The 132,956-nt window shown below is 44.0% G+C and overlaps 2 protein-coding genes across 2 annotated transcripts; both read left to right on the top strand.

Moving 5' to 3' along the window:
• Positions 1–59,061: 59,061 nt before the first annotated feature.
• On the top strand, positions 59,062–103,028 carry scinlb (scinderin like b). Its single transcript, XM_063064637.1, has 17 exons — positions 59,062–59,265; positions 67,767–67,950; positions 68,035–68,189; positions 74,518–74,679; positions 75,052–75,201; positions 75,291–75,380; positions 75,515–75,647; positions 84,901–84,989; positions 88,715–88,930; positions 89,028–89,161; positions 89,257–89,347; positions 93,092–93,262; positions 94,763–94,937; positions 97,436–97,557; positions 97,652–97,729; positions 99,887–99,947; positions 101,427–103,028. Exons 2-17 carry the CDS (start codon positions 67,770–67,772, stop codon positions 101,594–101,596), a joined length of 2,178 nt encoding a protein of 725 aa, XP_062920707.1. The 5' UTR covers positions 59,062–59,265; positions 67,767–67,769; the 3' UTR covers positions 101,597–103,028.
• A 5,480-nt stretch (positions 103,029–108,508) lies between these two features.
• Positions 108,509–132,558, top strand: zgc:109982 (uncharacterized protein LOC553564 homolog). The gene is made up of 6 exons (XM_063065046.1): positions 108,509–108,608; positions 111,363–111,524; positions 117,350–117,529; positions 118,240–118,333; positions 127,076–127,259; positions 129,270–132,558. Exons 1-6 carry the CDS (start codon positions 108,512–108,514, stop codon positions 129,507–129,509), a joined length of 957 nt encoding a protein of 318 aa, XP_062921116.1. The 5' UTR covers positions 108,509–108,511; the 3' UTR covers positions 129,510–132,558.
• The last annotated feature ends 398 nt before the right edge of the window (positions 132,559–132,956 follow it).

Genomic DNA, 132,956 nt, shown 5'->3' with positions numbered 1-132,956 from the left:
TGGGAATAAATGGGACCTTTTCAGAATGGCAGGCAGTGACTAGTAGGGTACCGCAAGGCTCAGTGCTGGGACCCCAGATGTTTACAATATATATTAATGACTTAGACGGAATTAAATGCAGCATCTCCAAGTTTGCGGATGACACGAAGCTGGGCAGCAGTGTTAGTTGTGAGGAAGATGCTAAGAGGATACAGGGTGACTTGGATAGGTTAGGTGAGTGGGCAAATTCATGGCAGATGCAATTTAATGCGGATAAATGTGAGGTTATCCACTTTGGTGGCAAGAACAGGAAAACAGATTATTATCTGAATGGTGGCCGGTTAGGAAAAGGGGAGGTGCAATGAGACCTGGGTGTCATTGTATACCAGTCATTGAAAGTGGGCATGCAGGTACAGCAGGTGGTGAAAAAGGCGAATGGTATGCTGGCATTTATAGCGAGAGGATTCGAGTACAGGAGCAGGGAGGTGCTACTGCAGTTGTACAAGGCCTTGGTGAGACCACACCTGGAGTATTGTGTGCAGTTTTGGTCCCCTAATCTGAGGAAAGACATTCTTGCCATAGAGGGAGTACAAAGAAGGTTCACCAGATTGATTCCTGGGATGGCAGGACTTTCATATGAAGAAAGACTGGATCGACTGGGCTTATACTTGCTGGACTTTAGAAGATTGAGGGGGGATCTTATTGAAACGTATAAAATTCTAAAGACATTAGACAGGCTAGATGCAGGAAGATTGTTCCCGATATTGGGGAAGTCCAGAACGAGGGGTCACAGTTTAAGGATAAAAGGGAAGCCTTTTAGGACCGAGATGAGGAAAAACTTCTTCACACAGAGAGTGGTGAATCTGTGGAATTCTCTGCCACAGGAAACTGTTGAGGCCAGTTCATTGGCTATATTTAAGAGGGAGTTAGATATGGCCCTTGTGGCTACGGGGGTCAGGGGGTATGGAGGGAAGGCTGGGGCGGGGTTCTGAGTTGGATGATCAGCCATGATCATACTGAATGGCCGTGCAGGCTCAAAGGGCCAAATGGCCTACTCCTGCACCTATTTTCTATGTTTCTTTGTTTCAACCCACATACCCTTAGGCTATGGATATACTGGTCCCCTTTAAGAAAATGGAAGTGGGGAAGGTGTGCTAGTCTGCAGGTACGATTGAAACACAGAGACCTTAAACCCTTTCCCCACCCCCAACTATCTTTCTGGTGAATGTACAGTCTCTGGAAAATAAAACTGAAGATCTTATAGCATGATTAAAGTACCAGAGGGATATCAGGGACTGCTATGTACTTTGCTTTATGGAAACGTGGCTCACATTTGGAATTCTGGATGCAGAGCTGCAGCCCGATGCCCAATTCCCCAATCTCCGCAAAGACATGTCAGTTGAGTCTTAAATATAGAGGAGGAGGAGTATGCTTCATAATTAACTTATCGTGATGCACAGACGTGGTGGTTCCGTCTCACTCCTGCTCACCTGACCTGGAACATCTAGTGGTAAAGTGTGATCCATTTTATCTGTAGAGGGAGTTTTCTGCTATCATCCTGGTGGTGGTGTACATTCCACCTCAGGCCAACATCAGGCTGACACTGGGGGAGCCGAGCACTGTGATCAGCAGTCACAAATAGTGCACACTAATGCCTTCCCGGTCATTACAGATTTCAACCAGGCCATCTTAAAGATGTCTCTGAACAACAACCCTAACTAATCACCTGTGGACTAGGGGTGTATAGGGACTAGACATCCATAATGAAAATAAGATCCCTGGGGCCAGAATACTTACCATGTCATCCATGCCTGCACTTTGGAAAGTCCGATCACCTGGCTGTACTTCTACTCCCAGCAGAGACAAAAGACGGCAGCACCAATGATGAGGACCAAGAAGGCCTGGTCAAGGGAAGTGAAGGAGTGCTTAGAGGACTGCACTGAGTCAGCGAACTGGACAGTACTGTGGGATTCCTCTTCAGATCTGAATGAACACGCCACAGTTGTCATCAACTTCATCAAGACCTGTGTGCCTTCTAAAATATACCAGGCATACCCAAACCAAAAACTGAATGAACTAGGAGATTTGTAGTCTGCTGAGGACTATACCTGTGGCATTCAAGACCAGTGATTCAGCACTTTACAAGAAGTCCAGGCATGACCTATTGAAGGCTATTGTAAGAGCGAAAAAATAATTCCATTTGGGGTTAGAGATAGAATCGGATGCTTGTCAGCTCTGGCAGGTTTTGCAGGCCATTACTTCTAACAAGGTAAAACCTAACATCATGAATGGCTGTGATGCTTCACTCCCAGAGGAGCTAAACACCTTTTAGGCACACCGAAAGTGGAAATAAAACTGCACCTGTGTGAATCTCTGCAGAACCTGGTGACCCTGTGATCTCGGTCTCAGAGGCGGAAGTCAAAAGGGTGAACCCTTGCAAGGTGTCAGGTCCTGATGGTGTACCCGGTGGAGCATTGAAAACCTGAGCCTTCCAACCGGCAGAAGTGTCAAGGACATCTTCAGTCTCTCACTGCTGCAGTCAGACGTTCCCTCTGCTTCAAAAGGGCGGCAGTCATGCCAGTGCCCAAGAAGAGCAGGGTGAGCTGCCTCAGTGACCATCACCCAGTGGCACTCACATCCACTGTGCTGAAGTGCTTTGAGAGGTTGGTCATGGCTAGAATCAACTCCTGCCTAAGCAGGGATTTGAACTCACTGCAATTTGCCTACAGGTCTACAGCGGGATGCAATCTCTCTAGAACACATCCTGAATGCTAAAATGAGGGCGTTTAGAGATGGAAATAGGAAGGAGCTGAGGGCAATACACAGGGACCTGAAAGCCAGGATCAAGGAGGCTAAAGACAGCTACAGGAGGAAGCTTGAGTGGAAACTCCAGCAGAACAACATGAGAGAGGTCTGGAGGGGGATGAGGACCATCACTGGCTTCCGGCAAACTAGCAACAGAGGAGCTGAAGGCAGTGTGGACAGGGCCAATGAAATTAACCTGTTCTTTAACAGATTTGACACTGTGGCCCCTGCCCATCCCCCACATGAGCCATCTGTTGTCGGCTCCCAACCAACACATATTCCACTCTCCCCTCCTACCCCTCCTCACAGTCCCCCACCCTGCTCTCATGACTATACCCCTTCCCCACACGAAACCACCACGGTGGGCTTCACAGCTGAACAGGTGAGAAGACAGCTGAAGCGTCTCAACCCAAGCAAGGCTACAGGACCGGATGGTGTCAGTACCAGGGTGCTCAAAGCCTGTGCCCCTCAACTATGTGCAGTACTTCGCCATGTATTCAACCTGAGCCTGAGGCTCTGGAGGGTTCCTGTACTGTGGAAGACGTCCTGCCTCGTCCCTGTGCCGAAGACGCCGTGCCCCAGTGGCCTCAGTGACTACAGACCAGTGGCATTGACCTCCCACATCATGAAGACCCTGGAGAGACTTGTTCTGGAGCTGCTCCAGCCTATGGTCAGGCCACACTTAGATCCCCTCCAGTTCGCCTACCAGCCCCGACTAGGAGTTGAGGATGCCATCGTCTACCTGCTAAACCGTGTCTACGCCCACCTGGACAAGCCAGCAAGCACCGTGAGGGTCATGTTTTTTGACTTCTCCAGTGCGTTCAATACCATCCACCCTGCTGTGCTGGGGGAGAAGCTGACAGCGATGCAGGTGGATGCTTCCCTGGTATCATGGATTCTTGATTACCTGACTGGCAGACCAGAGTATGTGTGCTTGCAACACTGTGTGTCCGACAGAGTGATCAGCAGCGGTGGGGCTCCACAGGGGACTGTCTTGTCTCCCTTTCTCTTCACCATTTACACCTCGGACTTCAACTACTGCACAGAGTCTTGTCATCTTCAGAAGTTTTCGGATGACTCTGCCATAGTTGGATGCATCAGCAAGGGAGATGAGGCTGAGTACAGGGCTACGGTAGGAAACTTTGTCACATGGTGTGAGCAGAATTATCTGCAGCTTAATGTGAAAAAGGCTAAGGAGCTGGTGGTAGACCTGAGGAGAGCTAAGGTACCGGTGACCCCTGTTTCCATCCAGGGGGTCAGTGTGGACATGGTGGAGGATTACAAATACCTGGGGATATGAATTGACAATAAATTGGACTGGTCAAAGTACACTGAGGCTGTCTATAAGAAGGGCCAGAGCCGTCTCTATTTCCTGAGGAGACTGAGGTCCTTTAACATCTGCCAGACGATGCTGAGGATGTTCTACGAGTCTGTGGTGGCCAGTGCTATCATGTTTGCTGTTGTGTGCTGGGGCAGCAGGCTGAGGGTAGCAGACACCAACAGAATCAACAAACTCATTCGTAAGGCCAGTGATGTTGTGGGGATGGAACTGGACTCTCTCACGGTGGTGTCTGAAAAGAGGATGCTGTCTAAGTTGCATGCCATCTTGGTCAGTGTCTCCCATCCACTACATAATGTACTGGGTGGGCACAGGAGTACATTCAGCCAGAGACTCATTCCTGCCTATGGCCATCAAACTTTACAACTCCTCCCTTGGAGGGTCAGACACCCTGAGCCAATAGGCTGGTCCTGGACTTATTTCCTGGCATAATTTACATATTACTATTTAATTATTTATAGTTTTATTACTATTTATTATTTATGGTGCAACTGTAACAAAAACCATTTTCCCCCGGGATCAATAAAGTATGACTATGACTAGCTCTCCACTTGTCCTTGGATCACCCGGACAATAGTAAATCCTACATCAGGCTGCTGTTCATTGACTACCGCTCAGCTTTCAACCCTGGGACAGATCATCTCCAGCCTCCAGCAGGATTGTGCATTCACAGACATTGGCTTTGACTTCCCCAGCAGACTCACAGAGACCATATTCCCTGAGCATCCAAGGCTAATCAGCCAAGCCGGCCCACGGAATGCTGCTGAGACTTCCCAAGTGGCTCCGGAACCAAATGTCAGGAAAGCAAGCCCTCTCAAGCTGTTGAAGTTCATGCTGTGGACGTTGGAATCTGGTGGATCAGCCTTCTCTCTTCTCGCTGCTACCATTGGCGGGTAGTGCAGGAACAGGGGTCGAGAGTAATTGTTGCCTTGAAGCCATTGGGCTCCTGGTCCGGCTTCACTCATCTCAGCACTAAACTGGCTCCACAGCTGTGGATTCACCCTAGGAACTTTGTGATTCATGCTCTGCGTATTATCTGTTTATGTTTTTATTGTTTGTACAGATTAGTTTTTTCTTGAACATTGGATGTTTGTTGGTCTTTGCTGGGTTTTTTTTGTGGATTCTATTGTGTTTCTTTGTTTTGTGGCTGCCTGCAAGAAGATGAAACTCTAGGTTGTGTGTGGTAAATCGTACATACCTACTTGCTTACTGCCTGTTACTCCTGCTGGCGTTTAGGACAGCAATGAAGGTCCTCCATCTCAGTCTGTCCTTGGCCAGATGTAGAAGGATTCTTCACTGCTGTTTCCATAAGAGTTTTGTTTGACCAGTCAGGGTTGTTAGCCCTGAGCTGAACCCACAAACCTGGAGGACCGGTGGACCACTCTTAGTCTGACCTCTACCCTTTGACCTGTTTGGCATGGATGGCCCTACCAAGAGACAAAACATAAGGCCCTGACTCCAGCCAGCATATCTCTCTGGGTTATTGAGGCATGCAAACTTTCAAACAATGAAAGGTTGTGGTCCGCTTGGAGGATGGTATACATACTTTGAACTTTCCAGTCAGTGACTGCCCATCAGGTTGTCCCTATGTCAGCAGCGAGTCCTTTTAAATAATGAAGAAAGTAAGAACAAAATGTGATGTGTTCTACTGTAACAACCATGATGATTGAAGTGTGGGATCCTGCAGTCCAATTTATGTCAGAAAGGTGCAGAGCTCAGTTAATGATACACTACCAGTGAAATATCAGGTAAACTAACATGGGTCATGCACAGAAGTGGTGCAAATTTACTCCGAACTGATCACTAGTTCAATCTGCTCTGGGCAAAATTTATATTGGGTTACAGGCACTTATAAACCTGTGCTACACCATACAATATCTAGCTTAGTGGTCGCCAACCTTTTTAAGCCCAAGATCCCCTACCTCGGCCTTAGTGAAAGGCAAAATCGACCTACTAAATCGTTTAGTCACACGCATGTGCACAGGGCAGAAAAGACTGGAAGTAAAACCCCGCAACCCGGAAACGACCTCTCTTTACAAACAGCTTTCTGTAGTGGGAGTATTGCTATGTTACCATTATCTTAATTAGTATTACTTATTTTTATAATGCTCACATTACGACAGTATTTGTGTGTTTATTTATTTATTTTTTGGGGGATCTACTGAAAAAGTCTCAAAGATCGACCGGTTGGCGACCATTAATCTAGCTTAAAGTATCAGAGTGCAATGGCATTGCTTTCCAAGATAGCACCGGTGAACCACGGCAATATGTTGTGGGTTGCTTATAAAACTTCTAAGTATATTGTAACTCTTCTGATTTACTCTCATTGCAAACTACAGCCTGTAATGTACTCTTAAACCGACTTAATGAACCAGCGATTTCATGACCTTCTGAATGATGTGGCAGACTTGCTGTGTTGGAGAAAAATGAGGAAATGCTGTGTTCTGTGTTTCACAGAGTCATGGCTCACTTTGGACACACCGGATTCAGAGGTCAGACATGAGGCACCATTCTGCTGATTTGGAGAAGGCAAAAAGAAGGGCGGCTGTGTTTCATGATAAACTCTCCAGTGGTCTAGGTCTTGTTGCACTCTTGCTCCCATGACCTGGAATATCTAACAATTAAATGCTAACTGTTTTACTTATCAAGAGAGTTCTCTGTGATCCTGAACACAGTTTGCATACAGCCAAGAGCCAACATTAATTCAGTGACTTGAGATATTGAATGCTGCCATCACCAAACAAGAATTTAAAATCATAGCCAGGGACTTTAATCAGACGTGTTTAAAGAAATCTCTGCTCGATTATCATCAGCATATAACCTGCAGCATCAGGGGTCGCAACACACTGAACTACTGCTATACTACAATCAGGAATATTGTTTCTTGCCTCGACAGAATATCAAGAAATCTTATCACTTGGCTGTCCTGCTCTTATTGCATACAAGCATAGGCTAAAGCTCAAGGCTCTAGAGGTAAGGAAAACAAAGGGATAGCCATGGGAGACAGAGGAACAGCTACAGTGTTGCTTAGAGTTGGTGGATTGGGTCATGTTCAAGGACTCATCAGAGGATCTGAACAGTTGTCACAGGCTTTATAAAAGCAGTCGTAAACAGGTGTGTCCCCAAAACATCATTCAGAGTGAACAATTATTTAATGTGTATGACAAATAAACTCTTCCCGGCTTCCAGCCAGATGCAGGTATCAATTTTAACTGATGTTTTAATGACAAACTCTGCCATATTCATCAGAGATTATGCCTGGGCATATCTAGTGCCGTGGTATTCGTACCCCTGTAGGCCCTCCCTCCTGATTGGTTAGTCTTCATCCAATCAGGTTTCCACTCTCCCACCTTGCTTACAATTGAATTCCAGGTCTTACTTAGAGCGAGATCTTTGTCTTTGTTAAAATTCTTTTCCTCTAGTTTTATTTCAATGGCTTCCTTTACCAGATGGTCCCAAAAGCCATTGGCATGGCACCATCGATTTCTCCGGGTAACCCAAATGGATACACCTCCTGTGCTCCTTGAAGCAGGTTTCCGCCATTCGCCCCATCTGGCTGATACACGCTGCTCTGCATTCACAGGGAATCCTGTAAATGGCAACTGACCCGAATCCCAGGTCACCTTTGACCCACATAAGCTGTGATTTGAGCTTCTTTACTGGTTTAAGGATGGTATTAATCCAGTATTTCCTCAAGATCCCCGTAATCCTTCCAAAACCATGGAAATATAGTGAAGACAGGCAGTAGCAACAGGTTTAATAGTAATAGTAATAGTCATACTTTATTGATCCCGGGGGAAATTGGTTTTCGTTACAGTTGCACCATAAATAATAAATAGTAATAGAACCATAAATAGTTAAATAGTAATATGTAAATTATTCCGGTAAATTATGAAATAAGTCCAGGACCAGCCTATCGGCTCAGGGTGTCTGACCCTCCAAGGGAGGAGTTGTAAAGTTTGATGGCCACAGGCAGGAATGACTTCCTATGACGCTCTGTGCTGCATCTCGGTGGAATGAGTCTCTGGCTGAATGTACTCCTGTGCCCAACCAGTACATTATGTAGTGGATGGGAGACATTGACCAAGATGGCATGCAAGCTGGACAGCATCCTCTTTTCAGACACCACCGTGAGAGAGTCCAGTTCCATCCCCACAACATCGCTGGCCTTATGAATGAGTTTGTTGATTCTGTTGATGTCTGCTACCCTCAGCCTGCTGCCCCAGCACACAACAGCAGTGGCAGAGCTTGAATGTTACTACCTCTTACAAAGTGAACCTAAGTGACATAGGCGCCAACATTGAACTCAGATGAGATCAGTGCTCACTGTGACTGTCAAAACATGAGGGAACTCCCACAGCCGCCAATGACCCTGTGATTTGGTCGCCGAGGCTGACGTGAGAGCATCCTTTAGGAGGGTGAACCCATTGAAAGCATTCGGCCCAGGTGAGTCACCCGGCCAAATACTAAAGAACTGTGCTGATCAACTGACTGGAATGTTCACTGATATTTTTAACCTCTGCTTTTGGAAGACTGGGGTGTCCAACTGCTTCAATGATACCAGTGCCTAAGAAGAATGTGGTAACCTACCTTAATGATTATTGTCCAATAGAACTTACATCCACTGTAATGAAGTGCTTAGAGAGGTTGGCGATGAACCATATCAACTCCTGCTTGAGAAGTGACTTGGATCCACTCCAGTTTGCCTATCGTCATATTAGGTCCACAGCAGAACCCATTTCATTGACTCTTTACTCAACTCTGAAACATCTGGATAGCAAGGGTACATAATTCAGGATACTCATTGTCGACTACAGCTCAGCATTCAATGTTATCATCCCCTCAAAACTAATCAATAAGCTTCAAGACCTTGGCCTCAATCCCTCCTCCTGCATTTGAATCTCAATTTCCTCATTTGCAGACCCCTGTCAGTTCACATTGGCGCCAACATCTCCTTCACAATCTTGACCAGCACTGGTGCACCACAAGGCTGTGTGCTTAGCCCCCTGCTCTACTCGCTTTATACATGACTTTGTGTCTAGGCACAGGTCCAATGCCATATTCAAGTTTGATGACGACTCACTGACGTTGGCTGAATCGAAGTTGGTGACAAAGCAGCATATAGGAAGGAGATTGAACATCTGGCTAAGTCATGCCATAACAACAACCTCTTAGTGTGGGTCAGCAAAACTAAGGAGCCAATTATTGACTTCAGGAGAAGGAAACCAGAGGTCCATGAGCCAGTCTTGATTGGGGAAATCAGCGACTTTAAATTCCTCAGTGTTACATTTCAGAAGAGCTGTCCTGGGTCCTGCATGTGAGTGCCATTATGAAAAACGGACGGCAGCACCTCTACTTTCTTAGAAGTTTGCAGAGATTCAACATGACATCTAAAACTTTGACAAACTTCTGTGGCTGTGTAGTGGAGAGTATATTGTCTGCTTCCATCATGGCCTGATACAAAAACGCCAATGCTCTTGAATGGAAAATCCTACAAAAAATGCCCACCACTGAGCTAATCTACATGGAGCGCTGTCGCAGGAAGGCAGCATTCATTATCAAAGACCCCTACACCACCCAGGCCATGCTCTCTTCTCGCTGCTTCCATCAGGTAGAAGGTACAGGAGCCTCAGGACTCACACCACCAGGTTCAGGAACAGCTATTACCCCTCAACCATCAGGCTGTTGATCCAGAGAGGATAACAACTTCACTCAACTACTTCACCAGCCCTATCACTGTGGTTCGACCACATACTGAGTCCACCACCAACTATTGACTCACTTTCAAGGACTCTTCATCTCATGTTCTCTATTTATTTATTTTTCTTTTGTATTTGTACACTTGGTACTCTTTACCACATTGGTTGTTTGTCTGTCCTGTTGGGAGCGGGCTTTCTTTGACTCTATTGTGTTTCTTGTATGCCTGCCGGAAAATGAATTTCCGGGTTGTATATAGTGACGTATTTGTACTTTGATAATAGATTTACTTTGAACCTTTTGAACTGAATATACCATAGGCACTCATTAACTTCTGCAGATACAATAGCCCAGCAGCTGAATATATGAAGCTCCTTCAGAAATTAGCGTGGGCCAGAATTACTGTGGTGCAGTCTATGTCAAATGGGGTTATTTCTGGGATTAGCTCAAAAATTTGGCTCATTCCAAATGATCTGGAGATGGGTGATCCTAAATTTGTGATGGCATTCATGAAACTGAGTTTTAATTAACAAGAAACATCGATGTGATGCAGAGTCCCAAATTCAATGATGTGATTGAAATCTCCCCAAGTGATAATTGCAATGAGCTATTCTGGAAACGGTTTTATATTATAGAAGAGAACTGAGATTATTTCATCAGAAGACTACATTATGCGGCTACAAGTCCTTTCAATCAACACCTTCCACTGACGTGTTTTCATTCTGTTATGGAATCTCCCTTTGTGGTTAATTTCCTGAGGAATGGTTTGCCTTGGCTCCTCCCAAGATAAATCAAAAGGCAATGCTTTTACTGCAGTCACTAATCAACAAGCCCAAAATGCTCAATTCAGGATCACAGATAATTATAGAACTGATCCCAATACAGTGCAAGATCCAAAGGAAACCATGGAGCCCTTTAGTTTTTTGAGCAAAATGTACAAACGCGTGTGGAATGAGAGTCCCGGTTAGGGCTTGGTCTTTGTGGAAACAATCACCAGAGCATGATTCACCTGATTCAACCACTACACCGAAGACCAGACAGGCAGAAGCCAGTAAATGCCATGTGATCATTGCATCGAATTGTAAATCACTGCAAATCACAGTGTGAGCAAAGCCAACATTTTTTTTGCATTACTCATCATGGTGAACTGTAACTGTCATCAAAAAACTGAAGCTTATCTGAACTGACCGGTTGTTTTAAACAATCAGCATCATAAGTAAAATGATTAAACAAATATAATCTGGAAAATCTTCACAGATCTCATTAGTTGCAGGGCTGTGCAAAAATATAGGCAGTCATTTGTGCAAATGCTTGCATGTGATTTCTGCATTCGTAATAAAGTAGTCATTACCGTGGCGATTTCCCACGAGTAAAACCATAAGAACAGAATTGATTCCTGGAGTCACCATTAATTGGTAGAATCTTTTATTGATACCCTGCATTGATAAGGCCGACTGTGTAATGATGGCCCAGCTTCATATCTCATGTCGCACCAATCAACCAGCAGTCAAAGAGGTCAGCTCAGAGCTAAGCAACACTGTACTTTGCCTCTGTATTAATTCACTGACTATTTTTAGAACATAGACTATAGAACAGTAGAACACTATACAGGCCTTTTGGCCCACAATGTCATGCCAAACTATATAAACCTACTCCTCGATCAGTCTAACCTTTCCCTCCTACACAGCCCGTAACCCTCCATTTTTCCTACATCCATGTGCCTATCTAAATGCCCCTATTGTATCAGTCTCTGAAACCACCCTGGCAGGCCATTCCATGTACCCACCACACTCTGTTTTATAACCTCTGACATCTCCCCTAAACTTTCCTCCACTCTTAAAATGGTTGGCCATTTCCGCTCTGGGAAAAAGGCGCTACCTCTATCAAGTCACCTTTCATTCTCCTTTGCTCCAAAGAGAAAATCCCCAGCTCACACAACCTTTCCGCATAAGCCGTGCTCTCTAATCCAGGCAGCATCCTACTAAATTTCATCCATACCTTCCATATCCTTCCGATAATGAGGAGACCAGGACTGAACACAATATTCTAAATGTGGTCTGACCAGAGTGTTATAGAGCTGTAACATTACTGCATGGAAGCAAAACTCAATACCCCGACTATTGGAGGTCAACACTTTGGGGATGAGTTAGTAGCTGATATGAGCTGAGCACATCCCCGTCAGGGATCACACGGGTCCCCTTCTAGCGCTCTTTCCTGGCACAAAATTGATTCCATCTAGTTGCATGAAGGCGGTTTAAGGTGATGTTGGTGAAGCACAACAACTACCTGTCTGTAGCAAACAAAACAAAGAAAACTGCTAACTACTTTATTAACCACACTCTTTATGGTAAACAATTACTTCAATCAGTAGCCTATGGCTTCCCTTCTGGAACTGAGCTTTTGAACCGACTGTAGGAATTGGTATTTTTGCGTTGTGAAGTGAAGTCTTGAAGGTGCAGGATGGTTGCAGTGAAACATTTATAGGCTGAATTGAGGTTTAAGAGTGGAGAATGAGCCAGTGCTTGGCCACTGCTGGAGCGGACTTGGAGGCGATTTGATGCAACAGAACCAAGGCGAGTCAGAGTCAAGGCGGGGGGACCCAAGCCCAGGTCCAAGAGTGGGGAAAGAAATTAATCAATTTAAATTGGGCTGAATTGGATTTAAAAGACCCTATCGTATCCGCCTCCACCACCGTTGCCGGCAGCCCATTCCATGCACTCATCACTGTCTGAGTAAAAAACTTGCCCCTGACATTTCCTCTGTACCTACTCCCCAGCACCTTAAACCTGTGTCCTCTTGTGGAAACCCATTTCAGCCCTGGGAAAATGCCTCTGACTATCCACACGATCAATGCCTCTCATCATCTTATATACCTCTATCAGGTCACCCCTCATCCTCCGTTGCTCCAAGGAGAAAGGCTGAGTTCACTCAACGTATTCTCATAAGGCATGCTCCCCAATCCAGGCAACATTCTTGTATTCTCCTCTGCACCCTTTCTATGGTTTCCACATCCTTCCTGTAGTGAGGCAACCAGAATTGAGCACAGTACTCCAAGTGGGGCCTGACCAGGGCCCTATATAGCTGCAACATTACCTCTCAGCTCTTAAACTCAATCCCACGATTGATGAAGGCCATTGTATCGTGTGCCTTCTTAACCACAGCATCAACCTACGCAGCAGCTTTGAGTGTCCTATGGACTCGGACCCCAAGATCCCTCTGATCCTCCACACTGCCAAGAGTCTTACCATTAATACTGTGCACTGCCATCATATTCGACCTACCAAAATGAACCACTTCACACTTAATCTGGGTTGAACTCCATCTGCCACTTCTCAGCCCAGTTTTGCATCCTATTAATGTCCCACTATAACCTCTGACAGCCCTCCACACTATCCGCAACACCTCCAACCTTTGTGTCATCAGCAAACTTACTAACCCATCCCTCCACTTCCTCATCCAGGTCATTTATAAAAATCATTAAGAGTAAGGGTCCCAGAACAGATCCCTGAGGCACACCACTGGTCACCGACCTCCATACAGAATATGACCCTTCTGCAACCACTCTTTGCCTTCTGTGGGCAAGCCAGTTCTGGATCCACAAAGCAATGTTCCCTTGGATCCCATACCTCCTTACTTTCTCAATAAGCCTTGCATGGGGTACCTTATCAAATGCCTTGCTGAAATCCATATACACTACATCTACTGCTCTACCTTCATCAATGTGTTTAGTCACATCTTCAAAAAAATTCAGTCAGGCTCGTAAGGCATGACCTGCCCTTGACAAAGCCATGCTGACTATTCCTAATCATACTATGCCTCTCCAAATGTTCATAAATCCTGCCTCTCAGGATCTCCTCCATCAACTTGCGAACCACTGAAGAAAGACTCACTGGTCTATAATTTCCTGGGTTGATCAGGCGCTGGCTTGTCTCCCGGCATCATTGGTCAATGGGTCACACACCTTGGTCCATAGCCACCTGAAAGCTCACTCAGCAGCCTCTGTGATAGTCCTGGTGGTTTTTTTCTTTGCAGCCCCCATAATACCAAGGAGAGAGTAGGTTCTGCAGAACGAGCAGCCTGCAGAACCTCTACACACCATCTCTATAGGGTCTCATTGTGCCCTCCACCCCTGTCTCTGGCACTGCCCTACCAGCTCCTGGCATTTGGATTTCTTACACTCAAACACCTCCTCAGTCCAGTCTTCCTAAGGAAATGTCAGTCTACCATGACCAACCACTTCGAGGTTAGAATGAAATTAGAGCTACACACACAAAATGCTGGAGGAACTCAGCTGGTCAGGCAGCATCTACGGAGGGGAATACATAGTCAAATCTCTTACTATCTCTTCTTTCAATTAGTCCTGACGAAGGGTCCTGGCCCGAAACGTCGACTGTACCTCTTCCTATAGATGCGGCCTGGCCTGCTGCATTCATCAGCATTTTGTGTGTGTGTTGCTAACATTTCAGGGCAAACCCCTTCATTGGAACTGGAAAGGAAGGGGGTAGAAGTCATAACGAAATTACTTGTTTGTGTGTTGAGATCAGCCAAGTCATAAGAAGTCACATTTTAGTAGAGTTTGATGATAGTACAAGGGGAGGGGGGCAAGTGAGAATTCTATACTACAGGGAAAGCTTGTACTGCTTGCAACAGGGAAGTAATGCTGAGGCATTGGTCAGACCACACTTGGAGTATTGTGAGCAGTTTTGGGCTCCATTTTTAAGAAAGGATGTGCTAGCATTGGAGAGGGTCCAAAGGAGGTTCATGAGAATTATTCTGGGAATGAAAGGGTTAATGTATGAGGTGCATTGGATGGCTCTGGGCCTGTACTCACTAGAGTTTAGAAAAATGAGGTGGATCTCAGTGAAACCTATCGAATATTGAAAGGTCTAAGTACAGTGGATGTGGAGAGAATGTTTCCAGTGGTGGGGTGGGGGAATCTAGGTCATGAGGTGCAACCTCTGAATAGGATATCCTTTTAAAACGAGAGGGTGGAATTCATTGCTACAGACAGCTGTGAATGCCAAGTATTTGGGTATATTTAAAGTGGAGGATGATTAGTAACGGTGTCATAGGTTATGGGGAGAATGCCGGAGAATTAATAGACAATAGACAATAGGTGCAGAAGTAGACCATTCGGCCCTTCGAGCCTGCACCGCCATTCTGAGATCATGGCTAATCATCTACTATCAATACCCGGTTCCTGCCTTGTCCCCATAACCCTTGATTCCCCTATCCATAAGATACCTATCTAGCTCCTTCTTGAAAGCATCCAGAGAATTGGCCTCTACTGCCTTCTGAGGCAGCACGTTCCACACCTCCACAACTCTGTCCTAAATGACCTACCCCTTGTTCTTAAACCATGCCCTCTGGTACTGGACTCTCCCAGCATCTGGAACATATTTCCTGCCTCTATCTTGTCCAATCCCTTAATAATCTTATATGTCTCAATCAGATCCCCCCTCAATCTCCTTAATTCCAGCGTGTACAAGCCCAGTCTCTCTAACCTCTCTGCGTAAAACAGTCCGGACATCCCAGGAATTAACCTAGTGAACCTACGCTGCACCTCCTCCACAGCCAAGATGTCCTTTCTTAACCCTGGAACCAAAACTGCACACAATACTCCAGGTGTGGCCTCACCAGGGCCCTGTACAAATGCAAAAGGATTTCCTTGCTATTGTACTCAATTCCCTTTGTAATAAAGGCCAACATTCCATTAGCCTTCTTCACTGCCTGCTGCACTTGCTCATTCACCTTCAGAGACTGATGAACAAGTACTCCTAGATCTCTTTGTATTTCTCCCTCACCTAACTCCACATCGTTCAGATAATAATCTGCCTTCCTGTTCTTGCACCCAAAGTGAATAACCTCACACTTATTCACATTAAACGCCATCTGCCAAGTTTCTGCCCACTCACCCAGCCTATCCAAGTCACCTTGAATTCTCCTAACATCCTCATCACATGTCACACTGCCACCCAGCTTAGTATCATCAGCAAACTTGCTGATGTTATTCACAATGCCTTCCTCTAAATCATTGATGTAAATGGTAAACAGCTGTGGTCCCAATACCCAGCCCTGTGGCACCCCACTAGTCACCACCTGCCATTCCGAGAAACACCCATTCACTGCTACCCTTTGCTTTCTATCTGCAAACCAGTTTTCTATCCATGTCAATATCCTCCCCCCAATGCCATAAGCTCTGATTTTACCCACCTATCTCCTATGTGGTACCTTATCAAATGCCTTCTGAAAGTCAAGGTACACCACATCCACTGGATCTCCCACGTCTATCTTCCTGGTTACATCCTCGAAAAACTCCAATAGATTAGTCAAGCATGATTTGCCCTTGGTAAATCCATGCTGGCTCGGCCCAATCCTATCACTGCTATTGTGTTGGGAGGGAAAGTAAATAAGCTCTAATTAAATGGTAGAGCAGACTCAGTGGGCTGAATGGCCTAATTCTGCTCCAATGTCTTGTGTCTCCATTGGTTCAAAAGAGGGGCGATTTGTTTTCTGGTTGTTGGGTTCAAGTTCATTTGTGGGACTGGATATTCACTGGTTCGCGTGTCACCTCTGCAGCTGCCGGGGAGATGAAATCCCAGCTTCGTTGCAGGTGTGTCCTTTGTGTATGAGTTGTTGATTCTGTTGTTCTGATGATGTGGATTCGACAGTTTCAGGCCAAATTACAAACTCACCACAAGAACGGAATCTGAGTTTTAGCTGCAGTTTTGAAGTGCACATATGTGCTTATTTCTCCCCGCTGTTCAAATGTTTTCCAAAGAGGCGATTTGATTGTGAAATCTGAGCAACATTAAAGTAACCAGGGTGGAGCCAGGAATCATTTCAAAATAATAAAGGCTGATGCAAGTAATTGATTTACTGTAATTAATTCAATAGCAGGCCTATTGAAGAGACAGGAACCTAATCTCCAAGAGCACATACTTGTCAAGGTTGTCAACAGAACAAAGACTCAGGAGACTGATGCTGAAATCTGGAGCAAGATACTAACTGCTGGTGGAACTCAGTGGGCCGGGTAGCGTCCGTAGAGAGAAATGGACCGGCGATGTTCTTGGGTCACGGTCATTCATCGGGGGCTCGCCAGTAGAGAAGTCCTATATTGCCGGTTGAGGGGATTTCAAATAGTGTAAGTGGAAACACAGCAGAAGTGGTGGTGTGACTAATGTTGAATCACGTTGCGTCTGCTTAAAGATGCTTTTCATCATATCAGCACACCAGTGCTGTGGTGGGTCGTGCTCAGGAACATCAAGCATTACCATAGATCTTCCTAAGACCAGCAGAAAAGCTGTTCCATCGATTACTCATGCAGCACAGGACAAAGGATTGAATAATAATGATAGAAACCTGGTGAACTGGTCCTTTGACAACCCCTGGCAATGAGTCAAATCAAATGTCAAAATTAAAAGCAGAAATGAGAGAGGTCTATGCTTTAGTGACTTGGTAGGTTTTCTAATAAAGATTTATATTCATACAGTGTATTCCACAAACTAGATAAAAGGGCATGCTACTACTGATGAAATCCTTTGGAAGTGCAGACACTGCTGAAATGTGGGAAATGCAGTAGTAAATTGGTGTTGGCTTAATATTGTCACATGTACCAAGATACAATGAAAAGCTTCCCTTGCGTACTGTTCATGCATTTCAAATTGTTACACAATGCATTGAGCTAGATTAAGGTAAAACAATAATGCAGAATAAAGTGTAAAAGCTATACAAACAAAAGTGTAGTACAGGTAAATAATGAGATTGATTGTGAGGTCAAGGGTCTGATAACAGTGGGATAGAAGCTGTCCTTGAGCCTGGTGGTACGTGTTTTCAGTCTTTTGTATCTTCTGCCCAAGGAGTCTTGTTCCTGTGATGTGCTGAGCTGTGTCCACAACTCTCTGCAGTTTTTTGCAGTCACATGCAGAGCAGTTACCACACCAAGCTCTCATGGATCTAAACAGAATGCTTTCTCACGTGTGTCGATAAACATTATTAAAACTTGACGGGGATGCGCCAGACCCCCTAAGGCATTGGTGAGCTTTCTTGGCTGTGATATCAATGTGATTGGACCAGGGCACGCTACTGGGGATCTTAAAGCTCTCAATCTGCTCAACCTGAACACTGTTGATTTAGACGTGAGCATGTGCACTGCCCCCTTTTCCTGAAGTCACTTCCATTATCTTTGGCTTTGCTGACTGACCTCAAATAGTCCGGATACACAACCGCTCCTCCTCATCCTCCACACGGATGCCCCCAGGGCTGTGTGCTGCTCACACATGACTGCATGACCAAACACCTGAGCAATCACATCAACAAGTTCACCCATGATATGACAGTGCTGGGGCTCATTTTTAACAATGCTGAGATGACCTGCAGGGAGGAGGTGAAAGAGCTTAAGGCCTGATTTCAAAACCTGCATTGAAACCTACCAAATGTTGAAGGACTAGAAAAGATGAATGTGGAGAGCATGTTTCCTCTGGTGAGGGGATCCAGAACTAGAGGGCACAGCCTCAAAACTGAGGGGTGACTTTTTAGAACAGAAGTAAGGAGGAATTCTTTTAGCCAAAGAGTGGTGAATCTGTGGAATGCTCTGCCACAAACTGCAGTAGATACCAAATCCGTGGGTATATTCAAAGTGGAAGTTGCTTTATTCCTGATTGGCTGGGGCATCAAGGGATATGGTGAGAAGGCAGGTGTATGGGATTGAATGGGATCTGGGGTCAGTCATGAAATGGTGGAGTGAACTCAGTGGGCTGAATGGCCTAATTGGGCTCCTATGTCTTGTGATCTTATGGTCTGATGTCAAGACAAATACCCTCTTCCTTAGTGTCAACAAGACAAAGGAGATGGTTGTCAACTTCAGGAGAACTCACACCACTCACACCTCTCCCACCCCCCCCCCCCGCCCACCCTTTACATCAGTGGCACAGCAGTGGAAACTGAAAGCCGTTTTAAACTCCTGGGAGTGCACCTCACACACAACCTCTCATGGTCCCAGAACACATCCCACACAATCAAAAACGCCTTCAAGTTCTGAGGAGGGTGAAGAGAGCTGGATTTTGCACATCCATACTCACACCAGTCTACAGATACTGTACGTAACAGAGAGCATCCCAACAAGCTGCATCACTGCGTGGTACGGAAATGGCACTGCAGTGAACAGGAAGGCTCCACCATGGGTAGTCAGAACTTCCAACGCATCACCAGCACCAGTCTACCTGCCGTCAAGGACATGTGTACAGAAAGGTGCCACAAAAAGGCCAGTAACGTCATGAAGGATCCCAATGACCCTGCTCATGGACTGTTTGTCTCACTCTCATCAGGGACAAGTTACGTGGTACCCACACCAGGGCCACCAGCCCCAAAAACAGATACTATCCGCAAGCAATAAGGCTGACCAACACCTCCACCCACTAACTCCACCACTACTTTATTATTTCCTGTCAGTCTCCTAGCCCAGTGTCACTTTATAGACGTACAATCGAGGTATGTATATACGTAAGCTAACTTACAGCATGTACTTATATGTGTTGAGTTTTTATTATTATTGTGTTCTCTATCTTTTGTGCTTGTTTGTGCTGTGTCAGGTTCTGAGTAACAATGATTTTGTTCTCCTTTACACCTGTGTACTGGAAATGACATTAAACTATCTTGAATCTTGAAAGATTGTTGTCATGGCACCATATCACTAAGCTGTCTTTCTCCTTCCTGTACTCTGGCTCATCATCATTTCAGATATAGCTTGCTACAGTGGTTTCATGTACAAACTTGTAAAAGGCGTTAAAGCAGCAATTTGCATCCAGCAAGATCCCACATATCAGAAAATCCACTTTTTTACTGAAGTGGATCAGTCCTGAGTTGGACAAGGCTCTGGATCTTCCTTCTTCAGAATCTTTGAAGCCCACCAGGTAGGACCTCAGTTCACCTGATAATCAGAACTTGTGAAATATCGACCTTGGCCTGTACCGAACTGAAATGCCAGCCTGGATATTTTTATGTGGTGTAAAGGTGTTTGTAAGGTAACCAGGGCACTAACCTTTTGGCTCCAAGGTGAAATAGACACCCATGACTGATCAAACTGGGGGGTTTGTACTGCCACCCCCAGGGGCTTACCACAGTCTTCTCCATGTTGGTCTAGGCAGTAATGGCAAATCAGAATCAAAACCATGTTTACTATCACTAACATAGTTCATGAAGTTTGTTGTCTTACAGCAGTATGCATAAAACATACTATTAATTATAATAAAAAGACACCATATATATAGGCATCCCTTAGTCTCGTGAGACCATGGATTTGCACCTTGGAAGGTTTCCAGGGCGCAGGCCTGGGCAAGGTTGTATGGAAGACCGGCAGTTGCCCATGCTGCAAGTCTCCCCTCTACACGCCACCGATGTTGTCCAAGGGAAGGGCATTAGGACCCATACAGCTTGGCACCACGTTTGTCGCAGAACAATGTGTGGTAAAGTGCCTTGCTCAAGGACACAACATGCTTCCTCAGCGGAGGCTTGAACTAGCGACCTTCAGATCACTAGACTGACACCTTAACCACTTGGCCACCATATATAATAAATAGTTAAATAAGTAGCACAAAGAGAGCAAAAATAATGAGGTTATGTTCATAGGTTTTTTCCTTGTCTGTTCAGAAATCTGATGGTGGAGGGGAAGAAGTTGTTCCTAAAACATCGAGTGTGTGTTTTCGGGCTCCTGTATCTCCACTCTGTGGTAGTATTGAGAAGAGAGCATGCTTTGGATGGTGAGGGTCCTTAATCATGGGTGCTGCCTTTTTGAGGCATGGTCTTTTGAAGATGTCCTCAATCCTGGGGAGGCTAGTGCCTGCGATGGAACTGGCTGAGTTTGCAACCCTGTACAGCTTGTTCTGCTCCTGTGAAGTGGCCCCACCAGACCAGACACTGATGCAACCAGTCAGCATGCTCTGCACGGCACACCTGTAGCAATTTGCTAGAGTCCTTGGTGACATACCAAATCTCCTCAAACTGTTCATGAAATATAAGTAAAGTAAATTGGTAAGAAACACATAGGTAAGTTGGTTTTTAAGGTGTCTTGCATTCAATTCATACAGATCAATTCATTACAAAGGTGCATTGAAGTAGTACGAGGTAAAACAATAACAGAGTGCAGAATGAAGTGTTACAGTTACAGGGAATGTGCAGACAGTAAGGTACAAGGTCACAGCAAGGTAGATTGTGAGGTTGAGCCCATCATATTGTACTAGAGAAACATTCAATCGTCATAGCTGTGGAGTAGAAGCTGTCCTTGATCCTGGTGGTATGTGCTTTCAGAATTTTATATCTTCAACCCAATGTGAGTGTGGAAAAGAGAGGGCCGGGTGGGTCTTTGATTCTACTCACTGCTTTTCCGAGGCAGTGAGAGGTATGGATAGAGCCCACAGAGGGGAGGCTGGTGAGTGTAATGTACTGAGTTGTTCCATAACTTTCCGCAGTTTGTTGCAGTCACGGCTGTACCAAGCATCTGGTTAGGACGCACCAACAAAAACCTGTGAGTGTCAAAGGGGATATGCCAGATTTCGTCAGCCTCCTGAGGAAGTACAAACGTGTATAAATGTTCATGGTTGTGAACGGATTGGAACAAATGTCTATCTCTCTCATCATCCTCTAGATCTCCACCATTCATTTTTGCACACGTAGTAGAGAGCGAGAGACTATTTGACATTCCTTAGTGACTGGAGGAGGTAAGTCCAATGGGAGAGATGAGGCAGTATTGAGCACCACTACCCGAATCCTCGATGTTCCGTACAACACCCACAACCAAACTCCAGGTGTAGCTCCCTCCCTCTGCTCTCCAAATCCAGGAGCTAAGCCTGGTTCCTTGTGATTTCTTTCATTAAGTCAACGTTGTTATCACAGGGCCTTTAGGGAACCTGAAATGTTTTCCAAAAACGTTTAACAAGTAAACAATTATTCCCCTGAAGTGGTGAGCAAAAAGCGTGTGTTGCTGTTGACAGAATTTTTTTGGTACTATGAATAGAAATACCTATTGTGTGATGGAAATTAGTTAATTTTACAAAAAGCAAACTTCATGTAGGTCCACGACCTCCTCTGCTACCATCAGAAGACCAAATTGGAGCAGCAGCACCTCATATTCCATCTGGGTGGCCTCCAACCTGATGGCATGAGCATTGATTTCTCCAACTTTTGGTAATTTATCTGTTCTCCTGGCTCCTCTTGTTTCCATTCCTCATTCTTGTTACCCCCTCAGGCCTTCTCTTCTCCTCACCTGCCCATCATCTTCCCCGGTTCCCCTCCTCCTTCCCTTTCTCCCATGGTCTTCTGTCCTGTCCTATCAGATTTCTCCTTCTTCAGCAACTTTACCTCTTATACCTATCACCTCTCAGCTTCTGATATTATCCATCCTTCCCCAAATACCCACCTTCCCCCTCACTGGGTCTCACCTATCAGATGCCAATGTTCTCCTTCCCCTCCCCTGCCTTCTTATTCTGGTCTCTGCCCCCCTTCCTTTCCAGTTCTGATGAAGGGCCTGGTTCCAAAATGCCAATGGTTTATTCCCCTCCACAGATGCTACCTGGCTTGCTGAGTTCCTCCAGCATTTTGTGCGTGTTTCAAATTGCATGAATTGTTACCAATCATAGAGCCAGTCAACACTGTTCAATCTTCTTGGGCACCCTGGTCGAGTCAAAGTTTTTAGGGCAGTGTGGAGCACTTAACCTAAAAGACAGGCAAGATTTGTGCCAAAATGTCCCTGAAGAAGGACAAATGCTCGGTTGGCATATGAATCAATAGTTCCTTAAGTAAAAGGACTTGTGGAGAGATTGTGTGAAGGTGGAGCAGAAGTGGATAAGCAGAGATGGAATGGCAAAGGGCCAGAGAAGGATGGGAAGATTGAAGAGGACATGGCTGAAGGGTCAGACTTGTAGGAACGTTTGAAGGAACAGTGTGTTAATAAGGTGAAGTTATTTCTGGGAGTTCTAATGGAGTGTGGTTGCAGAGCAGCAAGAGTTTTGGCAACAATATGGATTTGGAAAACTGGGAATGATGACTAGAAAATACTTGGAGAAGAAATTTGAAAATGAATATAAGGGACCAAGATCTTAGAATTAATATACTGAAGGGTAGGGAATAAGAGGACTCTGCAGAGAGGACGAGTATGGAGGGAAAATAAAGCATAGGGGTCATTGAATGACCCGAGCACTGCATCGTTTGACACTAGTTCAGTAGCTGCCCACGAAAACAGACCATGTGAATTAGCCTAGAACCAGATTTTAAAAAAGGTTTATAGAAAGAGGAAAACAGAACATAATGCAAGTGATTCAGTGATGTTCCGTTTCCAAGTCCCCAAAGGATATTCTGTTTGTGATTATAATGCTTGCCTGTGATCATATGGCATGTTGAATGTTTCTCTAGAACTAGTTTACTCTGGTATCTGAGCCTTACTTACTACTTAAGTGGTAGAGCTGTTTTTGGCAGTGGGAACAGCCCTTCATCTCTCTCCAGGGTAACCTGGGCTCCATTGTCTTTAAAAACATTGATCTCAGGAATATCAGGATTTGGTCATAACTTTCAACCTTTTGATGAGAAGAGTAAAGAAAATGGTGACTTGGGAATCTTTTATTGTCTTAACAGATTTAGAGGAACCTGGATTATTGCTGCAAGCTTTATCTTTCTGCACATTCTGTGGTCCTGTCGTAGATTCATCCTTTCTGACATCCTTCTGAGACAACACAAGTAGATACGACGGTAAACAAAGCATTGGTCCTACTTGCTTTTATCAGTCAGGGCACTGGGTTCGAAGGTCGTGAAGTCACATTGCAGATGAATAAAACTTCTGTTTGGCCATATTCAGGATCAGAATCGGAATCAGGTTTATTATCACCGGCATGTGACGTGAAATTTGTTAACTTAGCAGCAGCAGTTCAATGCAATACATAATCTAGCAGAGAGAGGGAGATAAAAAAAATAATAAATAAAATAAAACATAATAAATAAACAAGTAAATCAAAATAGATCATTAAAAAAATGTGCAAAAACAGAAATACTGTGTATTAAAAAAAGTGAGGTAGTGTCCAAAATTTCAAAGTCCATTTAGGAATCGGATGGCAGAGGGGAAGAAACTGTTCCTGAATCGCTGAGTGTGTGCATCTCCTACCTGATGGTAACAGTGAGAAAAGGGCATGCCCTGTGTGCTGGAGGTCTTTAACAATGGACGCTGCCTTTCTGAGACACCACTTCCTAAAGATGTTGTGTGCAGTATCCAAGGTATTGTGTGTAGTTCTGGTCATCAGACTATAGGGAGGATGTGGAGAGGGTGTGGAGGCGTTCCACCAGGATGTTACCTAGATTGCGGTGTATTAGCTATAAGGGAAAGGTGGACAAATTGGATTCTGTTCTTCAGAGCGTCTGAAGCTGTGATCTTGAAAAAGTTATGAGGGGCACAGAGAAGGTACATATTCAGTCTTTTTCCCAGAGTGGAAATATCAGATACATGAGGTCATAGCTTTACAGTGAGAGGGGGTAAACTTCACGTAGATTTTCAAGCTATGTTTTATATACAGAGAGGGGTAGAATCAGATACCACTAACATTTAAGAGGCATTCAGGCAATCACACGAGCAGATGAGGAACGGAAGGATTTTGACCATGTGCAGGCAGAATGGTATCATGAGCAGTGCAGACAAAGTGAGTCAAAGGATTTTTCCTGTTCTGTGTTCCACCTTCCATCTGTTAAACACCACATGCATACAGTATCAAGTTATTGGTATTGGCAGATCCTTCTGCAAACACTTCGTAAAAATCAATAAATCGATTTCCAATTTTGTTAGAACATAGAACAATAAAGCACAGTACAGGCTTTTCAGCCCAAGCTGTTGTGCCAACCTTTTAACTTACTTCAGGATCAATCTAACCCTTCCTTCTGACATAGCCCCCTGTTTTCTTTCATCCATGAGCCCCTAATGTATCTGCTGCTACCACTACCCTTGACAGAGTGTCCCACACACCTGCCCACCCTCTGTGTGAAAACCCACTGCTGACATCCTCACTATACTTTCCTCCAACACCTTAATGTTATGCCCCCACTGTAGCATATTTAATATTTCGGTAATATTATAAATACATTGTTTGATTAAGCATTCTTTGTTGTTTCCATAATTCGTCATGGGGACTGTGTAAGGATCTGAATGGCATACATCATTACACCAGCATGTCATATGTGAATGCCTTGCCGAAAGAAAAACTAAGTAGACAAGTTCATCTTCGCTCCCATGTTTTTCTTTTAATTAGCTTCTGGAGTTACGAGGAAGTTTTAAAACAAACCTGAGATGACTACCTACTTGTTGAAGTGCAGCCTGTTTATTCTTCAGAAGCAGATTGAGAGAGACATTAGAGCATTTTAAAAAAGCACAGCACATGTTTCTTCGGATGGGGAGAGAGATGGTTGAGTTTTTTAAAAAGGCAGAAAATGGACAAAATGAACAAGCAATGGGTATGGCCACAAGTTTGTAAACAGCGAGTACGGGGTGATAATAATAATAATTATCATAAACAGTGTAAATGGCTGGCTATATCAGAAAGATAGGTGCCTTCAATTGCACAATAGATACTGAATGATGTATACTGAACAAACTGAACCAGTATTTTAATTCAACTGGAACAGCTGATAAGAAATAAGTGCCAGTGTGGCTGAATGTAATAGATGGAAAAGCATACAGCTTACTTACAAGTTTGACTACTCCATCCAAACCAGCCGAAATAAATTTTACTGATATCGTTAACGTAATGCAGGAAAATTTCGAACTGAAACCATTGTTGATTGCAGAACACTTTAGGTTTCATAAGTGTAATCAAAAGGAAGGAGAGTCCATTTCAGCTTCCGTGGTTGAACTGAAGAGATTGTCCGAGCATTGTCAGTTCAGTGATGGGCTTAATGATGCACTGAGAGATTGTTTAGTTTGTGGAATCTTACAAGAAAGCATTCAAAAATGGCTCCTAACTGAAGCACAACTCACATTTAAAGGAGCAGTTGAAATCACTGTATCAATGGGAACAGCAGATAGACACGCAATTGTTGCAGTCAGGAATAAAAGTGAGTGTGAACAAAATTGTATCATCTAAACAGAAACTAGACTGGCTGAACAAATTCTGTTACCATTGTGGCAGGGGCTCACACACACCAGATTATCAGATTTAAAGGTGAAACTTGTAGAAAATGCAACAAAGAGCATGTCGGGCAGACAAAAATAAATGAACTGCACGGGGAAGAGAAAAAGATAAAAGGTTAAGTTGAACTTTCAAAAAGAACACTAATCTGCATGCTGTTGATGAAAAATCTGATAATGATGAAAGTGATACAGGACTGAGTAGCCTTGAGATTTACAATGTGAAAACTAACAATAGGCAAGCAAATGGCTTACACCAGAGGTGAACAGCAAATTACTTATAATGGAATTGGACACTGGCTTGGCTGTTTGTCATTCCACAAAATGAGGTTGAACAGCATTTCAAAGAAATGGAACTGAAGCCTGCAGATATCCAATGAAGAACTTATACTGGAGAAAAGGTAACTCCTGTGGGAATGACATTCGTAACAGTGAAATACAACAACCAACAACCATATTGGGCATAAATTTATCTTTGCAAACCTTTCTGGAGGGAAACACTTCAGCAAAGACAACTTAGCTGAGGCCTACCTACAGATGGAGATGGAAGAAGAGTCCAAAGTGTTTCTCAACATAAACATTCAAAGGACTTTTTCACTATTATAGGCTTTTTTCTGGAGCAGCATCTGCACCTGCACTCTGGCAGAAAACTATGGACCAGGTGCTGCAAGGCTGCCCAGGCACTCAGTGTTACCTTGAGGCCATCATTGTTACCAGTGAGGATGGCGAGGCACACCTCCAAAATCACAAGACAGTGTTAAAAATGTTAGAAGATTATGGGCTCAGAGCACAATGCAACAAGTGTAAATTCTTTAAACCAAGCATTACTTACTGTGGTCACACCATCAACGCACAAGTATTAAATAATTGTGTTGAGAAAATTTAAGCAGCAATGGAAGCCCCAAGGCCAAAGGATATGTTACAGTTGAAGCCCTTTTTAGGAATTGTCAATTACTGTAACAAGTTCCTGCCAAATTTAGCTACTGTACTCCATCCCCTGGACTCATTACTGCAGACCAGGAGGACATGGCAACAGACAAAGCAGAGTGAAGTGGCTTTCAAGAATGTAAAGGAACTGGTAACGTCCAACGGTCTGGTAAAGCTTGCCTGTGACATACTGCTTATGGTATAGGTGCAGTCATGTCATATTGTTACGAGTGATAGAAGTGAACGTCCCATAGCCTTTGCATCACGTTCCATTACTGCTGCCGAGGAAAAAAAAATTATACAGAGATTGATTGAGTCTGGTTTAGGGTGTTAAACATTTCAAAGAGTATTTGTATGGGTGAGAGTTTATCCTTATTACTGATCATCAACCACTAGTGTCCATTTTCAATCCACAGCAGCTGTTCCACTAACAGCGGCAGCACAAATGTAGAGATGGGCTCTGTTTCCTGGAATTCGATCAATTACAAGATCGAATTCAGGAGGACGATTATTTAAGGAAATGCTGTTGGATTGTCCTGCTTACCCTTTGAAAAGGAAATACCTGAAAATTTTACAAAAGAGGATAGTCCTCTTGCCATATTCTCCCTGATGCAAACTGAAAGTCTCCTTATTATGGCAGAGATGATTGAAAGGGAAACCAGAAATGACCCCACACTGTCTCAGATCTACATGGCCACCCCAAATGGCTGGAATGTGCAGAAGGAATTCCAATTATCCAAATTTTACCTTGTTGGGGGTTACCTTTTGTGGGGTTTGAGAGTTGTTGTACCATCCAAGCTGAGAGCTAAAGGGTTGGAGGAACTACATGCCGGTCATTTAGGTGTGGTCAAGAGGAATCAGATCGATCAACTTGCCATGCACTGTTTGGGGTGCCAATGCATCCAGAAGATGCCAAGAGCAACTCTCCATCCCTGGTACATGTCTGTCATCAAGAACAAACCTGAGATTCATTTTCTTGCAGGCATACTTAGTAAATCCAAGAACCGTAATAGACTCAATGAAAGACAGCACCCAACAGGGTGGACACACAATCAATGTGTAAAAAGAAAACGCACTGTGCAAATAAAAAAGAGAACAATAGATAAATAAGTAAATAAACAAACAAACAAATAAATAAGTAAGCAATAAATATCGAGAACACGAAATGAAGAATCCTTGAAAATGAGTCCATTAGTTGTGAAAGAGTTCAGTGATAGGGCAAGTGAAGTTATCCTCACTGGTTCAAGAGTCTGATAGTTAAGGGGTAATAATGGTTCCTGAACCTGGTAGTGTGAGTCCTGACCCTCCTGTAACTTCTTCCTGATGGCAGCAGTGAGAAGAGAGCATTATGACCTGGGTGGTGGAGATTCCTGATGATGGATACTGCTTTCCTGCGACAGTGCTCCAGGTAGATGTGCTCAATGTTAGGCCCATAATGGCCGGTCTGTAACCACCACTTTTTGTAGGATTTTCCATTCAAGAGCATTGGTGTTTCCATACCAGGCTGTGATGCAACCAGTCTATGTACTCTCTACATCTATAGAAGTTTGTTAAAGTTTTAGATGTCATGCCAAACCTTCATAAACTTCTAAGGAAGTAGAGCACGGTAGTGCTTCCTTTGTAATTTCACGTATGTGCTGGGCCCAGGCCAGATCCTCTGAAATGATAACACTGAGGAACTTCAAGTTGCTGACCTTTTCCATCTTTGATCCCTGAATGCGGACTGCCTCATGGATTTCCAGTTTCCTCCTCCTGAAATCAATGATCAGCTCCTTGGTCTTGCTGACACTGAGTGAGAGGTTGTTGTTGTGGCACCACTCAGACAGATTTTCAGTCTCCCTCCTGTATGCTGATTTCTCACCACTCTTGATTTGGCCAACGACAGTGGTGTTGTCAGCAAATATAAGTATGGCATTGGAGCTGTGCTTAGCCACACAGTCACAAGTGTAACCTCTTGCATCCTATTCCTCTGCCTTCAGCATTACTGAACCAAGTGTTCTTAAGATGAGTAGTTGGTGCAGTATTGCTGAAGACAGTCCTAATGGACTGATTAGATGAAGTTTGAGGAAGGAATTTTGGCCAAGGTATTGGAAGAACTCCTTCTGACTTCACATTCAATAAAAAATAGGCTATTCATTTAACCTTTGGTTTCTTTTTGAAATCCCTCTTGTGATTGTACAGCCTGATGAATGAAAACAAGCTTTGACCATGCCAGTGAGGAAGAGGAGGGGAGGTAGTTGTCAATGGGAAAAAAAATTATTGAATTTAACACTTATTAACACTTTTGGGGCAGTCAAACAAGGTAAGAGAATGCAGAATAAATGATAAAGCAATGAGAAGTGTGGAGGGACAGAGACATTTCAGAACCAAAATTAGGTTTATTATCACTGACATATTCAATTCACTTTATTTTCTGTGAGGAACTTCGTTTGTTCAGTGATAAGGACAATATCACAGAGCTTAAGATACATAACTCCACACTATATATATTTAAACACAATATAAAGATTCAAGATTCAAAAAACTTTATTGTCATTCTAACCATACATCAGCTCTGCAGGGCAGAATGAGACAGCGTTTCTCAGGGGCAGTGCAATCATAACATAACAAACGCAACACTAAATAATAAACATAACAATAAATAGTAAAACACAACAGCCACATGTCAGTTAAAATCAGTTATAAGTGTCCAGTGCAAGTTAAAAGTGTCCAAAGCAGAGTCAGGTAGAGCAGCTATTTAGCAGTCTGACTGCCTGTGGGAGGAAGCTGTTTAGTAGCCTTGTGGTTTTAGTTTTGATGCTCCTGTAACGTTTGCCTGATGGCAGAAGAACAAACAGTTCATGGAGAGGGTGTGAGGGGTCTTTAATGATGTACCGTGTCTTCTGGAGGCATCGACTCTGAAAGAGGTCTTGGACAGAAGGTAGGGAGACCCCAATAACCTTCTCTGCTCCCCTAACCACCCTCTGCAAAGCTTTTTTGTCGACAAAAAAATACTCACAATAGATAATAAATCCTAAGAATTAATGCACGTGATTTTAAACTACAAATGCGCGTAATAAAACTGGCTGTTTTTACTGTCAAAGGTGTTAAGTACATTATATATTCAGAATTAGGTGTCGAGGAGGCGAATGGGGCAAAACTGGATAAGGCTCTTCTGGTGCTGATGGGCAGGGACCTGTAGCGGTGTCCAGATGGCATGAGAGTGTAGTATCTGTGAAGTGTATGTGTAATGTCCTCTGCTATTTGTTGATTCTTGCTCCCGGCCGATGATTTTACTACTTATTCTGACAATTTTGTCGAGCGGGCTGAGGTTGATAGTGCTCATTGCTCCGAACCGTGCCGTGATGTTACTACTGATTCGGTGAAGCATTTGTCAAATGTTTGGAGAATCGATGCCTGCACCTGAAGTTTCCATACCTTCCAAAGGGAAAATGGCCATTGTTGGCCCTTGGAGAGTACCAACGCAGCATTGGTCTTAAAGCTGATTTTGCTATCTATAATTGTGCCGAGGTACTTGTATTCTCCAAAACGCTCTATCGACTGCCCACTTATTTCCAGGGCTGGGATAGTGTACTAAATTCCACTACCATTTCCTTAGTTTTGTACTGGGGTTTGGGTCCAGATAGTTGTTTTTGCAGCACCCAGCAAATGTATTGATTTCCACACTGATGAATCACCAGAGCTGGTAGTGTCAAAGATGACTGTGTCGTCTGAATACTCGATGTGCTGCATGCCTGGGTATGAGCTTCTGCAGGCATTTGTGTACAGTGTGAACGAGGCTGGTGAGGTAACCACGCCCCTGTGCTGCTCCTGTTGGCATTTGCCTGCTGGTGCTCATATAACCACTACACCTCACTTTTTGGTGTCTGTGAGAAAGGAGAGGATGAGGAGTATGAGGTGGGGCTTTACATTCATTTGCCAGAGTTTGTGTCCCATGAGATGAGGTTCAATGCACTGGACAAGTCCACAAACAACACCCTAACAAATGATCCGGGACTCTCCAGGTGTGTGGAGGTATGGTGCAGTACTGCATCAACCATGCCACAAGAGTGAGTCAGTGACCACAACGTCATTTATCTAGTGCCCGCCTACCGAACAATACTTCAAAGGAAGGACACAGCTAAAATCCAAGTCAAACTGTGAAAAAAAAGTATCTGTGGAAACCCTGCTAGACTGCTATGAATGCACCGACTGGGAGGTGCTCACTTAATAATCATGAAGCTTGTTGTTTTGTGGCATAAAAAAATTAAATTAGAATAAGAAATATTTATATGCAAACATTAACTATGTCTGTGGATCCCTGAAGATAATGAGATGTTGGTAAATGAGGTACCTGAGGAATTTTGCGGGATCCTTGTGTTTATTAGCCAATGTTAAAGAGATGAGAACAGGGAAGACATGCTAGGTTTGCACAATTGACAAATTTGGTCACAAGAGGAGAATTGCGTGCTCTTCTGCTTACCACAGGGCAGGAAGGATGTGGCTACAGCAGAAATCTACATGAAGTATTTATATTTCCAGGTTTGAATGTAAAGTGGTAGAATATGAAGGAAGGCTGCACAAACAGATCATGGCTTACCACAAGTTTAGAATATTGAACGGCAACCTCATCAATAGATTAGAATTTAAATTAGAATTAGAATTTTATTTTCTTACATCCATCTCACAACAGGAGTAAGTGAAAATCTTCATGTTGTGCTTCCATCACTATGTACAAGAATTAAGGAAGGAAAATGTGAAATGTGAGAGGGTATTGCCCAAACACTAAGATTGTATGCATGTACATAGTCAGATACAATGTAGAGTCAGATATGCAATCAGATCAATGTGTATTGATCAATCTGGTGGCCTGGTGATGGAAGCTGTCCCTGAGTCTGTTGGTCCTGGCCTCAATGCTGTGGTATCATTTGCCAGACAGAAGCAGCTGAAACAGTTTGTGGTTGAAACAGATTTATAATGGTAAAAGATTTGCCAACCATCGAGGAAGGAAGATCAATGGGGTGAGAAGAGGAGAATTATGATCAGGGATAGCCATTTGAGCCTTTGACTCATCTGATCTTGACTTTGTTTCCATTTCCCTAACTATTCTTAAAATACTCAATTTCCCAAAATACTATCCATTCCAGTCCTTGAGAGTGGAGCTGAGGCTAAGGTTGGCATGGCCATGATTGTTGTGAATGGTAGAACTGAGTGTGGGGCAAAGTCCTGCTGTCTTGTTGTTACACTCAGTGGCCACTTTATGGGTACCTCATAAATTTGCCATTTTTCATGGTCTTCTGTAGCTGTCACCCATCCACTCCATAAACTCTAGAGACCGTTGTGTATGAAAATCCCAGGAGATCAGCAGTTTCTGAGATACTCAAACCACTCCAGCTGGCAGCAACAAACGTTCTACGGTCAGAGTCACTTAGATCACATTTCTTCCCCCATTCTGATATTTGGTCTGAGCAACAACTGAACCTCTTGACCACGTCTGCATGCTTTAACACATCGAGTTGCTGCCATATGACTGGCGGATTAGATACTTGCATTAACAAGCTGGTGTACAGATGTACCTAATAAAGTGGCCACAGAGTATATATCTCCAAAATGCTGTATATGGTGATATTGATCTAGAGGGGTGGGTGATTAGAAACATAGAAACATAGAAACATAGAAAATAAGTGCAGGAGTAGGCCATTTGGCCCTTCGAGCCTGCATCGCCATTTATTATGATCATGGCTGATCATCCAACTCAGAACCCCGCCCCAGCCTTCCCTCCATACCCCCTGATCCCCGTAGCCACAAGGGCCATATCTAACTCCCTCTTAAATATAGCCAATGAACTGGCCTCAACTGTTTCCTGTGGCAGAGAATTCCACAGATTCACCACTCTCTGTATGAAGAAGTTTTTCCTAATCTCGATCCTAAAAGGCTTCCCCTTTATCCTCAAACTGTGACCCCTTGTTCTGGACTTCCCCAACATCGGGAACAATCTTCCTGCATCTAGCCTGTCCAATCCCTTTAGGATTTTATACGTTTCAATCAGATCCCCCCTCAATCTTCTAAATTCCAACGAGTACAAGCCCAGTTCATCCAGTCTTTCTTCATATGAAAGTCCTGCCATCCCAGGAATCAATCTGGTGAACCTTCTTTGTACTCCCTCTATGGCAAGGATGTCTTTCCTCAGATCAGGGGACCAAAACTGCACACAATACTCCAGGTGTGGTCTCACCAAGGCCTTGTACAACTGCAGTAGTACCTCCCTGCTCCTGTACTCGAATCCTCTCACTATAAATACCAGCATACCATTCGCCTTTTTCACCGCCTGCTGTACCTGCATGCCCACTTTCAATGACTGGCGTATAATGACACCTAGGTTTCATTGCACCTCCCCTTTTCCTAATCGGCCACCTTTCAGATAATAATCTGTTTTCCTATTTTTGCCACCAAAGTGGATAACTTCACATTTATCCACATTAAATTGCATCTGCCATGAATTTGCCCACTCACCCAACCTATCCAAGTTACTCTGCATCCTCTTAGCATCCTCCTCACAGCTAACACTGCCACCCAGCTTCGTGTCATCCGCAAACTTGGAGATGCTGCATTTAATTCCCTCATCCAAGTCATTAATATATATTGTAAACAACTGGGGTCCCAGCACTGAGCCTTGCGGTACCCCACTAGTCACCGCCTGCCATTCTGAAAAGGTCCCGTTTATTCCCACTCTTTGCTTCCTGTCTGCTAACCAATTCTCTATCCACATCAATACCTTACCCCCAATACCGTGTGCTTTAAGTTTGCACACTAATCTCCTGTGTGAGACCTTGTCAAAAGCCTTTTGAAAATCCAAATATACCACATCCACTGGTTCTCCCCTATCCACTCTACTGGTTACATCCTCAAAAAATTCTATGAGATTCGTCAGACATGATTTTCCTTTCACAAATCCATGCTGACTTTGTCCGATCATTTCACCGCTTTCCAAATGTGCTGTTATCACATCTTTGATAACTGACTCCAGCAGTTTCCCCACCACCGACGTTAGGCTAACTGGTCTATAATTCCCCGGTTTCTCTCTCCCTCCTTTTTTAAAAAGTGGGGTTACATTAGCCACCCTCCAATCCTCAGGAACTAGTCCAGAATCTAACGAGTTTTGAAAAATTATCACTAATGCATCCACTATTTCTTGGGCTACTTCCTTAAGCACTCTAGGATGCAGACCATCTGGCCCTGGGGATTTATCTGCCTTCAATCCCTTCAATTTACCTTACACCACTTCCCTACTAACAAGTATTTTGCTCAGTTCCTCCATCTCACTGGACCCTCTGTCCCCTACTATTTCTGGAAGATTATTTATGTCCTCCTTAGTGAAGACAGAACCAAAGTAACTATTCAATTGGTCTGCCATGTCCTTGCTCCCCATAATCAATTCACCTGTTTCTGTCTGTAGGGGACCTACATTTGTCTTTACCAGTCTTTTCCTTTTTACATATCCATAAAAGCTTTTACAGTCAGTTTTTATGTTCCCTGCCAGTTTTCTCTCATAATCTTTTTTCCCCTTCTTAATTAAGCCCTTTGTCCTCCTCTGCTGAACTCTGAATTTCTCCCAGTCCTCAGGTGAGCCACTTTCTCTGGCTAATTTGTATGCTTCTTCTTTGGAATTGATACTATCCCTAATTTCTCGTCAGTCACGGGTGCACTACCTTCCTTGATTTATTCTTTTGCCAAACTGGGATGAACAATTGTTGTAGTTCATCCATGCAACCTTTAAATGCTTGCCATTGCATATCCACAGTCAATCCTTTAAGTGTCATTTGCCAGTCTATCTTAGCTAATTCACGTCTCATACCTTCAAAGTTACCCCTCTTTAAGTTCAGAACCTTTGTTTCTGAATTAACTATGTCACTCTCCATCTTAATGAAGAATTCCACCATATTATGGTCACTCTTACCCAAGGGGCCTCTCACGACAAGATTGCTAATTAACCCTTCTTCATTGCTCAAAACCCAGTCCAGAATAGCCTGCTCTCTGGTTGGTTCCTCGACATATTGGTTCAAAAAACCATCCCGCATACATTCCAAGAAATCCTCTTCCTCAGCACCTTTACCAATTTGGTTCACCCAATCTACATGTAGATTGAAGTCACCCATTATAACTGCTGTTCCTTTATTGCACACATTTCTAATTTCCTGTTTAATACCATCTCCGACCTCATTACTACTGCCTGTACACAACTCCCACCAGCGTCTTCTGCCCCTTAGTGTTACGCAGCTCTACCCATATCGATTCCACATCTTCCCGGTTTATGTCCTTCCTTTCTATTGCGTTAATCTCTTCTTTAACCAGCAACGCCACCCCACCTCCCCTTCCTTCATGTCTATCCCTCCTGAATATTGAATATCCCTGAACATTGAGCTCCCATCCTTGGTCACCCTGGAGCCATGTCTCTGTGATCCCAACTATATCATTATCATTAATAACAATCTGCCCTTTCAATTCATCCACCTTATTACGAATGCTCCTTGCATTGACACACAAAGCCTTCAGGCGCTCTTTTACAACTCTCTTAGCCCTTATACAATTATGTTGAAAAGTGGCCCTTTTTAATGCTTGCCCTGGATTTGTCGGCCTGCCACTTTTACTCTTCTCCTTAGTACTTTTTGCTTCTACGCTCACTTTACACCCCTCTGTCTCTCTGCACTGGTTCCCATCCCCCTGTTGTGAACTAACCTCCTCACGCCTAGCCTCTTTAATTTGATTCTCACCCCCCAACCATTCTAGTTTAAAGTCACCTCAGTAGCCCTCGCTAATCTCCCTGCCAGGATATTGGTCCCCCTAGGATTCAAGTGTAACCCGTCCTTTTTGTACAGGTCACGCCTGCGCCAAAAGAGGTCCCAATGATCCAAAAACTTGAATCCCTGCCCCCTGCTCTAATCCCTCAGCCACACATTTATCCTCCACCTCATCGTATTCCTACTCCCACTGTCGCGTGGCACAGGCAGTAATGCCGAGATTAGGGTGCAATGTCAGGGAGGACTAACATGCTGATGTTAGTACAGATCTAGAATTCTGTCCCCCAAAAGACAACAGGTACAGAGGCAAATGGGAATGAGTCTGACAATTTTGGAGGCAGTCGAGTTGTGAGAAGATATGGAATTGGTGGGTGGTCCAGTCTGGCCAAAGTCCTGTTGACTGGTGGATCGGGCTTGAAGGACTCAGAGACCTTCTCCTCCTGCTGTGCCAATAAAGTTTAAAATGTAAATGCTTTAAAAGCACACGAGGCAGAACAACGTTTGACCATCTGTGGATGCACAGTTTTCACAGACAAATATGCAGCACTGGGGAGTCACTTAGTGTCAACACTAAAGAGTAAGTCTTCGTTGCTCAAAGGAAATCACCCTTTTTGATCTCCTTAAGGGAAGAACTTGCTAGATTTCTCAACTAAGTGCAATTTTCTGGGGGCATCATGTGGTTCAGTCCGCAAATGAATAGAGTGCCTGTGGCAAGGGTGTAAAACATTAACCGATAAGGCATACATTTTGGGGAGCTGTAGCTGTAGGGTTCTGGGGATCACAGGTGCTTTGAAAAGGCTTCCATGCCATAAAGCCAACAATGCGTTAGGTTTCACCCCACGCATCTGGCAAACAAAACAGACCATAAGGTGTACATGGACCATGCAATACGTCTTCGTTGGAAAGTACTTCATGATTCATACCACATATTGCATAAAATTTGCATGTCCTTCACAGCGTTTTGTTTATAACATTAATGAACAGAGGTACCCTAGCACAATGGCATCCAACAGCCGTACAACCATCATCCACTCAGGCAAAACCAGTTGTTGCTGGAGCAAGTCACAGCCTCAGACAACAAGGTGTCCCTTTAGAATAGAGACGAGGAGGAACACCTTTAGCCAGGGGGTGTTGAATCTGTGGGTAGCTGTGGAGGCCAAGTCATTGGGTATATTTAAAACAGAGGTTGACAGATTCTGGGTGATTAAGGATGTCAAAGGTTACAGGAAGGAGGCAGGAGAATGGGAGTTGAGAGAAAAAATAAATCAGCCGTGACTTGATGGGCCGAATGGTTGGAAGAGACTACAGAGAGTGGTGGACTACAGAAAGCAGCACCAATCATCAAAGACCCCCAACATCCAGGCCATACTACCACCATCAGGAAGGATGCACAGGAGCCTTAGACCCCACACCACCAGGTTCTGGAACAGATATTATGTACAACCATCAGGCTCCTAAACTGACATGGATAACTTTAATCACAACTACTGAGAACAGATTCTATCACCTACAGACTCACTTTCAAGGACTCTTTACAACTTATGCTCTCAGTATTTTTTTATTTGCAGTCTGTCTTCTTTTGCACATTAGCTTTTGTTTGGGTATAGTTTTTCATAAATGCTATTGTATTTATTTGTTTTCCTGTAAATGCCTGCAAGAAAGTGAATCTCAGGGTAGTATATGGGAACATATACCCACTTTGATTAATTTACTTTGAGCTTGAACTTTGAAAATCTTACCTTGTTGACTGAGGACAGCCCAAAATCTCCGGGACAAGGCTGCTGCAGCTGCCTCACACTGTCCCAGAATTGTAATGACAGCATCTGACGGGTGATCACCCTCCCATACAAATGCAAGTCTCCTAGCATGGTTTATTTTTGTTACCAGCATTGGTGCAGATTTAAATTCGAAACCAATTATGGGTAAGTGTGGGTCCTTGGCTTACCAGATGGGTATCTGGGTAGCCCTTCCAACTGGCTTGAAAAAATAGCTGGTGGAAATCCTAAATACAAGAACGTCTGCAAATGCTGGAAATCCAAGGCAACACATGCAAATTGCTGCAGGAACTCAGCAGGCCAGGCAGCATCTATGGAAGTGAGTAAGCAGTCGATGTTTTCAGCTGAGACCCTTCATCAGGACCCGTGTGTGTTCCATGTGCTGGAAATCCTATCCTGTAGGTCAATTTCTTTTTCTTGATCTAGAGAAGTAAATTAAGTGCTGCTCCCACCAAATGAAATTTGTTAACTTAGCAGCAGCAGTACAATGCAATACTTGATAGTTTGGCAATGAAAAATAAATAAATAAATAAATTATGAATAAATTAAAAATAGTACAAAATCAAAAATAATATTAAAACAAATGAGGTAGTGTTCATGGGTCAAATGTTCATGTAGGAATCGTATGGCAGAGGGGAAGAAGCTGTACCTGAATTTCTGAGTGTCTGCCGTCAGGAGACCAGCCTGTACTGGGGCTTGTGTACAGGGTGCATGCCAAGCTGATTGACAGTAATGGATGGCCTGAGAAGTTTCCTATACCCTAATCCCACCTCAGGGAAATCTGACCAAAGATCATTTGTAAATATCTGGTTCCTGCCAAATGCTTTCAGTGCGCCTTGTATTGAATACGCAATGGGAATCAGGTTCTGCAGCTTATAGAAACAATGGGGTGGGGAGGTGGTAGAACTGGATTGCAGAAACAAGAGAAAATCTGCAGATGCTGGAGGAACTCAGCAGGCCAGGCAGCATTGATGGAAAAAAGTACAGTCAACTGGACTTTTCAGGCTGAAACCCTTCGGCAGGACTGGAGAAAAAAAACCTGAAGAGTAGGTTTAAAAGGTGGGGGAAGGGGAGAGAGACGGGTGATAGATGAAACCTGGAGGGAGAAGGATGAAGAAAAAAGCTGGAAGTGGAGAAGTGAGAGAGGGAAAAGGGGATGGGAAATGGAGAAAGATGGGTGGGCATTACTGGAAGTTTGAGATCTCAAAGTTCATGCCATCAGGTTGGGGGCTACCCAAACGGAATATAAGGTGTTGATCCTCCAATCTAAGTGTTGCCTCATCATGACAGTGGAGGAGGCCATAGATGGAGATATCGGAATGGGAATGGGAAGTGGAATTGAAATGTGTGGCCACTGGGAGATCCTACTTCTTCTGGTGGACAGAGCGTAGGGGTTCGACAAAGCGGTCTCCCAATCTTCGTTGGGTCTCACCGATGTACAGGAGGTCTCACTGGGTGCACCGAACACAGTAAATAACCTCAGTAAAGACTCACAGGTGAAGTGTCGGCTCACCTGGAAGTTCTGTTTAGGGCCCTGGATGGTAGTGAGGGGGGAGATGTAGGGGCAGGTGTAGCATTTGTTCTGCTTGCAAGGGTAAGTGCCAGGAAGGAGATCAGTAGGGAGGAATGAATGGACAAGGGAGTCATGTAGGAAGCAATTCCTGCAGAAAGCAGAAAGTGGGGGGGAAGGAACAATGTGTTTGGTGGTGGGATCCCATCGGAGGTGGCAGAAGTTTCAGAGAATTATGTGCTGGACGCGGAGGCTGGTGGGGTAGTAGGTGAGGACAAGAGGAACCCCATCCCTGGTAGGGTGACGGGAAGATGGGGTAAGAGCAGACGTGCCTGAAATGGAGGAGATGCGGTTGAAGGCAGTGTTGATGGTGGAGGAAGGGAAGCAGCTTTCTTTGAAAAGGGAGGCCATCTCCTTCAGTCTAGAATGAAAAGCCTCATCCTGAGAGCAGATGCGGCAGAGACAGTGGAACTGAAAAAAGGGGATGGCGTTTTTTCAAGGAGTAGGGTGGGACGTGTTGTAGTCTAGGAAGCTGTGAGAGTCCGTGGGTTTGTAATAGACTTCAGTGGATAAGCTGTCTCCGGAGACAGAGACAGTAAGATCGAGAAAGGGAAAAGAGGTGTCGGAAATGGACCAGGTGGAAGTTGGAGATACAGTGGAGGAAGTCAATGAGCTCAGCATGGGTGCAGGAAGCAGCACAATGCAATCAATGAACTAGCATAAGAAAAGCACGGGGCGGTTACCATTGTAGGCTTGGATCATAAACTGTTCCACGTAGCCGACAAACAGACAGGCATAGCTGGGACCCAGGTGAGTGCCCATGGCTAACCCTTTTGTTTGAAGGAAGTGGGAGGAGCCAAAGGAGAAATTATTGGGAGTGAGAATGAGTTCTGCATGGCGGAGGCGAGCGGTGGTGGAGGAGAACTGGTTTGTCTGGTATCCAGAAAAAAAGAGAGCTTTGAGGCCTCCCTGGTGGGGGATGGAGGTGTTTTGGGACTGGACATCCATAGTTAGAATGATCGGGGCCAGGGAACTTGAGATCCTTAAAAAGATCAAGAGCATGTGAAGTGTCATGGATGCAGGTAGGAAGGGACTGAACTAGGGGGGATAAAACAGGACCAGGGTAAGCTGATCTGAGTTCAGTGGGGCAGGAAGCTGAAACAATGGGTCTACCTGGACAAGCGGGTTTGGAGATCTCTACTGGATTGCAGAGTGAGTTTAAAAGGAAGTTAAAGGAGACATCAGTGAAGAAAAAGGGGGTTGCAGACTGCACAGTGCTTTGGGTATTTTAATTTTATTTAAAGATGCAGCACGATAACAGGCCCTACTGGCTCAACGAGGCCGCTCTGCCCAATTCCACACATGTGACCAATTAACCTACTGACCTTTACAATGTGGGAGGAAACAAGAGCACCCAGAGGAAACCCACGCATCATGGCGAGGACGTACAAACTCCTTAAATTCCTACCGCTGTCTGGTCTGTAAGGAGTTTGTACGTTCTGCCCGTGACCGCACGGGTTTCCCCTGGGCGCTCCAGTTTCCTCCCACAGACCAAGGACGTACCGGTAGGTAGGTTCATAGGTCATTGTAAATTGTCCCGGGATTAGGCTAGGATTAAATCGGGGGATCGCTGGCCGGCACGGCTTAAGGGGCTCGAAGGGCCTATTCCGCGCTGTGTGTCAATAAGTAAATTTTAAAAAGCTGCAGCAATTGAACCCAGCTCGCTAGTACTATAAAGCAATGTGGTAACCCCTATGTTATTGTGCTGCCCCAATCAGCAAGGAAAGGGTTAAATTGCTAAACGATAACAAAAATTCCAGTCCCTCTGTTTAACTAAATCTAAAATGGAGAATACAATTGCACAAATGGGGAAGAAACCATATTTGGACTCTGAAAATCTTCTGCAAACTATTCAATAAATTTGTGATAAATCATATCTACATGTGCCATTCTCATAGATGTAACAAGTCAAGAGGACTTGGCCTGATGTTAGATTTTAATTAGCTGGCACATGTAGCCAAGTCTCTGCAATGCAAAGCAACGCAGAACTCACAACTAAGTCTGCTGATGGTCAAGTTCTCCAGCTTGTCCATACTCATCATTTTTCCTAAAATTACACAGCAAGCTCGTTAATTAAGGTGATGCGCCCCATGTGAAATGTAAAGTAAAGCAGTTCGTATCTGCCAGTTGGGGGAACCGCACAGGAATTACTATGGTTTTGATCTTCAGATTACATATTTGGAATTTCCAGCCTTCCCTCTATAGATTTTTAAATATAAATCTGAATAAGAGTGGGGTTGAGGAGGAGAGGAAAAAAGGGATCAGTCCTGATCCTGTTTAAGAGCCAAGAGGTAATGTTACAGCTATATAGGACCCTGGTCAGACCCCACCTGGAGGACTGTGCTCAGTTCTGGTCGCCTCACCACAGGAAGGATGTGGAAACCATAGAAAGGGTGCAGAGGTGATTTACAAGAATGTTGCTTGGATTGGGGAGCATGCCTTATGAGAATAGGTTGAGTGAACTCGGCCTTTTCTCCTTGGAGCAACGGGTAAGATGATGAGAGGCATTGATCATGTGGATAGTCAGAGGCTTTTTCCCAGGGCTGAAATGGCCAACATGAGAGGTCACAGAGGAGATGTCAGGAGTAAGTTTTTTACGCAGAGAGTGGTGAGTGCATGGAATGGGCTGCTGGCAACAGTGGTGGAGGTGGATACGATAGGGTCTTTTAAGAGACTCCTGAACAGGTATATGGAGCTCAGAAAAATAGAGGGCTATGGGTAACCCCAGGTAACTTCTAAGGTAAGTACATGTTCGGTACAGCTTTGTGGGCCGAAGGGCCTGTATTATGCTGTAGGTTTTCTATGTTTCTATGATTGAATGGTGGAGCAGACTCGATGGGCCAGATGGCCTAATTCTGCTCCTATGTCCTATGGTCTTACGGTCTTATATGTTGGACCCAGAATAGATCTTCAGAAATGCTGACGCCCATCTGGTGTCAACATCTCTGAAGACGATGAGAGATAAAGAGAGCAAAAGAGGAATAACGGTGTAGTGTTCATGGGTTCATAAGACATTTTATTTTATTTTATTTTAGTGAGACAGCAACTTCCAGCCCTTCAAGCAACTCCCCAACAAACCCGATTGACCCTAATGTAATCACGGGACAATTTACAATGACTAATTAACCTACCCGGTGCTACCGTGGCACCTTAGGAGCAGAATTATACCATTAAGTTCATCCAGTTTGCTCCGCCATTCCATCACGGCTGATTTATTATCCTTCTCACCCCCATTCTCCGGCCTTCTCCCTGCAATTTTTAATGCCGTTACAAATCAAGAACCTATCAAACTCGGCTTTAAATATACCCAGTGACTTGGCCTCCACAGTCATCTGTGGCAAGGAATTCACCATCCTCTAGCTAAAGAAATTCCTCCTCATCTCTGTTCTAAATCAATGTCCTATTCTGAGGCTGTACCCTGTGTACTCTGTCTAGGGTTTTCAATGAGATCCCTCCCCCCACCCATCATTCTTCTAAATTCGAGAGAATACAGGCCCAGAGCCATCAAATGTGCCAATTAGGTTAATCCTTTCAGTCCTGAGATCACTTTTGTGAACCTCCTCTGGACTCTCGCCAATACCAGTGCATCCTTTCCTAGATAAGGGGGCCAAAACTGCTCACAATTCTCCCAAATGTAGTCTGACCAATGCCTTATAAAGTCTCAGCATTACATCCTTGCTTTTGTATGCATGGAATGGCAGAGCAGGCTGAATGAGCTGAATGGTCTAATTCTGCTCCTATCTCGTGGTATTATGGTCTAAATCCAATTTATTGTAAGCACCAGGTAGTACAAAGAAATTCTCATTTCACAACTCCTTCCACAAGGAGTTCTGCCGAAGGGTCTCGGCCTGAAACGTTGACTGTACTTTTTTCCATAGATGCTGCCTGGCCTGCTGAATTCCTCCAGCACTTTGTGTATGTTGCTTGGATTTCCCGCACCTACAGACTTTCTCGTGTTTCCTTCCACAAGACTTATACCCAGGCTTCATTTCCTGAAGGCGTGGGGAGCTTTGTAATATTGTGGTTATAGCGTGATAACGTGGTTATATTCTACACTGTCGTTTGTACTGATGTGTGCAGTAAAGTTGAAGACAAAAAGTAAGGTTTGTACTTGCTTGATGCTCTGCATCCAACTGAGTGACAAATTCAAAAGCAGGATCAGGTATATTGTCACTGAAATATGTTGTGAAATGTTTTGTTTTGTGGCAGCTGTAGACTGCAAAATCTAATATGAGTTAAAATAATAAATAAATTCTGCTAAAGAGGAATAACCCAATGTTCATGGGTTTGTGGACTGTTCAGAAATATGATGGTAGAGGGGAAGAATCTGTTTCTAAAACATTGAGTGTGGGTCTTCAGACTCCTGCACATCCTTGCCGGTCCTAGTAATGAAAAGAGGCAACACACACAACATGCTGGAGGAGCTCAGCAGGCCAGGCAGCATCTATGGAAAACAGTACAGTCGATGTTTTGGGCCGAAACCCTTTGGCAGGACTGGAGAAAAAAAGCTGAATTGAAGATTTGAAAGGTAGGGGGAGGAGAGAGAGAAATGCCAGGCGATAGGTGAAACCTGGAGGGGGAGGGATGAAGCAAAGAGCTAGGAAGTTGATTGGTGAAAGAGACAGAAGGCCATGGAAGAAAGAAAGAAGGGGGAGAGGGGGGAGGAGCACCAGAGGAGATGGGCAGGCAAGGAGGTAGCATGAGACAGGGACAAGGGGATGGGAAGTGGTGAAGAGGGGGCATTACTGGAAGTTTGAGATATCAAAGTTCATGCCATCAGGTTGGAGGCTACCCAAAAGGAATACAAGGTGTTGTTTCTCCATCCTAAGTGTGGCTTCATTGCGACAGTAGAGGAGGCCATGGATGGACATATGGAAAGTGGAATTAAAATTGGTGGCAACTGGGAGATCCCGCTTGTTCTGGCCAATGGAGCATAGATGCTCAGCAAAGCAGTCTCCCAATCTACGTCGGGTCTCACCAATATACAAGAGGCCACACCAGGAGCACTGAACACGCTATATAACCCCCAACAGACTCACAGATGAAGTGCTGCCTCACTTGGAAGGACTGTTTAGGGCCCAGAATGGTAGTGAGGGAGGAGGTGCAGGGGCAGGGGTAGCACTTGTTCTGCTTGTAAGGATAAGTGCCAGGAGGGAGATCAGTGGGACGAATGGACAAGGGAGTCATGTAGGGAGCAATCCCTGCGGAAAGCAGAAAGTGGGGGTGGTTGGGGGAGGGAAAGATGTGTTTGCCAGTTGGAGGTGGCAAAGTTTCGGTGAATTATATGCTGGACGCGGAGGCTAGTGGAGTGGGGATGAGGACAAGATGAACCCTATCCCTGGTAGGGTGGTGGGAGGATGGGGTAAGAGCAGATGTGTGTAAAATGGAAGAAATGCGGTTGAGGGCAGCGTTGATGGTGGAGGAAGGGAAGCCCCTTTCTTTGAAAAACGAGAACATCTCTTTAGTTCTGAAATGGAAAGCCTCACCCTGAGAGTAGATGCAGTGGAAGCAGAGGAACTGAGAAAAGGGGATGGCGTATTTACTAGTAGCAGGGTGGGATGAGATGTAGTCCAGGTAGCTGTGGGAGTCAGTTGGTTTATAACAGACATCGGTGGATAAGCTGTCTCCAGAGATAGAAACAGTGGGATCAAGAAAGAGAAGGGAAGTGTCAGAAACGGACCGGGTGAATTTGAGGGCTGGGTGGAAGTTGGAGGCAAAGTGGATGATATTGACGAGTTCAGCACAGGTGCAGGAAGCAGCACCAATGCAGAGGTCGATGTAGCATAGGAAAAGGAGGCACGTCCTAGACGCTGAAGGTCCTTAATGATTGATGCCGCCTTCTTGAGGCACCGCCCTGTGAAAATGTCCTCAATGGTGGAGACGGTTGTGCCAGTGGTGAAGCTGGCTGAGTCCACAATCCTCAGCTGCCTCTTTCGATCCAGCACATTGGAGACCTCATACCAGGCAGGGATACAACCAGTCAGAATGCCCTCCACAGTACAGCGGCAGAAATCTGCTAGTGCCTTTGTTGATGTCCCAAATCTCCTTGAACTGCTAATGAAATATAATCACTGGTGTGCCTTCTTTGGGATTGCACCAATGCATTGGGCCCAGGATAAATCCTCTGAGATGCTGACGTGTGACACCCAGGAATTTGAAGCTGCTCCCCCTTTCCACTCCTGACCCCTCAATGAAGACTGGTGTGTTTTCTTTCAGCTTCCCCTTTCTGAAGCCCAGAATCAATTCTTTGGTCTTGCTAAAGTTGTGAGCAAGATTGTTTCGACCCCACTCAACCAGCCAATCTATCACAATGTACTTATACACGAGGAATTCTGCAGACGCTGGAAATTCAAGCAACACACAACAAAGTTGCTGGTGAACGCAGCAGGCCAGGCAGCATCTCTAGGAAGAGGTACAGTCGACGTTTCGGACCGAGACCCTTCGTTAGTCCTGAGGTGTATCAAAACAGGTGTATCATACAGTGAAATGCGCCACTTGCATCAGGGGATGTACTGGGGGCAGTCTGCAAGTGTTGCTGCATTTCTGGAGCATGTCCACAACTTCCTAATCCAAACTTGTAGGTCTTTGGAATGTGAGAGGAAACCAGAGCACCAGGAGGAACATAGGGTGGCATGCAAAAGTTTGGGTACCCCGGTCAAAATTTCTGTTACTGTGAATAGCTAAGCGAGTAAAAGGTGAACTGATTTCCAAAAGGCATAAAGTTAAAGATGACACATTTCTTTAATATTTTAAGCAAGAAATTTTTTTTATTTCCTTCTTTTACAGTTTCAAAATAACGAAAAAGGAAAAGGGCCAGAAGCAAAAGTTTGGGCACCCTGCATGGCAGTACTTAGTAACACCCACTTTGGCAAGTATCACAGCTTGTAAATACTTTCTGTAGCCAGCTAAGAGTCTTTCAATTCTTGCTTAGGGGATTTTCGCCCATTCTTCCTTGCAAAAGGCTTCTAGTTCTGTGAGATTCTTGGGCCGTCTTGCATGCACTGCTCTTTTGAGGTCTATCCACAGATTCTCGATGATGTTTAGGTCAGGGGACTGTGAGGGCCATGGCAAAACCTTCAGCTTGTGCCTCTTGAGGTAGCCCATTGTGGATTTTGAGGTCTGTTTAGGATCATTATCCTGTTGTAGAAGCCATCCTCTTTTCATCTTCGACTTTTCTACAGACAGTGTGATGTTTGCTTCCAGAATTTGCTGATATTTAATTGAATTCATTCTTCCCTCTACCAGTAAATGTTCCCCGTGCCACTGGCTGCAACACAAGCCCAAAGCATGATCGATCCACCCCCGTGCTTAACAGTTGGAGAGGAGTTCTTTTCATGAAATTCTGCACCCTTTTTTCTCCAAACATACAAATGGCTCATTGCAGCCAAAAAGTTCTATTCAAAAGGTTCAAAGGAACATTTAAACAAGCCTGATGCATTTTGGAAACAAGTCCTGTGGGCTGATGAAGTTAAAATAGAACTCTTTGGACGCATTGGGGGTGTTGTGGACAGCGAGGAAGGCTTTCAAAGCTTACAGAGGGATCTGGATCAACTGGAAAAATTGGCCAGAAAATAGCAGATGGAATTTAATGCAGACAAGTGTGAGGTGTTGCATTTTGGAAGGACAAATCAAGGTAGGACATACACAGTAAATGGTAGGGCACTGAGGAGTGTGGAGGAACAAAAGGATCTGGGAGTTCAGATACATGATTCCCTGAAAGTGGCGTCATAGGTAGACAGGGTTGTAAAGAAGGCTTTTGGCATCCTGGCATTCATAAATCAAAGTATTTGAGTATAGGAGTTGGGATGTTATGGTGAAGCTGTATAAGACATTGGTGAGGCCAAATTTGGAGAATTGTGTGCTGTTCTGGTCACCTAACTATAGGAAGGATATCAGTAAGATTGAAAGAGTGCAGAGAAGATTTACTAGAATGTTCAGGAGTTGAGTTACAGGGAAAGATCGAACAGGTTAGGACTTCATTCCTCGGAGCATAGAAGAATGAGAGGAGGTTTGATAGAGGTTTACAAAATTATGAGGGGTATAGACAAAGTAAATGCGAGTAGGTTCTTTCCACTTAGATTAGGAGAGATAAGTATGAGAGGACATGGCTTTAGGGTGAAAGGGGAAAGGTTGAGGGGGAACTTCTTTACTCAGAGAGTGGTGGGTGTGTGGAATGAGCTGCCATCTGACATGGTAAATGCGGGCTCACTCTTAAGTTTTAAGAATAAATTGGATAGGTACATGGATGGGAGAGTTCTGGAGGGTTATGGACTGGGTGCAGGGTCAATGGGACTAGCGGAATAAAGTTTTGGCACAGACTAGAAGGGCTGAATGGCTTGTTTTCTGTGCTGTAGTGTTCTATAGTTCTGTGGAAGACTGATGGTGAATGAAATTTAAAATGCACAGGTGGAGGAAACAGTGGTTACAGGGAGAAGGCAGGAGAATAGGGACATTTTAATGGCCTTGCCTGTTCTACCTTTTAAGATAAAATATGTTCCTTTCAAGGCTCTTCAAAGGACATGAACTGTTTCTTCACAACTTTCCATTTTGTAACTTTTCAAAACACATTGTAAAACTGCATTTGCCAACCTTCTGCTCTTCATGGACCCAGTATGTCATCGGCAGCCCTTCGGAACGTCATCACTGCATGTTTGTGAAAAGTTGTTTTTTCACAATTGTCTTCATGAATTTATTAAGTACATTAATAAGCCTTCAGTCTCCCCTCCCCCATAGTTACATCAAGACCGACCATGACTATGGTTTGAAAATGATTAAGTAGGCCTGGAGCATTATATTAGTAGCACTGTGATAATTTATGTATGTGGTAGATAATCGAGATCAGAAATAATTAGTGGTTAGTGGTTTCCAAGAAATGACTCTTCTGACAGGGGAGATTTGGAAGTAATGTATCCCCAATTTAACAAGTTGGCATTGAACTGGATGCACTATTAGATTAGATTATGAGAACACTCAGTCCCCTTTTATTGTCATTTAGAAATGCATACATGCATTAAGAAATGATACACTGTTTCTCCAGAGTGATATCACAGAAAACAGGACAGACCAAAGACTAACACTGACAGAACCAAATAATTATAGTATATAGTTACAGCAGTGCAAAGCAATACCATAATTTGATGAAGAACAGACCATGGGCGCGGTAAAAAAAAGTCTCAAGGTCCCAAGTCGATCGACTCCCGAGTCCCCGATAGCAGGCGGCAAAAGGGAGAAACTCCCTGCCATAAACCTCCAGGCACCGTTGACTTGCCGATACCTTGGAAGCAGCCGACCACAGCCGACACTGAGTCCATCCGTCCGAAAACTTTGAGCTTCCAACCAACTTCTCCAATACAGCCTCCCGAGCACCATCCTCTGCCGAGCGTCTTCGACCTCACCCTGGCCGCTAAAACACGCAAAGCTGAGGATTTCAGGGCCTTCAGCTCTGGAGATTCTGGTTACCACACAGTAGCAGCGGAAGCGAAGCGGGCATTTCAGAAGTTTTCCAGATGTTCTTCCGTGCTCTCACATCTGTCTCCATCAAATCAGAATTGTGCACGGTCCCCTACTTGACAGATAACAGATATCATTCACCGGAGAGGCCGCACGCGGTACCGTCGCGCCGCCATCTTATCCCTCTGTCCCGGGAGGATCTAGTATTTAGTTATGGCTCTGTCACTGTGATTGTTCTGGCTGTTGTAGTTTTCCCTTCCTCTGTACCTTCTGGCTCTTCTCATGTGCCAGTTTAAAATATTGATTATGATCCTAAGCTATGCACAGGATTCAACCTGCCGTTTGAGAAGTTCGATATTTGGTCACACCCAGTGTCAGTTAGACAGGCAAAGACAAAGATCTGTTCAAAAATAGAACCATTTCCTCAGGCTGCACAGAACATATCCAGTCCACTGTGCCGAGGTAGAACTCCCTCCAATACATCCCAAACCTGGAGTATGGATCCTCCCAAGTTATATTGAGGGAGACTGAAGGCGGCCCAGGGCATGAAGCACTGTCCAAAGGACTGGCTGGTGCCTCACTGCCCACCATAGAAGGACACCAGTCTGCCTGCTTTCAACTCTTACTGAGAGCTAAAATCTAAATATAATGAGCTGTAAGCTAATATTTAAACACACCGGAAAGACATTACAGTGAAACCCCGTTATAACGCGATCGTTTGAGTCCATAAAATGTCATCGCGCTAAATCAGGGTTGTTGTTGTTACTGCAGAAAATTGGAAGGCCTTGTGAGCGAGCTTGAAGGAACCACTCGTACAGGGAGTCATTGAGGCTGACATCTTTGGCCGTCTTCAGGCATCTGGCTTCTAGTCCTGCTTCTTCTTCAACTTCGCAAAGTGACGCGCGTAACTTTTCTTCGTGAGATCTCCAGCCACGAAGTGTTGATTCCGGTATCCCGAGGTCTCGTGCAACTTGAGTTTGACTTTTAGTCTTGATCGCGTCAGGTGCGTGAAGCTTATCTTTCACAGAAAGAGATTTTTTTTTCTAGCAGTTTGTTCCATTTTGAGCAAAAAAAGGTCCAATGACTCACACAAAATGCCGGTGGAACGCAGCAGGCCAGGCAGCATCCGGTCGAGACCCTTCGTCAGGACTAACGGAAACAAGAGATAGTTAGAGATTTGAAGGTGGGGGGGGGGGAGGGAGACCCGAAATGATAGGAGAAGGCAGGAGGGGGAGGGATGAAGCCAAGAACTGGGAAGTTGATTGACAAACGGGATACAAGGCTGGAGAAGGGGGAGTATGGATTGACATGGACATGAAGTCCAATGACTCATTGCGTTATATCCAAAATTCACGTTAAATTGGGGTGCGTCAAATCGGGGTTTCACTGTATTAACATTATAAAATGTGGTCCTGTATATAAGAATGCTTCTGGATATGTTCGCTGAGAAAACCATAAGTGTTCTGCTCCCAATATCCCCCGTGATAAAACTCTGAGCTGCTTCTGGTTTATAAGATCATAAGATATTGGAGCAGAATTAGGTCATCCGGACAGTCGAGTCTACTCCGCCATTCCATCATGGATGATTTACTAACCCTCTCAATTCCATTCTCCTGTCTTCTGGTCAGGACACTGGAGCAGGGATCCAATCACAGACCCAGTACTGTGCACACAGTGATATTAATTGAGTAACAAATCCCAAGGTGCAAACAAAGTCAGCGTCAAAGTTCAGGCAGAGATCAAAACTTCCAAAGCAATCCAAAAACCAGAATCGGCAAACAGGCAGAGTCAATATTCAGATGGACAGAGTACAGATATGAATGCTGGAAAGGCTTAGGAAAACTCATTGGTACAATCTGGCAACAAACAGGTGAAAACAGAGGACTGAAATACACTGAGCAATAAACAGAGAGGCAGGTGATAGGTGGAGCACAATGAGACACAGGTGGCAGCAATACAGGTAACGATGAGAAGCATTATGAGGAGGGAGGAGAAGATGGTGGCGCAACACAGCGCGTGCAGCCGTTCCGAATGAATATCGATATGTGTAACTAGGGGGCCGTGCATCAATCCGGATTTGATGGGGACAGCCGTGAAGCGCAGAGGAACATCTGGAGCAACTTCTGAAATGCCTGCTTCGCTACCACTGCTACTGTGTGATCGAGAATCTCCAGAGACGAAGGCCCCAAATCCTCGGCTCTACGTATCGCCTGTTACCGGGGCTGGGGTCGAAACGCTCGGCAGAGATGGTGCTCGGTGCATCGATGTCGGGAGGTGGTCAGAGGCTTGGAGTTTCTTGGACGGACTCGGAGTTGGACTGTGGTCGCATGCTTCCAGGATGCTGCATCGGCAAGTTTGCAGCGCTGGGGGTTTACCGTCTGCATGAGATGATGGGACTTTGAGAGACGCTGAGATTTTTACCATGCCATGGTCTGTTCTTATCAAATTACGGTATTGCTTTCCACTGTTGTAACTTAAAGGCATCCGTTAGTCTTGCGAGACCATGGATTTGTGCCTGGAAAGTCTTCACTCTCCAGGGCGCAGGCCTGGGCAAGGTTGTATGGAAGACCAGCAGTTGCCCATGCTGCAAGTCTCCCCTCTCCACGACACCAATGTTGTCCAAGGGAAGAGCATTAGGACCCATACAGCTTGGCACCAGTGTCGTCGTAGAGCAATGTGTGGTTAAGTGCTTTGCTCAAGGACACAACACGTTGCGTCGGCTGGGGCTTGAACTCACGACCTTCAGGTCGCTAGTCCAATGCCTTAACCACTTGGCCAGGTGCCCACACTGTTGTAACTATATGTTATAATTGTGGTTTTTGTTAGTTTTTAAGTCGGTTTGTCATGTGTTTTCGTGATATTATTCTGGAAAAACATTTTTATCATTTCTTAATGCATACATTACTAAATGACAATAAAAGGGGACTGCGTGTCCTCATAATCTTAATCATAATCATATAAGTAGATGAGAGATGGAGTACTCAGTAATACAGGGGCCAGAGTAGAGCAGGAGTGGGGACATGGCAATACAAAACCACAGCCAGGGGGAAAACACACAAAAAGGCAGAGTTTGAACTGGAGGTACTGACACTTCTCCCTGTAACCTGTAACCTTTGACACCTTTACTAGTTGAGAACCTACCAGCCTTTAAGTATATCCAATAACCAGTGCTCTAGTCTCTGAGGCAATGAATTCCACGGATTCATCACCCTCTGCAGAGTCATACATCATGAAAACAGGCTCTTTAGAGCATCAAATCTTTGCCACACATAATACACCCATTTACACTAATCCTGAAATGATAAACACGAGAAAGTCTCCAGGCACTGGAAATCCAAAGCAACACACACACACAAAATGGTTGGGGAGCTCAGCAGGTCAGGCAGTATCTATGGAGAGGAATGAACAGTTGACGCTCTGGGCCGAGACCCTTCTTCAGGACCTCATTTTATTCTTCCCAACACCTCCTCCCCTGATCCCACACTCACCTATATACAAAGGGGAATTGATAGTGGCCAGATCAACACATCTCACCGATGCAGCCTGACCTTCTGAGTGTTTCCAGCTTCGGCTTTTGAGAGCGAGGAAGCCCCTCAATTATTGTCCTAGTGTACTACTGCAGGGGGCCACACGGGTGTCAACAGTCCTATTGGCTTTAAGAAATATAATAATTAACACTTTGTCCATAAATGTAAGAATGAAAAATCGTTGCAAGGTATATTCTTGTAAATACGCTTTATTATAAATGAAGCGTATTTTGATGTAAAAGTTCTGCTTTTATATTACACACCTTTTCGATGTGGGAATAAACAGGAATTCCGCGAGGACATCCACATGGTCACAGGCAAAGTGTGCAAACTCCGTACAAACTGTACTTGAGGTCAGGAATGAACCTAAACCCCTGGAGCATTGAGGCAGCAGCACGGCTGATGATGCTACTGTCCCACTCTACGACATCTTACTCTCATCAAAGTTGCTGGTGAACACAGCAGGCCAGGCAGCATCTCCAGGAAGAGGTCCAGTCAACGTTACAGGCCGAGACCCTTCGTCAGGACTAACTGAAGGAAGAGTGAGTAAGGGATTTGAAAGTTGGAGGGGGAGGGAGAGATCCAAAATGATAGGAGAAGACAGGAGAGGATGGGATGGAGCCAAGAGCTGGACAGGTGATTGGCAAAAGGGATATGCGAGGATCATGGGACAGGAGGCCTAGGGAGAAGGAAAAGGAGAAGGGGGGAAAAAACCCAGAGGATGGGCAAGGATGGCCCTTTTCCTTCTCCATGGGCCTCCTGTCTCATGATCCTCTCATATCCCTTTTGCCAATCACCCGTCCAGCTCTTGGCTCCATCCCTCCCCCTCCTGTCTTCTCCTATCATTTTGGATCTCCCCCTCCCCCTCCCACTTTCAAATCTCTTACTAACTCTTCCTTCAGTTAGTCCTGACGAAGGGTCTCGGCCTGAAATGTCGACTGTACCTCTTCCTGTTATGCTGCCTGGCCTGCTGCGTTCACCAGCAACTTTGATGTGTGTTGCTTGAATTTCCAGCATCTGCAGATTTCCTCGTGTTGACATCTTACTCTGCGTCTTTTTTTTCCCCGATCAATAAGGTTAATAAGCTGCTTTTAGTTTATTGGAACTTACGATAGTGAAAAAAAGTCTCTTTGAAAGATAACCTACCCCATTCAAAATTTTGATTCAAAGTCTAAGCAATCAAGATGCCTCTAGTAAAATGTGTAAATTATATAAATATACCAAGCATAGAAACCTATTGTATCCAGGACTCCACAGGTTAGACCTGTTAGAGAAGAGCGACAGTACACAGATTTTTTAAACCCTTTCTTCTATTTCGTTTCTGAAGAATTGTTTTTCCACAAGAAAAACTCCAAATGTTAAGTTGAGTCCCTGTTTTGCCAGTCTTTCAATGTTACCAGCGAACATCCATCTTTGCTTGAGTTATCGAACCAAGACAAATAGTGCTTCCTAGTTTTGAAACCTTTTTAAAAACAACACTGTTCTTGACTGTAGCGCATACCAAGCAAGCTTACAGCCTGGGCAGGATTAGTTTTGAAATGTATTCACAATTGTAGGATTAGAAATGCAGCCTAGGAGAACAGCCTAACACGCTGCATCATTGTGTGGTATGGAAACTGTACTGCATCAGACGGCAGGACTCTACAACGGGTAGTTAGAACTGCCCAATCCATCACCAGCACCAGCCTACCTGCCATCAAGGACTTGCATACGGAAAGGTGCTGGAAAATGGCCAGGAACATCATGAAGGATTCGATTCACCCTGCTCATGGACTGCTTGTGCCACTCCCATTAGGGAGGAGGCCAGGACCACCAACTCAAAACCAGTTACATCCCTCAAGCCATCAGGCTGATCAACACCTTCACCCATTAACCCACCCCACCATTATTAACACTACCTAGTGTTATGTCATGTGCATACAGTCAGGTATGTATATAACCGTTACTTGTGTAACTCTCGCTTTGGCTCGCAGCTTAATATAGGGGGTGATAGCCCCTGGCCTGGCCAAGCTTAAGAAAACTCGTTTGGGTGGATGCTATGCGATGTGTCCCCTGTTACAAATCAGTACCCCGAAATAACAAGCAGTACACAATATGAGATTAAACAATTAAGCTTTATAATTCTTACTTTGACTATATGGTTAGTAAAGAAACGAAAAAAAGAAAAAAGGGCCCATTCTTATAAAACAGTCTATTGCGCAATGTTGGAGCTCACTGTTAAGCTGTTCGTCCACCATCGACCTCCTCCGATCATCGCTGCCCTTCGGACCCTCACTCCAAATCCACCCCGTCTGGCAGTCTACCAACTCTCTCCATTCGCGTCTTCTCTCCTCATCTCTCCCTGGCAAAAGACCATGAAAATCTCTCTTCCAGACTCACAAGAAAGAACAACAGCGTTCTGAACCCCGTTATCTCTAGTCATAACCCAAACATTGCTGCTGCAGAGAAACCATTACATTATCAGTGAAACCTTACAGCATGTTACACAGCAGTGAAACCATACAGCATGTTACACTTGTACACTGTGTTTTATAAAAATGCTTTTATATTTATTGTATTTTAAAATATTTATTGTTCTTTATGCCTATTGAGTTTTGTTATGCTGCTTCGGATTTGAAGTAATAATCATTTTGTTCTTCTTTATACTTGTGTGTTGAAGTACTACAATAAACAATCTTGAATCGTGAAGTGTTGCAGAATAATCAGGTGTTGACATCAGTCATTGTAGAACAATAACTGCTTAACTTTACATACATTCATCAGCAGAAAGCATTTCATTCCATTGCTATTTAAAGCAATAGCCTATCTGACTGGATATCTGCTGGCTGTTACTATGGCTCTCTAATTTATCGTTGAGTGCAGAGGTGCTGAGGGATTTCGTGACCTTGCTCAGACTGGTTGCTGCTACTCATTACTGCTCCAGCTGGGATGCTCCCTGGAGTACAGCGTGACTGGGAGTAGAACCAGAAAGCACAGGGAGCGCAACAAGAGGAGGGAGTCAGGCGCACAGCAGGAGAACACATCCTGCCTGAACGAGATGTGAAATATCTGCACTCCAGTCTGGTCGTGCCTTGACAGCCTCAAGTCTTCTGTCTGAAACCTTCATTTGGTTTCTCATTCCACCAGTGCTGCCTGACTTGCGGAGTGCTTCCAGCACTTTTTGCATTTATTTCAGATTTCCAGCACCCCAATTTTCACCTGCAGCCTCGGAGAACCTGGTGAACATGCTCCCACAGTGCAATCATGGTCAAGCAGTTCAGTTGTTGTTCAGCAAGACATCAGAATGGGGAAGAAATGTGATCGAAGTGCCTTTGACAATGGAATGATTGTTGGTGCCAAACAGGGTGGTTTCAGTACCTTAGAAACTGTTGATCTCGGATTTTCATGCGCAACAGTCTCTTCAGTTGACAGAGAATGATGCATTAAACAAAATACATCCCGTGAGCGGCTGTTCTGTGGGCGAAAACGCCTTGTTTGTGAGAGGGGTCAGAGGAGAATGGTCAGACCGGTTCAAGCTGACAGGAAGGCGACAGTAACTCAAATAACCACACGTTACGGCAGTGGTGTGCAGAGGAGCCTCTCTGAACGCACAACACATCAAACCTTGACATGAACGGGCTACAGCAGCAGAAGGCCATGAACATACGTTCAGTGGCCACTTTATTAGGTACAGGGGGTACCTAATAAAGTGGCCACTGAGCATAAACCATTCCACATTTGTATTCATCCTGCACTAATCCCATTTTCATCATCATCGTCGTCATTACATGCCATGTTGTGGCACCAATCATGGTCTTTCTTTGACCATGATTGTTCCTGGCAGATTTTTCTACAGAGTGATTTGCTATTGCCTCCTTCTGGGCAGTGTCTTTACGAGACGGGTGACCCCAGTCATTATCAATACCCTTCAGAGATCGTCAGTGGTCGCATCACCAGGATTTGTCATATGCACCAGATGCACATACGACCATCCACCACCTGCTCCCATGGTTTCACGTGGCCCTGACCCTGGGGGGTGGGCAGTGACTAAGCAGGTGCTACACCTTGCCCAAGGTGACCTGCAGGCTAGCAGAGGGAAGGATTATCTTGCACTTCCTTTGGTGGAGGCATATCTCCACCCAGCTGCCCTAATCCCATTTTATTTTCTCAATATTCTCATCAAGTACCTGGCTGTCACAATGATTGTATAACATACATTGTGTATGTGCAGAGGGATCTCATGATCGTGCTCAAACTGGTTACTGCTCCTGATAGCAGCAGCAGCTGGGAGTCATCCCTGGAGTACAACGTGACCTGAAGCGGAACCAGAGGCATGGAGATTGCAACAAGAATAGCTGCAATACCCTGTTTTCAATTTTTCCCTCATTGCCATCAGCCTGAAAGTCAGTAATGAGAGAGCACCCTCTCCTCTGCACAGAACGGGGCTAAACCACACTTGTGCCCTGCAGGCAGCCACAGCTCTCTCCAGTTGTGCGTTGTTGTGGCCTGTTTGAGAGAGGGCAAGGAGCCAGTAATCATTGGCAGTTTGGGTTACAGGGCTTCTGTGGTTAAATAGATGCTTGCAAGCTATGAGGTAGGGGTGTGAAGCTTCTGGCAGTAATTGTGAAGATGTGGTGGAACCAACGATCAGTTCTGATTGGTGGAGATTGTTGGTCAGTGATGAGGCTAGGGATGGCGACAGGCTCACACACTGAACTTGACTCCTGCTGAGAGATCCGGGTTGCATCAGACACCCAGGCTCGTATCCTAATGGTGACCTCAATTCCTGCACTCCCACCCCCCGCCACTCCATTCCTAGGTAGAGGAGGGTTGGGGCTTTCTGATTTTCTGCAGAAAGAGCACATCTCTTCTCCTGCTCTGAAGCCCAGAATCCTGTGCCCTCCCACGCAGTGTCATTCCTGGACATGTCCCAAACAATTTTACCGACTGCGGCCACAGTGCACATCCCCTATCTCAAGTCCAAGACCACTCTTAGTACAGGCTAATTTTAAATAGACTTAGGCATTCATGAGATTCAAACCCTGTTGAGAAGACCATCTAGGTTAGTGTCCCTGTTATTCATTATTCATGGAAATGGCTTGGATTGAATGTATGTACATGGTACGATTAGCGCGTTTGTTGATGGTACTAAATTTGGAGTCTCTTTGATCATGAAATAGGTTACAATGAATTGCAAAGAGATCTTGAATAGTTTTGGAAATGGACTGAGGAACAGCAAACATAGATTTCAGCTTAGTGTGAGGTGTTGTATGTTGGACATTCAAACCAGAGTAGGAATTATACAGTGAATGGGAGGGCACTGATGAGTGTTGTAGAACAGAGGAACTGGGAGAACAAATACGTAAAGTCGAGGGAATTCTGCAGATGTTGGAAATCCAAGCAACACAAACAAAAATGCTGGAGGAACTCAACAGGCCAGGCAGCGTCTATGGAAAAGAGTAAACAGTCAAGATTTCGGTCTGAGACCCTTCATCAGGACTGGGAACACAGATGAGAAGTTTGAGCAAAAAGGTGAGGGGGAGGAGAGGAAGAAGTACAGGGTGGCAGGTGAGAGGTGAAACTGGGAGGGGGGAAGGGATGAAGTAAAGGGCTGGGAAGCTGATAAGTGAAAGAGATAAAGGGCTGGAGAAGGTGGAATCTGATAGAAGAGAGTAGAAGACCATGGAAGAAAGGGAAGGGGGAGGAGCACCAGAGAGAGGTGATGGACAGGTGAGGGGATGAGGTGAGAAAAGGAAATGAGAATGGAAATGGTGAAGGTGGGGGCCAATTACCAGAAGTTGAAGAGATTGATGTTCATGCCTTCAGGTTGGAAGCTACCCAGACGGAATATAAGGTGGTGTTGCTCCCCACAGGGCAACAGTGGAACAGCCTGACTTACCCCACAGAGGCAAGGACAAATCCCCCCACAGGGCAATGGCAGAACAGCCTGACTGACTCCACGGAGGCAAGGTCAAGACAGATCCCTCCCACAGGGCAACAGCAGAACGGCCTGACAAACCCCACAGAGGCAAGGACAAGAAGAGACAAACACCAAAGAATGACAGACAGTTCCATCTCTGCATCAGAGTTGCTCCGAGTCACAGTTCCATCAGCAACCTCAGCTGGTTACAGAAACAGCCAGATCCGTACCTAGCTCAGAGTGGCTGGCAGCCACTCAGCTGGCCCAGGAAACAGCAGAATCCATACCACAAAGACAGCTCCAACTATCAACAGCAAGGCTCCATGAAGTGATGGTTCTCCAACACAGCCTAAAGATGGGAAGTGGCCGCTCTAGCCTTCCACTGGCAGGTTGCTCCCAGAAAATCTTGACAAGACAAACCAGCCACTCACACAGACCCCAAGGCCACTTATATTCCAAGCCCCAAGATGGGAATCAGCTGCCTATGATTAACTCAACTAAACAAGGGACAGCTGGAAGACCTGAGTCTACAGACCAGACCGTGAACCAGAATGTGGACTTCACGGACCAGACCATGACTTGAAAGGCCAAATGGCCTGTTTTCTGTGCTGTAGTGTTCTATGGTTCTATGGAAGACTGATAGTGAATGAAATTTAAAATGCAGAGGTGGAGGAAACAGAGGTTACAGGGAGAAGGCAGGAGAATAGGGACATTTTAATGTCCCTGCCTGTTCTACCTTTTAAGATAAAATATGTTCCTTTCAAGGCTTCTCAAAGGACATGAACTGTTTCTTCACAATTTACCATTTTGTAGCTTTCCAGAACACATTGTTAAACTGCATTTGCCAACCCTCTGCCCTTCCTGGAGCCAGTATGTCACCTGCAGCCCTTCAGAATGTCATCACTGCATGTTTGTGAAAAATTGTTTTTTTTTCACAATTGTCTTCCTGAATTTATTAAGTACATTAATAAGCCTTCATTCTCCCCTCTCCCATAATTACATCAAGACTGACCATGACTACGGTTTGAAAACGATCGAATCTGGATCGTGCCCTCTTCCTTCTATTCTTTACATATGGTGATTTGCAGTTTAATTAAACATTAAATAGGCCCGGATCATTGAAACTTTCATGAATATTTTTTTCTTTTACTGTAGATTTACTTCTGCTCACTAGTTGGGCGAAAACGGCGATGACAGAACAGCTGGCAATTAGCATAAAAAAACCAGAAGTTCACCAATAGGATTGGAGCGTGGTTTTCACTCCCTTCTCGGTTAAAAGGAAACAGAGCACGGAGAGAATCACTGGGATTTAGCATCCATACCCGATATTACTCCCGGAATCGGAACCGGACCTCGCCTTGTTCTTAGTAAGTCTTACACTTTTGCTGATAACGATTGAAACATTATGCATCGCTTTTGGGGTCTGTTTTTATTCTTACTAAGAGCAGATTCGTTCTCAGTCCCCGCTGTTTCCGAACAACACGCACTTAATGTCTGTGTTGGCGGGGCATCTGCATTTGGTAGATTAATTCACGCAGCGGGGGTAACTGTGTAAAAGTTTTTTTTGTCTCGGAGAATGCTACAATTCATGCAAACTATAAGCAGTTAAAAAAGAACAGCCGCTTTGTTCAGAATTCCAATCGCAGCCCTTGAGGCGAAAATGGCTACCCTCTTCTTTTGGTTGCTTTTTTTTGGATAAATGCATCTGAAATGTCGAGTGTTCCTCTCTGGTTGCGCTTCTGACGTTGGTGATGACTGCAATCAACTCTAATGGAAGTTTACTTCATTTTTGAGGGGATGTTTCCATCTTTGAAAAGATCTGGGAAAGTTTAAGGAGCTCGTGGAAAGAAACAGAAGCATTAAAATAGTGCTAGGAATTCTGAATCGGAGAGGTGACAGACCATCTACAGAAAATAAAAGTTCTTTAAAAATACGGGTCGGTTTGCGCAACCATCCCGTCAGGGGGTCTGAACCGGCGACGTTAATAGGCGCGTCTGCAGGTTTGCTACATGTTGCAGTCTTTTAACAGAGGGCTGTTCCCTCGCCAGGATATGGGTGTCGCTGGTACCGCTGACATAGAGTTGCAGTGGTATAGGGAGAGGCCATTCGCCCCATTGGGGCAAAGCGACCAAGCCCCCCCCCCCTTGAGCCCGCTGTCCCGTCGTGGTTTCGTTTTGGGGCTTTTCCCAGACCCCCAGTTGAAAACCGCCCTGAATCTGCCTCAGCCGCCAAGTGTAGCCAAATGTTTTTCTTAAACAAGAAGTGTTTGTTCAGTATCGTCTCTATTTATGCTATTCGCATTAAAGGTATCGCCAGCACCTCGGCTCCTTTGCCATTGGAGACAGTCTGCCTCTGTCGAGTGCTCTTATTATTTTCAATACCCCATCACACTTTCTGCGCTCTAGGGAGAACAAGTCTTTATTTAAAGTTAAGCGTTATTTTAAAAATTCTGCACAGATTGGCTATATGTTGCACATTTAGCTGTAGACTAAGCTCTGCAGGCTGCCTTCTTGCAATTCAAACGCGTGTTTAATCGGCTTCCTTTCCATTTCTGAAGAAATGAGATGCGGCCGAGTGATAGTTCATTTATTCAGCAGACCTGAGCAGAAGTTACTCTTAAAGTATCCGCCACTTTTCAGTGGGTGCTGCCAAACGATCGGGAATTTGGTCGGAAAGTTAGAAACAAAGAGGCGCATAAAATGCCAGACATACTCAGGGGGTCAAACAACGTCTGCGGAGTTTGAGATTTATAGACGGAACGCGTCCATTTGGACGGCGGGTTCCCAGCCTGGGGTCCGCGGTTAATGGTGGGGGTCTGTGGCATTTAAAAAAAAGACTGGGGACCCCTGATCTAGAAAATTAACACATTTATAATAGGCTGCAAGCTTCAGAAATCGATCACAAACTCAATTCTTGCGTATATATTTACAAAGAGCCGGGAGTGGACAAGCGAGCTGCCTCAGGCTCTCCGCATTGTCATTGTGGTACAGCGGCCCACTCCTCCTCCCCGATCCTTTTTTAATATCGTAAGACATTTTATTTATTATAAAATACAATAAAAACCCTTCCATCCTTACATTCATAATCAATGTTTTACGTAGCATTCTATTAAACCCCTTAAAACCAATAGACCTGGTGACTCCCTGCGGTGATGCACTACTACAATACTGTCACTGATGGACTTCCTCGCCCATCTCGGCCCCTCGCTGTCCAATAGCGGAAGAGCCCTAGACGTGGCCCTTCCCCACCGAGGCCTTGCGGTGGATGCATCATCTCTTTATTTCTTCCAGTCTTCAGCTGGTCCAGCCAAATATGAACTTCAGGGACAACCCTGGCGCTGCCTCTAAAGCACACTGAAGCCCTCGTTTAAATCGGGGCGCATTTACCGATGGGAAGTGAATTCACAGCGGAATGGAGTCGCCCACCTTTCCTAGGTCCGGTAGCCTTGTATTGATCCAACGTATCTCCAGAGGGTTCGGGAAGGTTAGGAAATTGTTACACGATATTGAGACTGAGCAGAGTAGGCGGGTCCACTCTGTTCTTTGACAGTGCAACAGCAACGCAAGGCCTTGCACAATTGCACGTTTTAAGCCACATGTCTAACCTCCAGTTTTCCATCTCTCAGATCATGAGTCTTCGTAAAACTCCAAGGAACTCCACCAGGCCATTTGGCATAACTTCTCATAATGAGCTCTAATTTTCCAAGCCACCGTGATTCTAATTATAAACCTAATTTCCAGCAACTCCCTGGTGAATCTGCTCCATGATTCTCACATCTACCTGGACTATACCTCCTCCCACCCTGTCACTTGTAAAAATGCCCTCCCCTTCTCTCTGTTCCTCCGTCTTCACCATATTTGCTGTCAGGATGAGCCTTTTCATTCTAGAACTAATGAGATGTCTTCCTTCCTCCACCTGCTCTCACCTACATATCTTCCATTTCACATGTCTGGCCTCACCCTATCCTCCTGCTACCCCACCAGTGATAGGGTACCTCTTGTCCTCACCTACCACCACCACATAACTGTCCATAACTTCCACCATCTCCAACATTATCCCACCACCTTCTTCCCTTCTTCCACCTCTGCTCCGTATGTGACTCCATTGTCCATTTGTCCCTCCCCACTGATCTCCCTACTGGCACTTATTCTTGCAAGTGAAACAAGTGCTACACCTGCTCCTACACCTCTTCTCTCACTACCATTCAGGGCCCCGAACAGTACTTCCAAGTGAGGTGACACTTCACCTGTGAGGCTGTTGGGGTAGTCTACTGTATCCAGTGCTCCTGGTGTGGCTTCCTGCATGTCAGTGAGACCCAGTGTAGATTGGAAGATTGCTTCACCGACCGCCAGGATAAGTGGGATCAACTGGCGGCTATCCATTTCAATTCTACTTTCCATTCCCATTCCGACATGTCAATCCATGCTCTCCTCTACTGCCACGATGAGGCCACACTCAGATTGAAGGAACACCACCTTATATTCTGTCTGGGCAGCCTCCAACCTGGTGGCATGAACATCGATTTCTCAAACTTCCAAAATTTCTCCCCCCCCCTCACCATTCCCATTCTCGTTTCCCTCTCTTACCTCATCCTCTCACCTGTCCATCACCTCTCTCTGGTGCTCCTCCCCTTCCCTTTCTTCCATGGTCATCTACCCTCTCCTATCAGATTCCCCCTTCTCCAGTCCTCTTTCAGCTTCCCAGCTCTTAACTTCACCTCCCTCCCGCATTCATCTACCACCTTTCACCTTGTATTTCTTCCTCCAGTCCCCTCACCTTATTGTTCTAACTTCTCACCTTCTTGTCCAGTCCTGATGAAGGATCTTGGCATGAAATGACTATTTACTCTTTTCCATAGATGCTGCCTGGCCTGCTGAGTTCCACCAGCATTTTGTGTGTGTCGTTTGGATTTCCAGCATCTGCAGATTTTCCCTTGTCTCCACTGTTAAACGATATTCCTGTGCTAGGGTGTCCATAGCAATGTTCCAGTTGTAGTCTTCCATGTATTCCTCCCTTGGAGGGTCAGACACCCTGAGCCAATAGGCTGGTCCTGGACTTATTTCCTGGCATAATTTACATATTACTATTTAATTATTTATGGTTTTATATTGCTATATTTATACTCTATTCTTGGTTGGGGCAACTGTAATGAAAATCAATTTCCCTCGGGATCAATAAAGTATGACTATGACTATTGACTATTCAACATTAATCTGTTTTTGCTATTTTGTTCAAACTTCTATCTATATGGCATGGAGTTCATATGTATATATACTGTATCAGTAGTAGTGTCATCACTCGAGTTCGGTATGATGTTCTTCTAAGGGGTTGTCTATTAGTGCATCCTCAGGTGGCTGTAGAGACTGATCTGTGATCCACATATTCTGGTGCAGTGTAGAGAAAAGTAAATTGTGGCTGTGGTTAGGGGTCGAGTCTTTTGGCAAGGAAGGCTTAATATACTGTATTATGGCCTTACTTGCTACTTTTTAAAAGAAAATAGGTTTGTTTCATGGTTCCGAAAAGAACAAATTAGCATTTCATAATCTTACGGAATGTACTGCTGCATGTTAAACTGCATTTACCACCCCACTGCCCATGCTGAACCCAATCGCATCTGCAGCCTTTTGGAGGTGTCATTACTGCTTGTTTTTGAAAAGTAATTTTTCCACAATTGACTTTCTGAATGGTATGCTGAAAAAAGTGGTAGTGAAGGCACCTTATTTTAATGAATACATTAATAATCAAAATATGGTTTGGGGAAACATTGCAGGCATGGGAGGTGGTTACATCAATCCACTTAATCCCAGTAGTGGCCTCGAAAGTATGTTGAGAATGTGGAGAGGCTACAGACTTCTTGTTTCTCTCTGCATGGATGCTGCCTGACTTGCAGAGTTTACCTGCACTTTCTGTTCTTGCTTCAGATTTCCAGCGTCTATAATTTTTTTCATGTAATGAATTGCCCTTGGTTAAAAATCTCACAGCCCCATCCCTAAAATGATGTAGACTATGATTTGATAATAGTAACATTGGTGGTGTCCTGGCCCTGTGTAATTAGCTGAATTTATTTATTTATTTCTAGTGCAAACATACATTTTGGAGAAGCAAAATACAGAAGTTGATAAGTCAAATAAAACTCAACAATTTCCTTTCCATTCTCAAACTAAAAGCAAACAGAATAAATAAAATTAGGTTTAACATCACTGGTAGTGCTAGCAAGTTTGTGAATCCTGTAGAATTTTCCCTATTTCTGCATGAATATGACTAAAATGTGATCAGATCTTCACGTAACTTCTAAAACTAGATAAAGAGAATACAATTAAATTAATAAAATAAGAACATTATACTTGTTCATTTATGTATTGAGAATATTACATTCAATTCAAATTTACATGCATCTGTTAAAAAGTGTACGTGAACCTTTGCGTTCAATAACTGGTAGGACGCCCTTGTACAGCAATTTAACTTCAACCAAACGTTTCTGGTAACTGTTGATCAGTCCTGCACATCGGCTTGGAGGAAGTTTAAGTCATTCCTCCTTACAAAACTGCTTCAACTCTGGGATGTTAGTGGGCTTCCTTGCATGAACTGCTTGCTTCAGGTCCTTCCACAACATTTCTACAGGATTAAGATCAGGACTTTGACTCCAAAACACAAATTTTCTTCTTTTTAAATCATGCTGTTGATTTACTCTTGTCCTTTAGGTCATTGTCTTGTTGTATTATCCAACTTCTATTAAGTTTCAGGTAACAGACTGTTACCCTGACATTCTCCTGTAAAATGTCTTGATGCAATTTTGAATTCATTGTTCTCTCAACGATTGCAGGCTGTCCAGGCTCTGAGACAGCAAAGCCGCCCCAAGCCATGATGCTCCTTCCACCATGCTTCACAGTTGGGTTGAGGTTTTGGTGTTGGTGTGCAGTGCCCTTTTTCCTCCAAACATAGAAATGTGCTTTTCTGCCAAAAGTTCAACTTTTATCTCATCTGTCCACAGAACATTGTCCCAGAAATGTTGTAGAACATCCAGCTGGTCTTTTGCAAACTTGAGACGTGCAGAAAAGTTTTTTATTGGAGAGCAGTGGTTTCCTCGGTGGTGTCCTTCCATGAGCACCATTCTTGTTAAGTATTTTTTTTCTTATAATGGACACATGGACAGAGACTTTAGCAAATTCTAGAGATTCCTGCAGGTCATTTTGCTGTTATCCTTGGGCTCCTTTTCACCTCCTTCAGCATTGCATATTGTGCTCTTGGTGTGATCTTTTCAGGATCCCTCTCCTACAGTATTGAGTTTCATCCATTTGGAGACAATTTCTCTTACTGTGGACTGATGAACATTCAGGTTTTTAGAAATGCTTTTGTAGCCTTTTCCAGCTATAATTCTTCTAAGGTCCTCTGAAAGTTGTTTTGATCGAGGCTTGGTGCACATAAACAGATCTTTCTTGAGAAGAGCAGGCTCTGTCAGTTACCTGACTTTGTGGGTTTTTTTTATCGGGCAGGACACCTCTACAACCCACACCTCCAATCTCATCTCACCTGACTCCAAACAGCTTTTGTAGAAGGCATTACCCCAGAGGTTCACATACTTTTTCTAACAAATACATGTAATATTTGATCATTTTTCTCAATACATAAATGAACAAGTATAATGTTTTTGTGTTATTTATTTACTTGGGTTCTTTTTATCTAGTTTTAAGACTTAAGTGAAGATCTGTCACGTTTTAGCTTATATTTATGCAGAAATAGAAAAAATTCTACAGGGTTCATAAACTTCCTAGCACCGCTGTATGTCATGAAATATGTTGTTTTGTGGCAGCAATACATTTCTATGCATAATAAAAAAGATATAAATTGCAATTTTATATACTTATATAAGTTTTACAAGAAGAGAGAAAAAAGTAGTGAGGTAGTGTACATGGGTTCATTTTCCATTCAGAGATCTGCTGGTGGAGGAGAAGAAGCTGCCCTGAAACACTGAGTATGTGTCTTCAGGCTCCTGTACCCCATCTTTGATGGTATCAGTGATAAGAGGGCATATCCTGGGTGATGGAGGTTTTTAATAACAGATGCCACCTTTTTGAGGCATCACTTTTGGAAGATTAGAATAGTCTTATCTTCAATGATATAAAACAAGAGCAAATTTGCAGATGCTGGAAATCCAAGCAACACACATAGAGTGCTGGAGGAACTCAGCAGGCCAGGCAGCATCTATGGAAAAGAGTAAAGAGTCGTCAAGACTGTAGAAAAAATATAAGAAATCAGAGTAAGTAGGTTGGGGGAAGGTGTCGGCCTGGATCGTCGACTGGTTACTGTTTTCCATAGATGCTGGCTAGCCTGTGGAGTTCCACCAGCATTTTGTGCGTGTTCAATGGTCTAATCTGGTTAGAATGGCTCTCCACGGTTTATCACAAACTGGTGGTATTCAGAGCCTGCCTTTTTGCTTTCCCTTGCAGTGAAGAGAGTGAGCTTTAAAGTGGTGTGTTCTCTCAGTTTTCACAGGAAATGATCCTCTCTGAATTCAGTCCAGCCACAGTACAATATTTATTGCTTAGGGTCTACTATTAGCGAAGCTTTCAGACAGGAAAGAGTTTTCTGCAGGCGTTGAATTTGGCATGGGGGTATTGGTTGTGGCATTTATTTGGGGACTATATATATAGTCTGTATTCCAACTATCTAAAAGGATGTTCTGCAGAAAACCAATATCTGTAGTTTAATATTGTTCTCAAATTGCTAGATCTGTACACTTTAAAGTCAAGAAACCTGATTTTTGGCAAAAGTTCAAATTTCAGATTTATTGCAACAAGCCCTTTATTGTTTTCCTCTTTTGGGGGTATTGCCGGAATTAAGCGAAATACACCAGGATGCTTCCTACCTCTAATGTGGAGGAGCTGGGTAGTAACTACACTTTAGAGATTGGATCAATTATAAATCTCTCCTGTTAAATTGCTTGATTTATTTCCCCGTCTTTGAAACAATCGCGTTCGGCAGTGTACAAAGGGAAAAGGATCTTCAGCTTAGCAGTGCATTTATTATACAGTACAGTGGCATAGCAGTTAGCGTAACGCTGTTACAGTTCCAGGGATCCAGGTTCAATTCCTGCAGCTGCCTGTATGGAGTTTGTACTTTTTCCTCGTTACTGCATGGGTTTCCATTTTCCTCCAACAGCCCAAAGGCATTTGGGTTAGCAGGTTAATTAGTCATGTGCATGGAATTGAGAGATATGTGCTTATTGAGTTGGAAGGGCCTTTTTACTGCTCGTGATTTACCATGGATTCCGGCTCATTTGGGCCATCTGTTTATCAGGGCAGCCGCTTATTTGGGATGACTATTAAAAAAACAAAAACTCAATGAGAAAATTGCCAAGATTCCCTTTGTTTATTTAGGAGACTCGCTGAACGGTTTCTAACTAGCATCAGTTGCACACACTTGTGTGGCCGCTAGACACTACACTGTCCTTAGGGGGAACGGTATTTAAATAGTGTCAGTGTGGCATGTTTGAGGCATTGTATGAAGAGAGTCCATTATCTGCACTAGGTGTCTGTGTTGATTTTGTCATGACGTACACTGGATGAATTCCTCTGTCATTAACTATTAGGGACTAATATACTGTGTTATAGTACTGTAGTAGTGCTCCAATTTGTTTTGTATTTCATCTAACTGCATAATTTGTTACTCAGTTTGTATTTTTTTTATATACCTTTTTAACTATTTCCATGAAACTTCAGCTGCTTGGGGCAGCAGCTGAATTAAGCCAAAACGTACTGGTCCCAATGTGTCTCAATTAACTGGATTCTACTGTATCTCTAAAAAAAAGTCCTGTTAATTGTTTATTTCCTATCTACAGTTTCTTCATTGTCCCCCTTCTAACCCGCAGGCAATGGCTTTCCACAAAGCATTTGACAATGTCGGCAAAAAGCCAGGTCTTACCATCTGGAGGATCGAGAGCATGAACCCTGTGTTAATCCCAGAGACACAGCATGGGAACTTTTACATCGGTGATGCCTACATTGTCCTTAACGTGGCTGCGGATCTTAAGAGTAGCATCCATATGTGGCTGGGTATGTGTACATTCATATCTTCAGGCGTTGCAACTCTTGTTTTTTTTGTGGGTGGTTTGGTTTTTGATAGATATTTTTTTCCAGGAAATCAGTGCCAGAAGGATGAATCTGGATCTGCTGCCATTTACTGTGTGCAACTGGATGAAAGTCTTCAAGGTGCTCCCGTGCAGTACAGGGAAGCACAAGGCAACGAGACAAGCAAGTTCCTGGGCTACTTTAAGAATGGAATTGTGTACCAGGTAATGTGGATGTATTGTTGAGCAAGCCTGGAATTTTACATAATGTCAGGTATTGAATATAGATCCATTCTTGTTGAACTTCAAGCGTAGAATTTGGTTTTTCACTGAAAACCTAGGGGAGTGTAACCCTGTTTATTGAGTAGGTGGCACACAAAATGCTAAAGGAATGCAGCAAGTCAGACAGCATTTATGGAGGGGTTTAAATCGCTGAAGGTTCAGGCCTGATCTTGTTTATTCCCCTCCATAGATGTAGGAGAGTTAATGATTCTTCTGTATAACATGTTTAAAAATTTGAATGACAAGTATATGGTCCTCATTTTGGAGAACCGTATCTCCTTCGTTAACAGAAAGGTTCTGCAGAGGGTAAACTTCTTGCTGTAGGTGGTAAAATTCCATCTTTCCCAGAACATCCTGTGCAATTCTACATCACTGAGAGCATCCTCACATCAGCGCACTCTCACGATTTACGGGAACTACAATGAAATGTCGGACAGCTGAAAAGGTTATTGGCTGCATCACTGCTGGGCTTGTATGAGTCCAGGACGAGAATGTGGGCATGAAAAAAATCATTGTAGACACTATCCACACAGAAAGCTGCCTTTTTGAAGAACCTCCTTCCAGAAAGCGCAAAAGGGCTATTAAAGTAAAAACTTTATGCCATCCTAAAAGTTTTGTCCGCCAGGTAATAATTCTGATCAACCAATCTAATTAGCTCTCCCCACCTCTCTATTACCTCAGTCACTGCACTACACGGTAAATAGTTTTTATAATATTTTTTTCATTCTAAATACATGCTGGCATTCATGTATTTATGCACATTGTACTCTGTAACTGTACTTTTAACTTTATATAATTCTTTATAATTGTTTTTTGTTGCATATCACACCACAGCAAATTCATAATACAGTACATGTAAATATGAGTATATGGCAAATTAAGATATAACAAATTGAATTTTTGTGAGAGTAATTTGCAGGGAAATCTGCTTAATAGGGTTTTTCTACCAAGAGATGTGTACTGAATGGTGTCGTCAGTGCTATTTATGGAAACTAGATGTTGCAATATGTAACTGAAACACACTAAAAAGTTGTGCTTAAGCTGTGTGCTGTTGTGATTGGGTCACATCCTGAAATTAACTAATTACACCCACCGTTGCCAGGGCTACACATGAACCCTGGCAGTGACTTGGAACAAAGCAAGGCAGCTTTATGTGATTAGGAAAACTAGGTTGGGTGAAGAAAAATAATTCAGAGAGCCTTTTCAGAGGTACAAAGGGGAATCAACTGTTTGGAGCAGGTAGACCTGAAAAATTAAAACAAACTTTGAATAGTGAGAATTGATAAGTAGACAATATTCAAAGTTAATAATGAACAAATTAAGATTGATCTTGGGGATATCTTAAATATTAAAAGTTGCTGATTTCATCTGTAGTTAAAGGAGTGCCAGAATTTTGTTTGTAGGAGATAAGATATGCTGTGTGTATTTAAGTAAATGCATCCTCACTTCATTCTACAGTATATGTTAACTCTTAATTGTCCTCCATAGCCCAGCAGTTCTCTTGCTATGCAGGCAATTGGGAATAGGCAAGAGAATTAAGTTTTTAAGTTGTCCAGTACCTGTGATAAGATCTGTCAACGTTCAGAGTAACACATGCTAAATCCTGGAGAAATTCAGCAGGTTAGGCAGCATCTATAAAATCCCAATGAAAAGTCTTCACGTGGAGTCAACTGTTTATTCCTCTCCATAGATACTGCCTGACTTGCTGAGCTCCTCCAGCATTTTGTGTGTGTTACCTCTGAATAACCACCATCAAACCCACCCTCCCACTCGATCCCAGCTCTCATCCTTGCCAGGTCTCCATTATTCCCTCCGACTTTCCCCTCTCCGAGGCAGAACTTTCTGTCCTCAGTAAGTGCCTCACCTTTGTCCACCTTCGCCCGCACCTCACTGAGTTCCGCACCTGTCATGACGTCGAGCTAAAAAAAAACTAAATATGAGTTCCCCCCGCATTTTGTGTGTGTTGCTTTGGAGTTCCAGTCTCTGCAGACTTCCTCGTGCTTGTGATCTGCAGAATCTCTTGTTCTTATAATTTTCTCAGAGCATCAGCTTTGGTTCTATTTCTGAATTTAAAGAACCAAAAGTGCATTAAATTATTTACAAAGTCAGAGAGCTTCCAGATGGGAAGATCAATATTTCATCCACTACATCAGATGAAGTGTAAAGGCAATGAACAACTGAATCTCAATAACAATTCAAGGACTTGAAAGATACTTCAGGATGGTTTCTGGGTTGTCTCACTGACCCAAACTCACCACTGCATACATACGGACAGGCATAGAACAGTCTAAAGAGATCCTGTGCACACATCATCTTGTCTCAAGGCAAAAGGATATGAGGAAGAGAACTGGTGTGACTGATTACATAGTGCCTGGGTCATGGGAGGTTCTCCACAGGGTTATAGTGGAACTCCAGACAAGCAGGACTCCTAATTCCAAAGCAACACAGTAAGAACGTGGAATTCATTCAACTTGCCTTGTTCAATCAGAAGCATCTTTGAGCACATTGGATCAGAACAATGTTTGTTAAACATTTCATGTTTTCACTTCCACTTCTCTGCCTAAACATTACAAAATTAGTCCCAGCTGATGTCTCAGGACCACTTGTTCGGTAATAATGACTGTTCTATGTCTGTCTGTATGTATGCAGTGGTGAGTTTGGGTCAGTGAGACAACCCAGAAACCTCCTTGAAGTATCTTTCAAGTCCTTGAATTGTTATTGAGATGCAGTTGTTCATTGTTTTTACACTTCATCTGATGTAGTGGATGGAATATTGATTTTCCTAGCCGGAAGCTCTCTGACTTTGTAAAAAATTTAATGTACTTTTGGTTCTTTAAATTCAGAAATAGAACCACCAAGAGGGAGGATAGGTGGAATCAGCTTTTTATTCAGCTACTCACAAAGTGAGGAAAAATTCATAACCAAGCTATGTACGTTTTCTTTTCAAATTACTGTGAAGGTTTTTCATTTTAAACCTACTCTTGATTAGTTTAATTTCTGGTCAGCGCGCAGTATGGCACTCTGAACAAAAGCTAATGGGGGGGGACTCACTGGAGTGTAACCTGACCTATCTGAGAATTAGTTACTGCTCCCTACGCACAGCTTTTCAGAATCAGAAACGGGTTTAGCATCACCAACATACAGTATGTTGTAAAAGTTCTGGTTTTGCAGCAGCAGTATAGGTACAAGACATTAAAAAAATTTTCAGTTTTATATATATATACACTCACATTTGCTCTCGGTGTTTGCACTTCTTATTTCAAAAGGGATATATAATATTAAGCACATAGTGCAAAAAGAGAGTATAAAAAATGTTCCTGGGTTGGTTGATCGTCCATTCAGAAATCTGATGGTGGAAGGGAAGAAATTTCCTAAAATGTTGGGTGTGTAAACATTTCCCCAATCTGGAGCACTGTATGAGGAAGAACTCACTATACCCCTTTCCCAACTTACATTGCTGCTTTATGTGCCGCCTTAGCAGCTGCGATTCACATTGTTTGTGTAGTTTAGATTTTCAAATGCCTCTGGTATTGATTTGAGGATCCCCAGGCATGGAAGAACATTGATTGTAGAACACAGAAGGAACCAGCTAAAGAGTAAATCAAAAACCGTCAGAAAATCTAATCCCTCCTTCCTACACAATGTCCATATTCCTCCTCCTTCCTCGCATTCATGTGCCTATCTAAACGTCTGTTAAAAGCCTCTAATGTATTTTTCTCTACCACCATACCCAGCAGCGCATTCCAGGCATCCACCACTCTGAGTAAAAAAACTTACTTCTCACATTCCTCTTGAACCTACCCTCTCGCACCTTCAATGGATGGCCTCTGGGTATTAGTTATTTCTACCCTGGGGAGAGAGGTGCTCTCTGTCCAGTCCATCTATGCCTTTCATAATCCTACAAACCTCTATCAGATCTCCCCTCAGCCTCCGAGGCTCCAGAGGAAACAACCTGTTTATTCAGACTCTCATGATAGCACATACCCTCTAAGCCAGGCAGCTTTCTGGTAAAACTTTCCTGCACCCTCTCCAAAGCCTCAACATCCTTCCTACAGTGGGGCGACCAGATCTGTGCGCAGTACTCCAAACGTGGCCTAAACAGAGTCTTCTAACGTTGCAATATAACCTCAATTTTTGAACAATGCCTCGACTACTAAAAGCAAGCATTCCATAAGCCTTCTGTCACGAACCCCGTGACGGGAATTAAGAACCAGCAGAGATGGAAAACACTTTGGAGTCCAGTATTGCTATAAACTAATTATATTTATTATTAACTATGCGATACAGTAATATATAAATATATATATGTAAGTATATCAGTAAGTGTGGAAATATATGTATGAAAAACCAAGTTTCTTTAAGTCTAGGGGTAAAAAGATACAGTCTTACGATGATGAGTAAAGTTCAGTTCAGTTCGTGGTATTGAGTTGAGTAGTGATGGAAAGAGAGAGAGATTTGAGTCTTCAGGTGAGCTGATGCCATCGATCTTCTTGTCATCCTCCGAAATCCTTTAAAAGTCACCGACTGTGACTTTAACAAAGGGGACCGGTTTTCTGTGGTGGAGCTATCCCCCAGGCAAGGGTGGACACATGGACAACTCCCCACCAGTCAACCCTTTTCCCTCCTTCCACTGCAAGAGCGATTAGATCGATCCTCCAAAACCCACCTTTCTCTGCGGGCACAACAACGCTCATTCAGTGTCCAGATCATGTGTCTGAGGTCTGTATCATCTGACCTCCTACTTATCTCACCGTGCTGAGCATCAACTGTCATTCAAATAATCCCTCCTTCCTTTGTCTGTGAAGAAATGCACAAGCAGGCGAACTGTCCTTGAACAAGTAATATCAACAACCTGCCTTCGGTCACCATAGCAACTTCCGAGCTGCTCAGTGCTATCTCCAAACCCAACTCAGTAGAAATCCAAAGTTACTTCCAGTGCCTTAAAGTGACAGTCCAACCGTTAATCTTCGTCTGTCTCTCTCTTACAAACAAGCCATCGGTGGTAAATAACTCTCTCTCTCTTCTCAAAAGCACAGTTAATAGGGGTACTTCAGCAACCCCTCACACTTCTTTGCCACCCTATAGACCTGTGCAGCCACTTTCATGGAGCAATGAACTTGGACTCCAAGATCTCTCTGTTCAGCCTGTCTCCTTGTATTTGCCCTACCAAGGCCTAACACTTCATATTTATCTGGGTTAAAGACTTTGAATAAATAAAGAATGAAGCAGCCTTTACTGCACCAATGAGATACGTATCCCTATGGGGCACGTCTATGTGAATTGGTCTGAGTGCCATGCACTCATTACAGATTTGGGTTGTTGAATTACATTGAGTGTGCAGAACACTTTTACCTCAAGTCTTTTGAAGTCATGAGCCTATACTAGGATGTATCCCGTTCACAAGGTTTTTTTTTATATATCAAAATAAACTTTATTCACAGTCAAAAATTAATCACAACAATGAACTGTGCAATCTCTTTTATTCTTGCATTCATAGTCAATGCTTTCAGTACTTTTCTATTCCATTCATCTAGTTATCTCAAGGTCGCTAGTTCGAGCCTCAGCTGTAGCGGCGTGTTTGTGCCCTTGAGCAAGGCACTTAACCACACATTGCTCTAGTGTCTGTGCAAGGAGTGGCGCCCCACACAGACTTCCAATCTGCGCCTTGTAAGGCATGAAAATGCCCGACGCAGGCCTCTCATGGTCTAAGTGGATGTTCCCTCCCCTCTATTCCACCCCTTAAAGCCAATAGAACTGTTGCCAGTCATGTGGCATAGCAGAAGAACCCTATACTGTGCTCCTTCCTCAGTATGGTGGTGGGAGGGGGGGAGCGGAAGGACCCCATTCACAAGATTATACCTTGAAACAGACACAAGAACATTTTTGCTCTGCCATTCGATGCCCTTTCTGAAAAGATTTATATATGTGGTGGTTAGCATAAAGCCATTATGGCACCCGTGATACAAGTTCAAATCAGCTGCTGCCTATAAGGAGTTTGTACATTCTCCCTGTGGGTGTCCTCCGGTTTCCTCCTACGTTCCAAAGCTGTGCAGATTAGTAGGTTAGTTGGTCACACAAGGGTAATTGAGTAGTGCAGACCAGTTTGGCCAGAAGGGCCTGTTACTACCCTGTATTTCTCAGTAAAATTCATTCTAAGTTAAATCTTTGAAGCTTGCATCAGTACGACTTTGGGTTTTGGTAAGATAATTTTGCCCTTTTATAAAATTTAAACCATTTTTTTGCCTCATGTAGTGTATGTTTCCTATTGCAGGAAGGAGGTGTTGCATCCGGCTTCACACACGTCGTCACCAATCAGGCGAATATAAAGAGGCTACTGCACGTGAAGGGCAGGCGAAATGTGCGGGCCTGTGAAGCGCCTTTTGCGTGGAGCAGCTTTAATAAGGGAGACTGCTTCATCATCGATGTTGGAGCTGTAAGTACAACAAATTGTTGCTCGGTTCTCTCAGCAGTGGTGCTTCCCCGCATGATCTGCCTGGCTATGATGATGAAGATATTTCAGGATCACTTACGTTGCTGGTGGGATCTGGGGGAAGGATATTGGGAATGTGAGGGGAATAAAACGGGGTTTATTTAGGCTTAGTGTTAAGGGGCGCTAATGGTCAACATGGATTCAATGGGATGAAGGGAATGCTGTTTGACCTAGGACTGTGTGAAAGAAACAGAATGTAGTAAGTGTGGTGGGGAGGAGGTTATCCATAATCTGGCAAGTAATATACTCAATTTTGAATAAAGTTTACATCTGGCCACAGGGGACTCATGATCTTGTTTAAATTTGTAATTGCAGGAGATTTACCAGTGGAATGGATCAAAGAGCAATGTTCATGAGAAGCTCAAGTGCTGTCAACTTGTCACAAGTATCCGTGATAAAGACAGAGCAGGGCGCGCCAAGGTACATGTGTTGGAAGAAGGACAGGAGCCCAAGGAGGTCATTGAGGTGGGCATGTGAAGATTTAGTGTAAAGTTGATACCATGCAAGAAGGATTCTGTTCTGACGTAACATTTCCTCTTTTTTTTAAATGGCAGTTACTGGGTCCCAAACCAGACCTTCCAGACGCTGTTCTTGAAGATAGCGCCGCTGATACCCGTAGCAAGCAAAAGGCCAAACTCTACATGGTAACAGTTTTCTTCTCAGATGATGTGCGAATTCTTTGCCAAGTCTTAATGATACAGTTTTGCCAATCAAGTGCAAAACTTTCGTAGACTACATCATACATTGTAATGAACCTGGTTGATTTGATTACTCTTAGATCTCTGATGCCAGTGGGCAGTTGAGTTTAACAGAAGTAGCTGCGGAGAACCCATTTAAAATGGCTCAACTTTCTACCAACGAATGTTACATCCTTGACAATGGGTCATGTGGTCACATATTTCTGTGGAAAGGTGAGAGAGCTGGCTTTTAACAATTTGTTTGTGCTTTAATCTGCCTTCTCAATCTGTCTGCTTTTTCTCATAATTCTGTTATTACTTGACGACACCTGTGATCTACTGATACTTTCCACGTGCAGCTGGGATGAGGCTATCACTGATCAGAGTTGTGATGCCTTTCCTAAAACCACTAAAAAGAAGCTGGCGAAACTCAGTCTGGCAACTCTAGTAGACGTTGCTGTTTTGGGTCAAGACCCTTCATTTGTTGAGACGAAGGGTCTTGACCCAAAGAATAGACTGTCCAGTTCCCTCTGTAGATACTGCCAAGTCCACTGAGTTCATCCAGTGTCTTGCGTATCATACACTAAATGCTAGAGGAACTCAGCAGGTCAGGTAGCGTCGATGGAGAGGAATAAAGAGTTGATATTTTGGGCTGAGCCTCTTTCTATTGACTGGGTCTTGGCCAAAAAACATAATTTTTAAAATTTCTCTTCATTGATGTTGCCTGCCCTGCTGAATTCCTCCAGCATTTTTAAGTGTATTTCTCTGAAATTCCAGCTTCTGAAGAATCTCTTGTGTTAATCCGCCTGCTTGTCTGCTGCTCCAAATTCCCGTGTTTGCAATCTCTTCTGTCTTTATTTTCTTAAAACTTCTATCCTTTCAGCCCTTGTGAAAATGTAGCATCTGTGAAAGTAGAATTGGTAAGAATATGCCCTTGTCCAGCAGCCACCCTGTCCTGTCACTTGCTTGTGTGTCATAGAAGACACTACAATCCATAAACATCAGAATCGAGTTTCTGGCCTATTTGAAGTGAAATTTGCTTGTTTTTCAGCAGCGGTACAGTGCACAGACATAAAATGACTAGCTATTCTAAAATAAATACATTAAATAGTGCAAAAAAAGAAAGGAATTGTGAGGCGGAACTCAACAGGTCAGGCATCATCTAAAGAGATCTCGTGTTTAGGAATAGTAAGGTCATGTTCATTGGTTCACGGACTGTTCAGAAATCTGATGACAGAGGGGAAGAGGCTGTTCTTGAATTGTTAAGTGTCAATCTTTAGGCTGCTGCACTTCCTCCCTGAAGGTAATGATGGGAAGAGGACATGTCCTGGGTGCTGAGGTTCCTTAATGATGGATGCTGCCTTCTTGAGGCATGGCCTCTCAGAGGTGTCCCCAAAGGTGGGGAGGCTTGTGCCCATGATAAAGCTGGCTGAATCTACAATCCTCTGCAACCTCTTTCAATCCTGTGCATTGGAGGCTATACACCAGGTGATGATGCAGCCGGTCTCCCTGGTACACCTGTAGAAATTTGCAAGAGTCATCGGTGACATCCCAAAACTCTCCAAACCCCTAATGTAGTAGTGCCATTGTAGAGGTAGAATTTTCCCAAAGGGTTTTCCACTTTCCTGTTGTAACTAGAGAAGAGCATTCATTTCTTTTTATAGTCTTCAGAAGACAAGAAGAAACCCTGGTGTGAGGATTTGGGATAACATTTCTTTTAACAACCAGCTCTTTACACAGTTGTGGTTATTTCCTCACGGGGAGCTAAATGTTTATCATTCTGTTATTAGTTGCAAACTGAACTGAAGATGGCTGCAGGTAAAACAGATTCACTGTATCTAAGAAAAATAAAAACTAATGTCTGGCTTCGTCACTTAAAGCACATTTTCTGAAACGTACTAATAAGACCATAATAAGACATAAGAGCAAAATTAGGCCATTTGGCCCATCAAGTCTGTTCCGCCATTCAATCATGGCTGATCCTGTTTTCCCTTCCTCAGCTCCACTCCCCGGCTTTCTCCCCATAACCGCTGAAGCCATAGCCAATCAAGAATCTATCAGTCTCTGCCTTAAATACACCCAATGACCTGGCCTCCGCAACTGCATGTGGTAACAAATTCCACAAATTCACCACCCTCTGGCTAAAGAAATTTCTCTGTAACTCTGTTTTGAAAGGGTGCCCCTCTATCCTGAGGTTGTGTCCTCTTGTCCTAGATCCCCCCCGCCCCCCACCATGGGAAACATCCTTTCCACATCTACTCTGTCTAGGCCTTTCAACATTTGAAAGGTTTCAATGAGATCCTCCCTCATCCTTCTAAGTTCCAGTGAGTTAAGGCCCAGAGCTATCAAACATTCCTCACATGATAACCCTTTCATTCCCAGAATCACCCTTGTGAATCTCCTCTGAACCCTCTCCACTGTCAGCACATCTTTTCTTAGATAAGGAGCCCAAAACTGTTCACAATACTCAAAGTGAGGCCTCACCAGTGCCTTAAAAAGCCTCAGCATCACATCCTTGCTGTTGTATTCCTGACCTCTTGAAATGAATACTGACATTGCATTTGCCTTCCTCACCACCGACTCAACCTGCATGTTAACCTTTGGGATGTTCTAATTTTTGCTTTTTTGTAGGCCCTCTCTTTTACTTTTACATTAGCTTTGATTTCCCTTGTCAGCTATGGCTGTACTATTTTTGCCAATTGAGTATTTCTTCATTTTTGGAATACATTTAGCCTTCACCTTCCTCATTTTTCCCAGAAGTTCACACCATTGCTGCTCTGCCAGCATCTCCTTCTAATTTCCTTTGGTCAACTCCTCTCTCATGCGACTGTAATTTCCTTTACTCCACTGAAATACCTCTATGTCAGACTTTACTTTCTTCCTATCAAATTTCAAGTTGAACTCAATCATATTGTGATCACTGTCTCCTAAGGGTTTCTTTACCTTAAGCTCCCTTATCGCTTCCAGTTCATTATGTAACACCCAATCCAGTATAGCTGATCCCCTAGTAGACTCAACAACAAGCTGCTCTAAAAATCCATCCCATAGGCATTCTATAAATTCTCTCTCTTGTGACCTAGCATCAATTGGATTTTCCCAATCTACCTGCATGTTAAAATCTCCCATGACTATCATAACATTGCCCTCTTGACCCGCCTTTTCCATTTCCCATTGTATTCTGTAGTCCACATCCCAGCTACTGTTTGTAGGCCTGTATATAACTGCCATCAGGGTCCTTTTCCCTTGCAGTTTCTTAACTCAGCCCACAAGGATCCAACATCTTCTGATCCTATGTCACACTTGTATTTTTTGAATTAATCTGCTATTGTTTTTTAACCATCTCTCAGCTAAAGACATTCCCCTTATTTCAGCAATTTTGAGTGGGACATTTTCAAAAAACCACAGCGAAGGGCGTTAATTGAAACCTTTTGTTCTTAAATACAGGCTAGTGAGGGTCTGCAATTGTATGATTTTACAGGAGGCCTTGCAAATCAAACTAAATTGGCAAGTTGGCTTATTATTGTCACATATACGGAGGTGCAGTGGAGAAAATTTGTCCTGCATGTTCATACAGATCACACAGTGCATTGAGGTAGTACAAAGTAAAACAAGGACAATGCGGAATCTAGTGTTACAGTTACAAACCTAGAGAAGTAATGAGCTCATAGAACAGTACAGCACACTACAGGGCACTTGGCCATTGATATTGTGCCATCTTAGTAACCTACTTTAAAGTTCAAAGTAAATTTATTATCAAGGTACGTTAATGTCACCATATACTACCTGGACGTTCATGTTCTTGCAGGCATTCACAGTGAAACGAGAGAAAATCTAACTTTTCCCTCCTGCACGACCCCCTAGTTTTCTTTCAAACATCCGCCACTACCGCCACTCCTGGTAGTGCGTTTCACACACTCACCTCTCTGTGTATTTAAAAAAAAACACCCTCTGACAACCAACTTTATTATTCCAGAGGTGTGGTGAGAGCAACTGATTTGACCTTCAAGCAGTTCTGGCCCAGGTGTGTCTCCTGGGACTATTAAAACTGAAATCAGTGGGACTTGGGGACGTGGGGTGGGAGGGATGTGCCATCTGCAAGAGTCATAGCTGTACAGCACAGGGAGCATAGTTTAGTCTTTGTCTGTCAATAGTCTTGTATGCATTAAGCATATATGTCTTACTTATTCAAGTATCTGTCAAAATGCCTCTTAATTGTTTCCGTTTTTTGTATCTCTATTGTATCAACACTTGGCCTCTTTTGCTCCAGAGAATAAAGTTGCAGCCTATCCAATCTCTCCTGCTAACTTAGGCTGTTAAATCCAGGCAACGTCATTGAGAGTCTTTCCTTTACACTCTAGTTTAATCACATCCTTCCTAGGCTGTGGTGACTGGATCTTTACACAATACTCTAACACTTCAAGATGGCACAGTAGTGTCGTGTTTTACAGTGCCAGCCATCAGCGACCCATTCCCGCCACTGTCTGCAAAGAGTTTGTACACTCTCCCCATGACCGTGTGGGTTTCCTCGGGGTGCTCAAGTTTCCTCCCACAATCCAAAGACATATGAGTCAGAGTTAGTAAGTTGAGGGCATGCTATGTTGGCGTCTGAACCGTAGCGACATTTGTGGGCTGCTTCCACACATTATCAGATTGTGTTGGCCGTTGACGCAAATGATGCCTTTCACTGAGTGTTTTGATATTTCAATGTACATGTGGCAAATAAAGCTAATCTTTATCTTCCAATTGCACCTAACCAATATTTTGTACAACAGTAGTACAGTACTGAGCAAAAGTCTTAGACACACGTAACACAATTCTGTAAAGCGAAGATGCTTTCAAAAATTATGAAATGTAAAGTTTCTAAATATCAAAAACTTCAAAGAGCAGTAAACAGTTAAAAAAAATGAAGTCAAATCAATATTTGGTATTTTCACCCTTTGCCTTTAAAATTGCATCAATTCTCTTAGGTACATTGTTGTGCAGTTTTATAAGAAAGTTGGCTGGTAGGTTATTCCTAGTATCTTGGAGAACTTGCCATAGTTCTTCTGCAGACTTCTGCTGTCTCGCTTGCTTCTGCCTCTCCAGGTAGTCCCAGACAGCTTCGATGATGTTGAGATCAGGGCTGTGTGGAGGACATGCTATTTAAAACAATATAAAAAATCTGGGGTGCATCAGACTTTGGCATGGTACTGTACAATGTCCCATCTCTTGTACTTAGTTCCTCAGCTGATGAAAGCAAGCATGCTATAGGCCTCGTCTCTACCCTATCTATCTGTGTTCCCAGTTTTGGGGAATGATGTCCTTGTACCGCCAAAGTCTCTCTGTTCACCAGCATTCGCCAGAACCCTCGTATCTAGCATGAAGGGACCTAACTGTGGTTGAGGGTCAGGTACCTGTGCCCCGAGGCCCAACTGTTACCAGCTGCTTGATGCCAAATGCCAAGGGACTGCTTATGAGGAACCAAAGCTTAAATTTTACCCTGGCTTTCAAGTGCAGACTGCATGAGTAAGCGATGTAAAAGAAAACAGCACAGTTATCAGTGAATACCTGGCATCCGACCAGGGCAATTGAAGTAAACTCCCACCAGCAACACACATCAAAGTTGCTGGTGAACGCAGCAGGCCAGGCAGCATCTCTAGGAAGAGGTACAGTCGACGTTTCGGGCCGAGACCCTTATCCCGATGTCATGCCCCCTTCTCATTGCTACCATCAGGGAGGTGGTACAGGAGCCTAAAGACACACACTCAGCATTAGGAACAGCTTCTCCCACTCTGCCATCAGATTTCAGGATGGACAATGAACCTATGAACACAACCGTACTATTTTTGCTCTCTTTTTGCACTATTTACTTAATACACATTTCTTACTGTAATTTTTGGTATATTTTATGAATTGCAGTTACCTGCAGCACACTTCATGACCCATGCCAGTGATAATAAACATGATTCTCATTCTGAGTAACAAAGATAGTTAAAGCTCGTCATGGGGCATGACTCTGGTAGTCGAGTGTTCTATATGTCACTAGTTACATCCTCTCCTATTTGATAACTTAGATTTTAAATCAGTTTGGATACGAATTTTTGGATTAGACACGATAATTTTGCTGGCTAATTGTGAGGCTATCTATTAATCACCCTGTGTATCTGACCTGTTGTTCTTCTGTGCTTCACTAAGGCCCCAGGAGCTTCTTGTATGTCAGTCCACCATTCCGCAAGGCTTGTACTGGGGTTTCCCAACAGAGTAGCTCTCCATTCAGTGTGATTGTTGGATCTATTCCAGACCAAATCTGTAATCTCCTCTGTTCAGTGGTGTAGGGCTGGTATCCTCCATCCCCAGGGGCTGCTTAAGAAGAAGAAAGTAGACAAAAAGCGGCTTTTTAACTGAGCTGTTTGTTTTTTTGTACTGCATTCAGACGTGTTTCTGCTGAGTTAAAAACACTGTATGACGATCTCTCTCCAGAAACAAGTGTTGGGCGTTGTTTGCTTAGATGAATCTGATAAGATGTACAACTTATTGTTTCCTTCTGAAGCACAAGTGGTAAATAGACACAGTCCCTGTGGATTCAAAGCGGCCTTGTGTCATAGACCAAAGGCACTCCGTAATTATATGAGCTGTGACTTTTGTTTCTGTTTGATATTTGTGGTTGTGATCTTGGCTCCAGTTTATCTCTGTGTGCACTGGTACAAAAGGGTATAATTGGGAGCAAGCATGCTGGGATTACAGATTGGTAATTCCTTCAAAATGGTGTCACAGGTAGAGAGGGTCCTAACTCTGAGCTTTTGGCACATTAGCCTTTGGAAATCCGAGCAACACACACAAAATGCTGGAGGAACTCGGCAGGCCAGGCAGCATCTGTGGAAAGTGTACAGATGACGTGGCAGGACTGGAGAGAAAAAAACTGAGTGGATTTAAAAAGTGAGGGGAGAGAGAACCACCAGGTGATAGGTGAAACCTGGAGGGGGAGGGATGAAGTAAGGAGCTGGGAAGTAAATTGGTGAAAGAGACAGAAGGCCATGGAAGAGAGAAAAGGGGGGGAGGAGCACCAGAGGGAGGCGATAGGCAGGCAAGGAGATGAGGTGAGAGAGGGAAAGGGAAAGGGGATGGGAAACGGTGAAGGAGAGGGAGGTGGTGGGGGCATTACTGGAGTTGGGATGTTATGTTGAAGTTGTACAAGACATCACTGAGGCTGAATTCGGAGTATTGTGTGCAGTTCCGGTCACCTACCTACTAGGAAGATATCAGTAAACTAGAAAAGTGCAGGGAAAGTTTACAAGGATGTTGCCAGGACACCAGGACTTGAGTTATAGAGAAAGACTGAATATGTCAGGACTTTATCCCCTGGAGCACAGGAGACTGACAGGAGATTTGATAGAGATATACAAAATTATGAAGGGTATAGATACAGTAAATGCAAGCAGGCTTTTTCCACTGAGGTTGGGGGAAACTAGAACCAGAGGCCACAGGTTTGAGAAATATGTAAGAGGAAACTGTTGGGGAAATTTCACTCGGGGTGGTGTGAGTGTGAAACGAGCTGCCAGTGGAGGTGCTGGATGCAGGATCAATTGTAATATTGAAGAGAAGTTTGGATAGGTACATGGATGACAGAAGTATGGAGGGCCATGGGCTGGGTTCAGGTAGATGGGACAGAATTGACTGGCATTGTCTAGACCGGCTGACTCTATAACTCTACTTAGTGTTCTATCCGTGAGTTCAGTTAAAAGCCTCTACCTGGGAAATTGTCGCTTGGATGATCAGGCTCTGCATGTGATGGAGGTATAATGGAAATAGGAAGCTTTAGTGATAGAGCTTCTGGTCCTTCAAGCAGTGCCACTCCGGCAACTGCAACTCAACCCTAACCTGATCATGAGATAATTTACAATGACCAACTAACCTATCCGGTACGTCTTTGGACCGTGGGAGGAAATTGGAGCACCCAGGGACAACCCACGCATTCCATGGGGAGGGCGTACCGCCGCCTTATAGCGGATGCTGGGATTGAGCTTGTAACTCCGAGCTGTGATAGTGTGGAGCTAACCGCTGCACCACTGCGGCACCATATCTTGGTGCGGGCTCTGCTCGTGTCTGCAAATATATTGACAAGGTCACTCCGAGGGCGAGCTTGTAGGTATGTCGAAAACCACCGTTGCCTTGGTGTGTTCTGTACCTGTGGGTGTTGGGCGTGGACTCACTGGATCCCACAGTCCAGTCCTCCCCTTGATATTCTGTAGCCTGATGAGCCAAGTATAGATCATATCTATCCTCATGTACAAGATGTACCCAGTGTACCCTGTTTATTTAAGGCAAAGTTATCCAAGTTATTGTTACTTGTCCCAATTAAGAAAATATTATGAAATAGTTTAATGTTTTTATTTGAATTGATTTCAATGATTTACAATTTAATCTGATGATGAGGCAGTTGTCACCATGGAGACACAAGAGCATCCACTTCCTTCCTATAACAAAGTTCAAAGTAAATTTATTGTCAAAGGCGGTTCAAGAGGATGTGAGGGGCAAGTTCTTTTTACTCAGCGAGTGGTGGATGACTGGAATGTGCTGCCCGGTTATGGTGGTAGAGGCTTTTACGAGACGTTTGGATAGGCACATGGAGGTGAGGAAGATGGACGGATATGGACATTGTGTAGGCAGGAGGGATTAGTGTTTGGGTGTTTTGATTTGCTTTTTAGCTGATTCAGCACAACATTGAGGGCCAAAGGACCAGTTCCTAGGCTGTAGTCTTCCATATTCTATATATATCACTATATACAACCCTGAGATTCATTTTCTTGGGGGCATACTCAGTAGATATAGGAAACATAATAAAATCAACGAAAGACCATGTCAAACAGGGCGGACAAACAAGCGATGTGCAAAACCCAGCAAACTGTGTAGCTATGGAAGAGAAAAAAGGAAATAGAGATGATCAGATCTGGACACAATATTCTAAATACGGACTAACCAAAGCTTTTAAAGATGAAGCCTCTGCAAGACAGTGCATGATTGATGATTTATGCGAGTGTTGCTGGCACTTAGCAAATTCCCATTTTAAACAGGAGGCGTCATTTTGAAAAATTCTGAAATGGTGCTACTCGTAAGGAACAGTTAATTGGCTGTGTGCGGCAAGCTGAATTTTCATTAAAGTGCATGCAGTCTACTTCAGAAGTTTTAAATGACATCTAATTATATGATGTACGCTACCTTAACAAGAGGCAGCAAAAGAAAAGCTAACTCCCATTAATTTTCACCGGGTTTAACATGATTGTTCTCGTGTAACATGCAGAGGATCCTTTTTGACTTCTTCTGCTTATGTTTCGACAAGAGGCCTGTTGTGGCGATTAGTCCTGCTGGCATTTAGGGGGAGGGGTCCATGGCATGAAAAAGGTTGGGAACCCCCTGCCTTAGGGGGTAATGACTTCATAAATGATGAGTCAGATGTAATTTGGGTTAAATTCCTTAGAGCTCATAGATAAACAAGTATTTCTCTCCTTAGGAAAATCTGCTAGCAAGTCTGAACGGAAGGCTGGATTTGAAACATGCGAGTTCTTCGTTAACACAAAGAACTATTCAAAAAATACACGGGTAAATGACAACTTTCCAGCATTTCATTCATCAATTGGAGCTAATGGTATGTGACTGCAACTGTGGAAATGTTCTGTCATTTCATGTGTCAAAAGCAAGAAGCCATATATGATTCAAAGTAAATTTATTAACGAAGTACATGCTACATATCACCATATACTACCTTGAGATCCATTTTCTTGCGGGCATTCACAGTAGATGCATATAAACACAAAAGGACGAATGAAAAACTCCAAAGACCGACAGACAACCAATGTGCATTAGAAGTCAAACTGAGCAATTACAGAAAACTAATAATAATAAATAATATTGAGAACATGAGTTGTAGAGTCCCCGAAAGTGAGGATCATTTGCAAAAGGATTATGAGCATCTTACTTTAAATATAAAAGTAGGATTCGAAGATTCAAAGTACATTTATTACCAAGATATGTATACAATATACAACTCTGAGATGCGTTCTCCTGCAGGCAGCCACGAAACAGTGAAACGCCATGGAACCCGTTCAAGAAAACAACACACACCCAAAGCATGAGAAAAGAACTAATTGCGCAATCGGCAAAAAGCACAGAGGATATCAAACGTCAAACCACAAGCCCAGTAGTATTCAGTTTCGTGCAGTTCAGCGTGGCACTGGTAGCCCGTTGCAGGTGACAGGGCAAGGGTTTCTTCGCTGAAGCGCCCCAGACAGCATCGACTGCCCCTGATCACGCCACTCAAAAGCAGCAAAGGCAAAAGAGTAAAAAGAGTAACCAGCAACCAGGAACACGTGCAACGTTAACCCTAAAGTCCCCCAAATGGAGTCCACAACCTCTCCAATCAATTCTTTCCTTGAGTAGTTTTTGATCAGGTTACTGTGGCTACAAGATAGACTTTAGTGACCATAATTAAATCTCAGTCAAGTGCGCATTTTAATAGAAAATTACCGCACTCATTTTAGCTGCTGTGTTATCTTATTTACAGGACTAATGGGGAGTAAGCATTGTAGAGGAATTTCTTTGTATGTTTCTCCTCATCTGCCCTAACTACTTGGTAATCCTGTGGAAATATAAAAGGAAGAGTAATTTAAAAAAAGTTGTTCCCCCCTTTCCCCACCCCTCAGCATTTGCTCTGCCATGTTGCACTGAAAGTGAATAAGGGAACCCCTTAAAACTGCATCCCGTAAACTATCAAATAATTCAACATGGACAGACTCCAGAAAGTTCACCAGAAGATTAATCCCCAAATGCAGATTAATGGTGGGGTGAAATCTGACCTCTCACTTTTGACGTCAATGCATTCCGGTCCATTTAATTTAGTTTGAAAGTCTGTTAGCTCCTGGGTGGACATACCAGAGATGAATCCTTCAGCCTCACTTCTTCCCGCTCTGTTTATTGTGGGTATACGTTTTTGTACAGCTACCCGTTTCTCCTAGCATTGAATTCTGTAAGGGTGCATTTCCTCTTTCAATAGAAGCTGAAATGCTCAATTTCCATATAGCTGTGGTCGTTGGGTAGATGTGTGTGTGAGTCAGTGTGCATGATTTATCAGACTGCTGTGTGAAATTTGTCTCCTTAATTTTTACTCATTTTTTTTGCATTTAACATAGATCCACTGGTCAGATATGCAGATCAAAGCTACAGTAACTGTGTTACGTGCCAACATTTATTTTTAAGAGTACTTGTCCTTCAGATAGCCACAGATGCATGGACTAGCCATATTGGGCAAGGTTGGGTGAGGGATTCTGTACCAGAACTGAAAGCAGTAGCAGGGCCTTGGTAAAAGCAAACAAGGAGCTTTGTGCCTCATTTTGAAGTTCCCCACTCCAAAACGGGCTTTGTTTGTGGCAGCTCATGCCTCCACAGTACAGTGGCGTGCCACAGTTACTTTGGTTCTTTCAACCTCGTCCCGTATTAAGACATCTGATATGTCGTCTGGGATCACGACCACAGCATTTTGGAGGGGGAGGGAGAGCTGCTAGATGTCTTGGTACATATTGGTACCAACGACATAGTAAGGAAAAGCAAAGAGGTCCTGAAGAGAGAATTTAGAGGGCTAGGCAGAAAGCTGAGAAGCAGGACCTCCAGGGTAGTAATTTCTAGATTGCTGCCTGTGCCACGCACCAGTGAGGGTAGAAACAGGATGATTTGGCAGATAAATGCGTGGCTGAGAAGCTGATGCGGTGGGGGGGGGGTGCAGGGGGCAGGGCTTCAGGTTTTTGGATCATTGGGATCTCTTCTGGGGGAGGTATGACCTGTTCAAAAGTGAAGGGTTGCCCCTGAACCTGAGGGGGACCAATATTCTCATGGGCTGGTTTGTTAGAGCTGTTGGGGAGGGTTTAAATTAATTTGGCAGGAGATGGGGACCAGAGTGAAGGGACTCAGGATAGGATGGGGCTGGATGGTAAAAAGGGAAAGACTGCATGCAGTCAGACTGTCAGGAAGGGAAGGCAGATGATAGGACATAATTGCAGCCAGCAGGGTGAGGATCAGTGTATTAGGGATGCAGAATGAAAAAGGGTAGCAAATACAGTACTCAAAGTGTTATATCTCAATGCACGGAGTAAAAGAAATAAGGTGGATGATCTTGTTGCGCTATTACAGTTTGTCAGGTATGATATTGTGGCCATCACTGAATCATGGCTGAAGGATGGTGCAGTTGGGAACTGAATGCTGAAGGTTACACGTTGTATCAGAGGGATAGGAAGGTAGGCAGAGGGTGTGGTGTGGCTCTGGCTGGCTAGTTATGTCCACTCCCTTGATTTATCTACTGTTTAAAAAAAACCTAAAACATTACACACAAGAAATTCTGGAGATGCTGAAACTCTTGAGTAACATGTATAAAATGCTGGAGGAACTCAGCAAGTCGGGCAGCATCTATGAAGCTGAAGGGCCTCGGCCCAAAACGTTGGCTGTTTATTCCCCTCCATAGATGTTGCCTGACTTCAAAGATTCCATATGCGTTTATTATTGAAGTATATATGCAGTATACAACCTTGAGGTTTGTCTTCCCACAGACAGTCACAAAACAGAGAAAACCATGGAGCCAATGGAAAGAAAAGCATCAACACCCCCCAACCCCCCACATGCAAGAAAAAAACAAATTTTGCAAGCTACAACAAAAAAGTGAGCACAAAGCAAAATAGTATAAAACACAAAGTTGGAAGAGTCCAGGCATATTCAGCTCAGCTCAGTGTTCATAATGTGCAAGCTGCCCCGATTCAAAATCGCCCAAAATAGCAACAAGAAAAGAGAAAGTCTGCAGATGCTGGAAATCCAAGCAGCGCCTATGGAGAAGAGTAAACAGTTGGCATTTCCATAGGTGCTGCCTGCCCCACTGAGTTCCTCCGGCATTTTGGGTGTGTTACAACAAAAAAAGGAGTGACCAAAGCCAGAAACACATCATAACGTGAACTACAGTCCAGTCCACAAACCACGTCAATAAACCTTGCCCAAGACCCACAAATCTGGCACCATCCTCCGACAGCATCGAGAGAGAGATGAGACCATCGAAATGCAGGGATCTTCCTCCGGTAGCAGTGAAAGACTTGCGGAGTTCCTTCACTTTTTGTGTGTTTCTGAAGACCTCCTGCATCTGCAGCAAATTTTGTGTTTATCTCACTGTACTGATGGATCTTACTTGAGGTGCATCTTATTTGGCCCAGTGGAACACGGATAATTGTTAATCTACTTGTTGATTTGGTTAAATCCGCGATAAACAGAAACTCCACTCTTTCCTTCTTTTACAGATCGAAATTCTCGCAGAGAATGGTGAGACACCATTGTTCACTCAATTCTTTTCCGACTGGAAGGTGGTAGGCCAGACTGAAGGGCTTGGGAAAGTGTACACCATTGGCAGTGTTGCCAAAATCAAGTCAATCCCCTTTGATGTCACGAAGCTTCATGAATCGCCAGCCATGGCCGCACAATACAACATGGTGGATGACGGGTCGGGCAAGGTCCAGGTAACAAGTCAATAGTTGGCAGGGCAGATTGAACCTTCATGCACAAGGGTCTGGAGTTGGTGGGCTGGATGAAAATGTCTTCACTGTCTTCCTGCAGATTTGGCGGATTGAGGAGTTCAAGAAAGAGCCTGTGGACTCTTCATCTTACGGGCAGTTCTACGGTGGAGACTGCTACCTTATCCTGTACTCTTACAAGTCGGGTGACACACAGAAGCATCTCATTTACATTTGGTAAGCCTTCGTTCATGTGCACATAAGAGGTCATTTTGGACAGACTAGGAAAGCTAGCCGGGATATTTTTTTTAAATGCTTGTTTACTTTTTAAGGCAAGGCAGCAAGGCTACAACAGATGAACTTGGAGCATCAGCTGCCCTTGCAGTTGAACTTGATCAGCAGATGAAAGATTTGCCTGTCCAGGTATGTACTGACCCTCGTTAGGTCTATCAATCATACGTTTACTCGAGTATTTCTGTTTATTAACATTTAAAATGGGGAACTGTCATCAGCTAGTCCAGGGGTTGAAACTGAAGTTCGAGGCCCAAAGGCCGATTGGAAGTCCGGAGGTTGTGGCCCAATGGCTGAGGCCAGAGCCCTGTCATGGAGTTGGCGGACTGTCCATGTATGTGGGTGGGGGAGAGGAAAGGGGCTTGTTGTTTTGTTGTTGTTCTGTTGCCCGTTGTGCTCTGTGTTGTTCTGCCGAGCATTGTGGGCATGCTGTGTTGGCGCGGGATGCGTGGTGACCCTTGCGGGCTGCCCCTGGCACATCCTTAGGTCATGTTGGTTGTTGGCGCAAATGACACATTTCACTTTACATTCCAATATACATGTGGTAATCAAATCTAAATGTGTTCCACTTCTGGCAATTGAAGTAGAAGCTATATATTTCAATCAAATAGATTTGTCTACGTAGTGCTTGCCTTTGGTAGAGTTGATTCTGTTTGGATGCAGAGCAAAAATGGTAGTTGGACCGTGCACACCAAGCCAAAGGAGGAAGGTACAGAGAACAGACCCTTCAGCCCGCGGTCTGACTGGTTGCATCGCAGTTGGGTAAGGAGGGGGCCACTGTACACATTTAGTAAAAGCTGCAGAGGTTTGCAAACTCTGCAAGTTCCATCATAGCATTGGCCTCCCCACCACTGAGGACATCTTCAACAGGTGATGCCTCCGAAAGGCAGTGCCCAAGACATGCTGTCTTCTCAGTACTACCATCAGAAAAGAGGTACAGGAGCGTGAAGACACACACTCCACATTTTAGGAACACTTTCTTCCCCTCCACCATCAGTTTCTGAATGGACAATGAACCCATGAACACGACCTCACTATTAGTTCTCTTTTCACTCTACATATTTAATTATATATATTTCTTATTGTATTTTATAGTATATTCATGTATTGCACTGTACTGCTACCACAGAACAATAAGTTTCACGACGTACGTCAGTGATAAAAAACCTGATTCTGATTGTGATACTGAATTAATCCCTCCTGCCAGCACATGATCCATATTCCTCCATTTCCTACGTATTCATGTGCCTATCAAAAAGCCTATTGAACATCTCTATTGTACCTGTTTCTTCTACCTCAGTTGGCGGTGTGTTCCAGGTACCCACCACTCTGGATTTTAAAAAATCTTGCCCGACACTTCCCCTATAAACGTTCCCTTCTTGTCGAAAGTGCTTGCTCGCTAGTATTTGGCATTTTTTATCTTCGATATTCTGCATGGTTACAGGCCCTTCTGGCCAAACAAGGCCTCACCACCCAGTTGCTCCCATGTGGCCAATTAACCTACTAACCTGCATGTCTTTGGACTTTGAAAGCACCCGGAGGAAACCTAGGCGGTCACGGGGAGAGCGTACAAACTCCTTACAGACAGCAGTGGAATTGAACCTGGGGTTGCTGCCTTGCACTAACACTATGCTACTATGCCGTCCTCCCTCGGGGAGAAGCACAGGTTAGACAGCCAGAATCTATACTGCGCGTGATCTTATAAAATTCTATCAGTTCTCTCCTCTGGCAAAGACGTGGAGCTTGGTACATTAATTGGCCATTGTAAGTTGTCCCAAGTCTGTAGATGAACATCAGTCCTGAAGAAGGGTTTTGGCCCAAAACGTTGACTATCTATTCATTTTCATAGATGCTGCCTAACCTGCTGAGTTCCTCCAGCATCTTGTGTGTGTTGCTTTGGATTTCCAGCATCTGCAAACTTTCTCTTGTTTATGATTTGCCGATTCACTGTAAAGTCTCTTCAAGGAATGCCTACCCTGAAGAAGTTTAAATCTTCTTTTTGACACGTGTTCAGTGAAACTCTCTCTCTGCTCCCCCACTGTGCTTTCCCTCTCAGTCCTGAAGAAGGGTGTCAGCCAGAAATGTTGACTGTCTGTCCATTTCCATCGATGCTGCCTGACCTGCTGAGATCCTCTAGCATTTTATGTGTGTTTTGATCAAATTTGATGAGTTTGATGAGTAAGTGAAGAGAATAAAAGTAATACATTTGGATTAGTAAATGAGTGCTTGATGGTTAGCCACCTTCGATGGACTGAAGGACCTGTTTCCATGCTGTATCTCTCCATAAGCTCTATGTGCAATGTTCGCAGGAACTGTCCTTGCTTGAAAACTTGTATGAATCAGAATCAGGTTTATTATCACCGGAATGTAAAGTGAAATTTGTTAACTTAGCAGCAGCAGTTCAATGCAATACTTATTCCAGCAGAGAGAAAAAAATAAATAAAATAATAAATAAATCAATCAATTACGTATATTGAATAGATTTTTAAAAAGTGAAAAAACAGCAATACTGTATTTTTTTTAAAAAGTGAGGTAGTGTCCAAAGATTCAATGTCCAGTTAGGAATCGGATGGCGGAGGGGAAGAAGCTGTTCCTGAATCGCTGAGTGTGTGCCTTCAGGCTTCTGTACCTCCTACCTGATGGTAACAGTGAGAAAAGGGCATGCCCTGGGTGCTGGAGGTCCTTTATAATGGATGCTGCCTTTCTGAGACACTGCTCCCTGAAGATGTCCTGGATACTTTGTAGGCTAGTACCCAAGATGGAGCTGACTAGATTTACAACCCTCTGCAGCTTCCTTCAGTCCTGTGCAGTAGCCCCTCCATACCAGACAGTGATGCAGCCTGTTAGAATGCTCTCCATGGTACAACTATAGAAGTTTCTGAGTTTATTTGTTGACATGCCAAATCTCTTCAAACTCCTGATAAAGTATAGCCGCTGTCTTGCCTTGTCTTGAGGACTCTTCCTCCCAAAACGTTCCACCTGCATTGAAATGCACACTAGCAATTTCATTAGCATGCTTCCACTGAAGTGAGGGCAATTCAAAGTTCAAAGTAAACTTATTATTGAAGTACATATATGTCAGCATATACTACCCTGAGGTTCATTTTCTTCTGGGCATACTTAGTAAATCCGAAAGAAGCACAATAGAATCAATGAAAGACCGCACCCAACAGGATTGACAGATAACCGATGTGCAAAAGACAACAAACTCTGCAGATACAAAAGAGGTAGTAATAACAAATGACTAAGCAGTAAGTATTGAGATCCTGAGATGAAGAGTCTTTGAAAGTCAGTCGACAGGTTGTGGGAAATCACTTGTTCATTAAGACAGTTCAAAAGTACGTTGTTTAAAGGGAAGCTCCAGGCTGCAGATGTTGTAAGCAGCACGCAACACATGGCCGGGTTCACAGTCACCACCTTGCTTGGGTGGGATTAGCTGACTGGACACATCGGGGCCTTTGCCCATCCTCCTCCTTTCCACTGTGGCATGGTAGTGTAGGGGTTCAATTCTCACCACTGTCCATAAAGAGTCTGTACGTTCTCCACATGACCATGTGGGTTTCCTCCCACATTACAAAGATGTACGGGTTAGTAAATTGTGGGCATGCTATGTACTGGCACTGAAAGTGAGTGCCACGTGGTACTGCCCCCTCAGACTGTTCTGGTCTTTGATGCAAATGATGTTTATTTCGATACACATTTGACAAGTAAGGCTAGTCTTTCTTTTTTTCACTGGAACATGATCTCCTACTTCTTGCATCATACCAGTGCTTTCTCACCGAGTTCACTGCCTTGCTTGCTGTAGGTTGGAACCAAAGTTTTTTTTTCCCCAACGGGGTTATTGTTACTGAAAGGGGGCTGCTCCTTGTCTCCTAGGTGCGGGTCACTCAGGGTCAGGAGCCTCCTCATCTGCTGAGCATATTTAAAGACAGACCACTCATCGTGCACCTCGGCGGGACCTCCAGGAAGGGTGGCCAGACCCCTACGGCATCAGTACGGCTTTTCCACATCAGGATGAGCTCAACGGGAGCTTGCAGAGCCGTTGAGGTGAGTGAAGTGAAGGGAATGCAAAGGTGACATCGCCCGTGTCCTAACGCCGTGAACTGCGTGGAAGGGAGTAAGAATGATCGGTCAAAGTGCATGGATGGGAGGGTTATGAAGAGTTAATGAAGTGCGTGCAGGTTGATGGGTCTGGGCAGAGTTATAGTACGGCATGGACTAGATGGGTTGAAGGGCCCATTTCTGTGCTGCAGTGTTCTTTAATTCTCCGTTTGAAATGGTGCCAGATCTGCTGCATGCTGGTTTTAAGCTGATGGGTTGGGATGCAGCAAACAGGAGAAGGGCTGAGAAGTTGGAAGTCTGGCAGTTGCTAGTTGGGACCTGAGCCAAGGCCATGACGCAGGCAGGTACGTTGGAGGGAAATGGAGTTTAAAATTGTGGTGGGGCAAGGGGAGCCGTGGCACCCAGCGACCATGAGAAAGAATTCAGCATTCAGATGAGGTCAGAGACAGACCATGTCTCCAGCAGTGCAGTCCTGTCACTGCTGTCTCCTTTCTCTCCTTGTTCTCCCCTCCTCTATTTTTTCCATTGCCCATTCCGCTTCCCCTCTCACACCTTCTCTTCTGTTCACCTCCCTCTGGTTTCCCTTCTCCTTTCCTTTCTTCAATGGTCCACTGTCCCCTCCTATCAGATTCCTCTTTCTTCAGTCCTTTACCTCTTCCACCTATCACCTCCCGGCTTCTTACTTCATTTCCACCTTCCTGCCCACCCATCTTCGTACTGACCTGGCCTCACTTGCTTGTTTGAATTGCTTCCCCTCCCCCACTTCTTATTCTGGCATCTTCCCCCTTCCTTTCCAGTCCTGAGCAAGGGTCTCGGCCTGAAACATCAACGGTTTATTCCTCTCCATAGACACTACCCGGCCTTCTGAGTTCCTCAAGAATTTTGTGTGTGTGGCCCAAGATTTCCAGCAGCTGCAGAATTTCTTGTGTTTATGATTTAATACTCTCTCCATCACTGTGCAATCCCATGCAAATAAGTCCCATGAAGAAATCTCTGACAGCCAGCATGGACCCTTTAGGCTAAGTGGCCTTCTATGTACATTGGAACAGCAAGTTGCTGGTCTCCATTCTTGTGTTACAGGGGCGACCTCTCTCTTCCTCGATGGGCGGGGGTACGGGGGGGGTGAGGGAGAGCCTGTCTGAGATACCAAGATGCTGAGTGGGGGTGGGGGGGGGTCAGTGCCTCTACTGTTCATGTGGGGGGAGGGGGAGGGTTGACGCTTGTGCGTGGGGGGAGGAGGGCTTTGGGGTTTGATGTTTTTGTCATTTGATCTATTGGATTTCTTGTTTCATGGATATCTGTGAAGAGTAAGAATTTCAGGTTGTATACTTTATACATTCTCTGATATTGATCTATTTGAACCTTTTTGTTAAGAAAGCTGAAAAGGTTTGAAACTATTTAAGGGGCTTTATTTTAAGAAATTATTGCCCATCTTTGGGTTGCTGGTACATTATAACAGCTGACATTTATGTTTATGATTTGCAGGTAAATAGTGATGCCAAGTCTCTCAACAGCAATGATACGTTTGTGCTAAAGACCCCTCAGGAGACATATATTTGGAAAGGCCTGGGTGCTAGTGATGGTGAATTAAAGACTGCCAAGGCAGTGACCAGTGTTTTGGGGGGAAGTCTAAAAGAGATCCAAGAAGGAAAAGAACCAGGTGATGTTTTCTATTCCTTTAAGACAAAGGATTGCTTTTCTTTTTGTACTTTTTCATTCATCAGGGTGTGCTTAGAGTACAAACTTCACTAGCAAAGAGTAGTTATGGTGAATAGACTCAGATTTATTTATTACAGGGTAGACTCGATGATCCAAATGACCTAATTCTGCTATAATGGCCTGTTACCTACATGGAAATACAGTGAAATGCTTCATTTGTGTTAACAACCAACATACCTAAGGCTGGACTGGAGGCAAACCGCCACACGTTCCAGCACCAATACAGCATGCCCACAACACTCAACAGAACAACGCAGAACAGGTCGAGGTCCCTTCCTCCCTCCTACCCACTCACCCACGCACATGGACAGTCCCCCAACTTCAGGACAGATCTCCTCTCTCTCTGGAGGGCTGGGTAGGTGGTGTCAGATGAAGAGTGCTGGGAGATGAATCTCCTGAGTGTAAACCAGTTGAATCAAATGAGCAAGAAACTATGTAGTGTGGAAGAGACACTTGGCCTTGTCTATGACACAATTAATTCCATTCCGCAAATCCCTGAGTTCTTCTTCCTCTTCATGTAATGTACAGAGGTTCTTGTGTAAGTGTAACAAAGGGAAACAGTGATATGGGATGGTATCATTTGGAGTTCCTTGGTCTTATCATTTCAGAAGATTTGTCCTGGGTTCAGCACATAAATGCCATTATGACAAAAGCATGGCAGTGTTAGAAGTTTGCAAAGATTGGGCACGTCATCAAAAACTTTGACAAACTTCTGCAGATTTGCAGTGGAGAGTGTATTGACTGGTTGCTTCCCGGCCTGGTATGGAAACACCAATGCCTTTGAATGGAAAAGCCTTCAGAAAGATACAGCCCAGTCCATTACGGGTAAAGCCCTCCCCATCATTGAGCACAGCTACATGGAGTGCTATTGCAGGACAGCAGTGTCCATCGTCAGAGACCCCCCACCACCCAAGTCATGCTCGCTTCTTGCTGATGCCATCAAGAAAGAGGTACAGGAACCACCACGTTCAGGAACACTTATCACTCCTCAACCATCAGGCTCTTGAACCAAAGGGGATAACTTCACTCACCCCAACACTCAACTGTTCCCACAACCTATGCACTAATTTTCAAGGATTTTTCATCTCGTGATCTAGATATATTGCTTATTTATTTATTATTATTATTTTGTTGTTTCTTTGTATTTACTGTGAATGTCCACAAGAAAATGGATCTCTGGGTTGTATATGGTGACACAAATGTATTTTGATAATAGATTTACTTTCAACTTTGATCTATCCATGTAGAACACCTCTGGGCCAAATTGTCCCATGGTTTCTATGCTATGCAACCTTACTTGACATCCTGCTACTCTGAATTATCACAGGTGTGGCATAGGTCCTTCAGAATCACTCTGCCACAATTTAGAGTCGTAGAGCTGTGTGGCACCAAAATAGTCAGTCCAACTCATCTGTGCCAACCATGTTGCCTACACTAATCCCATCCTCCTGTATTAGGCCTGTATCTCTCTCTTTCCCTTTCCTGTCCAATGTTAAGCTTTCTAATTGTATCTGTCTCTACCACCAGCTCTGGCAGCTCGTTGCACGGCAGGATCTGAAATAAGAGCAGAAATAGACCAGACATCCTCTTGTGACTACTCGGTCTTCCCACACCATTAAAGCTGCTCTGATCTTGGTTCCATTCCCCTTCCTGCTCCCCATAAGGGTCAGGCTGTACTTGTAGTATTGTGAGCAGTCTTGCATCTGTTATCTAAGGCACTGGAGAGGATTCAGAGAAGCTTCACAAGATTGATCTGGGGAATGAGAGGGTAAATATATGAGGAATGTTTAATGGCTCTGGGTCTGTACTCATTGGAGTTTGGAAGAATGAGGGAGGACGCCATTGAAACCCATTGAATACTGAAAGGCCTAAATAGAGTGGGTGTGGAGAGGATGTTTCCTTTAGTGGGGGAGTCGAGGATCAGATGGTACAATGTCAGATGTCCCTTTAGAACAGGAAGGAGGAAGAATTTCTTCAGACAGAGGGTGGTGAATCGGTGGAGTTCGTTGTCACAGTTGCTTGTGGAGGCCAAGTCATTGAGTACATACTATGTATAGAGCGGAAGTTGATCGGTTCTAGATTACTAAGGGTGTCAAAGGTTATGGGGAGAAGGCAGGAGAATGGGGTTGAGAGGAATAGTAAATCAGCCATGATGGGATGGCGGAGCAGGCCCAAATGGACCCATGGGTCTGATTCTGGTCCTATGCCTTATGGTCTTAGAACCCTTGATTCTTTTAATGTCTGAAAACCTATCTCCACCTCAAGTAATACCGTTTCCATGCAGGTGTCAGATGCAATATTCGCAGTGGTTCTAGTGCTCTGTGGTGCTGAAGAAATGTGGAGAGTTGGAGGAACCTGTCAGTTGGAAGTTGGAAGGACTACTGTTCAAATTCCATCCAAGGATTATAATTCACTCTCTTGTTTTCTACCCAAATACAGAAAGTTTCTGGAAAGCGCTCGGTGGGAAGAAGGAATACCAGACCTCGAAATCACTGAAAAATGAAGTTGTTACTCACCCAGTTCGTCTGTTCGGATGCTCAAATAAAACGGGCACATTTGTTGTGAGTGGAGGCCTTTTGAGTTGCGGGATTTTTAAAGCTTTACCAGGCCGGCTTTCAGGAGTGATTTGAGAGTAATATGTACTTTTTCACTTAGATTGAGGAAGTCCCGGGAGACTTCACACAGAGTGACCTGGCAGTTGATGACGTTATGCTGTTGGACACTTGGGATCAAGTAAGTTGTGGCTCGTTTGGCATCTCAAGCACTGACAAAGTTTCCCCTGTGGTTTTAATGTGGCTGCGCGAAATCCAGGCTACATCTCATGACCCTGGTTCCTCCCCTCTGGTGGTGCTGAAGTTGTACGGATGTGCGTAACCCTCAAACAGGGTTCACGCTCTATGTTCCTAGCCAGGCTGGCTCTCCCAGTATGACCCTGGGTACCAGACCAGGTTCCAGTCCAGCTGGCTGCTCCCCCTGTGATCCCAGCAAATAATTGTGTCAATGCTCCTGCTTTCTCTTGCCCCTACATCCCTCCCTGATCCCCACAACCCCTGGTTAGCTCTACCTTCACTTTATTCGGGCACCAACAAGTAATTTGCCTCAAGTCCCGAGGAAAGGTTAAATGTAACCCTGGCAGGCTCCCAGGATTTCCCCAGTTTGATAAATTAATAAATTTCAGCTCTGGCAGCTGCATGGTGGGTGGTGGGGGAGGAAATGTTCTGACTATGGGGAGGGGAGCAGGACAAAGAGTTGCCAGAGGGGTACCAGAAAAGAATTCATGTTGGCATTTTCCCACACACACGAGGCTATACCGACTCTGCATGCGTCAGGAAACAAAAGTTGGAAAAAGAAATTAGCATTTACTTTTTATCATATTTATTTATGGAGATACAGTGCTGAGAAGACCCTTCTGGGTCTTCAATCTGCATCGCCCAGTAACCCCTGATTTAATCCTTGCCTAATCACAGGACAATTTACAATGACATACCACACAGGATGTCTTTGGACTGTGGGGACTGAAGGAAACCCACGTGATCATGAGGAGAACGTACAACTCCTTACAGCAGCGGTCCCCAACCACCGGGCCGTGTCCAGTACCGGGCCGCAGAGCATGTGCTACCGGGCCGTGAGGAAACGATATGAGTCAGCTGCACCTTTCCTCATTCCCTGTCACGCACTGTTGAACCTGAACATGGGGTTGCCAACTGTCCTGTATTAGCCAGGACATCCCATATATTGGGCTAAATTGGTTTGTCCCATACGGGACCGCCCTTGTTCCGTATTTCCCCTGCTAAGGTAGAGCATTCCTATGAAACCGTTCGTGCCGAAATGGCGTGAAGCGCAGAAGCAATTACCGTTAATTTATATGGGGAAGTTTTTTGAGCCAGACCCAAAAAATAACCTACCAAATCATACCAAATAATACATAAAACCGAAAATAAATAACACTAACATATAATAAAAGCAGGAATGATATGATAAATACACAGCCTATATAAAGTAGAAATAATGTATGTACAGTATAGTCGGGAAGATGAAGCCAAAACCGATTTGTGGAGGAAAAAAATCAGCACATATGCGCATGTGCACACAGGTGCCCGCGCAAGGCTTCATGGTCATGGTAGACTTTCCTGGGGTAAACACAAGTGTCCCGGAATTTGACTGCTAATTTTGTCCCTTGTTTGGGAGTGAGAAAGTTGGCAACCCTAACTGTAAAAGACATGTTGAGGTGAGTGTAACCCTACTTGAACATCCCCCCACCACCCCCCCCCCCGATTGGCCGGTCCGCAAGAATATTGTCAATATTAAACCGGTCCGTGAAGCAAACCGGCCCACAGGCAGTGGGGGAAATTGAACCCGGGTTACTGGTGCTGTAGAGCGTTGTGCAAACCGCTACACTACTGTGCCACCTATATTCTGTGAGAGTGAAAAGTGCAGATTAGCTCTATTTGTCACATGTACATCAAAAGACACAGTGAAATGCACCACTGGCGTCAAAGACCAATACAGTACGCCGATGTGCTGAGGACAATCGGCAAGGGTTGCCGCACTTCTGGCACCAACATAGCATGCCCACAGCTTACCCCTAACCCGTACATTTTTGAAATGTGGTTGGAGACCGGGGCATCAAAAGGAAACACATGCAATCACGGGGAGGACGTACAAACTCCTTACAGACAGCAGTGGGAATTGAACCCAAATCGCTGATGCAGCTTAACGTTACACTAGCTCCTGCGCTACCATGCTTCCCCTGTATCCCAAATGTTTGGGTGGTGATCTGTGAATTTTGTATGAGTGAATTTTAGTTGCTGGAATGGCTGTAATGTGATCATTTGTACCATCAGGAGGTGTGATCTTTCTTTCTCTCTCTCTCTCTTTGTACTTTTGTAGATCTTTATTTGGCTTGGCAAGGAGGCCAATGAAGTGGAGAAGTCGGAGTCCCTGATGTGCGGTGGGTAGCTGGGGAGGATGTGAATATACAGATGCAAAATCAGTCATAGTCGCACTTGTTTGAAAACTATAACCTACATGACTTGCAGAATTACTGGCTTCTCTCTTCCCCCCCATATTTCTACAAACAATAAAATTCAGGACCAGCCATTGCTTTGGTCAGCTGGAGAAGTGGAGGGCCAGTCTTTTGACTTTTCCATTTAAACAAGGATTGGTGAACTCCTCAGAGGTGTCAATGTACTGCCTTATTTAACTTCATTTCCATTCCCATTCGCTCTTTTCAGTATCAGGCATCATGGTTGTTGGACTTCATTATCTCTCATCAGGAGGCCACTTGTACATTGAACTCAAATTCAGATTGGCCCAATGACCTGCTGTACAGTCTAAAGATTGTAGGGTGCTAAAGGGGTTGGATTGACCATGAACTATTCACAGATATTACATGAATGTGGTATTCAGGCTAAATAATCTCGGGTGCATGTGATCAGAGTTAACTCAATCTATTTGAATTTTGTCTTCTGAACAAGATTATGGCTTCAGTGTTTTCCTCATTTCAGCAGAACCCTGTTCAATTACAGATGAAGAGAAAAGTTGCATGAGTATTTCTAGGGTTATAAGACCATGAAAAATGTAGACCAGGATAGTTAATATTTCCCCAGTGTAGAAGTGTTTGAAACAAGAGGGGTTAAAGTTACAGCAAAGAGATGTAGTGGGGACTAAGGAAATATTTTGCCCCCACAAAGTCTGGATTCTTTTCTTACTGCAAAGAAATCTTGTTCTGTGATCTAGTTCTGGCAATTATCTAGATTTAGTTTGATTGGTTGTTTGTTGTATCCAACAATGACAATTAGATTTATATAGTTCTTCTGAAACTGCAGTGAAATCTGTGGAGGAGAGCTTTTAAAGTGGGAAACCCATAGCACTGGGCCAGTTCCACCCTCTCAACCTTGGATGTTCGGGTCCAGTGGTATGAATAGTCGTCACAACTGGGGTCTACATTGGTTGCATTGGGTGACCTTGACTTCTTTTGTGCCTGAGTCATGCCCTTTGCTCTCCGCAAAGAGTTGCAGAACGGCCTTCCTGGCCATCGGATCTCACTGTTGATCTCACCTGCCCCGTCCGCTGGAACTGAAATCACAGGCTAGGATCGGCTTGTCCTGGTCTCACTGGAGGAGGAGGCCCCACCAGCTACCCTTACCTGGTTTAGCCCGCCAGTCAAAACAGTGTAGCAGGGTGTGGCTTCATGTGAACAGCTACTTGGAGCCAAAGGTGAGTGAGCTGCCCCAGAACGGACACAACAAGCCTCTTCACCAGACTATCTCAATTTACTTTGAGAAGTGGAGGGGGAAGAGAGAAGAAGCCGGGGGGCTGGGGCGGGGGGAGAGTGATGTTTCAGTAACTGGGGAAAGCATTCAGTACAGATGTAAAACTGAGCCTGTAACAATTTTCTAATCTCTTGCATTCATTTGTTTTCTTACAGCAAAGAAATACCTGGAAGCTGACCCGGCTGGACGAGACGTGGGGACTCCCATCATTACTGTGAAACAAGGAAATGAGCCATTGACCTTCACTGGCTGGTTCCTTGCTTGGGATACAAACATGTGGGATATGAGCCCTTTGCAAAAGGCTCTAGCTAAGTTCCAGGTGTAGTGATGCGAAGGAGGTACACTGCTGCCCCCTCTCTGCTTGCTCACATATTCTAGCTGCAACGCATTGAAGCCTTGGGTTCGCCGGTGCCAGTAGAAGTTCGGCAACTTACTCCACCATTAATGGCTACGTGAGTGAATTGAGTATTTAGTTCACTCAATTCAGCTTCAACACATCACGAGTAATAATCGCAATAATCACAGTGACCTGCTTCCAAGTTTCCCCTGCTGTTGGTTCAGACTTGTTTTTAGAAACTACAACATGTTCAACAGTTCTATTTAATATCAGAGAAAGTATACAATATACAGCCTGAAATTCTTACTCTTCACAGTCATCCACGACATAGAAGAAAAACCCCAAAGAATGATAGGAAAAATGTTAGGATCCAAAAGACCCCCCCCCCCACCTACACACAAGCAGCAACAAAACATTAACCCTCCCCTTATCCCTCCCCACATCCCTCCCCACATTCTAGCAAAAAGGGTTTGCCTCCCCGTCACTCACCAGCAAGCAACAGCAAAGTGCCCAAAGAGACCATGACCTACAGTGCATCAAAAACCACTGTTCACCCAGCAGTTTGGCTTCCCTCAGGCTCTCTCTCCCTCTCACTAACAAGGGAGAGAGAGCTATCACTCCTGCTGTATGTGCACCAAAATTCATCTATTGAAAACTAGTTATTGATAGACCTAGAACATTAATTCCTTCCAGTGGTGCTGTAATTCTGACCTATCTCTTGACCAGATGAAGTCCATTGAAAGTAAGTCGATATAGTGTTGCACATGATATACTCCAGGCTATTAATAATCAAAAACATTTGAAAAGTTTTGGCCACCTCTTGCAGTAAAATAATGGGACCAGAACTGTGGAAGTTGGGTGTTTAGTATGTAGGGAATATATGTGATGCCCCTGCAGTAAGTTGATGAGGGGATGTACAGTAAATGTTTGTGACTTGGAAATAGAAGATGTGAATGGACCACCACTCACTCATTTAACATCCCTGCCAACTCTGGAAGTGCCTTATTCGCTGGCAAGCACCTGGAATCAGCATCAGATACAGGTCTGAGGATGCTTTGGTTGCATGCTAAATTTTAGTGTTAGAGGTGATGCAGCTTTGGAAAAAATAATTTGTTTTTGAACAGCATTCAAAAGAATATTCCGAACCTTTGTGGCCTTGAAACTGAGTTTCTTGCACTTGTGGGGGCTGTGGCTGGAGCAATCGGGTACTAGACTGTCTGCTGCCACCTTTCACTGGTGTGACGTTGCCAGCAGATGACTTTCCAGTTCTTGCAGACCATAGGGAAATTTTAGCGGTCGATTTTAGTAAGGCTTTTGCGGAAATTGCTTGGCTCAGAGAGAAAAAAAATGTATATGTGTCCAGACTCTTGGTTTGTTCTTAAGTTGGAATCTTAATAAAGTCTTCTTATTTGGAAAATTATTTCTCTGTCTCATTTTGTATATTTTACACTGACTTTGAGAAACGGGGGCAGATGATTTTTTTAAAAGTGAACAGGAATCAGAGTAGGTTTGCAGCTGCCCTAATGAACAATCCCCTCTTGTATTTGGTGATCCTTTGAACTGGGAGCTTGCAGACGCCATCACGAGGATTCTGCGCCGAGACCCTGTCTGTTGAAAGGATCAGTCATTTTATACGAGGTGGGCAAAGGGAGCTCTGCCACAAAGTGAGCTTTAAGAGAAAGTGCAAAAATCAACTCAATCACATTCCTAGCAACACACATCAAAGTTGTCGGTGAACGCAGCAGGCCAGCAACTTTGATGTGTGTTACTTGAATTTCCAGCATCTGTAGATTTCCTCGTGTTTGCAATCACTTTCCTAGATGTGTTTCTGAAACACAGAGAAATTCTTAAAAAATAAGATATTAAACTAAAATCTAAAGCAAAACAAATCTCAGAACTTAATTCCTGAATAGTTTATTAAAGGAACCCCAGTTGGTGTGAGAAATTTCCATTTGGCTGGACTGAGGTCAGGTATTCAGTAGACTGAAAATGGAACTTTTACAGAGGACCCACAAGAAACTGGGTCAATCTAATTCTAAGAGTGTACTAAGCGAAGAGACTTGGTGTCTGAGTTCAGAAGAGGGGTTGGGATGGACGCTTGGGAGGTACTTAGGATAAGTTGGATGCAAGAGTTAACATTTGGGGTTTAGGCGAGGGGAGATTGCACTTTGGGAGATGGTGATGAGTTCTGGGCTGGACATCCTGCTCACTTAAGAAAGGTGAAGCATCTCCCATAGTCTCTGCTTTCCATCTGTAGTGTTCGCCACAGGACCACTGTCTGGCTTGCCATGCAGGAGGTCACTCGGATATGGCCTGTCCTACACTGCCGTGCCCATAGCAACACCTTCACCTGGTGTCCCTGTTCTGACTGAGTTTGCTATGTCATGGTGTGACCAAGTGTCCAGCGGTATATCTGGGCAGCCAGGCTGGGCTCATCAGCTTTGGCAAGCAGTCAGCTCAGCAGAAGGACAACTCCGATTCCAAACCCGGGTCGATGGGACTTGTTAGCCTTGCCAGGCAGTCTCCCTAGGAGAAGGAAACTCCTAAACTCAATCCACAGCCTTGCAGTTGTCACAGCTCGCTGTGCCATTGTGGAACGTCCCCCAGCCTAAAGAGTGGAATCAGTCCACACACACCGATCTTCACTATAAACCGACACACCGCAGGCGGGAAGGAAAGTTCTACAGTGATGGAGAAGGGGCAACTACCCTCCTGATCTCTACAAACAAAGAATCAGCCATCACCATCATCAATGAGGTAAGAGTGAGGGGTAATTATATTATCCAGTAAGAAAACAACCCTGAGTGCTAGCCTCTGCTCAGGCTGGCCTCCATCATGGACATAGAGGTCATTCCATTGATGCAAAAGCCTTAAGTGAGGATCAGGCACATGTCCCTTACATCCATGTGCCAATCTAGATGTTTCTTAAGAGCTTCTAATGTACTTGCCTCTACCACCATACCAGGCATCCACCACTCGCTGAGTAAAAAACTTTCCCCTCACGCTGCCTATGAATCAACCCCCTCTCATCTTCAGTGCGTGCCCTCTGGTATTAGACATTTCAACCCTGGGAAATACACTGTCTGTCCACTCTATCTACGCCCCTCGTTATCTTATAAACCTCTATCAGATTTCCCCTCAGTCTCTGCTGCTCCACAGGACGTCCAGCCTCTCAGGATAGCACACACCCTCTCAGCCAGGCAGCATCAAGTGTCACCATGCATCAGCGAGGTGCCCACAACCTCCTGACCGCTACACCTTCAGAATGTGAGAGGAAACCACAGCACTGAGAGGAAAGCCTCACAGTCGCGAGGAGAACGTACAAGCTCCTTCCAGACAGCAACAGCAGCTGGACCCTGATCTGTAAAGTGTTGTGTTAACTGTTACCCAACAGTGCTGCCCTTGTCAATATGTGGGAGACTGAAACATCAAAACAGCGGGCAGTGTGTGCTGCTGTCAGAAGATGGTCCTTGTACTTTAGTGATATCTCCCTCCCCCTCCCCTTTCTCCCCTCACCCTCACCCTCACCCTACCCCTCCCCCTCACCTTCACTCTCCCCCTCCCCTCACCCTCACCCTTCACTCTCCCCTCCCCTCCCCTTCCCCTCCCCCTCACCCTTCACTCTCTCCCCTCCCCTCTCCCTTCCCCCCTCCCTCTCACCCTTCCATCTCCCCTCTCCCCTCCCCTTCCCTCCTTCTCTCTCTTTCTCGTGAGAGCCTGTCGATCCTCAAGTCTGGCGGGCTTGCAGAAGCGACATGGAAGATTGTAACATCGGAACAGTGAGTTGCTGGTCTCTGACCTTACTGTTGCAAGAGTGACCTCTCTTTCCCTCGCTGGAGGGAGAGACAGCCTGTCTGAGATCCTGAGGAGCTGGGTTATGGACCTGTAGTTTTTGATGGACTCTAGGTCTCTTTGAGCGGGTTTTTGCTATTGCTTGCATGGTGTTGGGGGGGGGGCGGTGCTTCTTTTGGCACAAGTGGGGGAAGGGTCGATGCTCCTGCTGCTGCTTGTCCGCCGGGGGGGGGGGCGTCTTTGGTGTCCTGTTGTTTCTCACGTTCATTCTACTGGGTTCTTGTCCGGTGGATGTCTGTGAAGAGTAGGAATTGCAGGCTGTATACTGTATACATTCTCTGATTCTAAATTGAACTGCGTGAACATTTTTGCCAAGGTGGTATGCAAAGGGGGACAATGGTCATCCCAAGCAGTGGAGTCCATGCTCTGCATACTGTTTCCAGGGATGAACACTGGGTCAAACATCGACAGTTGCTGGAAGATCACCAACTGGGTGAATGACTCACATTGTTCTGCCTGAAACCTCCTCGTCTTTCAGCAAAAGGCATGGTCTACAACTGAAAGATACAAACTGGCATATTCCAGGTGCAGGGAATTGAATTGAATTGACTTTATTGCTTACATCCTTCACATACATGAGAAGTAAAAATCTTTACGTTACATCACCGTCTAAATGTGCGAGGTACAGATTATAGTAATTTGTAATAAATAGTATGTACAGTAATATATACAACAGAACAGTCAATATAGCTTAGAAATACGACTGTGTCAGAGTGAATTAATCAGTCTGATGGTCTGGTGGAAGAAGCTGTCCCAGAGCCTGTTGGTCCTGGCTTTAATGGAATAACTACAGGTCAAGAAGGCTCAGTTTCTTGGCATTCAGGGTGGGGTAGTAAATTGGATTCAATATTGGCATGACAAATTGGAGAGTGGTAGTAGATGTTTGCCTCTCTGACTGAAGACCTGTGGCTAGTGATGTGCTGCAGGGACTGGCAAAAGTCCTCTACATCTCCTCCCTCATCACCATTCAGGATCCCAAACTGACTTCCAAATGAGCCGACACTTCACCTGCGAGTCTGTTGGGGTCATCTTCTGTCGCCAGTGCACATGCTGCACCCTCCTCTACATCAGAGAACATGACGTAGATTGGGAAACTGCTTCATTAAGCACTTCATCCACCACAAAAGGCAGGATCTCCAAGTGGCCATCCACTTTAATTTTAATTTGACTTCCCATTCCCATTCTGGCAAGGGCCTGTTACTGTGCTGCATCTCTTTAAAAAAAGATTCCGCATTACGCAAAATATTTTATGATAAGTCAACTCATAACATCCGTGTTGAAACTCAGAGGTCAAAGACTCTGCAGATAATCCTATCGAAACTTTTTTTTGTATTTAAAATGTTTTATAGTATTTGAGTTAAATTAAAAGAGCAGGTCTTGAGCAACACAAAGTTGCCTGCTCATTGGGACTGTTCTTACTGAGTTTCATGTTTAAGGTTAACATTCTGTATCAAAACCTCCAAGTCTGGTCATTTGACTATATGTTGTAAAGGTCACGTCAAAAAGAGTACCAGCTTTTCTGAGGCAACTGCTTGCAGAATTTCATAGATTCTAACAGTAGAAGAAAGGCATTTCAGCCCCTCTTATTACCGCCAGTTCTTTGAAAACAATGTCCCATTTACTTTTGATCCTTTGGTCTGTTGAAGTTTTCCTTCAATGTTACACTGAAACTGCTTTTGCAGATGATACTGATGTAAATATATCCCCTTGGTTCCTTCATGTTTAATCATACCATTTCTCTAAGCCATGGAAACAGGGCGTATCTATGAAGTCAAAAAAGATGCTGGGATCTTGAATGAGCAGAATGCTAGAAGAACTCAAGTTGGGTGAGGTGGCATCTGTGGAGGCAAAAGGTGTAAGCTGACATTTTGGGTTGAAACTCTGCGGCAAGACTGAACTCTCCCAGCATTCTGTTTGCTGTTCCAGTTCCCATCCTACAGATTCTAATCCCAGCAAAGATCTGCCAGCTGTACTTTGACCTTGAGTCAGAAATAGTCCTCTCCACCAAGTGATCAACTAAACAACTAACTGGTTCAATAAGAGAAATATTCAGAGCAACACACACAAAATACTGGAGCATTGGCAGGGGCATGGCAAATTTCTTTAGCCTCCTGATGAAGTGGACCAGGGGCACAGAGATGCCCAATTTATGTACATTGGTGAAGAGAGATGGGAGTTTGTGTATAGCCAGGATGGTCCCATTGGACTGAATGGAGAGTGGGAATATTACTTAACACAAGATGCCAAAAGCCTGCAATAGGGCATTAGCTTTAGTCAAAACATTTGCATTAAATAAACATGTTTTAGTAGGGCATTAAATAGTGGTTGCTGTTCAAACTCAAATAAGTTCAATGTGTGTATTAATAAAAGCAAACTATTGTCTAATAGGGCAGCACGGGAGCGTGGTGGTTAGCACAACGCTTTACTGTACAGGTGACCCAGGTTCAATTCCCGCGGCTGCGAGTAAGGAGCTTGTACGTCCTCCCTGTGACCGCGTGGGTTTCCTCCGGGTGCTCCGGTTTCCTCCCACAGTCCAAAGACGTACAGGTTGTTAGGTTAAATGGTCATTGTAAGTTGTCTTGTGATTAGCCTAGGATTAAATCAGGGGATTGCTGGGCGGTGCTGGATAGGCCTACTCTGCAATAAATGAATAATGTTACAAGGAAGTTCCTTTTAACTCAGTCCCATCACACCTGGAACTGAAAACTGCAAAGCAAAAAATTCACTAGAACTCTTTCCATTGGTGTAGTAACTCACCCATCACTTCACATTATTTGAATATTAAAATAAAACGCAGGCAATGGGACGTAGACATGTGTGTGCTTATGCAATTACTGACAAGGTTTGCTTTACTCAATGTACAAGCGCAGGTGATATTTTGTATCATGCTTACGTCGTCAGTCTTTCTGTGCTGGCCATCTGTCTGTGAGAGATTATCCCTCTGATCCGAGGGATGTGAGTTCAGGAAGCGCTGAGTCCATAACACTGATAAATGAATGCATTGCTTTCTCAAGGCCAAATCGTTTCTCTCCACCTTGCAACCTGGCAGGGATGGCTCAAAGAACAGTCTTGGTCACAGGTTGTTCCTCTGGGATTGGCTTGGCCATCGCAAATGAACTAGCCAGGGATGAAAAAAAGCGATTTCTGGGTGAGTTACAAACAGAATGTCTTGTCCCTTGGGGAGACTGTGACCGGGATATGAACAGAGCAGGGATAATGAAAATCTCTGAAGAGACAACGCATTGGCGTTAATAGAAAGAGTTTCAAGATTGATTAGTGTCATTTTTCAGTAGAGGGTAAAGGAGAATGTAATCATTGCTTCATAATAAAGGCGTGGTATTATGGGCTGCTATAGTTAGTTTATGGGACATAGTAGGGGAGTTAAAGGTTATGGGGAAAAGGCAGGTAGGTGGAAATGAGTCCATGGTCAGATGAGCCATGATCTTATTGAATGGCGGAGCTGGATCGATGGACCGGATGGCCGACTCCTGCTCCTATTTCTTATGTTCTTATGTTCATATTTAAACAGAATCAAGGACATGGGAGGATAGATGGTGCAGGTAAAGAAAGAAGAAAAGACAGAAGTAGAATATAATTAGATGAGTACAATATGATTGAGAGAGAAGAACTTGAACATTTGTGGGAGAGAAAAGTAAGATAAAAATAGGGAGAAAACAAAAAGCAGAAATGAAGTGAAAACCAAAGATGAATAGGGAAAAACAGAGATTGGAAGGAATGGTTTCATTCAACGTTCAAAGAAACAGAATAGAACCTACACATTAACGACCGCCCATGTGCAAAAAAAAAAGAACAAAGTTAACAAATAACACACAGAATATGAACCGCAGAATTCCTGAAAGTGAGTCCACAGGCAAGAAGCCGGTTCAGCTCTGTAACTGATCCAGCAGCCTGATGGCTGCAAGGCACAGGCACGGAACCAGTTCAGCGCTGAGGTGAGTGAAGCTGGGCCAGGTGCCCAACGGCTGCAGGCCAGAGCCACGGAGCAAGCGAGGTGAGTGAGTGAGTGTCAGGCCACAGCTGCAGATTCAGCTCGGCGCTGAGGTGAGTGAACCTCACGGAGCAGTGAGATGAATACCGGTTCGTCCTTTGCCCTTGGCACCGATGTCCCAACCCTTTCAACCTGGCTCGGCGCTTAAAACAGCCAAACATCGGTTCATTTGTTGCTCTTGGGTCCAGGACCCACTGCTTGTATGAAGGTGAGTAGGAATTGGGTGAAGAACAAGAGAATAATCAGCTGAATGCATGCAATGAAAAAAAATCACCCTTAGTCTGCTTCAACAGCAAACTCAACTCTGGAACATGCACTTGATACTTCCTTGGCACTGATTTTTTTTCTGTCGCATTTGCAAATTTATACATTGAGATAAAGTGCAGAAGTAGTAACTATAACTGAATCTGAGGCTGTTTATGGTAATGTGAAAGAATAGATAATACTAATATGGATCTGAAAATTTTAAGAAAATCAGGTTTTGAAACTGGAAATTTGAAACAAAACAAAAAGTGGTGGGAATACTCAGCAGGTTCATGTGTGGAAAGAGAGAGTTAGTGTCTCGGGTTGAACCTTCGTCATCAGAACTAATCTGGATCTGTTGACATTTAGGGTGAAAATCTCTCACTGTTACCTGTTTACCTGGATTAATTGATCTGAATTTAAACAAATTGTCAATACAATTTGCTAATTGATTGAGCTAAAGGGAGGAGGTGGGGAGTCACTACAGAAAATGCATTGTTATCAGTATTGGCAGCTTAAACCTAACTAAAAACAAATGAAAACATTCTGGAAATACTCAGCACGATGAACCAGATCAGAGGGACAAGAAACTAAACTAGAACGTTTCAGCTGACGACCCCTCATCTGATCCCATCCAACAGATGCAGCCTGACTTGCTGAGTATTTCCGGCATTTTCTGCCTTTATTTACCAGAAGCCATTGTGTTTAATTATTTAGGACTAAAGATGTACAGGATGTTGGTGAGATCACAGTTCTGGTCTTCTTAGAATTTAGTAACTTTGGAAGCAGTACAAAGGAGATTCACTGGGTTAACACCTGGGTGACAGTAGAATTTATTGTGGAATTCATTGCCACAGATAACTGTAGAGGCCAAGTCACTGGGTACATTTGAAGCAGAGATTGATAGGTCCTTGATTAGTCAGGGTGTCAAAGGTTACAGGGAGAAGGCAGGAGAATGGGGTTGAAAAGGATAATAGATCAGCCATGATGGAACGGTGGAGCAGACTCGATGGGCCGAATGGCCTAATTCTGCTCCTGTGTCTTGTGGTCTTATGGTTTTATGGACTGCTTTGTCCTATCAAGAGAGGCCTGATTGTTTGGGTCTGTACAACCTGAAGCTTAGAAGGATTTCCTTTATCAGACAAATAAAATCCTAAAGATATTTGACAGGGAAAATGTTGAGAGCATGAACAAGCTACAAAGCAAGGGGCCAGTCATTTATAACTGAGATCTATAGAATATTCTTCTCTTGGCACGGAATCTCTGGAATTCTCTACCCCTAAGGGTGGTGAAAGACAGATTGTGAGATATATTTGAATTGGAGATAAATATTTGAAAGATTGAAGGTAATTTTGAATTGGTTTAGAATAGGGGTTCCCAACATGGGGTCCATGGATTCCTGTTAATGGTAGGGGTCCATGGCTAAAAATGGTTGGGAACCCCTGGCTTAGAAACAGACTGGAGACCAGCATGAGCAAAAGAGGCTTGAGAGGACTGGCGCTGTACTCCTGCTCCAGTTGTTGTATACAGTATATTCTTGTGTAATTGTGCTGAAATGTTCTGGTAGCTTCTGAACTCCTTGAGATACTTGCCCATGGAGAAGGATACAATCAATACGACCATATTCTTTCTTTGTGGTTTCATTTGCAGTCTATGCCACCATGCGAAATTTGGACAAACGGAGAGATCTTGTGGATATTGCTGGAAGTGCACTGGGAAAAACGCTGGAGATTAAACAGCTGGATGTTTGCAGTGAAAAATCTATCCAAGACTGCGTCAACAGTATCCCCAACAGGAAAATCGATATACTCGGTAAGGCAATCTGATGTAAAAGTGAATTTTGCTTATAAATGTAACATATAGGAAACCTCTCCAGAATGTTAACAGCAGGTTATTCATCCCCTGTCCTATTGCCTTTCCTCTGAATTGATGCCGATCTGCATCTTAACCCTATTCACTTGCCTTGGTTCCACATTCCTTCACATGACTCAAAGCACAGTTTTAAAAGTTTCAGGGGTCACCCAGCCTCTAAGGTGGGAGAGGGTTCCAACATGTGGGCTGCCCCCAGCATGTCTCTACATTGTGTTGGTTGTTAATGCAAATGGTGCATTTCTCTGTATGTTTCAATGTAGATGTGATAAATAAATTAATCTGAATCCAGATCTGCACTGCCCTTTGTGTGAAAATATGTTTCCTGAATTTGTCCTGAACAGCAGGGGGCTACCTTTAATTATTTAATCTTCTTCTGACAGATTCCCCCACAGAGAAGAATGTATTTTTCTCCCTGAGTAGTCAGTCAAATCCTTTAATCATCTTCACCATCTCAATTACATCATTATTTAATCTCTACACTCAGATTATACAATCTGTTCCCACAATTTAACCCATTTGGCTCTGGTACCGATCAGTATAGCAGACTGATTTATTTTCATGGGTTTAGGTACATGATGGGCCCACAAAACAGATCCCTCACCACTAGTTTCAAAATCTATAATTCATTCCTTGCACCTCTAAGTATGGTCTCTCCCTCTCCCTGTCCTTCTCCCTCTTCCTTTCCCTCTTCCCCCACCTCTCCCTCTCCCTCTCTCATAAAGTTCTTAAACACATTGCTTTCGTGACACACACTTTCTTCCTACTCAAATCTAATCAGATATCAGTAATCGAAACAATCCACTTCAAGAGAAATTTCTCTTATGAGTGACTTATTTTACTGATCTAGTTTTAAAACAAGCACCTATCAGTAGAATTTGTTTCAATGATAAGATCTGTTGGTGTTAAAACTAACATCTTGAGGGAACAAAATACGGTATTTTCACCAATAAAGTTACTTCAATGATAGGCATTATTTAAAATATGTGGCAACTCTGGAATTAGATTAGATTAGATTATGAGGACACTCAGTCCTCGTTTATTGTCATTTAGAAATGCATGCATTAAAAAATGATACAACGTTCCTCCAGAACGATATCACAAGAAAACACAGGACAAACCAAGACTAAAATTCCCTAATATTGATTGGCACCTGATTAGTTCCAAGGGTTTAGATGGGGCAGAGTTTGTTAAGTGTGTCCAGGACGGATTCCTGTCACAGTATGTGGACAGGCCGACCAGGGGGAATGCCATACTAGATCGAGTACTAGGTAATGAACCGGGTCAGGTCACAGATCTCTCAGTGGGTGAGCATCTGGGGGACAGTGACCACCGCTCCCTGGCCTTTAGCATTATCATGGAAAAGGATAGAATCAGAGAGGACAGGAAAATTTTTAACTGGGGAAGGGCAAATTATGAGGCTATAAGGCTAGAACTTGCGGGTGTGAATTGGGATGATGTTTTTGCAGGGAAATGTACTATGGACATATGGTGATGTTTAGAGATCTCTTGCAGGATGCTAGGGATAAATTTGTCCCGGTGAGGAAGATAAAGAATGGTAGGGTGAAGGAACCATAGGTGACAAGTGAGGTGGAAAATCTAGGTAGGTGGAAGAAGGCAGCATACATGAGGTTTAGGAATCAAGGATCAGATGGGTTTATTGAGGAATATAGGGAAGCAAGAAAGGAGCTTAAGAAGGGGCTGAGAAGAGCAAGAAGGGGGCATGAGAAGGCCTTGGCGAGTAGGGTAAAGGAAAACCCCAAGGCATTCTTTAATTATGTGAAGAACAAAAGGATGACAGGAGTGAAGGTAGGACCGATTAGAGATAAAGGTGGGAGGATGTGCCTGGAGGCTGTGGAAGTGAGCGAGATCCTCCATGAATACTTCTCTTCGGTATTCACCAATGAGAGGGAATTTGATGATGGTGAGGACAATATGAGTGAGGTTGATGTTCTGGAGCATGTTGATATTAAGGGAGAGGAGGGGTTGGAGTTGTTAAAATACATTAGGACGGATAAATCCCCGGGGCGTGACAGAATATTCCCCAGGCTGCTCTATGTGGCAAGGGAAGAGATTGCTGAGCCTCTGGCTAGGATCTTTATGTCCTCGTTGTCCACAGGAATGGTACTGGAGGATTGGAGGGAGGCGAATATTGTCCCCTTGTTCAAAAATGGTAGTAGGGATTGTCCGGGTAATTATAGACCAGTGAGCCTTCCATCTGTGGCAGGAAAGCTGTTGTAAAAGATTCTTAGAGATAGGGTCTATGGGCATTTAGAGAATCATGGTCTGATCAGGGACAGTCAGCATGGCTTTGTGAAGAGCAGATCATGTCTAACAAGCCTGATAGGGTTCTTTGAGGAGGTGACCAGGCATATAGATGAGGGTAGTGCAGTGGATGTGATCTATATGGATTTTAGTAAGGCATTTGACAAGGTTCCACATGGTAGGCTTATTCAGAAAGTCAGAAGGCATGGGATCGAGGGAAGTTTGGCCAGGTGGATTCAGAATTGGCTTGCCTGCAGAAGGCAGAGGGTCGTGGTGGAAGGAGTACATTCAGATCGGAGGATTGCAACTAGTGGTGTCCCACAAGGATCTGTTCTGGGACCTCTACTTTTCATGAGTTTTATTAACAACCTGGATGTGGGGGTAGAAGGGTGGGTTGGCAAGTTTGCAGACGACACAAAGGTTGGTCGTGTTGTAGATAGTGTAGAGGATTGTCAAAGATTGCAGAGAGACATTGATAGGATGCAGAAGTGGGCTGAGAAGTGGCAGATGGAGTTCAACCCGGAGAAGTGTGAGGTGGTACACTTTGGAAGGACAAACTCCAAGGCAGAGTACAAAGTAAATGGCAGGATACTTCGTAGTGTGGAGGAGCAGAGGGATCTTGGGGTACACGTCCACAGATCCCTGAAAGTTGCCTCACAGGTGGATAGGGTAGTTAAGAAAGCTTACGGGGTGTTAGCTTTCATAAGTCGAGGGATAGAGTTTAAGAGTCACGATGTAATGATGCAGCTCTATAAAACTCTGGTTAGGCCACACTTGGAGTATTGTGTCCAGTTCTGGTCGCCTCACTATGGGAAGGATGTGGAAGCATTGGAAAGGGTACAGGGGAGATTTACCAGGAGGCTGCCTGGTTTAGAGAGTATGCATTATGATCAGAGATTAAGGGAGCTAGGGCTTTACTCTTTGGAGAGAAGGAGGATGAGAGGAGACATGATAGAGATATACAAGATATTAAGAGGAATAGATAGGGCGGACAGTCAGCGCCTCTTCCCCAGGGCACCACTGCTCAATACAAGAGGACATGGCTTTAAGGTAAGGGGTGGGAAGTTCGAGGGGGATATTAGAGAAAGGTTTTTTACTCAAAGAGTGGTTGGTGGGTGGAATGCACTGCCTGAGTCAGTGGTGGAGGCAGGTACACTCGTGAAGTTTAAGAGACTACTAGATGGGTATATGAAGGAATATGGGGGGTTATATGGGAGGCAGGGTTTGAGGGTCGGCACAACATTGTGGGCCGAAGGGCCTGTAACGTGCTGTACTATTCTATGTTCTACGTTCTAAAACTGACAAAACCACATAATTATAACTTATAGTTACAACAGTGCAAAGCAATACCATAATCTGATAAAGAGCTGACCACGGGCATGGTAAAAAAAAAGTCTCAAAGTCCCGATAGCCTCATCATCTCACACAGGTGACAGAAGGAAGAAACTCTCCCTGCCATGAACCCCCAAGCACAACTTGCCGATGCAGCACCATTGGAAGCACCCGACCGCAGCGGACTCTGAGTCCGTCCGACACAGCCTCTCCGAACACCATCCTCTGCCGAGCGCTTTGACTCCACCCCGGCTGCCGAGCAACAAGCAAAGCCAAGGACTCCGGGCCTTCCCCTTCGGAGATTCTGGACCGCACAGTAGCAGCAGCAGCAGTGAAGCAGGCATTTCAAGAGTTTCACCAGATGATCCTCCATGCTCTCACTTCCGTCTCCATCAAATCAGGATTGTGCATGGCACCCTACTTGACAAATAACAGACATCACCACCGGAGTGGCCGCTGCGAGCTGTGTCGCGCCGCCATCTTCTCCTCCTTCCTCAGAAAAATTAAAATGAAGCTTAATGTTGTTACATGTTACGAGGGATGTAATCACTGATCCAATAACGGAGCAGGATCAAAAGTTTCTTTAATACTTTTGAGTCCAGGTTCCCAGCTTGTTTCTGAATCCCCAGTCCTCCAGTTCGTACTCTTCCTTCTAGCTTGCCAGGGCTCAGGTTCCCACAGTCCCCTCCACTCAATGGGCCCCTGGCTCCCAAAGTCTTTCCGTTCACCAGGATCCTGGATCCATGCTCCCTCTCCCTCACCGTGGCCATGGTTATTGCTCTCCTATGAAATTTATCTTGTTCTGTTTCCCGTTCTTCCTTTAAACTGATCAGATTTACTGCAAAGTTTATGCTTTAAAAATTGTACTAAAAGTGCGAGGACCTCATGTGGGGAATCTTATCTCCTTCATTAAGTAAACAGCTCAGCAGAGGACATACTGAACTTCTCGAGGCAGTTGGTAAAATTCCATCTTCCCCAGAACATACTGGTGCAATTCTACACTGCCATCAGCGAGGGCATCAATAGCTGCAGTCTGTCATTACTGCAGGACTTGGATGTGTCCCAGACAAAGAAGCAGGCAGGAAATATCATTACAGACACCACTCACCCAGCAAACTGTCTTTTCCTAAAGTTCTCTTCTGGAAAGTTCTATAGAGCTATTAAAACAAAAAAAAACTTTGCACCATCTTAAATGTTTCTTTTCTCAGGTTAATCGCAATCTGATTAACCATTCTAATTAGCCCACTATCCCTCTATCATTTACTTCAGTCTCTGCACCACACTATAAACACATTAAACCACTTTTCATAAATTCAAAGTAAAGTTATTCTCAAAGTATGTATAGCATATACGAGGGGTGATTGATATGTTCGTGGCCTAAGGTAGAAGGAGGCAATTTTAGAAAACCTAGCACATTTATTTTTCAACATAGTCCCCTCCTACATTTACACACTTAGGCTAGCGATCGTGGAGCATACGGATCTTGGACCTCTAGAAAGTGTCACAGCAGGGGTGATTGATAAGTTCATGGCCTAAGGTAGAAGGAGATGAGTTGTACAACTTACTTGCAAACGCAGTTCAACTCTTTGAGTGATTATGCAGAAAGTTTGAAGTTAATAACTCATCTCCTTCTACCTTAGGCCATGAACGTATCAATCACCCCTGATGAGTTATTAACTTCAAACTTTCTGCATAATCACTCAAAGAGTTGGACCGCATGTGCATGTAACGAGAGCTGTGTAACTCATCTCCTTCTACCTTGATCTGATGATCTGGAAAGTCTGCTCATCCAGCACCACCAAAGTCCTGAAGCAGCACATCAAAAGAGTTCTACTGTAGACGGATGCTTTGAAGTAGGAATAGGAAGCAAGGCACCATTCAAGGCTGAGAGTTGTAAAACATTACCTCTCCCTTCCTCCCAGTGACTAATTTTAATTTCTCCACTTATAGTTTTAACAAAATAATGAACAGGTTTGCAATTCAGCACAGTAAAATTAGAGAGCGGCATTATCTAAGAAAATCTCATAATAAATTTTGGGAGATTTTGGTATAATGAGTACAGTATATTAAAATACAGATAATCTACATGTCATCAGAGATTAACCAGGTCTGGAGAATCGAAAAGGAGGAGTTGCTCTGTGTTTGTGTAATCTATGTACCTTTTATACCAGTCAGCAATGCTGGAATGGGGATGATTGGACCCATTGAGTGCCAGACCTTGGATGAGATGAAGACAGTTATGGACACTAACTTCTTCGGACTTGTTAGACTCCTTAAAGAAATTTTGCCCGACATGAAAAGGAGGAAGAGGGGCCACATCGTGGTGATCAGTAGTGTCATGGGCATTCAAGGTACGATCTACACCACACTCAGTGGCCACTTTATTAGGTACATCTGCTTATTAATGCAAATATCTAGTCAGCCAATCATGTGGCAGCAGCTCAATACATAAAAGCATGCAGGCATGGTCAAGAGGTTCAGCTGTTGTTCAGGCTAAACATAAGAATGGGGGGAAAAGTGATCCAAGTGACTTTGACCATGATTGCTGGTGCCAGATGGGGTGGAAACTGCTGATTTTGTGGGATTTTCACACATAACAGTCTCTAGAGTTTACAGAGAATGGTGTGAGAAGAGAGACACAGGAAAAAACATTAAATGAGTGGCAGTTTGTCTTGTTCATGAGAGAGGTCAGAGGAGAATAGCCAGATGAGTTCAAGATGACAGTAACTGAAATAACCACGTGTTATGAAAGTGGTGTGCAGAAGAGCATCTCTGAATGCACAAAATGTCAAACCTTGAAGTGGATGGACTACAGCAACAGTAGACCATGGACATAACTCAGTGACCACTTTTATTAGGTACTTCCTGTACCTGTTAAAATGGATTGGACCTTGAGTGTATATCTTACAACATGATGATTCATGAGTATAGATTGATTAAAATTCTTCCACAGCTCAGCTTTGATTTAAAGAATGCTGCGAAGAAATGATGCCTTCTTGCTTTTTACTTCCTTGCTTTGCCTTTGATACGGGAATGACTTGGCTAATACTTTCCTTTATAGGGATATTGTTCAATGATGTCTATGCTGCCTCAAAATTTGCAGTGGAAGGATTTTGTGAAAGTTTGGCGATCCAGGCCATCAAATTCAAACTGAAGTAGGTGTCATTGTGTTTACTTTGATAAAGACGAGTTGCTTCTTGTGTAGTTCATTCCATTATTCAAATGATCACTGTTCAAAAACATCCATGTTATTGCAGTACAATGGGTGGTGTGTATATCTGGTGATTGATATAGGCAAGACTTGAAATTCATAACATGATCACAAACATTCGTTTAAGAATGATTATGGTGCAACCCATTCACTTAGTCTGTTGTCTGTTCAACCCTGCTAATGGAAATCTGGTTGACCAGACATCACCTTCTGATCCCAGTGTCCATTGGCACCCATGGATGGGGTAACATTTGGGGAGCAGATGAGAAATTGTTCCAACAAATGCTTAGGAGCTGAAGGCCACAGAAGAGCTCCCCTTGCTGAGGTGAAAAACCTCTTGAACAGACTCTAGATCCTAACTGGAGCATCACATATGAATACAGAGACAATGCTGGAGAAACTCAGCAGGTCAGGCAGCATTTACAAGAGGAATAAACAGTCTGTGATCCTTCATACGGATCATCATATGATCATTTAAAGGGTCCGAGGGATAAGATAACTGGCCTGGAGATCCATTTCCATTACATTCATATCCACTGCCAATCCAAATTTGATGGGCTTGATCTTAAGAAGAGATAAAATTGAGTGGATCATCAGGAAAGTCCTTTACACAAGAGATTCTGAAGGTTCTAGAAATCCAGAGTAACACATACAAAATGCTGGAAGGACTCAGCAGCCAGGCAGCATCCATGGAAAGGAATAAAGATTTGATGTTTCATGCCAAGACCCTTCATCAGGAAAATCCTTTGCTGGTTTTACCTCAGTCTGCTCCATAACAAACCTTAAACACATGGAGCTTCATGATTTTCAGGTCCCACCTGGAAACCGGGGTAGGTCTTATCCAGTGAACAGAAGAGCAATGAGACTGCAGTAGAACAAAGGGATCTGGGAATACACTTTCATTGAAAGTGGTGGCACAGGTAGATGGGGTCATAAAGAAAACTTTTGGCCTTCATAGATCAAAGTACTGAATACAGGAGATGGGGTGTTATGCTGAAGTTGTATAAGACTTTGATGAGGCCTAATTTGGAGTATTGTGTGCAGTTTTGGTCATCTACCTGCAGGGAAGATGTAAATAAGGTTGAAAGAGAACAGAGAAAATTTACAAGGTTGTTTTCAGGACTGGACGACCTGAGTTATAAGGAAAGATTAAATTATTCCTTGGAACGAAGATAGAGGGGAGATTTGACAGAAGTATACAAAATTAAGAGGGGTATGGATAGGGTAAGTGCAAGCAGGCTTTTTCCACTGAGGTTGGGTGAGACTGCAACTAGAGGTCATGGGTTAAGAGTGATAGATGAAAAGTTTAAGGGGAACCTGAGGGGCAGCACCTTCACTCAGATGGTGGTGAGAGTGTGGAGTGAGCTGCCAGCACAAGTGGAGCATGCAAGCTCGATTTCAACATTTAAGAGAAGTGTGGATAGGTACATAGATGGGAGGGTTATGGAGGGTTATAATCTGGGTGCAGGTCAATGGGACTAGGCAGTTTAAATGGTTCAGCACTGACTGGATAGGCTGAAGGGCCTTTTCGGTGCTGTACTTTTCTATGACTCTAGGACTCTATGACTGCTAATATGCCCTGGACAACAAATGATTTACCAGCAGAGCTGAAGAAATCCAAGGCCATCACTCATCCTGAAGTATATTATATCATTTTTAATCAGCTTTGGGCCTGAGCCAGGTCTGGGCCCTGATTCAAGCTACCCGCATGCAGCCACATGCAGGCTCCAACTGTAAGCAGGCTGGCATGCCCTAGGCTGCTGCCTGCACAGAAAGTGTTTGCCAGATGAGTTCAAGATCAAAAGAGACTAGGAACTGGAGTAGGCCGTTCAAGTCTGTTTCACCATTTAATGTGACGACGGTTCCTCAAACTCTTTTTCCTCTGCTGTGCTCTGTCCCTTGAGGAATAAACGTTGGCCGAGGTGCTGGAGAAAACCAACCTGCTCCTTTTCATAATAGTGGCATGGTTTCCCTGAAGCCTATCTGATGGAGCATATAGGACTTTGATATACAGCCTCTTCCATATAATCCAACTGTACAGTACTCTTTTGGCCTGCACTGGGGTGTCAGCCTGGACATCAGTATTTCAGTGCTGAAATTAGATGTAAGGCGGTTTCCCACTAAGTCACACCTTAAAGTTTAAGGTTCCCCTATCGAGCGGTCCATGGACTCCTGCCTTAAACAGAGCCGTTGAGCAAGCCGCCATGGACTGAAAAGGTGCTGACTGAAGACTCCTCTGTCAAAGGCAGCGTTGAGCTGGATGTGAAAGTTGCCTCAGATGATATTCAGCGTTGCTAGTCTCAACTTGCACTGTTTTTAAACAACATGCTGAAGTTGTTGAGTCCTTGAACATGAATCCATAGGTTGTGGAACTAGTTAAGGGCTGAGGTGAGTGAAGTTATCTACGCTGGTTCAGTAACCTGATTGTTGAAAGGGTAACAACTATTCCTGAACCTTACGGCATACGTTAAACATTACAGTTTATCCCTTCCCATACAAATTGCTATTTATCAGTGAAAACTTAATACCTTTAGATAACACGTATCTTAGTTTGGAGCCAGGGACTATAAATATTTAAACACAAATAACTTCCAATTACATACATAGAATGTACGAACAATACATAGGTGTAGACCATCTGGGTCCTCGAGTCTGGCCCACAGTCTGGCCCCTGCCGTTCGATAAGATCAGGGTTGATCTTCTACCATAACATCATCCTCCTAATACCCTGATTGCTTTAATATCCAAAAATCTAATTTACGATTCAGAAGAATCAAATCAGAAACATGTTTGTTACCACTAACGCGAGTCATGAAATGTGCTGTTTTGTGTCAGCAGTACAGTGCAAGACATAAACCATGACTAAAAGTTGCATAAAAAATAAGTTGTGCAAAATAGAAACAGTAAGGAAATGGTCGTGGGTTATGGACCGTTCAGAAATCTGATGGCGTAGAGAAAGAACTTGAATGTGGGTCTTCGGGCTCCTGTACTTCCTCCATGATTGTAATAATGAGTAGAGGACATGTCCTGGGGGGTGAGAGTCCTTAAAGAAGTATGCCAGCTTCCCGAGGCACCTGCTTTTGAAGATGTCCTCGATTGTGGGGAAGGTAGGGCCTGTGATGGAACTGGCTGAGTCTATAACCTTCCGCAGTCTCTTTTGATCCTGTGCATTGGAGCTTCCATTCCATGCAGTCAGAATGCTCTCCAGCATACAACTGCAGAACTTTGCGTAAGTCTTTGATGACATACCAAATCCTAATGAAGTTCAGCCACTGGCATATTCATCAATCTCAGTACAAATGTAATCAATGAAGCTACAGAGAGAGAGAGACTCCTCAGCCAGGAACAGGAAGTTCTGTGGGCCAGAATGAGATTCCCAGATAGTACGTTGCCTCCTGGGTGCCTGGATCTGGTATATCTCGGATTTTGTCCTCAGCATTCTTAAGTGAGAGAGTGAACAGCCAGAAGTCATGGTCCATGTTGGTACTAATGACATGGGTAGGGAGAGTGACAAAGTTCTCCATAGGGAGTTCAGGGAGTTAGGTGCTAAATTAAAGGGCAGAACTTCCAACGTTGTGATCTCAGGATTGATACCTGTGCCACATGCTAATGAGGCTAGAACTAGGAAGATTACACGGTTTAATACGTGGCTAAGGAGTTGGTGTAGGAGGGAGGGCATAAGATTTTTGGATCATTGGGGTCTCTTCCAGGGAAGATGGGACCTGTACAAAAGGGACAGTTTGCACCTGAACTGGAAGGGTCTAATAACTTAGCACGAGGGTTTATTAATGCTACATGGTGGGATTTCAACTACAGTTGTAAAGAGGTGGGAATCAGAGTGCCAGAATGGTTAGTGGAGAGGTTGTGGAGGCAGATGTTGGTAAGACCTCAGGCAAAGTTAGGAATGAAAAGGTTGAGCATAGTGTGACAAAATCAAAAAGGATGAATGCAGGACTGAAGGTGTTGTACCTGAATGTGCATAGCACAGTTGCAAAATTGTCAGGTATGATATTGTGGGCATTACTGAATCATGGGTGAAAGATTATAGCTGGGAGCTTAATGTCCAAGGATACATATTGTATCGCAAGGATAGGCAGGAATGTGGGGGAGGGGTTGGTGTTGCTCTGCTGGTAAAAAATGAAATCAAATCATTAGAAAGAGGTGACATAGGGTTGGAAAGTGTTGAATCATTGTGTTTAGAGCTAAGGAACTACAAGGGTAAAAAGATCCTGATGGGAGTTGAATACAGAGCCCCAAACAGTAGTAAGGATGTGCCCAAAAGGGCAATATTACAACAGTCATGGGGGACTTCAATATGCAGATAGATTGGAAAAATCAGGTTGGTGCTGAATTACAGGAGGGGAAATTTCTTGAGTACCTATGAGATGTCTTTTTAGAGCAGCTCATGGTTGAGCCCACTAGAGAATCAGCTAATCTGGATTGGGTGTTGTGCAATAAACCAGAATTGATTAGAGAGCTTACGGTAAAAGAACCCTTAGGGGTAAGTGATTGTTATTATAGGCATCCGTTAGTCTCATGAGACCATGGATTTGTGCCTTGGAAGGTTTCCAGGGCGCAGGCATGGGCAAGGTTGTATGGAAGACCAGCAGTTGCCCATGCTGCAAGTCTCCCCTTTCCACGCCACCGATATTGTCCAAGGGAAGGGCATTAGGACCCATACAGCTTGGCACCAGTGTCGTCACAGAGCAATGTGTGGTTAAGTGCCTTGCTCAAGGACACAACAGGTTGCCTCAGCCAAGGCTCGAACTAGCAACCTTCAGATCACTAGACAAACGCCTTAACCACTTGGCCATGCGCCAACACACAAGTGATCATAATATGATCAAATTCATCTTAAAAATTTGAGAAGGAGAAACTAAAGTCAGATGTATCAGTAATACAGGGGAGTAAAGGGAATTACAGAGGTATGAGAGAGGAGTTGGCCAGAATTGATTGGAAAAGAACACTGGCAGGGATGACATGGAATGGCTGGAATTTCTGGAAGAAATTTGGAAGGCCAAGGATATATAATCCCAAAGAGGAAGAAGTATTCTAAAGGAGAGATGACACAATCATGGTAACAAGAGAATTCAAAGCCAACATAAAAGCCAAAAAGGGGGTATACAATAGAGCAAAAATTAGTGGGAAGTTAGAGGATTGGGAAGCTTTTAAAAACCAACAGAAGGCAACTAAAAAAGTCATTAAGAAGATAAAGATGGAATAGGAAAGTAAGCTGGCCAATAATATTAAAGAGGATACCTCAAATTTCTTCAGATACATAAAGTGTAAAAGAGAGGTGAGGGTGGATATCAGACTGCCGGAAAACAATGTTGGAGAGGTAGTAATAGGGGACAATGAAATAGCGGATGAACTGAATAAGTATTTTGCATCAGTCTTCACTGTGGAAGACATTAGCAGTATGCTCCAGGTGTCAGGAGGCATGAAGTGTGAGAAGTTACCATAACTAGAGAGGAGGCTCTTGAGAAACTAAAAGGTCTGAAGGTAGATAAGTTATCTGGACCAATGGTGCACAACCCAGGGTTCTGAAAGAGGTGGCTGAAGAGATTCTGGAGGCATTAACAATGATCTTTCAAGAATCACTAGATTCTGGAATGGTTCTGGAAGACTGGAAAATTGCAAATGTCACTCCACACTTCAAGAAAGGAGAGCGGCAGAAGAAAAGAAACTATAGGCCAGTTACTCTGACCTCAGTGGTTGGGAAGATATTAGAGCTGATTACTAAGGATGAGGCCTTAGCGTACTTGGAGGCAGATGACAATGATTTGGATGATAGAATTGATGGCTTTGTTGCAAAGTTTGCAGACGATATGAAGATTGGTGGAGGGGTAGGTAGTTTTGAGGAAGTAAAGAGACTACAGGACTTAGACAGATTAGGAGAATAGGCAAAGAAATGGCAGATGGAATACAGTGTCTGGAAGTGTATGGTCATGCACTTTGGTGAAGAAAAAAAAAGGTTGAAAATTTTCTAAATGGAAAGAAAATACAAAAATCTGATATGCAAAGGAACTTTGGAGTCCTTGTGCAGTATTCTCTAAAGCTTAATTTGCAGGTTGAGTCTGTGGTGAGGAAGGCAAATGTAACGTTAACATACATTTCAAGAAAACTAGAATATAAAAGCAAGGATGTAATGTTGAAGCACTGGTGAGGCCTCACTCGGAGTATTGTGAGCAGGTTTGGGCACCTTATGTTAGAAAGGATGTGCTGAAACTGGAGAGGGTTCAAAGGAGGTTCATGAAAATGATTCCAGGATTGAATGGCTTGTCATATGAAAAGCGTCTGATGGCTCTGGGCCTGTATTCACCAAAATTCAGAATAATGAAGGGTGACCTCATTGAAACCTATCAAATGGTGAAAGGGCTTGATAGAGTGGATGGGGAGAAGATGTTTCCTGTGGTGAGAGAGCCTAAGACCAGGGGATACAGCCTCAGAATAGAGGGCATCCTTTCAGAGTAGAGATGAGGGGGAGTTCCTTTAGCCAGAGAGTGGTGAATCTGTGGAATTCTTTGCCACAGGCAGCTGTGGAGGTCAGGTCTTTCTGTATATTTAAGGCAGAGGTTGATAGATTCTTGATTGTTCAGGGCATGAAGGGATACAGGAAGAAGGCAGAAGATAGGGGCTGGGAGGAAAATTGGATCAGCCATGATGAAATGGCAGAGTAGGCATGATAGTCCAAATGGCCTAATTCTGCTCCTATCCCTCATGGTCTTAGCAAAAACATCCTACCCATATCTAGCCCATTGAGCTTTCTAGAAATGTATCAATACAGCATTCTTTGACAACGCAATTTAACCAAAAACACTTCACAAGGACGCTGCCACACGAAAATTGAACAGGATGCCACATAGAGCTACGTGGAGATAACCAACAGCTTGATGAGAGGTCACTTTTAAAGTCCATTTAGAGGAGGCAGAATTGGAACGATTAAGAAGAGAGATACAAAGCAAAGGATCTTGGTAGCAGTAGCCACAGTGTCCAGTTGTGGGACAGTGAAAATCAGGGATGATTCCGAGGCCTGAAATGGAAACTACCCATCTTTGATAAACACAAGAGATTCCGCAGATGCTGGAGATCCAGAGTAACACAAACACACACACACACACACACGCAAGCATGAAATGCTGGATGAACTCAGTAGGTCAGGCAGCATCTTTGGAGAGGAATAAAGAGCCGACATTTTGGCTTGAGACCCTTCATCAGGATCTTCCCTGGATTCTGCTAATTGGCTAAACAGGAGGGGCAGCTTACAGCTACCATCTACACGTCTCTGATGTGTGGGAGGAAGCCAAAATAAGCAGAAGAAATGTGTAGTTACAGAAAGAACATGCAGACTTCACACAGACATCTCCTGAGATCCATCAGGGAGGAGGTACAGGAGCCTGAAGACGTACACTTGATGTTTTAAGAACAGCTTCTTCCCCTCCATCATGAACCCATAAACACTACCTTGCTATTTTTCTCTTTTTTTGCACTATTTATATATTTTAATATATTCCTTATTATAAATTATAGTGATTCTTGCATGAATTGCACTGTACTGCTGCAATACAACAAATTTCACAATGTACATTGGTGATGATAAAACTGATCCTGATTCTGAATGAACTTGGGTCAATGACGCTGTGAGAGAGTGTTTTATCTGACTGTACAACTGTACTATTGATAGTAATTTATCTTAAAATAAATATTTAGCTAAAGCCTTATCATATCCTCAGGACTTCTTAAAATGCTTTCCAGCAGTAGAATTTTCAATGTTGCAACCAGATGCAAGACTGGCAGAATGTTGGCACACTACATTGAAAAAGATATTTCTAATAAAGTTAACTGAAACAAAAAGCTTGCAGATCTTCCAGCAGATTGCAGCAAAGGTACTGCAGGCTGGAAAATAAGGAAGCCAAAGGATTGTTTTGAAAATGAAGTTAAGGCTGTTCTGGAAGCAGATGTGACAGCTAGATTGCACGCTGCAGACAGAAAATCAATGATTGACATAGTAATGTGGACGTTGGTGATTACCAGAAGGGTTTAAACTTGAAACATTAATATCTCTTTCCACAGAAGCTGCCTGACCTCCTGGGTGTTTCCAGATTCTTCAGCTTTTGTGGGTGCTCAATGATGGAGAATTAGTGCAGGCACCACCAGTTTTCCTTTGCCATTTTTGTCTCGAGACCACTTGGGCAGCCAGTTGATATCCCATTCTGGCTCATCTGGCAATGCTCCAGTCCCTCAGTGCTGAGTGGGATATCAGACCAGATTCTATACACAGTATATAGTCCATGGTACAATTAGACCACAACCTTCCTACTGAGCATGAATTTAAATTGATATTATCATTGATTAAAATAGTTCTGATGTTTTCTCTGCGGGAGAGTTGGCTGTCAAACCATTTACAACATAAACACTGATTTTTTTCAGAAAACTAAGTTTGGCATTGTTATTGTAATATAAATGGTTTAAAACAAATGTCTTACAATAATTATGTAACTGTTTCTTTTAGAATATAACAAAATGTTATTAAGAATTTTATTTTGAATTTGTTTTTGTATGCTGGTCTGGCTGAACAGTTCAGTTGTTAGAAAAGATAAATTTATTAAACAAGAAGACTTTCTGCATTAATTACTGCTCAAAGTAATCATCCCTCTGATAAAGCGACTTCCCTTTTATCTGGCAGCATAACTCTGATCGAACCTGGTCCTGTGGTCACTGAGTTTGAAAAGAAGGTTTATGAAGAAGGAATGAAAATCGATTTGTCTGCCGCAGACCAAGAAACGAGGGACATGTTCACAAACATTTACTTGCAAAACTATAAGGAAATATTCTCAAGCCTGGGACAAAGTGCAGATCAAGTGGCTGAGGTACAATAATTGAACAGAGTTTATTGAACTTTGGACTGCAGAGCAATAACATTTGAAATCATTTCAGGTGCAAGTTTATTTAAAGGAAAGTGTGAGTAAGAGTTCAGCACGGACTAGAAGGGCTGAGATGGCCTGTTTACGTGCTGTAATTGTTATATGGTTATATGGAAAGTATTTGGTCATTTTAAACTCTTCTGTCCTCAGATTTACCATCTGTTAGACTTAATTGTTCAGGAGATGTGGGTGGCATTTTTAAATTACAAGATGAAATGCAATAGAGAAATAGTGCCTTCCCAATTATACTTGAGCAGGTAATGATGAACCAACATCTTAACTTGCTGCATTGCATGAGGTGAAAGAGATTTTTACAGCAGGGATTTCCAGAACTCTGAGCCAGCAGTGATGGAATATGTCCAACTCAGGGTGGGGTGTGATGGTATTCCACTAATAAATTAAAAGTGGTAGCCGTTAACCCAAACATTTCTGCAAGGTGTGTGTGTGTGTGTGTGTGTGTGTGTGTGTGTGTGTGTGTGTTGTGAGAGAGAGAGAGAGAGAGAGAGAGAGAAAGAAAGAAAAAAGGGGTTTGTTTGCTGTGGTTGTCTTGTTGTTCAGAATCAGAATCAGTTTTATTATCACTAACATATGTCATGAAACTTGTTTTGTGACAGCAGTACAGTGCAATATATAAATATATAATTAACTATAAGAAATATTTAAACGTTTAAAAATTAAATAAGTCGAACAAAAAGAGAGCAAAAGGACTGTGGGGTAGTCTCTGTAGTTCATTGGCCATGGAGAAATCTGATGGCAGTGTTTGTGTTCAGGTTCCTGAGCCCCCTCTCAGATGGTAGCATGTCCTGCGTGATGGGGGTCCAATATGATGGATGCCACCTTTCTGAGTCATCGCCTTTTATAAATGTCCTCAATGACCTTTAGTTGTTGTTGTTGCTGCCTGCAATGTTCTGCTGAACGTTGTTGGGTACGCTATGTTGGCACTGTTAATATGTGGTGACACTTGTGAGCTGCCCCCAGCACATCCTTAAAGGTGTCGGTTTTGAATGCAAATGACGCATTTCACTGTATGCTTCAATGTGCATATGATAAGTAAATCGGAGTCGGAATCTGAAGATGCTGGCCGGTGGTGTGGTGGCAACAGCACCAGATTTCAAGGTGAGTGGTCCCAGGTTCAATCCGACCGGCCCCTTGCACATGTTTCCATGTTGGGTTGAGCATCGAGCTAGCAACTTGGCCTTGTAAAAATCAGACAAATGCTAAAGAAGCTGCAAAAATGGAACCCGATGCGCCACAAGGCGTGAAAAGCAACAGCAACACCTTTAAATGGCAGTGTTTTCAACCTGAGATTGTCCCATAGTTCCACAATAATTCTCTGTAAACTGCAATCTTGTCCAGTAAGGAAAGCTTTTAAAAATGTTTCTGCACAGGCTTTCCAGGGCAAGACCTCTTCACTGGGATGAAAATAACTTTGGCTGCCTGCCACCACTGAGGTCTCTCCAGGTGGACACCATTCTCTCTGGTCCCTGTGGACTCTGAGTGAAATAGAATATAAAACATTACAGCACAGTACAGACCCTTTGGCTCATGATGTTGTGCTGACCTTTTAACCTATTCCAAGATCAATCTAGCTCTTTCCTCCACACATTGCCACAATGGGTCAAATGGGTCTAATCTTGCTATGTCCATTTTTCTTTCATCCACGTACCTATCTAAGAGTCTCTTAAATATTCCTAAAGCAGGGTTCCTGACCGTTTTTATGCCATGGATCTATATCATTAAGCAAGAGGTCCGTGGACTCTTGGTTGGGAACCCTTGTCCTAAGATATGATCTTAATACTTTGGAATCAAAAACCAAAGACACTCAGGCTGTGGAGATTTTGGAGAGGAGGCAGGCAAGGGACAGCACAGGGAAAGTTCTAGAGCTAATTCTTATGAATTCTAACTCACTTTGTGGCTTAAAGTTTACGCAAATTTTCTCTTTGTTTTTATAACCAGCATACAATGAAGATCATCCTGTCAGAGAACCCACCGTTCCGTCACCAAACAAACACCCTTTATACCCCCATGACAACTCTGAAGTATGCAGATCCTACTGGAGATCTCCCCATTGACACCTTCTACAAGATGGTCTTCCATCATGACAAGGTCTTCCATGCCAGCCTCAATTTTATTAAATTGCTAAGGTGGAGAAGCAGGAAGAGTTTTAATCTAGGTAAAGCAAGCAGTAAGAAGTAGCCATATTCGCCGCAGCAATGGAAAAGCTAGTAGGCATCTCTTGTTAATGTTAGTTCTTAGCTGAATCTGCTTTTTAAATTTATTGAGTTACAGTGTGGAATAGTCACACCGCTCAGCAGTCACCCGATCTAATCTTAATCATGGGACAATTTACAACAACCTACCAACCGGTACATCTTTGGACTGTGGGAGGAAACCAGAGCACCCAGAAGAAACCTACGTGGTCACAGGGAGAACGTAGAGACTCCTTACAGGCAATGGCGGGAATCGAACTCAGATTGCTGTACTCCACACTACCATACCAGCTTTGTAATACAGGCTTGAGGGAATTGCCTCTACAGTAAAGTGTGATGCAGCTTCTCCAGAAGTGTTCGAATGACTAACCACATTTAAAGAAGTGAGGGAAATTCGGGGAAGTCCTTAGACTTCTCACCTGCAGTGTTCGTAGTCCCACCCCTCCATGGGAAGGAGTCCTGATCTTTGGGCTCAGGGTCGACGGCAGTGAGTGAAGAGCCTAAACAGACTGGAGCTCCAGTTTCCGAGTGGGTAATTAGATCGAATCACAGTGTTGGGAAAAAGAACTAATGAACCTAGACTCTGAAATTGTCACTGTCCTTCATAGAGCATGGAACAGTACAACACAAGGACAGGCCCGTTGCCCCATGATGTCTGCTTTGAGCACAATGCTGAATTAAATTCATGCATCTATCTAAAATCCTCTTAAACTCTGTTATCTGCTTCCCCCAGCAGACCATTCCAGCCAACTACCACACTTTGTGTAAAAAAAAATTCTCTTGCTTATCTTGGTCATTGAGCCATAAACACTACAGCACAGAAACAAGCCCTTCGGCCCATCTAGTCTGCTCCAAACCATTAATCTGCCTCATCCCATCGACCTGCACCCGGACCATAGCCCTCCATACCCCTTCCATCTATGTAGCTATCCAAATTTCTTCTAAATGTTGAAATCAACCTGCACCTACCACTTATGCTATCAGCTTGTTCCACACTCTCACCACCCTATGAGTGAAGAAGTCACCCCTCACGTTCTCCTTAAACATTTCACCTTTCACCCTTAACCCATGACCTCTAGTTCTTGTCTCACCTAACCTCAGTGGAAAAAGCCTGTTTGTGTTTACCCTATCTATATCCCTCATAATTTTGAATATCTCTACCAAATCTCCCCTCAATCTTCTGTGTTCTAGGGAATAAAGTCCAAACATTTCAAATTTTCCCTATAACTCAGGTCCTTAAGTCCAGGCAACATGCTTGCAAACCTCACATTTGTCTGCATTAAATTTCATCTGCCATTTTTCAGCCTATTTTTCCAGATAGTTCAGATCTCGCTGCAAGCTTTGGTGGTCTTCCTCACTGTCCATTACACACACAATCCTGCTGTCATCTGCAATTTTGCTGATCTAGTTTAACACATTATCATCCAGATCTTTGTTATAGGTGACTAGCAATGATGGACTCAGCACCGATCCCTGCGGCACTCCACTAGTCACAGGCCTCCAGTTAGAGAGGCAACCATCTACTACCACTCTCTGACTTCTCCCACAAAGCTAATGTCTAATCCAATTTACTAACTCATCTTGACTGCCGAGTGACTGAACCTTCTTGATCAATCTCCCATGTGGGGCCTTGTCAAAAGCCTTGCTAAAGTTCATGTAGATAACAGCCTTTACCTTGCCTTCATCATCCTTCCTGGTCACTCCTTTGAAAAACTCCATAGAATTGACTTACCATGCACAAAGCCATGCTGACTATCCTTAATCAGTCCCCATCTATCCAAATACTTATATACCAAGCCCATTAGAATGCCTTCCAGTAACTTACCCACTACAGATGTCAGGCTCACCTTCCTATAACTTCCTGGTTTATTCTTACAGCCTTTCTTAAACAATGGAACACTTTAGCTATCCTCCAATCCTCCGGCATCTCACCCATGGTGAAGGATGTTTGAAATATCCCTGCTAGGGCCTCTTCAATTTCTGCACTAGCCTTCACAGGGTTGGCGGGACCACCTTGTCTGGCTCTGGGGATTTATCCACTCTAATTTGCCTCAAGACAGCAAACACCTCCTCCTCTGTAATCTGCATGACCATGTTGATGCATTGGCTCACATCTGTGTTCATCTCCCGAGTACATACATGTAACTCTCGCTTTGGCTAGCAGCTTAATATAGGGGGTGATAGCCCTTGGCCCGGCCAAACTTAAGAAATATCATTTGGGTGGATGCTGCACGATGTGTCCCCTGTTATAAATCAGTACCCTGAAATAACAAACAGTACACAATATGTGATTAAACGAGTAAGCTTTATAATTCTTACTTTGACTATACGGTTAGTAAAGAAAATGAAAAAAAAAGAAGGGCCCAATTTTATGAAACAGTCTATTGCACAATGTTGGAGCTCACTGATAAACCTATTGTCCACCATCGACCTCCTCCGACCATCGCTGCCTTTGGACCCTCGCTCCAAGTCCACCCCGTCTGGCAGTCTACCAACTCTCTCCATTCGCGTCTTCTCTCCTCATCTCTCCCCAGCAAAAGACCGCGAAAATCTCTCTTCCAGACTCACAAGAAAGAACAACAGCATTCCTAACCCCATTATCTCCAACCATAACCCAAAAATTGCTGCTATGGAGAAACCATTACATTATCAATGTGTAAGGGGTTTCTTCTTCTATGTTACTGCTAGGGCTAGTAAAATGGCTTCTTTGTTATGTTATAATAAAATGGCTTCTCTGTAATGTTAACTGCTGAGTTAACGGTAGCAGCTTGTTTGGGTTATAATTACTGATAACAAGAATTGTATTAATTTGCTAACCAATTGGGATAAATGTTACTCTTTCTTGTGTGTCTGTAAGCTATTGTTTTCACGGGCTTTGGGGACAGAGAAAGGAGACGCGATGCTGTAAGATGGGTGAGGAACGGACTCCAAGCAGGAGTCCGAGGCCCAGGGTCTTCGGCGAGGAGAGGAGACGAGGACAGACTCATGTGGAACGTTTGGTCAACCACCAAGGGTGGTACCATTCGAGAGTCGGTGGAGTTCGGAGGACATCGACTGGAGGAAAGGGAGACCCAGTTCTGTAAGAGCTCCAGTGAAGTTATCCACTTTGGTGGCAAAAATAGGAAAACAGATTATTATCTGAATGGTGATCGATTAGGAAAAGGGGAGGTGCAACGAGACCTGGGTGTCATTATACACCAGTCATTGAAAGTGGGCATGCAAGTACAGCAGGCGGTGAAAAAGGCGAATGGTATGCTGGCATTTATAGCGAGAGGATTCGAGTACAGGAACAGAGAGGTACTACTGCAGTTGTACAAGGCCTTGGTGAGACCACACCTGGAGTATTGTGTGCAGTTTTGGTCCCCTAATCTGAGGAAAGACATCCTTGCCATAGAGGGAGTACAAAGAAGGTTCACCAGATTGATTCCTGGGA

The sequence above is a fragment of the Mobula hypostoma genome, chromosome 12 (assembly GCF_963921235.1).
Source record: "Mobula hypostoma chromosome 12, sMobHyp1.1, whole genome shotgun sequence".
NCBI classification, from domain to species: Eukaryota; Metazoa; Chordata; class Chondrichthyes; order Myliobatiformes; family Myliobatidae; genus Mobula; species Mobula hypostoma.
The sequence above is the reverse complement of the archived record's forward strand: the minus strand, read 5'-3'. Positions and strand labels throughout refer to the sequence as shown.

What these genes read in the sequence shown, in the direction of transcription:
- scinlb (XM_063064637.1), top strand. Translation starts at nt 67,770, where the DNA reads ATGGCTTTCCACAAAGCATTTGACAATGTCGGCAAAAAGCCAGGTCTT. An exon ending in TCACATATTTCTGTGGAAAG is followed by an intron (nt 75,648 to 84,900) that starts GTGAGAGAGCTG and finishes TTCTCTCCTTAG; the next exon opens with GAAAATCTGCTAGCAAGTCT. An exon ending in ACTATTCAAAAAATACACGG is followed by an intron (nt 84,990 to 88,714) that starts GTAAATGACAAC and finishes CTTCTTTTACAG; the next exon opens with ATCGAAATTCTCGCAGAGAA.
- zgc:109982 (XM_063065046.1), top strand. Translation starts at nt 108,512, where the DNA reads ATGGCTCAAAGAACAGTCTTGGTCACAGGTTGTTCCTCTGGGATTGGC. An exon ending in CAGGAAAATCGATATACTCG is followed by an intron (nt 111,525 to 117,349) that starts GTAAGGCAATCT and finishes CTTTTATACCAG; the next exon opens with TCAGCAATGCTGGAATGGGG. An exon ending in TAGTGTCATGGGCATTCAAG is followed by an intron (nt 117,530 to 118,239) that starts GTACGATCTACA and finishes TTTCCTTTATAG; the next exon opens with GGATATTGTTCAATGATGTC.